The 127,491-nt window shown below is 37.1% G+C and overlaps 1 protein-coding gene, 1 long non-coding RNA gene and 4 pseudogenes across 2 annotated transcripts; 3 read left to right on the top strand and 3 right to left on the bottom strand.

Moving 5' to 3' along the window:
* Positions 1-28,479: 28,479 nt before the first annotated feature.
* LOC122137640 lies at positions 28,480-32,025 on the bottom strand (annotated as a pseudogene).
* A 579-nt stretch (positions 32,026-32,604) lies between these two features.
* On the bottom strand, positions 32,605-42,724 carry LOC109089034 (MAGUK p55 subfamily member 4-like). The gene is made up of 21 exons (XM_042725490.1): positions 42,373-42,724; positions 42,100-42,221; positions 41,936-42,013; positions 41,305-41,388; positions 40,903-41,034; positions 38,841-38,922; positions 38,647-38,732; positions 37,915-37,986; positions 37,250-37,446; positions 37,011-37,069; positions 36,885-36,902; positions 36,075-36,116; positions 35,957-35,977; positions 35,702-35,716; positions 35,514-35,555; positions 34,570-34,749; positions 34,400-34,480; positions 34,207-34,300; positions 33,961-34,069; positions 33,106-33,240; positions 32,605-33,004 (listed from the first exon to the last, which is right to left on the bottom strand). Exons 1-21 carry the CDS (start codon positions 42,512-42,514, stop codon positions 32,813-32,815), a joined length of 1,983 nt encoding a protein of 660 aa, XP_042581424.1. The 5' UTR covers positions 42,515-42,724; the 3' UTR covers positions 32,605-32,812.
* A 5,786-nt stretch (positions 42,725-48,510) lies between these two features.
* LOC109089039 lies at positions 48,511-73,667 on the bottom strand (annotated as a pseudogene).
* A 1,028-nt stretch (positions 73,668-74,695) lies between these two features.
* On the top strand, positions 74,696-83,102 carry LOC122137639. The gene is made up of 3 exons (XR_006154986.1): positions 74,696-75,004; positions 81,989-82,020; positions 82,924-83,102. It is a non-coding gene; the product is annotated as an uncharacterized LOC122137639 (long non-coding RNA).
* Positions 83,103-88,579: 5,477 nt separating this feature from the next.
* On the top strand, positions 88,580-96,423 carry LOC122137590 (annotated as a pseudogene).
* Positions 96,424-114,245: 17,822 nt separating this feature from the next.
* Positions 114,246-115,988, top strand: LOC122137589 (annotated as a pseudogene).
* The last annotated feature ends 11,503 nt before the right edge of the window (positions 115,989-127,491 follow it).

Raw genomic sequence — 127,491 nt, 5'->3', positions numbered from 1 at the left:
TGCTAAAAAATGTACACAAAGAAAAAAAATAGATTATTATTAAAACACTTGCTATTTGTATTGATAACATTTTCTAAATGCATTTGTCTATTGTATAGTTAATAAAAAAAAACATTTTTACTATTATTAAGATTATATAAAATTGCTGTATACATTAAATTTAAAAAGCAGAAATTAATAAGATACTTATTATATATAAAAAAAATCTGTATTGTATTGGTCATATAAAAAGCAATACTGGTTAATCTTCAGCTTCATCTAATTGGATTTTCTCTTTTTTTATATAGATGGATTGCAAAACCAAAAGATACAATTATAACAAATATGTGTTTGATAAAACAATTCAGTTTTCTTGTAACAAATAAGAAATAGTTATTTTAGTTTAGTTTAGTTTAGTTTTAGTTATTTAATTTTATTATATAAACTCTACATTTGGTGAGCTAAAGCCCACATTCACCAAATGTTGTTAAATAACTGATATACAACACCTGCGGTAAGCACACAACAGGTGTATAATAATGACATAATGTAGCTCAGTCCTCCAAAACCATAGAAATTGTTTAGCAATGTAAAACAACTGTTTAACTGTACTTGGTTACAATCTAACTTGTTTGGGACAAATCCACTCTGCATTTTACAATTACTGCATGTTCTCCACGTGCTACTCATGGGTAAATAATGTACTTTATGGTAGTATTTTACCACAGATACAGGCAACACTCTACCCGCGATGCATTCTTACGTGGATAGTATTTATTGTCATACTGCCCTTGCCTACAGCAGGAATTCTGTCATGTGTCGTTGTAGATATTTAAAGGAGCCTGTGTGTTGTATTGCAGAAGGTTGTCTGAACTGGCTTGTGGTGGCCGCTGTGTTGCCATGGTGACAGTGAGGGGGTTGGAGGACCGTGGACATGGGTATGAGCGGGAAGAACACAGTATGAGGTTTAACAACATCATGCTGTAAAAACTCATGGACATAAAATAATTTAACTAACACATCGCAAAACACAAGCATGATAGTTTTTGCTCTCCACAGTGACCTGCAGTGGCAGAAAAAGGCACAAAGACTGAAACACACCGATCCAGGTGTGAATAAGTGGTCAGTACCCTGAACAGAGAACAAGCGCAAAACTGTTAAGGTACAATACACACAGTGCGTAGATGTGTGCAAGCGGTGGCGTCAGGAATAGAGATTAGACAAGAGATGGAGAGAAGCGACAGACAGAGAATTTTCTTTTTCAAACCACCGATCAACACATGTGCACAATAATATCTCACAATTGTAAAGGGTTCAGTTCATGCATTTTCGTATTATATTATTTCACTCCTGGATGTCCATTTAGAATGCAGGTAAGCTTTCTGAACTGAAATATGATGCACAAGCAAGCTTTAGATCAGGTCAAAATGTTCTGAGACCTGAAGCCTGAAATGCACGTCTTTTTGTTTTCGTTTTTGATTCAGCGTATCAATATGGACTTTCATGCACAAGGAAAACATTTTCAGTTATGTGTGACTATATTTATAGTTATAGTCATGATTAATTTATGGTTGGTTCGCGAGAAAGTGGAGCGTCTAATGCTATTTCATGCATTCCAAGTTATTTACACTGTTAAAGAGTTGGATTTCTCATGCTAAATATGGCAAAAAATTTACAAAAACAATTATTTCGGACGTATGACGGAGTATTTCTGTGCAAATAATTAGATTTGCCACACTCCTTTGTAAGTTTAAAAAAAAAAAAATTCCAAGTTTTTTTTTGTCCAACAACAAACATCGTCTGCAGCGCTACACAGACTTGCTCTAGAAGAAGGTCTCCAAAAGAAGGTTGATTTTGGTTTGTGAGGGAAAGATAACCTTACTCAGCTCCCAAAGAACCCAGCATTACGTGAAACAGTTGGATTCCGCAGTTTGGTTTTTCCGGGGCAGAGCAACAGGGGTTTCGCAAGTGTTATTTTTTGTTCCCGTCATTTTGGTGATGAATGTTTTTCGGTGATGAGATTGTTTTTATAAACAATTAGCCGAGTCGGACACTGGAATTTGCACATTGTTTGCTACTGAAAGAGGGAGTGGGCTGCTCAGCGCTAAACGATCCATGGTCATGATTGGAACCAGAGGCGGTAAGTAAAAAACTGCAGACAAAATTCTCTGTTTTGTAGGTCAATCAGTTGCGCAAGTGGCTCATGATCTTTACCTCAGCCCACAGCACGTCTCCAGGAGCACAGCTGTTTTTCATTGAGGATTGTAAAAGGTGTATCTTTTTTTTAGAAATATGATAAAACTAAAGACAACCCTAAAAATAATGCATGGATATTCGTTTTTACAAGATGTTTAGGGACAAAATGTCCATTTGTCAGTGAAATCAATTGCATCACGTCTGTTTAGGACACTGTGTTCATATCAAACAAAGTGATCTTTGGGTGGAATGCGCCCATAACAGGGTTTTTCCTACATTGAAAATTTTTTGGGCGGCCGCCCCAAACGATTTTTTTGTCCGCCCAACAGCCTTATTTGATCTGGTAATTGTGTTTTGTGAGGGCAAGCAGGCACAGACGGGAGTGACGGATGAGAACGAGCCACAGCGCCCCTCCCCCGCGCGCGCTACTCTCCGTCTTCAGTTCGTCTTTGCTCTCTCACTCCGCGTCAAAATCAACTGATCCTAAAAGGTCGGAATGACCGGAATCCATGTTTCACCGTGGGGCATTCGGAGACTATTTTTGCCTAAATACCGCTGGGTGGGAATTGCAGTCAAAAAAAAAGTCGCCTTATCCTTCATCTTACAACTTGTGACAAGCCATTCCGCACATGCAGCTGACCTAACTTGAAATAACCGCAAAAAAACTTATCCAGTTATGACGTGTTTGTGTGTTGTGTGTGGTTTTGTGTGTGTGTGTGTGTGCTGTGTGTGTGTGTTGTGTGGTGTGGACACAAATCTTCGCGAATGTCCTAACAGCCAGGATTTCCTCACATCAAACACGGTCCCGCTAAGGTAGTCGAGTTCGCGGACCAAGAATGTACCTCCTTTGAGCAGATTCATTATAATGAAATGAGTATAAAAGCCAGTCGGTTTGCCCGTCAGTGTCGATGTATACACAAATCATTACTTCTTAGAAGAACATACACAATCTGACATGTGAGGATAAGAAGGTAGAAAGAAGTGCTTACCCCATTTAGCAAGAGTGGTCGAAAAATTTAGCCTTAATAATCCACAGTATGTATATGGCCTATGACAATGTGTAGTAAATTACTATAAACAATCATTTAATTTAAAGTTAGACTGGAGTTGAGTGAGTTGAAAACTAGATCAAAGCAACAATAGCAAAGCTGTTGCTAGCTAGCCTGCTAATGTATTAAATTTTATATTGGTAAAAAATTACACTATTACCACCTTTTAACGCTATGTTTTAATGTACTTTTAATTGCATATGATTATACTAAAATAATTATCAGGGTCTATCAAAAAAGGGGTTTTATCTTTCAAAACTAAGGAACGACGTGGTGGAAAAATCACAGTTTTTTTTTTGCAAAGAGTGCAGAAAGGATGGACAAGTGGAGAGGACAGGTAAAGCCTTGTGATAATTGCATAATTGGTAAAAAAAAAGATAAATCGTGATACCTTTGAATTTCAAACTCTTTGGTATCGATGATGTTTACATGTAAAATAAGTTGTAATCGCTTTATTTTACTATACTAGCCTGACGATTGTGATCGTTTTATTCATGAATAATTAGGATAAGAAAAAACAAACAACTCACAAACGGTTTCTTGTATTTATTACATTTAACATTATGTCAATATTGGCATGGTGACATTGGGTAAGGACTTGCTGGGTGGATGGACCATGTCGGTCAGACACACGAAGACCAATTTTGACCAGGAAACACCTGATAAGTATTTGATCTGAAAGTTCAGAAGTTTCCATTAGTACAGAAGCTCTCTTAAATCTAGGAAGATCACGGGACAGTTTCTATCTTCAGATTATGACCCCTTTTTAAAACACCACCTCGGTTCTCTAAAAAATCAAACCTCAAACATCGTACAGAAAAAACAGTTCGACAAAACAGCCTTTTTATTAATAGTAATAATAGCAGTGAGTGTACTCCAGGTTCCAGCTGGCGTGACAGAATTTAATAAATACTCTAGTACACACTCTGGAAGTTATGTCTTGAAAAAAATAGATATAGTTACTTGCATTTCCTAAAAAACTTTCAATAAACGCCCAAGACTAAAGTTAACAACATCAGAGCCTGTGCAAATTTGCACTAACTTACCCCCGTGGTGTGTCTTTGGCCCGGGCACGGGGGGCTCGGTGGTTCTGTGGTAGGGGCGGCTGTGCGTGGGAGTTCGTACCCCCGCTTTTCATATTCTGGGCTTGGACCTGAAGGGCAAGTGTCCAAATATCCATTATTCTGAGTCAGAACAAATGTAAAGTCACTGACATTGGACCGCTATTAAAAAAAAAAAAAAAACAGCATCAACCACAACCAGACGTGAAATCTTACCTTAAACCTAGTAACCACTACACTCAGAAAATGAAGGCAATAAGGAAAGGTGAGAAGAGAAAACGATGCAAACCGTTAGTGTGCAAACACACAGAGCAGCTACTGTATTAGGTAGGCAGAGTCCCCTATGATCCCAAATGACATAATACACTTCTATAAATTATATAATTAGTAATGCACAGTATTTGGCAATATTACCATTATTAAAAGGATGAAAGTATTTTGGTTTATGTGTGCAGACTGAATCTAGCAGCAATGTTAAATCAAACTTTTTACGTCATTTAAAACATTACAAAAAGTTTATTCACATGGCAGCCATGATTAATTTACCAAGGCAACGTGTACAATAAATGAAATAAAGGAGTAGCATTGAGCTGGACATGTGATCTTAACATGGCTGCCCCCAAATCAGAAAGAAAAAAAAATTACTTATTTTATATGAATTTACTTAATTTTGCATCTCTTACAAAAACATATAATTTAAATAAATACTAACGCCGTTATGTAACACATAAAATTAATGCTCTTGAAGATGTTGAAGCATAATAGTACATCGAGGACTTTGTTTCGTATTATAAGTTTTACACCAAACTATTTTAGTATACCTTCCCGCAACCATTGTTTTTTTTTTTTTTTTTTTTTTACAGAAAAGATCCTCCTCCCCCTCCCCTCCGCTATGGAAAATACGGACAATAAGCCTCTAAAAGGTGTAGACGTCACAACCTACTGTTCTTCTGCTAAAGGTGTTATCGAATGTCCACCCAAACAGTCATTAGTGGGAATTTCATGTGAATGGAAAGGGAAAACTTTTCCACATGCCAATGCGTTTTAGTATCGGTTGGATTCGTGCACACAACAATGTTGCACCATCAGAAAATGCGCTGCTGTGGGGCGATAGTGACCTTCTGTGATTAGTGCTGACTCGGTCTATCCAATACATCATTACACGTATTGACAATGCGACCTGTTTTTGGTGCCCACGAAATGTTGCTACGCTTGATACACAACTGTAAAGTCACTAATACTATTGTAATACCAATTTATAATTACACCCTATTCAGTGCTACTACAAATAGAGACACTGATAGGAGTAGTAAACTAGCACAGAACAACAAACACAGCTCGAGGCCTGGCTTCAACCATACCATGTTAACACCCAATGGAACCCACTAGTCCATCCGTGGATTTTATTTTTCTTCAGTTTGTACAGTTTTATTGGGGGGGGCGGGGACGTCAGAATGGGCTTGGAGGATTGTAGCGGTACAGGTCCTCTCCGGATTGGCTGGTTGCAAATGATTTATGCTCGTGCTAGGGAAGTTGTTATTATGGGTGAGTGTCAGCGAATTAAGACCAATTCTCGCTCGCTGGCCACCTTCTCTTTATGGAGCTACCAACCAGTGTGTGGAGGAATGATGGACATTGTGATGTTCGAATGTAGGCAGAAAATTGTACCGAACAGAAAGCAACAGTCCAAAATACATGCGTCTGAAAGTTCAAGTACCGAGCCTACAAGTAGGACATGAATAGGTGTCAAGACAGTCGAGCTCAAGCTTCAAGATAATTTCAACCAATTAAAATATAAAATCTAAATTTCTCCATGATTAATATAAACAGATCGTATGCGCCTAATGTGTCAAAGTTTAGTACTCATGCGTATTGATTGAGTTAACGTTTTTACTTAAGTAGTAATGAACAAATTATAATAGTGTATGCTTGCCTTCGAAATGTAAGTGAAAGCAAAGAAGTAAAATTGCAATGTACAAAGTATCCACACTCTATTAGGCTATTTGCTTAACTATAGCAGTTAAACGAGCACTGTGAGATGTGGTTGATGGACAGAAACTCCATGCGGTCGCTAGCTGGAGATGCCCTGGCTATTATCCAGCATCGGAAAGCACATTGGTTGGCGAAGAAAGGAGTGTTGATCAGGATACGCTACGATAGCGACACACAAGATACACGTGATGCAGTAATGTATGCTTTTGGGTTTCACTTCTCATAGTCTAACAGTGTTCATCTGACGCAGATCTCATACGGGAGCAGAGAAGGAAGAGGCATGTAGAGAAAGTTGGTAATCTCAGCACCAGACGGAATGCAACAGAGTGTGACCAGAGCAACATGATATTGACTCGTGGCCTAATTTATGTTCCCTAATTTACACTCCCCTTTAGGACGTGTGACCGATACGCAACAATCATCTTACTATAATATTATTGCTTTTTTCTTTATTTTTAACAGATGTGTGAGATACCCTGACATTTTTCAGTATGCGCTTGAGCAATGCACTCGCTTAGCCTATTGCCCACGTTTGTAAACTAATTAGAAACCGACCCCCAAAATTCAAAACTATGTAGACAAAACTGCCGACGCTTACTGTCTATCTATTAAATTTGATATAGGAAGCAATATCACATGCCAAGAGTGCCTGTTTTCCCACTATCAGATTCATTGCAAATGTGAATGATTTTAATCAACAGCTGTGAATATATTGAGATAAACTTATAGGGAATAGCTTAACCCAAATTTTGTCTAGCATTTACTCACTCTGTGTTGCATCCAAAACATATAGAGTTGTTCTCTTATGTTGAACCACAAAAGAAGAATTTGCTGTGTAATTAAACCAGTTGAGTGCGTCCCCTTTGACGATTCACATAGTTTTTCCTTCTTACTATGGAATTTTTCAATGCGGACCAACAACAAATCTTTAAAAATTCTTTTGTCCTTCAACAAGAGAAAGAGAACTTATACAGGGTTTTGAAAGGACATGAGCAGTGAGTAAATGCCATTTTTTCTTTAATTTTTGGGTTAGGGTGGACAATAATTCAATCTCAATATGTATCGCTAATATGATTTTGTTCAATTAATGGTGATGATGATGTTTAAACATGTCCGACTATTTGATAATACACACTACCAGTGTTTCGCATACATTGATTTATTTGTAGCATTTGAATTCGTTGAATAAAACTATGAGAAACTGCCGGTTTCAAAATCAAAAGTGTGGCGCGGGTTAGTGTTATATGAGATGTATCTCTGAAGGGGCGAACAGAAGTTTGTCTTCCAGAGTAGTTTCGATTCCATTTTTATTTTATCTGACATAATAGTAGCGTTCAACGAGCCAGAGCTGCTTTGATTTACAGCCATTATGGGCGAGGAACTGCTGTTTCTGACGCTCGTAACGCGCCGTCCTGCTGGCAAGACAATCAGTTGCATTTTACAATGTTTTTTTCTTTGTACTGGCTGAAGCACATTTGTTTCAATCTATAAGAAATAATCAGGCCTACACTACCACAGTCAAAAGTATTTTTACAGTAAGAATTTTTTTTTTTAAAGGAAATCGTCTTCTGCCTCACCAAGCCTGTAGTTTATTTGATGCAAAGTAAAGAAAAAAATCACGTACAATTTTGAAATATTTTTACGTCATTTAAACTGAAAATGATTTCTATTTGAATAGATGTTTAAAATGTAATTTATTCCTGTGATATCAAAGCTGAAATTTTCAGCATCATTAATCCCAGATCTTAAGGTACGTCACATGATCCTTAAGAAAAATCAGTTTAATACGTATGATTTTCGGCATTTATCAATATTTAAACAGTTTGGTCACATTTTTTCCTGTGGGATTCTCTGATGAAAGATACACTATTATACACGATACACATGCTAAACTCTAGACATTCAAAAGCTTGGAGTCAGTATCAGTCATTTTGTTCGGGGGGGAAGGTTATAGAACTTAATACTTTTATTTTATGCTAAGGCATGCTTTAAATTGATTCACAAGTTATGATAAATAAATTTATAAATGTTACACAACGCGTTCGAGCTATTAAGATAAATGTTGTTCTTTTGAACTTTTATTTATCAAAGCAAGAATAAAAAAAGCCTGAAAAAAGCTCTGCGCATATTTCAAACCTTAAATAATATACTGGTTCTTGAGCAGAAGCAAATCAGCACTATTCCGAAGGATTTTAGAAGGATAATGTGACTGGTGTGTATATGATGCTAAAAATTGAGCTTTGAAATCAACAGGAATTAAATTAACATTTTGTAAATATCTTCCAAATAGAAAAAAAGTTATTTTGCACTAGGTACAAGATTTCAAAATGTTACAGGTTTTTGATTGTATTTCTGGATCAAATAAATGCGAGGCTTGTGGTGAGCAGAAGAGAATTTCTTAATAAAACATTAAAAATCTTATGTCCTGCTCAAAATTCTTGGAATGGTCTGGTAGACTATTGTTTGAGTTAAAGATATTAATAATTACATGTGTAGGTTTGAGTGAGTTCCTGAGATGTTTATTTGACAGTGATGTCACATTTCTTGGTTGTATGAAGGCTAAATACCAATAAAAGGGGGACCATTACTTTATTTGTCCTTTTTTTTGTTAGGTTTTTTTGTTTTTTTTCAGAAAAAATTACAAGCGTTTTTATAGGAGAGGTTTCATGTAATTGGCATAAAATGATGTTTCTCATTAGGTTTGTATGGTACAGAGTACAGACTTATGTTGTGGGATGATCTTTGGGGACAGTGCGTTTTTATGAAGGGATTTTTTTTTTTTTTTTCTTTAATAATGTTCATATGGAAATAAGCAATGAATATCTATATTCGAACGAAAATTAAGAAATAATTTTGTGATCTAAAATTTTGGCCATATCGCCAAGCCCGATTTTGGGTGTGAAATATTGTGTAATATTAGCGTGATATAGACTGTACACAACAATATTGGTCTTTCATCATATGATCAAAAGTAACAGTTTCCAAGAATAAGCCAGAGAAGCAAGAACTGTTGCATGTCTGACGTAATTGTCCGAAACGAATATGTTTCTTTTTTTTAAATAAAACTAAGTGCAGTCACATGAGTCCAGCGACCAATTCATAAATGGCTTTAATTTTGTTCCTGAGTGAATGAATGAATCATCATTTTCCTAGACCTCCTCCGGTTCTTACATCATGAACAAATCTGTTAAAATAAACGCAACTAAATGGGGGCCACTCGCTTTTAAAGACCAGTGACTGGCCATCACTTACTTCAGGTTGTCGTTACATGAGCCTTAAAGAAATAGCGCCTATCCCTCTCCTCAAAAATGACATAAAAACATAAAACAATTCAATTATTCACTGCAAAAAACTGCCACCGGCCCCAACAACAAACAGTACACTCAAAAAAAAATATATTATATATATAATGGTGATGTCTATATATATATATATATAAATATATTAGTCTATATATATTATACTATTATAGTTATATATACTATATATATATATATATATATACAACACACACACACACAAACATTCATGAAACATGTTGATATTTCTTTTTTTTTGCAAAATATTTCACAAACCATATCCCCTTCATGATTTAATTTCCAATACATGCCCTACAAGCCAAAAAAAGACACTGCAGCAACCAATCAGAGAAAAAGCACTGGCATGCACAGAACGAGGAAAGAAAGAAAAAAACGTCACCTCGAGTTCACTGGCATTGCCTAACAAAACATCATTCATTCCCTTCCCGTGTATCCAGGGCTGATTGCTGTCAAATATATGCGGAAAGGCCAAGTGTAGAACGCCGAACAGTGATGCTGAGGACTTAGTGGGGGGAGGTACGGTAGTGGTGAGAGAAAAACACACCTGTCGATACCGCATTACAAAACACATGAAAAGCCTTTAAGACAAATTCATATCAAAAAACCTTAACCTAAAACGATGTCATTCACCAACACACTCAGCTGCCGCCTGAGTTAACTACGTCCTGTCCCGGACCATGCGCAACGTCCTGCGAGTCTGACCATTACTTATTAGTTCACCCAGAGGTCACAACTCTCATTGATTGACCTCCAATTAATTTGACAGTTCTCTTCAAGCTGAAACTACACAAAAGGAGACAGCTGACATGTCGGAGCCGGCCTCATTGTCTTCATTTAACAACAGTACTATGATGATTTAGTACGGCCCGACAGAGGCCAAGTTACCGGAAAAATAAAAAAAATGTATACGCCATGAGGTGTATGCTTAAATGTATTCTTTTTACGTTGTACGTTGACAGCTATAATTGCAATAGTAGGAGTTCAACTGCCAGGGTGACTTTACAAAAGGCCTTCATGTAAGCACTGGCCTCATAAATGGCTGTTGCTTATGTAATAGGATTACGGAATACCACCGACAGCTACACCACGTAGTGTTCTCAGCAGTATTCACCCCAACAGGGGGGCTCTTGATCAGCCTGAGTGTCAAGGGGCGTAGGGGATTCATTCTGCAGAGAACAACACGGGTGATGTAAGGCATTATCCTGCTTGGATTACACGGGCTTACTGGCCACCTACTATGCCACATAAGTAAGTAATAATTCGACGTGAAGAAATATTGATTTGAGTTTAAATATTGAACGCAATAGCTTCCATGAACTAAACAGACAGGTCTAAGGGAAACGGTGCAGTTCAAACCGTTAACCACCAGTATCTTTAATCTACCTACAACATTTCAACCAACAAAATAATTAAGGCAATAAAATAATTAAGACGAAAAATGCTTGATAAAACCTACCAGTATGTTAGTTCTCTTTAAAATCCGCTTATTGCAGGGCGTACAAACAAATCGATAGCAACAAATGGCAGCCCAGCTCGCAGCTGTGTTTGTATGAAACGATTAGAGCGATTTATTGCCTAATTGCCGCTGCCTTGATACCAGGATGACATAATTAAACAATTGTACACCATTTTTGAATGAGTTTTAATATTTTATTAGCTTAACAAACGCCCGAAAGCTTCCACCAAGAAGGCAAAATAGTTCAAGCAAGAGTACACGCGCAGTCCTGCTGTTACCACGGAATAGAGGCCTGTGTGAATCCAGGTGATGACATACCTCGGAATGACACAATCAGAATCAAGTATTTCCACAAGTCAGCAAGTGTAAATAAATACTGATAATAAATAATGTACCACACAATCTTACCCACTACATAATGAAGATAGCGTGCCCCTACCTCTTCAATCTAATTTACATTCATAGCCAGATTTAGATGCTAATGTGACCGATTACAATGCAAAACATGCAAATGAACCAAGGGATGCTTTGGAGTCACTGCAATAATAGTATGTACCTTTCATCACAGATATGACATTATAATTGACCCATAAGCACCCCTTAGCTTCTTACTGGTCAAATCGAATTCAACACAAGCAAAAGAGATTTGTGAGCTCCAGCGCAGATTTTCAGGCGAATAACTGTTTACTTTTTTTTTTATCTTTGTGCAAAAACATGCCATATCAGCTTTTCGAAGACTGTTGGACATGCTCACAAGCCCTAGTTCTACTTTCATGATAGTTTTATCTACTCCATTTTCAAAATATGGATATTATTAGCACATTTGGTTGTGTATACTGAAGAAAGACAATCATGCAGGGTTTTTAGAATGTCAAGATGAGGTGATAAACTATAGGAGAGAACAGTCATTGGCGCACTGTTCCCAGCTCGAGATAAAAACCATTCTTTGGTCATTGACACACTTTGAGGAAAACATCAGACCCCATTTTATTTCAAAACACCAGAAACTCCAAAAACACAAAACTTTTTCTATCTATTCTTTTGACACGCTGCCAAATAATGTGACAATAAGGCGTATCTTTAACATGGCCTTCCCAAAACAAACAACAAATGTGTTCAGGCTTATTTAATCAAAAAAACATCATGACATTCACTAACATATCGGTATGCAATATGTCATGAAGCTGAGGAAGAGGGAAAATAATTGGGTTACATGCTCAAACGCTAAAACCAAGACCACATGCTAGCAAAGACTCATATCAACCCGAGCTACACAGCTGCCATGGAAGGAATTCGCAAGCCTGGTCACATGCGAAGGCTATTACGGTATTTCGGAAACCTGCTGTAACAAAAGCCATAAAGTGAGGAAAATACTATGATCGCTCACAACCAGCAGACTTTATTTACAGGATAACATAACAAAACTCTCTGCTGTGTGCTCTGCATGAGTCATGAGGGCTGAATCAGGTACCAATATGAACTGAGAGCCCCCGAGCCGCCGCTCAATCACCAAAGCAAACCCCATTTCTTGTTTAAGCATCTTTAACAAACTGTGAGCTCTCCATCATTACTTCATTCTTAAAACTCTAACCGTTGTTGATTGTTGCGTGCATTAACACTAAACAGGCCGGCTGGGGCACCGCTCGTCAAGCATCGCAATAGTTATCAGCCAAGACGCATTCCACGACACTCAGTAAATGTAGGCGCGATCATCATGCACTCCACAGCAGAAACAACTACTCCATATCCAGCTAGACATCCACGTCACTGATCTAGCTCAAAGGGCGCATGATGAACTATGCTCGGCGCGTATTTTTCGAGAGCGACTAACGTCAAGAGAAGAAGTTTTGATTTCTCGGACTATGCCTAACTCAACACTAACCAGAATGTGCAGAATCCATTACACACACACCCACTTCTAGTGGATCCACGCGCCGTGAATTGTCTGAAAATAACATGAATTTAGTCCTCTCATTTTATTTACCAAAAAAAAGAAGTTCCAGAAGCCTTCACAGATTCCAGCAAGCAAGTGAATCATCCAACTCATAGTTAGGCAGCGCGGGACACAACTGCGTGAGATATTATCATTAGCGCTTGTACCTAGTAGCCTGTGCCCGTATTTGATGTACTAACCACTAGTTACAGCAGACCTAGCCTGGCTTTACATGGTTAACCAACCATATAGGGCACATAACTAACTGCAAACAAACACAAGCGGTATTTGGCCCGACAACTACCATATTTGTCACACAATTATAAGCAGTGACAACAGCTTTAATAATCTTAAAATCCTAGTAAATTCTCGCGATTTCGAGAAACGACATATATGATTGTAAACGCGCGATGGCACCTCCACAAAATACTCACAACAGCAAAACGAGCACTTATAACACGACGTGCACTCTAGACCATAAATCTACTACAACCACACTGCCCGCTAACACAATTAAACTAGTAGAACGACTACCACTTAATAAGAATAATCACACTACAAAGCAGGATTTATCTCAGAATAGCTAACATGCCCTCACCCATAAGCACCCCCGGCGATTAGCAGCGGGAGCTAACTCTAAACAAAACCGTACAACTGCGCCCTGACTTTGATTAAGCAAGATCCGTCCCACAAACACTATGAGTCATTAACCAATAACACATCCACTTTAAGCATAGGCACTCTGTGTTAATTAAGCACTAGTAAACGATACAAATAATTCGTTACTGGGATGTGAAACACAATAAAGATAACAGTCCCTTGTTGATGGGAGCATACGATAGGGACGGTTACATTGGGGTTCAGCCTCTCGGAGCTAGCGGCGTGATTAAGCCTAGCTAGCGTTCTATAGGCTGCAGGCGTTGTGAGGCTCTCATTTATAGTACAAAACCACGAACATATATGGCAACTGACGCAAGCTATAAAGTGTGTTAAGTGTTGAATTAGTGCACACATAGGAACTAGTATGTAATTACAAGCATAATAATATGCCGTGTGAATTTAATCACCGTCTCGACGGGCTATTGTACACTTCCGACAACACAAGCAGTCGGATCATTTATCTCCGGTGGTCATTTGTCTCATCTTGTATCTGGCCGTGTCTCAAGGGAATTTTTTTGGGTTTTGTACAACATGTCACAAACCTGAATGTATCGTTGCTCTCGCAGTACTCGGCGACTCCTCTCTAGGTTTGGGCGTAGACTGTCCAGCAGATGCTCCTCGCACCATAGAGGAATCACATCCTCTTCAAACAGCATCTGCAAGCTCCGCCATCTTCACATCTTACCTGTGCATGGCGGGAGGAAAAAGCACACACCATCACACTCCCCTCTGCCTCACTGATGCACGCCACGACAAGAGGAAGATAGATACACCAACCTTATTTACCCCCGATCTCTCTCTGATTTCACATTCACAATTCTCTTTCCTCCTCCCCAATATGTTTCTACTTTGATCCACTCTTTCTGTATCTCTGTAATGCTCTATTCAACAGAATGGTTTCATTATTTGGCCAAAGATGGAAGGAGGAGGAACTGCATAGATAGATGTAGATAGATAGATAGATAGATAGCATTAGATAGATAGATAGATAGATAAGCTAGATAGCTAGATAGATAGTAATGCAAACACTTCATCACATTCTTTTATTAGTATAGAAAAACTGCAGTTTAAAGATTATGGATTCAAACATTAACACTGTTTATACACTATGTATCGTGTATATTGAAACGGGAGATGAAGGGTGTTAACGTAAATAACAATGGCCATACAGTTTTATAACCTGAACCATTGTTCTAAATCCACATTGCCTTGATCTTATGCAATTGCTAAGCCTCCCACTACATTATAGATATGCCAATGGCCAATGATTACAATTTCCAGAATATGGATTTCCCAAGCGGGCTACTATAAGTTCAGCGGGACATGAGCCCCTGTGAAGTCTCTTCTTGTGTACTATCTTTGCTGACTGCTGAATCCAGGTGTCATCTTTGGGTTTATTATATTGTGGACACCAGCTCATACCTGGTAGCCTCAACCTTTTTTTTAACTGCCCGTTCCACTCTGTGCCCAAGTTTCAACTGCTGCCGCCCCCGCGTGCTGAGCAGACACTTGCTAGTTTGCGCACCGTCACGATGCATCCATTCTAAAGCGGAAGAGGTACGACAAAATAGCACATCAGCATAGCAACGATTTGTGAACCTATTTGTCGTGCCTGACTCGTCTATATTCTTAAAGAAATAGTTTACACCCAATAAGAACAATTCTGGTGCCTTATGTACTAATGATAGAATGATTTGTAATTTGCCAAAGACAGTAATAGTAAAAAAAGCGATAGTTCCTATATGGTTTTTAATTTCGTAGTGGTTCTACATTATCAGGGGCCAGAGCACCACTAAGGGGGCAATTTAATATAGCGAACCCTTTCAAAGGGGGGCTGTCATATGGCTTGAAGATATAAGAAATTTCAAGTTAAGGGTGATACTCCACGCCAAAAAATGAACAATTTGGAGTTCTTATTAATCTCTTTACCCCACCGGATTTTTGAGTGTTCAGAAACACCTGCAAAAAGTTGCAGTGTGTCGTGTCTGTCGGAACAGAATTTAAGATATTTTGGTTTGAAAACCTGGAGGCCTGTGAGCTGTCCCGATAGATGCCAAGGTAAATAACCCCAGTGTCAAGGTCCATAAAAGGTAGACTACAGATCATTAGTCAGACTACTCCATATGCTATCCGAGAAGTGCCAATCTGGGTTATTATGAAGCGACGGGAATCTTCTGTCATCCGTGCCACAAGGATGCACTGTTTCTTCGTGAATTTAGCTTTGATTTGAAATAAAACAGGTGATACAGAAGAGCATACGGTGATATGGAGAGACACAGAGGAGACTGTTGACAAAGGAATTATTGAAAAGAGTTCGTTTCTATTTTTGTTGTTACTTCACATGAAAAAAGTGTCCTATCGACTTCAGTATAACACAGATTGCACGCTGATGGCAGATGGAGTCTTGCTGGAAGATGACCTTCATACCTTTTATAAACCTTGACACTGTTATTTCCTTGGAAGTTCAGGACACCGTCAAAGGCCTCCTGGTTTTCATACACAAAATATCTTTAACGTGTGTTCCCAAGGACGAACTGAGCTGTTGGCAGGTTGGAAACAGCTGGGGGTAAGTGATTAATGACAAAATTTTTATTTTGGGGTGGAGTAATCCAATAACAGAGGATTAAAAAAATCAAGCTAATATTTCTTCTTTGGAATTAATTCCTTGTAACAACTATCTTTTTTTAGGTTTCCCGGGTCTTGGAAAACCTGGAATCAGATAAATGGGAATTTTAACAAAGTTATTGAAGGTTTCTATAATGATAATAAATTTGGTCAAGTCATGTTGATTACGACTTTCATAGTTTGATCAGGTAAGAACTGATTGAAAAAATCTAATTTGTGAGTAAAAACTTCCTTGGTAACTCATAAAACGATTGAAAAAAACGTCTTGTAAATTAATTGTGTTCATTAAGAGTGTGAACTCTTAATATATAGCCAATCCTAGTTTGTGTAAATTAAGAGTTTGAAAGCAAAGCAGCTTTGCAAATACACCAAGAAATATATTTTCACCTCTACAGGGGCCTCTAAATATGTGTCAAAGTCCCATACAATCCAATAGAAAGATCACTCCGCCAGGACATATTTGCAACACCTCCAAAATTATTTACGGGCCTTGAAGAGGCCCACTCCTACCTACGTAACTGGCGAAAAATCATGACCATTAAATGTCCAATAAAGTGTTTGCCATCTTTTTATGTGAAATCTTTGTTTTATGGTATTTATTAAAGATAATAACTGAATTGCTCTGCTTGGTACCTTAGTTCAGGGCAGGCCTGGCTATCACGACACAACCCAAGCAGCGGAGCAAGCTCTTCAGTACAGACTCATCAGCAAATCTGTCAGGATGAAATCTGACAAAGTAGACAAAAAAGTGAGACTACCAGCAAACCATTGAACCTTACACAACCTATCTAAATGAAAAGTACAACAACACCTGTAGGGAAGTGACAAGTATCTGCATCTGAAGGACGACGCCCAGGGCATAGATAACCAATGGCTACAAAATAAAACCAGTATTTATTTTGAACATTTAGCAAGTCACAGCACTCTTCGACACAGCACTATACATACGACTAGATAGATATATTTGAAGTATATGAAAGCATTGTTTTAACAATTTGCCAACAACATACAAGTGGACTAAGAAGTCTGGAATGACGCATCTGAATGAACCTGCAAGCTTTTTTAGGTTCTTTATGTGGGCATAGTCCTAGTAATGGAAAAGACTAGTTCTTACTTCTTTGGAATGCCATGTTGGTACCACCTTCCCCTACACCTCCGGTATTGGCAGCCATGGGCGTACAGTGTCGGCTGTGCGGACGGTTTCATTCAGCACTGCTTGCAGTATCGGGGGAAAAAAAAGCTGAAAAAAGGAATGATGATTTCCACGACAAAGTAATGGCCGTGTTGGATTAAAGTTTAACTCAAGGTATTTTATTGAAATTCACGAATTGCCACACATTTCCCTCTGGTGGCCGGGCTATACATATAAAAAAAAACAAGGGGACTATTGTAAATCCTATCTGGACCAAATCAGCTCTTGTTGCGAGCTCTAAAATGTTCCTCTATACTAAAAGTAATTTTAATTTCTTCAAGTTTTAAACCCGTTTTAATAGGTGTCGCTCGATGATTTATTATCGTGTAAACTCACTAGATGTGAATACCATGTGGATAATATAAAACCAGAATCCTATCATGAAGAAAGCTGGGAACATGTTGCTCAACCTAAGTTGTGGAATTCTTCCTCAAGGTAACAGGCTCCTCACCAACCAAAGCACCAATTCAACAATTCATGATCGAGCACGTTCCTGCAAATGCCTTCTGAGACTGAGAGGGAAGTTGAACTGCCCAGGAATTGCAAACCACTGGGAAATAAACAGAGTGATACAACAGCCATAAATTACGTACAAGAATAACCGGCATAACGCAACATGAAGCGATAAAAAAAGACAAACGCAATCCACAGTTATGTATTATCAAATCATTAACTGGGTCAAAAAACTATTAGAGAAAATAATTGTTTTGTTAATTGAATGTCTTATAAGTCAAAAATATTGTATTAAATTTCCTTAAATAAAAGTTACTGTATTACAAAAAAGTTCTTAAGTGGAAGACTCTAAATAAAATACATCCTTAAAATATATAATTAAGTAATAATAATAAGAGTATAACAGTGAAGATGAAATTAAACCACACTACATAAATTACTAAATATCTAAACCTAAACCTAATTGACACATTTAAAAATAACAAAGCTGAATGTATAAAAAATCCCAATAGAAACTATAATGACTGAGATTAACCATTACTAAAATAACAGCTGAAGCAATCCAAGACAAAACACCTAGAAAGGGAGAAAATGAAACTTACAGTTAGCAGTGAGTTGCAACCAGCGGCAGCGAAGGCGTCACAACCATAACGATGACATCACATGTCTTGCCGCTAACCTCAGGACAAACATAGATATTTATAATGGTTTAATAATATTTGCATACAATATAAGTCCAGTTTGAAAATGAACAACACTGTGTTGAGATGATGCTACCGTGTCGCTCGTGGTCAGATTGGCTTTGACAAAATAGTTTAACCGATAAGATGAACCTGACGGGATCCTTGTCCACCTCCTCTGCGTTGCCCAACCACAGACTTCAGCAAAAAACGACTTCAATCTCAGCCAGGAAAGCTGAAAAAGAAACAAAACCACATGATCAACTGAGCATTCGAACACTGAGTCAACACACCTTCCAAAAAAAAACGCAATCTCAGCTGCCGTTTCTTTAACCACCTTTACCCGCGAGCTCTCAGAATTGTGTCTTTGTCTGCTGTAACTCTTCTCTAGGGAAGCCAATCCAGCTAACGCTGTAACTTAAATCTCTGACCAGATCTATTACAAGATCGGCGAATATATAATATGCAATTACCATGGAAAATAAATAAAAAATACCACAATGTTTTTTGATAATATATAATAGTCGCCATTTCTTTCTCACATAAGCATGACCAACTAAAGAATACCTAGTGAGGAATGCTGTTCAATCCGGGGGGAACGCCTTCATGGTTATTACGGAACCGGATGATGACCCTCAGCATCATCCTGAAAAACGGACTAACACCCATGTTCAAGGGCTGCGTGACAGCAGCCTTCATAGCCAGTGTCGAGATAGCAGAGCATTACCCCAAGGAAAGAGGGTGAGCAACAAGGAGTGTGGTTCGATCTGGTGATTTAGGCATAAATATCGGCCCATTATCAAACTATCTCTCCACGCAGTACCTGACAGCTAAGACAACGTAGCCTTTTGCCGAGTTAGTTAAGAGAGGGATAACAACATTATATTAAAAATAAGTACTGTTCGGAGAATAATAATCATTCCTGTTATTTGTAATGAACATAGATAGAAAGACAAAACATCTATGGTTTCCCTATCAAGAAAGAACCCGACCTTTATGTTTTAAGGTAGTAGTATCAACTGGAGTTAGATGTTACATTAATGCAATGTTGTAGTCCCCCTAAATAACTGAAACTCCTTAACTAATTATATATATATCTATACATACTATATATCCACGTAGACATGGTCAAAAACAGTAGTTGGAAACATTCCTAGTTTTTATGTTTTTTTTTTTTTGGAAACGACGCGATCCCCCTCTTTCTGCCTGCATCAAGCCTGCAATTTATTTGATCAAGGAAATACAGAAAAAAAAGCATAATTAATGCAGGGGGAATTCAAAAATTCGTTACAGACCTTTAGACTCAATCGTTTCTCTATATGCATGTACTGTTTAGCGTCGTTTTTTTTTGCTTGTTTAATTACATCAAAGTATCCGTAACAAAGAATCAATCACATGATTCTGAAAAAAATAATGGTAAAGGCAGGGCGAAAAGCTGTTTCCCCAACTGTTGAATACAGAAATCAATCATATTAGAAAATGATTATATAAAGGATAATGGGATAATGATCCTAAAAAAATTTTAGTCAGTTTTCAGCTTTGCCTCACAGAAAGTAAAGTGAAAATTTAAGGTATAATTAAATTTAAAAAAAGAAGTGATTTGAAAAAGTCAAGAACAGATCTCACTCAATATTTCATTTTTTTTTTTTCTGTATTTGTATGATCAAATAAATTGCAGGCTTGTTTGAGCAGAAGACGACTTCTTTCTTTCAAAAACATTAAAATATAATATAGGGGTCCAAATCTTTTGACCTTTAACTTTGTTATATGATAAGTATGTTATTATATGATAATTATAATATGATATAAATATAAAATTATATATATATTGATATAATATCTAAATATATATAAATATACAATATAGACACTGTGAACAAGGGAGTACGGAAGCACAATAGAGGGAGAGGTGTTCTCCAGAAAAGGTAACACAACTTTATCGATGGAGATCCTAAAGAACATGGACACGTGACTGTTGTTTTGATCTATCGTATGACTCCCCCTCTATCGTCACTACCCCACTCCTGATCCTGACTGGTAACCTTGCACTGGACTTGAGCATTGTCTCAAGGAAAATCCGCTGTGGAAAGCGGTACAATAAACATATGGTTAGAAAAAAGCAGGCACGTAATAAATAATGCGATCAAGGCAACTATTGCCATTTTTTTCCTGATGGTTAAAAATATAGCAAAAAGGACATTTGGTATGGTGATACATAAGATACTTTAGTATAATGATATTTATCATCCCCACTCCCATCCAAATGTTTATGGAAGGTAAAGAAATTTTTTTTTTTTTTCAACAATACCAAAAAGGTAACAGAAATGACATGATCGTGTGGTGGTGTACATAAACAATAACACAAAAAGTGTTTACAACATATGCGTTGAGACCGGGCAAGCGAGATCAACTATTTCCAAAATCATGTCTTGAAACGGGACTTTGTGACAGAGAAATAGACGAACTGAAAAATTCAGCGTTGTGGCTCACACGAAAAAACAAAATTGAAATCTATTCAGAACCCGAAAAAGAGAGGGGGATTGTTATTTAAGATGAAAACAAAATTCACACTCTTACTATTTAAGTGAGCAAATAAATACAGCCTGGGTGAGAAAAAGAACAAATCTTTTCCAAAAATCTTACTGCAAACCACAACCTTTTGAAAGTAGTACATAACAAATGGAACACAAATCCATATGTACTCTATGTATAGATAAAAGTATTAATGTACTCATTAGTTTAGCGGAGACGCTTTTTCAAAACCACGTATCTTGTGTCGGGGGGGGTGTGGCGTGATTTCATTCTCTTCATCTCCGTCTTTCTCTTCACGCGAGTCACTGTCCATGTGGGGTGGATGTTGTGTGTCTTAGGGTGGGATCCACGCCCCAAGAAGCTGACCGATCTGGTCCTCCGCCCGAACCAGTGGAAACGACGTCCACGAAGAGAGACCTCCGAACGGATTCAATCATGCAAATACCCACCAGAAGGAGCGGAACGGGAGGCTCATGAGCATGCTTCCTTTGAGGTGTTCCTATATCTGCTTGGCATATTCGTTCCATCTCCCTGGGAAAGTGAAGCAAGACGTTGTTGTTGGCAGAAACTGCGAGAAGTGGCCTGAAAGAAAGAAAGAAATAAAGAGAGGAACATGTCTCTACTAACGTGTCGTCTTAACGCTATCCCCTTCTCTCTCTAATTCTCTTCTGAACCTACTCCTCTTCTGGTGGGGTTTAGGGGGGTCCCTGGCAACACCGAAGGCCCACATCTGAGTATCTAAAGATTACCTGACAAAAAAAACATCGAAACAATAAAAATGCGACGGTTCATACGAACCATATGTATGAATTATTAAAGGGGGTAGTCCATTGATAGCAAATTATAGCCCGTTTGTAAATTACTAACAATTGGCTGACTTCTTTATACAGTATATCCAGAGGGAGGACGTAGGGGAGATTGGGTGGGGAACAGAAAATGCATTCCTTGATCGTCTCAAAAATAAGAAAAACTCCAGAGTAGTCCAGTGATGACCTTCTAAATGCAGCAGGTCAGAATTTAAACCAAACTTATTTAATAGCGATTGTCAAACATATACTTCATTCATATCAAAACATGATCACACACCGGTACGTTACAAAACAGTCCTACAAAAATCAGTTAAGATCATATTTATATTTTTCACCGGATAACAAAACAGGACGGGCACCGATCAGGATAAATGACAAATGTTCCACTGCAATATAGCAAAATCCACATAATTCTGCTTTTCAGAAACTATCTGAGGATCGTCATTAATGTATTTAAACTGTTTCACTGAACTAGTAGCTAACATCTCCCGTCTACAGTGACCACGCAGAGACCTGCTCCCCCTGGTAGATCGGATACTCAACTACACATCCTGTACATGAGGCTACAAGACCAAATCAATCGCGCAGAGAAAATCGTTGTTTAGTAGGGATATTTATCCTGAAGTCAGTCTGGATGTTATTTTAAGCCAAAACATCATCCATTCCATGATTTTTGTTTTTTTGTTTTTTTTTTTGATTTTGAGACAAGGGATTTTTTTTTTTTTTTTTTTTATGCACTCACATATACCTAATAACTGTTAATATAAGTATATAATTCCTTTATTGTCCGTCCTTTAATGTAATATTTGTTTAATTATAAATTAGTCGTTTTTGTAAAAATTGTGTGACTAATATTCGTTTTTTGAATTATTTGGCGTTTTTTTATTTTTTTTATGAATTATTTTTATAAAATGACCACATTACGAGTTTGTTTATAATCAAGGCGGGGCGGAGCTAAAGATAATTAGCTCGTTTGAACCACTCCTTTTAAAATTCTATATGTGACACAACCCGGAAAAAAGAAGTTACTGTAGTCGAAAGGACGCTCGCGTTCTTTGTTTAGCGAAGAAGGCTTTGCAGCATATTGCCGATGACACAAATGCTTAGTGTAATTTTTTGAGCAGTGCACATCAGTTAAATTGCGTCTTAAGCTTAGTTTACGTATTGTGACCGGGAATCGAGCATCAGGATTCTCTGGCCTTGTAAACGATCATTTCTCCCTGGTGGTTGACTAAATTTTGTCTCTTGTCCTTTGTCTCTTCCCCCGGCCCCTCTGCGGTCAGCCGGTTCTCTGAAAGAGTTTTCCTTCCCCCCCAGCCAGCACGCAGGGTTTCGGTTTTTCCGCTGCCGGAGTTTGAGTCCACGTGAGCTCGTCTGGTTTTCCCTCCGGCTCTCAGCGCTGTGTGCATCACTCTGCAGATGGAATGTGAGGGTTGATCAGCTGCTGTTGTTTATGCGCAGGGCTGTTACTAATGCCAAGGGACAGGTGAGCCGTGAAAAAAATAAAACCATATTTACGGCTAGTACGTTTTAATGCTCTCCGATACAATTATGTAATGAATAAGAAGTTTTTTCATAGTCAGAAATCATCATTCTAATATGCTCCTATTAGTGGTGCTCAATTAGAACATTTTCTTTGTTATTAATGGGACGAAGCTAACGTGGAAAAGCTTGCAGAAGGAACAGTTGCCTGCTTTAAATATTTTATGGCGAACTGTGATTTTACACCTACCATTCAAGCTTGTGGCAGTATAAGAAAATAATGCATAATATTATCCTCCCCCACACAAATATAAAATAAAAAATAAGTAGTAATTAAGAAATAATCAAATAAAAATATAGAGTAATTATATTAACACATGTTAACTTAATTAGTTAAGTTTTGTTAAAGTAGTTTGTGTTGTTGTTAATGTTGTTAAATTTTTTAGAATATATGTATTAGTGTGGAAGTAAATAATATACATAAAATAACTAATAAAAATTATAATTGTATTAATAAAAATGTATTAGTAGTTAGTGTGAGTAGTAATACTAGTATTAATATAGTATGTATTAAGTAACATTAGCTGGGTATAAATCATTATTTTTAAACAAACATTATTAAGTATTATTATTATGATTATTTGTCTAAATATACCAAACAAATGTAATGAATTTCAACAGTTATAATTTTTAATAAATATTTTATGACGAACCAGAGGCGCTTCACAATAACGTTAAAATAAGAATGGTTAAATTATTGATCGAATCTTGTAACACATTCACAATAAACATCTATCATACAATAAGTCATGATCAATAGCCACAAATTCATCATTATGTTATTTATTATTATGAATTAGTATTTATTATTATTATTTATTAGTTATTAAAAATTTATTTGTTTGTAAGTTTTAGCGAAGGCGCACATTCCATAATACGACTTGAAGGAATCCTGGGAATGGAAAAGGTTTGTAGTTGTCAGAGGTGGGAGAAGGTCCCCATACTGTGAATCCCAGTTTCTTCCAGTTTCGTCTGATAATTCTAAGGGCAGGATAAAGAAGGTATCAGTGTCTTCAATGCAGTGAGACAAAGGCCCATAGATCAAAACATAGCCTTAAAACGCCTTTAGAACACCTGGAAAATGTATGCTCTGCTCTTCTAGTTCCTACAATATTCTGGATTATGGATTATGGGCGGCAGGCCTCTCAGACTACGTTGTTGATGGTGTCTGTGTGCGTGCTAAGTATCTAAAATTCAAGACGGATTTTCAGCGGGGTGCCAACCTCGCCCTAGAGCTCGCTCCAATCTCAATGGACCACATTAAAAAGTAATAAACCGTGTCCCAAAAAAGAAATGTGGCCTCGTCTTGGTGTGAAAATCACTTGTATAATGGAAAGAAGCAATATTAAACGATCAGAGAAAGAATGGTTTTAGATGTATCTTTAATTTTTATTGCTGAGACCCTACAATAGGCCAGACGTGTTTTGAACATTTCTAATATGATACAGTGACAAATCAGCAACCATGTATCAAAAAATAGTATAAAAAAGGCCGTCAGCTCAAGTGCCACTACTATGCCGTGATGTATTGTCCCTTCTCTTCGCTCTCTTACTGCTTTGGCGATAGTTCCAATTCCAAGCGACATGCGCATAAAAAAAAAAAAAAAAGAAGCTATACAGAGGGCAAAAAAACAGGGACATGCATGTAATATGTAATAGTTCTGCAAGTTTAAATTCTAAACGTTTAACATTTCAATTTGAAAAAACACAAGATATGTTTCAAATGAATACTTTAAAGTCAGGGGTGGGTGACCTACTAATTGCAGAATATATAAGGCAGTACACCCTACCATTTAAACCACTAAAAAACATGGTTAAGATGTTTGGGGTGGGAAAAGACATCCCGGGAGCTTCAATGGTTTAAACGGTTCCGCTTCTGTGTCGGTCGAATATCTGGACTTTGTTGGACATCAAACCCAGGCCACAGCCCGAACCAGCAAAGTGACCCACCAGTTTACATATAGATCCAGGGGTGAAGGAGTGCTGCCTCTGAAAAAAAAAAAATTGCCCGGCTGCCTGTGGAGAAACACCGCAACCAACCGCTCAGCTCGTTATTATTATTACTGAACAGACATTTATACCCAGCATGCTCTAATTGAGGAGGGGTTCTTTCTTACCAGAGTGTCACATTATATAGCTAAAGTACTGATTTTATAGAGATTGTGATATTTGCGATCACGGGGGAACGTGGGGGGAACGGAGAAGGAGGGAAGGAAGAGGAAAGTCGTGCATGGCCTGGCTTAGAACGATTAAAAAAAAGTGCAGAAAATTGTACACTGAAAAACGAAAATGTTTACATTAAAACATTGCTGTTATCCCGAAGGACAACCGGTAATATCCTTTTTGGACAGAACCTGGTGATAGAACGTCACAGAAGGATAGCAAGCGCCACAGGACTGAGGGTCAGTAAACTCCTTCATGGGCCGATAGCGGCTTTGGCAAAGATGTTCTCGCCTGTTTGGAGAGAGATCACAGAATAGTTAAGTTTAGTTCACATCTTCAGGCTCAGGCATCCTACATCTCTCCAAATATTTAATGGCAACAGCTACTGGATCTTTGTTTGTGTTGTAGTTCCCTTGAAATGTCATATGCAGGTTTGTGGTGGTGCGATCAACACCTGGTCGAGGCAGAAACAGTGCTGAGGTCCGACAGCATTTAAGCAGGGACTGTGTCCGGGGGGGATATGCCAAGGGTAGTGTAAAACTGCTGAGACAGATTTATTTGGAAAGATCTTCGGAGCTAGTTCCCGGGCCAGGACCAAACAGAGACACCACCATGATTAATTCCAATACAGCATACCTAAAAAAACCATGCCAGGAAACCTTTGAGAAAACAGTGCCGAATCCGAACACGCGCTTGATGTATTAACAACATTCAAGGTTTAGAGGAGAAGAGATCTCGTTCAGTCATCATGTCGAGAAGTTTGGGGTTCCGTTAGATTTTTTTTCTTTTTTTCCCTTCTCTGTCTTCTTTTTCTCAGAAAGTATGCAATAAATTGAATAAAGGTGACAGTAAAAACATTTATAAAATGTTACAAAAACATTCTGTGTTTAAGTACCATCTGAGCAGTAAAGCAGGCGTCGTATGTTCTATCTGTGTCAGCCGCGCCAACAAGGATACATTTCTACGTATATTTCCGCTTTGTTTGAAAGAAAACAGCGCAATCAGCGTATCAGCACAGTGCGGCTGACACAGAAGAGCGTACACCGTCTGCGTACTGCTCAGATTCGCCAAAAAGGTGCTACGCTGATTTAGAGAGAGACAGAGGAAAGGAATTATTGAATAAAGTCTTTTCGTGTATTTTTTCGTTGTTTTTTTTTTTGTTTTCGTGTACGAAAAGTATTCTCGTCGCTTCATACTATTACGGTTGAATCACTGATGGGCAGATGGAGTATTCTGGCGATGCTTTTATACTTTTCTCCTGGGCCCGTATTCATAAAGAATCTTAATGCAAAGAGTAGCTCCTAGTGACATCCTGGGCCCGTATTCATAAAGAATCTTAATGCAAAGAGTAGCTCCTAGTGACACAAGGTCTAAGAAAATTCTTAGAAATGTGGGCCGTTTACCTCTTAAAATAAAGAAAAAATCCCAGTAAAGAAAAAAGTAATTCAGAAAGCATCTTAACCTTAAAAAGAGGTCTTAAGATCAAACTTGTTAGGAGCACGGACGAGGACTTTTAAGAGGCTTAAGAGTTTCTTTAGCAGAGTGAGAAAATGGCAGAAAGACGAAAGAGGGAGAAGAAATGTGTTGGCAGACGATGGGATGACAGGGAGTTAATAAGGACGCTATAGATTGCAGATCGGGCAGGGATCATGTCTTGTGACTGATCTTATTAGAGACACGCTAACCTCTCCGCCACAAACGCAGAAATGCCACTAGCGACCAGAACTGAAAGTAATCACTACATTACGATATTTGGCAACTGGGAAAATGCAACACTGCAGTAGTGATGATTTTGGGTCTGGTCACAACCGTTCTGTAAGCAGAGTGATCACACAAACAATTACAGCACTTTCAGAACCTCTTTCTTGTGTCGCAGTTCATGATTTCGTTTCCACGCTGGACATTCCCACCTTGCAGGCCTCAAAGGTGGGCCTGGGGGGGGGTGGTGTCCACTGCATTTATGAATATAGCAGGCTTCCCTGGTCCGCACAAGCAGGGGAATGAACCGTTTAATAGTTTGTGCTATAACACTCTCCCATGTCTGCTTCTTGTCCCGTGCTGTGACACCCCCCGGCCCGAATTTTTTCCTTTAAGAATGGCCTTGTGTTCATCCACTAACTGGGGGTAACAGTAAACACTGCTCCTCTGTCCAGTTGGGCTTTCCTCGCCCTTCTTGGTTTTGATTCCATGTTGATACATTAAAACCAACATTCAACCACCACTTAAATAGACAGCAATCAGGTGTAATTGAGAATGAGTGGAAATTTTTTTTAATTTTTTATCATTCTAAGCCAATCAAATACCTTATAGGAAATTAAAAGCATGGTCAATAAAAAAAAGGATTTATATACACACATATAAGTATATGTGTGTGTGTGTGAGAAAGAACGGTCAAATAGGAAAAATTACGCATGTAAATACAAAGTGAAGGATTAGAATAGACCCTAAACTTAAAATCACTCTTTTTTTTCCTTCTTGGACAACCAACCAATCACAGTCTTCAAAAGATTGTGTCATACATAGCAACGGGGTCAACCCCGCCTCCTCACTAAGATGAAAGTTTTTGTCTTTTCCTTACTCAGAGTTGCTCTCAGATCGGTCCCGAATTGATCTTAAGCTAAGACTCCTACGTAAAAGTTTTTAAGCTAAATTAAGAGTTTTCTGAGAGGATTCTTAGAATCTTTATGAATACGGGCCCTGGTTTTTATCTAAAATATCTTAAATTGTGTTCCAAAGACGAACTAAGCTTTTAATGGGTTTGGAACTACATGGGGGTAAGTGATTAATGACAAAATTTTTCATTTTGGGGTGGAGTATCCCTTTAAGTTGAAGTCTAAAGCAACCGCACAGATCTAAACAAATTGGAAAATAAAGTGTCATTTAAAACCAGATGTTGAAAGCAAACCTAAAGCCGCTGTGCAGTCTCAAGGAGACATCTCTAGTGGTCCACACTGAGCGGCTGTCCATAAAGCTCTGCTCCATCGGCCACTGGCCTTTCCACTGGTCCACTCGCTCAGCAGCTTGAAAACGACCTGACACCAAAGATACAAGGTCACTTTGACCTTAATTTCATGATGTAAAGAGTACCTTGCATACAAACAGCTTCACCTTAGAAATACTGAAATGTTTAGATGTCAAAAGTTGCAATGTATAAACAAGCAAACTGTCTTAAGCAAACACCTGCGCACCATATCCACATTATTCTGCTTGAAACTTACGGCTCCTCTCCACAAACACCTTCCCCACAGGCTGGCTCTGTCCTTGGGGAGCGGAGAACAAGGAATGCTGGGGGACAGGCACCTGGGGGTCTGTGATGATATCATCATCCTCTATGTCCAATTCATTGTTGGACTGTGTTTCTGTGACTTTAGGTTTCACTCTGGAGAAATGACAAATTAAATCCATTAGAGCTTTCATAAAAAAAAACTCACATCAGTGGTGCATAAAAAAATACCTGGAAACTTTCTATAACCTGTTTACTTGTTACTTACTTCCTCTTTTTTGGTTTGCGCATCACCTCTTCTTCGACATCCTGATCCACCATATCTCCATTTGACACCAGGTCTGTCTGATCTCCCTCCACATCTGACCAGTAAGAGCAAATCAGCATTATTTCTGGGGTGTCTATGTTAGTAAAATCCCACCTCTACAGGTATCAGATGAGTTGTAGTGAACAGGACATGGTTTTGAACAGTGTTCCTACCAATTGCTTGTGCTTTCTTCTTCTTTTTCCTCCTTTGTGGCGGATTGTCCACAGGTTCTGTGGTCAAAGGTTCCTGGCATTCAGAAGGTCTGCGACTGTAAGCCCTCCCATTTCCATTCCACCATCTACAAAGGTCAAGGGGACACAAACTCATCACATGCACACCATGCTTGTACAGGTGATACCAAGCAGTCAAGTTTGTCTGGTTGCAAGGTCTAGTATCCAGACTCTGCTGGAAGATGTTGTCACTATAACATCTGGTTCCAAAAAAGCATCTTTCTCCATCTTTTTCTCTCTTTTGAAAGCCATTCAAAAGTAGCTATGTGTTCTACTATGTCAAATGTGTACACAATTCCAACACAGATTGGAAAAGCAATGGCAACACAACACTAATCCACCAACATACCAAACTGCACCACTATAAACCACTACTTTAAGACCTAATAGCTTAGAAGCACTTTTGCACCAACATGCCAAATTGGAAACCTACCAATGAATTAGCAGTTTGGGAGACAAAAAACAAAATAAAGTTAAATATTTTTAATAATTATGCACATTTCAATGAAACCGTAATAATCTAAAAGACTAAATACAAAACTATCAAACCATTTGCCATCAAATCATATACACATTTATTATCTTCAATTGTTTCCCAACAGTTTAGCACAAATTACAAAAAAAAAATGGTTTGAAGGATATGACAAAAGCATCCTAATTTATGATAGTTTTAAATGGTGTTTGAAAAATATAGTTGACTAAAACCCTAAAAAGTAGTTTAACTTGAAGTACTGAAATAATAAAATTAAATGAACTGAAATTGATAAATAAAAAAACATATAAAAACTAATTAAAATGACAAAAACGAACAAAAGTTCCCCCAGTAAATTATTACAATTGTAAGTAAAATTATTATTTAAATAAAATATCATTCAAAATATTAACAAAAACTATAAAATACCATATATCAATGATACTAAAATAACACTGGCTTGAAACAAGTCATTGGACTTTTGACTTTATGACAACTTCCCCGCGTGACAACTAGCCCCACTCTCTCCTATCATGTGTGTTGCTTACTGTATATCACCTTAACTCACCATCATGTTCATCCACACTCTCCACATCCCTCTTGACCTTCTTTTTCCTACTCTTTGGAGCAGGAATCTCCTCTTTGAAGGACAAAGAAGAGCTTCATTATATAATCTAATGTTAACCAACCAATAAACAGCAATTTTACCTTGAAACATAAGGCAAAACTGCCTCGTCATAAAATTTTAAACATTATTACCTACTCAGAAACATAATAAGATTGGACCAAGAGATGTCAAATGTGAAAAGCATTTCTCACCTGCTGTGTCCTGACTGTGTGTTTGAAGGTGTAATGAAGAAAGAGGAAGGAAACGAAGAGCATATGACTTCCCAGTATAAAACAATTACAATTTAAACAACATCTGATCTGCTAGGTGATCTTACCTTGGCATAGATGGCAATGCTCGTGCTCCCCGCTAAAATGTTCAAAAGTAATATTAGGTTAGCAATAAACAGTTCCAATGAAACTCAAGCATCAGATGCTGAACCTGTTGAGGGCTCTACATTTGTATATTGTGTCTAACAAAGCTTACTGTCGCCTTTTTGGCCATTCCACTCAAGAGTACAGGGGGAACACAAGGGACATGTACAAACAAACATCTCTGAGCACTTAAAGCAAGGATTAATGCGAGTCTAAATCTGAGACGAGCATCTGCCAAGCAGCAGGATTATGTAAAGGAGGAGCTACTCAGGAGTCACCATCAGATACTGTTACTCAACCTTCTGACATTAACACACACACCAACCACCACTTAGTTACTTATGTATTTATTTTGACAGTATTTTGAACAAATAAATGCAGCCTTTATGAGTATTCAATTGAAAAGGACAGCATTTATTTGAAATAGAAACCTTTTTGTAACATTTTTATAACGCCTTTACTTTTGAAGCATCACATTAATGAAAATCTAAATGAGAATTATGCTTGAATGTCATTAGAATAATGTAAGAATACCCCAAATTAGGATTAATTTCCTTGTGATTGAGGGGGTCAAATATGATCTAGGCAATTCTCAACAATTTTTGTGAGATTTACCCTTTCCCCAATATATAATTTTGATGTATCTTCTGAGATTTATTCTAATGTGTATCCAAATCTACATGTTCACCCTGACTGTATTTATTATTGCATTCATTTGCATTAATATGGTATGGTATAAGAAACAAACACACAGGATTTGTTATGAATATCCCAGACTTACCCTCTGTCCTTGAGGAATGGGAGGGAGATCTCTTCTCCTTGTGCTGGGAACCTATGTACAATCATATAATATAATAATAATATGTGAACAACAGCTCTGAACATGCACACTAAAGGATGAAGTAGTTTAATTAGCGTCTGTCAGTAACTGTTTGCCAACAGAACACGATGCTTCTCATTCAAGCACGTGACAAACCTTTGCTTCCGTGTCCATTCTTGGGAGTTGAATAACGAAAGCTTTATCGAGTTAATTACTGAGCAAAAATTATCTTTGTATTTTCATGTCGTTTGTGGTCTGAGATTTTGTTTTGCACGTTGTCTATTGTTGATGTTGGAGACGGGTGGGCGTGTCTAACTTCCCTGACGTACTGTACGTACTAGAGGCGCGCGGCGATTCAGAACGTAATTATGAGTATAAAAGGGCAAGACAGATGGCTCATACTACAGTGTACAGAAAAGACAGATTACACCTACGTTTTAAAATAATTGTTTTTCTAGAAAGACTATATGATCCTATTATATGTTATTCTTTTTATTTACATTTTTTTTTTTTAAGAAAGTGTCAAGAGCTGGAAAATATGCATGTCAAATAAGTTTTAAAAAGGTGTTTGCTAAATATTTATAACTGAATTTATGACTGAAATGAGTAAAACTTTCAGTTATTAAACTAATTTACATTTTTAAAAAAAAAATATGCTAGTGGTGTTACCTTAATATAGAAGCACTTGTTTTTTATGAATAGACTTCAATGGAAAACATTGAAAGGACATGTGCATAGCATTAGGTGTAAAAAGAATTTGAATTTCTTCCATTTCAGATGGAAATAGCACTGTTCCATAAACACATCAACTCAAGTGACGTTAGTTCTGTTCTTCTGATTAACGCCTCGTCACTCCAGACCTGAAAATCCTCACAATCAAATACAGTTTAAAAAGGATTAAGAGTGCTCAAAAATACCAAATCTATTTTGTAGAGCTTAATAATTGTTTAGGTTTTATTTATTTTTTCACAAGGGCGAACAAAAGATTGAAATCTGAAAAAAATGTAAACATATTTTGCATTCAGACTACCATTTTACAGACAAAACACATTATTCTCACCCAAAAAAAGGTGAAAAGAAAGTTTATTTGCATATTCATGCCCATCCGCTGTCCTATATTATCCCTGAGCTCTTCATATTAAGACTGGTGAGTTGGTCTGATCCATGCAGCTGGTACCCACTGCGGTTCGTCCTGAGCTCTCCTCACTGCGGTCAGCAGCTGCACACATGCGGCCTGCAGGCCGTCGTTTACTATCACATGATCAAAGTACTGACAGTAATGCTGTTCCATATTGCGTCCTGCATCTTCTATCTCCTGAAAATCTTCATCCTGTCTCAAAAGAGAGAAAATACAGAGATTAATTAAGACACTAACCGTATATTGAAAGGTAAAAATAAATTGAGTGGACATAGGTAAAGATGCTAGCTCACCTTAAAAGGTCGGTTGGTGCAGTAATTTGTGATGATATGGGAATTAATTCGTGTGCATTTCATCTGCTCAACAGTAGGAGGCTTTATAAAGATGACATACGCCCTCAGCTCCGCAGTCCTCACTGACTCTAATGCCTGGAGATCAACAACATAAAGCAAAGTAAAGCATCAGAACAAGTCAGGTGTAATCCAGAAGAGATGACATTTATTCTTATTAAACACTTATTGTTTATAATTGTTTTATAATAGCATAATAATAGCACAATTCTCTTCCAGGGTTATTATTGTTTACTAAAATTAAAATGGTTGTAACATGTTTGTTTACTGAAAAAAAGGTGAAATAAAATAAAGTATAAATATTAGATGAAAAATTAGAAATGAACTTTGAAGCACTAAAATTACTAACTGGAATTAAAAACTAAATCTGAAATAAAAATGAATTAAACCAAAATAGTCATATTTAAATATGTAACATGATAAGAAAATTATGAAAAATGGCAAAAGCACACAAAAATTACAGAAATGTAACTGAAATTAAAAGTTTATTTTTTTCAGCTTTAGTTTTTATTAATTTAGTCATTTTTAGCATTTTTCATCTACTGTAATATTTGACATTTTATTTTAGCTTTATTTCAAGTAACAACATTTTTTTTAATAGTTTAATTTTTAGTTAACAATAACTAAAAATAGTATATAGTAGTATAGTTAGTATATTAATAACACTAAAATAACACTCTTCTCTTCAACGGATCTGAACATGAGTTAAGAGGTTGTTCCTAACCCAAAAAAATAGCAATAAACCTTAGCAAGCGCCACTTATAACAACAGATGAATAGATTTCCAAGAGAAACTCACATATGGCTCAATGTCAATAACACACATCTTCCCACTCGCCAAAACATCTTTAACCGCATCCACGCTAGTGCCATAGAGATGACCTCTCAACTCCCCAAACTCAATAAACCTGAGGAAGAAAGAAAGAAAAGGGTCACAGGCCTACTTAAGATTACAAAACAATAGAAAGATTATACAGTCCCCCCAAAAACATAGTAAATCTGGAAACATTATCTGTTTATGCACAGCTGAGTATATTTAGACCACCTGTGATTGCAGACCATGGTGTCAAACTGCTCTCGGCTGATAAAGTGATATTCTCTGCCAGATTCCTCATGGCATTTGGGTGGCCTTGTTGTATCTAAGTGAAATTGAAAGTCAACTTCAAAATCAGCACGCATGTACACTTTTACATATGTACAGTTATATTACACAGTCATATTTGTAGAATGAAACTCACGGGGAACGGCTCCTTGGTAGACCTTGGGATTGATCTCAATTAGCCTCCTGCATAACTCATTTACCCCGACCCCAGACGGACCTGACGGTTTCAGAACATACAGCTACAGTAAGCTGTACAACTCACAAGGTAATATGTATATTTTGCTGGCTGATTTTAGACACACTCACCCAGCAGAGCTATGAGGCGGTGTGGGTGCTCTGGATGGTGCTGGTACCGCACCACCTCCTCATACGGGTTGGCCAGTGAACTGTAACAGCTCGTGGGACAGCGTAGGGTGCAGAACTGGGACGTTCCAAATGCCTGACCTCTCCGTTGGCGACAGAGACGCAGACTTCTTCGAAAACCAGCTGGCATACACACAATAATGTGTACACAGAATAAAAGCACAATCATAAATGCAAAGAATCATATGATGCAACAGAATCAGAAACGTTAATAAGTGTGTAATGTAATATGTAATAATGATTTTATAACCAAACTAACATTTAGCTAAACCAAAACCACACCAAAGTTGCCTTTATCTAGTCAGTGGTTAGTATGCTGTAAACCATTTGTGACCCTGGACCACAAAACCAGTCATAAGGGTCAATTTTTCGAAATTGAGATTTAAACATCATCTGAAAGCTGAATAAATAAGCTACATCGATGTATGGTTTGTTATAGGATAGGGCAATATTTGGCTGAGATAAAACTATTTGAAAATCTGGAATCTGAGGGTGCAAAAAAATCTAAATATTAAGAAAATTGCCTTTAAAATTGTGCTTAGCAATGCATATTACTTATCAAAAATTAAGTTTTAATATATTTACAGTAGGAAATGTACAAAATATTGTCACGAAACATGATCTTTACTTAATATCCTAATGATTTTTGGCATAAAATAAAAATCTATAATTTTACATACAGTACATACAGATGCAGAATTGAGAGATATGAACTATGAATTGCAAGAATTCTTTCTTAAAATTAAGGTGAAAGATTGTGAGATGTACAAAAGTTGTTATTAGCTTTTGCCATTTTTTTATGGTCCATGGCAGAAATACCCTTCCGTAAATCTGCTGTAGTGAATATAATAAACCAGTAAATTCTGTAATATCTGAGAGTCACTCACTCAGGTAAATCCCTTCAATATTGGTGCTGAATTCACTCTCCTCTGAAACACAACACCAGACACAGTTGATGCATCAATTAACAAACACAGAATAATTAGCAATGACTCAATGAAATAAAAATCTAATCAGCAACAGCAAATAATATTAACCTTCATGATTTCTACAGTAATGATTTATATACACTCACCATCCTTTAGCTCTTCTGATGAATCATCATGAAGGAAACAGGAACAAAAGTTATCAGAGGCAATTTATTTAAAGTTTTTACAGCTGCACTCAAAAATCAGTCAACATACTTCATCTTTAACACCATAATATTTTTTTAACAAATCTAGTTGTTTCTATAGTTCAGATCAGGGGGCAGTTCTGTTAATGATGGAAACACTGACCCTAAATCTGGATTCAGTACATGTTTCTCCTGATATCTTCAGGACTTACCTACCAGATTCAAATGCCTCCTCATCTGCGCATTGGGAAAAAAAAAAAACATATATTTATAAGTATAACAAGCATTATATAGCAGAGGTTTTAATACTCATTTAAATCAGGCAAGAAAATACCTGCTTCTACACATTTTTCATCAATGGCAATCATGTCATCTTCTGTAAGAATAAAAAGTGGGGGAAAAGAAAGATATCAGAGACTAAGGTCTGTTTTTTTACAATGCATGCACAAACAGTGTTTGCACAACAATATTAAGCAGCACTACTTTTTTATCATTGATAATAAGAAATGTTTCTTGAGCAGCAAATCAGTATATTAAAATGATTTCTGAAGGATCATGTGACACTGAAGACTGGTGTAATGATGCTGAAAATTCAGCTTTGCCATCATAGGAACGAATCACATATAAAAATATAAATTAAAAAAGCACTTATTTTAATTTTAATAATATTTCACAATATATCTGTTACTTTTTACTGTATTTTGATACAATAAATAAATGCAGCCATGGTAAGCATAACAGACATTTTTCAAATACATTACTTCTTTCAAAATCAAATCTTACCAACTCCAAATGTTTGAACAGTAGTGTAGTAAATCAACTGGATTTACTGAATATAAAGTGCTGTTTATGTTCATGTTACTGTGTATAGAACCTGCATAAACCACAAAAGATGTATTGGGTGGCTAGATCACACCAACATTTTCCAAGATTCATAAAAGCCTTTAATGTAAAATACTTTGTCGATAAATATTTACAATGTTAGAAACTATGATAATTATTTTTAAAAAGGGGTTTGCAGCATGTTTTTACCATATTTTCTGCACCCACACTTCTGCTTACTCCTTGTAAGTCTATTTTGGTGGGCAGTGTGAACATTGTAACTTACAGGTCAGTGTATTTCTAGACTGGACTAAATGCTCACCTTCATCCACTGTGCTCACTGCAGGTTGGCATGGAAACAAAAGATATCCAATACAAAACAGTTGAATTAAAAACATATGGAGTAAACGCAATTATAAAACAATAACAGCATATACTGTTTACTCACAGGTTTTGACACAAGTGTGAGGATGATAAGGCTGAGACCACCATAACTCTTTTTGCTTCCTACAAATGCACACACACTCACATTTGGGTTTTAAAATTGGGGCCGGGAGTGATTATTATCAGCATAATCTCACATCACATTCAAGTCAGCTGCCAAATCTCATCACATCATCACACAGCCTATGCAGATGTGTAATTATTCTGTCACCAACCTTTAACCCCTGACTTCTTAGAACTGACCTTTTCAGCAAGCTGGTGGATGGAATGAGGCCAGCGCAGGCAGAGATACTGGGTAGTTTTACAGCCTGCCACCAGAGAGTGTCTGACTGATCCACAATCTCCAGGATATCTCCCTTCCTGAACGCCATGCCAGCATCTGCGCAGGGAATGGAAGGGTCCAAGTGGGGATTGTAGTCCACCATGGCACGCACATACAGTTGTGAGGAGAGCAAAGCCATTAACAACATCAGTAGTATGCCAATGACATGACCTCACTGCATGCATGATTCCATCCGTGGAATCTAATAATGTTTTGGACATAAAAACTGTTATGTATTTTTTTTCCAAGTTTGTATAAAATGTTTTTATTCTTGTTAGTCTAATCAAATAATTATTAAAGATAAAGATGTTAAGCTGATTTTACTTCTGGAACATTCGTCATACTGCAAATTGAAGGTCAAAGCAAATGCATTTTGAAATGTTGTGTGCTGCACATTTGGGGAAAATAAAGTAGTGTGTGTCATTGTTTCAATAGTTGGTTCTGCTGCTTTTTTGAAAACTCCCAGTGAGCCAAATATACTGTTTAATCCAGGGAACTGGATGCACAATATATATATTTTTTTTCAGACAGATCTAGACTAGTATATTGACTAATGTAGCTCTAGTGTTGATGTTTGTTAACTCACCATGGTTTGGTTGTTGACTGGCCTGTCAGTGATGGGAACCACCTTAAACATTATGGTTCCATGGGAGTGAGCCTTTGGTAAGAAATTAAGACACAAAAATTAATGAATATTGTTGATTTATCATTATTTACTTGTTGATCACAGATTCCTCATTAAATGAAATGGGAATAGTTGTTGTTTGGCACAAGAGATCCTTGGTTTAGGATACATTTGCTGTACCTTGATAGTTGCTCTAGCACAGTAATGACAGATTAAGAAGAAGAGAGGGAAGAGGAACATGAAGGACAAATGAAAAAAGCGAGAGGATTAGGCAATAACTGGACTGATGGGAATATAGTGTTCTTTATTATAGTTGCTGTGTGGTACAGCAGATCCTTGGTTTGGGATCACTTGCTGTAAAAAAAACTATGGCACTATTTTTCTGTAGAGGTACTTTACAGATAAATCACATATTGCAACAATGACATTGGTATTTAAAATAAACAAATAAACACCTAACTACATAACTACATTTCTTACAACTGCATAAATCCTAATAGAATAATTTAATTTGTTTTTTTTTTTTTTTTTTTGGTTATTTTTGACAATCAATACAGATCAATCTAAAGCTATAAAGGCAACTTGACTTGATACTGGTGCCGTGACCCGGATGGGAATGAAGCACAACAGTGTAACAGAATACCATTCTGTGGACCAGCATGTTATAGGAGAGTATACTGTATGTGTACTAACCAGAATTTGTATAATCTGTTCTGGTTCCAGTCCAAATACAGGATGGCCATTTACCTCCACCAATCTGTCTCCAGCATGCAAGAGACCTTCAAGAACAAGCACAGAGAAGAAACAGGACTCCATGAGAAATTTAATACTAATATACAAAAATAGAGAGTAGGGATTCAGAAAAAGTACAGCCAGGCAACCCTCACCACTGCGGTCAGCCAGTCCTCCATGTATAACACGAGCAATGTATATTTCTCCTGTCACATCATCTCTCCTGATTGTTGCTCCCTATATGTTAGAAGAAAGCAGACATCAATCCAAAATATCTACAAGGCTTCATTTGATATGAATCAAGCACAAAATATGAATTCATCAAACATCTGATGGAAGCATCATGCCAGGAACAATATTCAATGACAAGCTGAACTGCAATGTTACATGAAAAAAATCTAAAGAATAAGCAAATAATTAAGAGATATGATGATGTGAGAATGAACAGTCATGGAGATATTAAAACAATGAGAATGACCAATTTAAAAAAACAAACAAAACACTCAAAATATCACTTCCAAAATGGTTGGACATGCACTAATGTGACAATGGTAAAATCAATGACCAGTGTGGTGACATATCAGATGAATACACACATATTAAAGATCTGAAAGACCTGCATGCTTGAGACAGCAAGAATATGAAAGGATGTTCATAACCGTGGAAACATGGAAGTGGCCTTATTCCTTTTTCTTGTTTCTCTTGTTCTTCTGGCTAAAGAAACATCTAAATGTGCTGCTATTCACTTTGCGGTTTTGGGCAGGACTGGATGTCAAGGAGCCATTGGTCATCCTGTGTTGTACATCAACCTGTCTCCTTTGAGAAGATGGTGATGGATTTGTTTTGGCATTAAAAGATTTCCCCTTTGACAGCACTGTCTTTTCTAGCAAAGTGATTGCAGATGAAGAAGAAGAGGAGGAAGAGGAGCCAGAAGGACAATGAGAAAAGCGAGAGGATGAGACAATAGCTGGACTGTTAGGAACACTGAGCGATCTGCTACCCATCCGGTTAACTACTCTACTTGCAGTCTCTGTGTCATGTGGCGATTCTGAAGTTGTGTGTTGCTTGTGGATACTAGCTCCTGGAGCTTCTCCACAACATGCGTTAGCATCGCCAAAGCCTGAGAATTCTCCTGCACGCTCTCAGAGATGCGTTCGGTAGCTGCGGCCATCCTCTCACCAAGCAGGTGGACGTTTTCAGTACTGCGCTCCATGCAGCTGGTGGCCTGCTGCAATGTATTCCGCAATTCATTCAGACCTTCCTCTTTTGCCGGCCTTGTATGGGAACATGTGATGGTCTCCCTTACCCGATGACAGTGCATTGGGCTTGGCGGAGCGGTTCGAGCGTGAGGGGTGGTCCTAGAAGGTTGTGGAGAAGGATTTGAAGTGTGAAAGCAGGAAGATGATGAGGAAATCCATGGGGACGGTTGGGAAAATGTATGTAGCACAGAACTGCAATCACTCTCATCCCCACTGTCTAAATTGTCAATCAATTGTCTTCAGAGAAAGAATGAGAAATGAATAGTGAAATGGATGAAGACAAGAAGACAAAGAACACTAATTAGATAATGCTTTCAGCAGAGGCATACAAGTCGCAAATCTTGATGAATGTAATAATGGGAACCTCTAATACAGGGTTTTGGTCCTTACCAATCACAAAAGAGCTACAGGCACAAGGGGTGGAGGAACTGAGGCTCTGTTTCCCATAATGTTTTGTTCTGGTGGCAACTGCCCAAAGTGTTGCAGTGGTGTGCAGTGGTGGGAGCAGCAACAACGCTTGGGGACGCAGGAGTCTTGGTGGATGTGGAAACCATCCAACATGGTATTTAAGCCTCCACCCAGACGTCTCCCAGCTGAGAAGAGTCCACAGTGGGTTGCATGCCTTAAAGTGTCCCAGTGGCTTTGAAACTCTCTACCAGCTCCGGTCTATCCATGACAACACACAGCTCAGAGTTACCAGAAACACTTTTACTAGAACACTTGATCAGATCAGCTATTAGTCAACCTAAAAAATCTAAAACATAGGAGGAAAAACCTCATGTCTAAAACTCTTCCTAAGCAACAAGGTTTTTAACCATTCTTTATAACTGAACCTTGTTGCTATGCTGATCTGAAAGACAGGCTTCAGTAACGTACATTGAAAGAGTCAAAATAAATCACAGGTTAGTAAAAGCAAGCCTTAGATTTGCCTGCCACTCTTTTTACTGGTAATGCTCACCAGAGTTTGATTGTTTTTGACCAAGCAAACAATCCTCATGGCTTCCTCATCTTCAGGCAGGTCTTTAGGCAGCGGTGGCAGATCTGGCTCATAGTCCCTCAAACTTACTGTGTCATGAGCAGAGAGAAGAGCCTGAAAAATACATGTGGTTTCTGGTATTTCTGTGGTCGACAACACATTCCAAACAACTAATAGAATACTGGAAGTATTTCTTTAAAACCTTGTAATTGAAAGGCACAACAACAGTATCTATCAGCATTTACTGCCCCATAAAGTCTGCCCTGAAACACTACAAAAATGTCTGGCCTTAGACTTTAGAAAGGTTCTTTAATGAAGAGGTTGATGGCTAAGAAAATGACTTTGACACCCAAAACACCAAAAAAATACTCAAATAAAGCTCACCATTACTAAAAAGGGCATAAGGAGGGCATACAGTTCTCGAGCGTCATTTGAGGGATTTTGGACTGCTAGCAAATCAGACATAATCTAGAGTGCACAAAACACGAGTCAAAAAACTTATTAGGAAATGAAAATGCATGGGTACAAAAATTTGGAGAAAAGACCAAGACCTCTAAGACAGGGGTGGACAAATCTGCCCCTTGAGATTTATTGTCCTGCAGTTTAGCTCCAACCCTAATCGATCACACCTGCATGTAAATTTCAAATCATCCTGAGACTTTAGTTAGATTATATTGACAATGGATCTTGAGGGTCGAAGTTGCTCACCCCTTTTCTAAGACTTAGATCCAAACCAGACCAAGGCCAACACTAGAGCTCATAAACCCAAGATTCAGGCTAAAACCTAAACCCAAAGTCACAGAGCAAGAACGTCATGTTCATGTGGTGTCAAGAGGTCGTAAGTCCAAGACTATGATTGGTATAATCTGCAAAGTCTGCAAGTCCTCAGGCACTCCAAGAGATCAAGCTTTAGAGGTCATATTTTGAACTCCAACAAGGAGATATGAACTGATACTACAAGGTACGAGTGGCAAAAACTATGGCAAAAATTAAGGACTGTGAGAATGAAGCTGACCTGTAGAGAGAGTCCAGATGAATAGGAAAGATTCGGCCTAGCTGGACCCTGTAGGTGCCTCTGTAGACATTCATACACCTGCAGAGAAAAAAAGATGATGAACCCTTACTGGAGGAGTTGAACCCTGAATGTTACTAAGTAGGTGTATGTAGGAGGGACTCTACCTTTAGTAGGGACTGCAACCAGGGGGCATTGAGGAGACTGTACAACAATTCAGCTCCATTTATATCTTTATTGACAGAGCTCCTCACTTCAGCAATCACATGAGCCAAGATCTGTGTCAGGCCTGAAACATATAATGCAAGCACCTTCAGAACTCCTATTGTTTATATGTGATGCTCATTGACTTCTTCAGCAGCTAAACATTCTGTTAAATTTCAGAGCTAAACTAAAATTAAGCTATCAGCTTCCAAAATTAGCTACATGCAGCATCATACCTTTGTCTCCCATCTCCAGTGGAGCTGACCCAGGATCAGTCTCCACGTCTGGTCTCATTGTCAATCCTGGAGTGTTTTGGGATTCAGGGAACGAAAAAATGATGCACTGACCCTCCTCATATACAGCTGCAGGAATAAGCATATGAATTAAATAATTGCTTATCAGTTGTGCCTGCTAAATTCATATGCTTCGTGCTGTTACATCCTCTTACGGTGTGTATAAGACGTTCTAACAAGAGCTGCGTTTCACAAAACCACCATAAGCCTAAGTACCGTTGAACCATTGGCACTGATGATCTCTATGATCTACTTAGCCTTACGATGCCTTTGGGAAATGCATTCTAAATACAATTCATGTTTCCAGGCTTATCTTACTTTAGTGGTTAATATATGAGACATTATGATTTGGATATGCACTTAAAACCTAGGTCAAAACTCTAAGGATCATTGGTTCATAGGGAATTAAACAAAAGTATCATTGGTTCATAGGGACTGTCATTGTTCTTAGTGTATAATACGTTATTTTGGATAAACATTTGAATGATATATTTGCAAATTAAAGAAAATTAACTGGTTAAGGTGTAAGGGCTGATATCCCAGAGGTCTTAGGTTAAATCCAGAAATCCCAGAATAGAGGTGGTCCACGAATGCCCTTGTCACAGTTTTGACCTTGAGGAAAACACTTAAGTACAGGTTACTCCAAGGGTCCTGTCCTGGTAATAACTGCAGCCTGAGTGGCTTTGGATTTAAAAAATGCTACTTAAATAACAATAACAGATGAAAAAGCATGTTTCTAAACATGATTTGTTATGATCCCTGCAGGTGAATATTGGATATTGGAATACTGGAGAATACAGGTGAATACTGGATATTAGTTTGCATATCTTTTGAACAAGACAGGCGCACCTAATTTCAGAATTTATGACTAAATGAGTGTGAAATAAAACTCTTCACGTCATATTTTCAAATATCCTTTGAGAGTTACTGTCCTTTTAAAAATGGTTTTACCTCAGAGTCCATTTGCATAACCAAATCTGATAGTTTTTTACATGTAGCAATGCTGAATCCGACTGGAGAATCCCAGGAACTTACACAAGGAAGGATTAATAATTAGTGTAAATAAACAGCATACTACATTTGTCGCACAGGGAGCTTCCTCGTAGATAAGTCTGGGAAGCAAGAACCACAAACCCACATCCAGGCAGAGACTTAAGTAGCAAATCCTGTTCACTCACCTCCCTCTTCCCTCACGTTCCGTTTGTCTTCTCTGTTTAGATCCCAGTTTAGAATTTAACACACTGAGGAGCTTCTAAAGAGGGTTTGCATGATGATGACCAGTTTTAACTTACTCAGATATGATGGTATAAACAGAGAAATAACGTGAATAGTATTCCATAGCAGAGCACGGAAAAGTCCTCTTGGAAAAAAGAAGTGTAATCCCTCTCTATCCTCTTTAATCCCTTGCAAGCACATGAGTCAACCAGGGAGAGAGAGTGTGTAGGAACGTGAAGGAGGAAATTAGGAAGGGAGGGACTGGAGAGTGAGTTAGGATGTGTCTGTGAGTGAATGTCCTTTCACATTCTTTCAAAACGTCATTCTATCACAAAACTCCTTTAGGCTTTCAGTTATTGATTCATCATAACACGTAATCACACACAACACATGAAATCAGTGATTCTCACTGATCACACTCACTCTGTGATTAAGATTCAGTCATTCCTCACTGTACATTGTTCACTGAACACCTCTCTCTCTGACCCACTCACACACATTAAACATCTGATGATCCCACACTGAATACATTCTTCATCACATACGCACACATACATGGGATGTAATCCTCTTGATTAAAACAGCAGAGCGAATGACACAGTCACACTTTTTTTTTTTTTTTTTTACACTGCTCATGAGAGGACAGGATAATGCAGAGACTCCCAATGGGGAATCGGTTCAGCACTGCAGCTGGAATTGCTTGCCAGTTCAGCGCTGAACAGGGTTAGGATCTGTCTCGGCCTGTTCAAGAGAAGTCGGAGTGAAATCGCACTCTGCAGTGACCAAGACCCTCATCAGCAGAAAGATTCAAAAGGCTAAGCTCACCTTTGCGGAGAAGCATGTTGTGTGGAGAGAGGAGAACTGCTCCAAAGTTCACTAAGAGCAAGTTTCATTTGAGGTCTGATGGGAAACATTTTATATGGCGACCAACGTTATGGCTAGGAAACATACTGCACTTTCCACAAATACAGTTTTTGCCTTGTATATTTTGTCAAACATGTTAGTAGAAAAGATGTATATGCAGCTAATATTCCATTTAAAAATACTGAGCGATGAAGATTAACAATATAACAAGTATTTATAGATTGTTCTCTAATTTAATCTCCACTGTACTATTGTGATTTTGCAGGTGAGAGGAATTTAGTTTGGATGAACTATCCGTTTAATTGGCACCTAATCATTGATATGGTCTCCCATATTTCTTTTACTAACTCTACCTTTTATTATTATAAAGCGGTTTGAAACACTTTATATTGTTTTAAAAGTCCAAATAAAGTGAAAACTCTGTTTAACACAACATGATCCAGAGCATTTTTATGATGCCCCTTGAGCTCCATGATTTGGATTTTTTTTTTTAATTTTCATAATTTGAAAACTTAATCTCTTCGCTCTCTTTACTTTACTATCCAAAAATCAGTTTAACAAAAAAAAGTACAAAGATATTTATCCTTAAGGCCAAAGTAGTTGTTCAAAAATGTGTCACAGATTTTTCCATTCTGACAAGCCTGCAAACAATAAACGCAAATATTAAAATGCTACAAACCATTTAATCAGGCATAAGATGGCAAATAAATAGATTTGCACTTTTATAAGAAAGAAGAAACACTTGTTGTTGTTGACATCACTGGTCAAGAGTCCAATCAAAATATGTGCTAATTTGTAACTAGAAGCTATTATACATTTTCTATTATGCAAATGCAGCATGAATGTAATTATTTTTGCAAAAATGGAAGGGTTCAACAGTCGCTGGTGAACATGTTTTTGCCACCTTGACAGTGGAAATAGACCAATATAAATGCCACTTAAATGCGACCTAAAACTCATTGACCCCATCACCAAATGATTTGCAAAAATAATTTCCTCAAAAACTTTTTGACTTGTTCAACCAATAAAGTTTTGGAAAACAGTTTTTGTTATTGTAATAAAGGCCTACTAAAATACTGAGGATGACAATTTCATTTCCCAATCATTGTTTTATTGCCATCCATATGAATTACGAATCAGTAAACAATTGGAACAAAACAATTTTCTTCAAAAATGATCGAAACTTCATACATACTGCACACACATACATTCATACATGGTTAATATGCACACCTTGGCTCAGCATAGAAAAACTGCACCTTCCTGAACCCAAAGTATAACATGAACTATGGTATCCGTGCAACATCTCAAGTGTTAATGGTTGTAAACATCAACAGTCTTTTCGTCATTACAGTTTTAATGATTACAGTCACACGCAAAAGCATCAAAATCCTGATCTCTGATCCTTGGAAATGGATTTTGTGACCATTTATTCAAACCCACCGTCCTTCTGGTGTTCTGAACGTGAAATACCCTGCAGATTATCTACATCACTCAGATTATCTGTGCTTTAGTCAGATCTAACCATCAAATAAATAAAACAATGTCAATAAAAGAAATAATGTATTAGGCTGTTGAGCTTTAAAATGGGAGACTGAACTCAAAGCTATTACTGGGTACAGAGATGTAATGAGACAAGTCCATAACACTGTCAGAGGCACTTTTGAGAATACTTCACAAGAAAGAACTGATTTTAACATTGGATACCACAGTGCTTGTGTATGCCGAGTGAACTTTCTGCAATAACTGCTTAATTTAACAACAGCAAAATGCAGAAAAACATCTCAAGACCGAATTAGCTCAGCATGCAAATCTTGAGTGTTGTGGTTCATCACAGAGCAAGATCTTCAACGTCTTCTTCCAGTGTGCCAGTGACATTGATGACGGATACTCAAATATGCAGAGGAAAGCTGAAACTATTCCAACCGTTTTCTCAAATAAAGACTTGAACAGTTTCAGAAAACTGACCACAAAAATACTTCACTTCCCAGAAAGAAGAGTGCATCAAAAGAAAACTGCTGTGCGATTGCATAGAGAAAGAACAAAAAAATGTGTTGACCTCATCTTAGTGTCAACCATTTCAATCCTAAGTACAATTTGACTGAACAAAGAGCTTGTGAACGAAGATTTGCACATAAAGAAGCAGGTCACTGCCCCTGCGCAGTTGGTTCTGAAAGCTCCAAATGGATCAGAAGTCAGCATTAAAAGTTAAAGTCTGCATTTTGTGTTTTTTTCTTGGACATTCATTAATAAGGCGTACATCTTTTTTTTGATTTATGTGAACCAGATTCATGATTTAGGTCCAAGGCAGTTTGCACTGAATGTTATAATAAGATCAGGAAAATTAATGTAGTTGTTTACGTCAAAAGACAGAGGTAGATGACCATTATTTCGGATGTCTTACAGTACACTTATGAACTTCATACGTCATCAGTTGACAGATGACACTGGATCGACCAGTGTGTGCTTGGAGGGAAAGGTGATCATGACATGCTGTTCTTGAATGTCATTCATTCTGAGCCAACAAAGCATGGGCTCTTTAAAAAAAGAACACTGAGCTGGAGCACATAAATTACCTTTAACATGATGGAATGGCAGCAGTTCAAAGCCTCGATACTGGTGCTTTCTGAGTGAGGAAGACGCAAAAATGTAAAGAATAAATGTTAATAATTGCAAAACTAAAGACGGATTTGCACATAAACTGGACTGTTTGAGTGTGAGAGCTCAGATTCCAATGGAATCACCCCTCCTCTGTCATGTGATCCAGGCATGGAACATGATTGGCTCCTCCCACTTTGTGTCTTGAAGACTTTGATTGGCTGGTCTGTTTGTCAGTCATTCCACTGCCTTACCAGATGGGTTTGGGGAGATGTGTTTCATTACGTGATCTTCTCATGCTGGATTTGATAGTAGCATGCCTGAGTGAGGAAGAGGAGGGTTTCAGAACAGCAATTGGTACACACACACGGATTTTCACACTGTATATTTGTATGCCCTGAGATAAACATGCTTGTTTGCATATTTATGAGGATAATACTTTAAATGATAGATGACAACACATGTTTGTAGCATTTTTAAGATGTTTAAGTAATTTTTGGTATTTTTGACAGGGATCCATGTAATCTGGAATTTTGTGTGAGGGGGAATATTTCCCATGCAGGTTTCGCAACGGGGTCAAATTGGCCACATAGATTTTACTGTGTTTACCAACAGAAAGCTTCTTAGTTTAAAAATATATTCTGTGTGAGCTGTGCTTCATACTTCACTACACTATTGGCAATATATATACTGTATATACGCTTGTCAACATTTGAAGTGGATCAAAACCTTTCATCAAAGTTGTCCTAAACCTAAAACCAAAATTGCGTTCTTGTTTTTAGGACAACTTTGATTCTATGTTTTTTTTTTTTTTTTTAAATCCATGCATGTGTGTATTTATATATACTATAATATTACACATATAAAATATACACAGTGCACACACATGTACTATGTAAACAAAAACTTTTTTGTGAAAAACCCTTATACATTATACCTTGAGTGTGGTAAAACATGATGCCCATGCTCTCCATGCTGTACACATGGATCCATTAGATCCTCGATGAGGCTGACCTCTGACCCCCAGATTCCTTATCCTGTAGAGAACAAACAGCTATGTCAACCCAAAGCATTCCTTTTTTTAACCAATGTTATTTTCTGTGCTAAAGCATATGCATTTGAAAAGAAATGTATTCTAAATGGGGGCCTTAGAAACCTTGCGATCTCATCCTTACCGTGCACGCAGAACAACAAAAAGAAAGACAGGAAACAGGTCATCCATCGACCACAAGAAATCCTGTTTCAGAAGTGCATGTACTTCCTGGGTTATCTCCTCGAAGGTGTTTTGGATGACCTGAAGCTTGTCTGAGGGGGTGAAAGTTGTGCTGTCGAAAGAAAAAGAGAACAACCTTAAAACAATTTACCAGAGAAGAAAATGACAAATGTTATTAGCCAGAAATTGTTTTAAATCTCCAACCTCATTTGCTGTAAAGTCTCAACTGCTGAGGCAAAACAGGCATCCTTAGTGCTTGAGAGAACCTACACACCCACAAAATACTTCCATGAATACTGCTTCATGATCCACAGTTTTATTTCTGCTAATATAATTAGCATATTGCCTTCAAAGTCTCTCTTATATTTAACTACCTGTTGTTTTTCTCCATGTACTGTAACAGTCACAGGCCAGAATTTCCTATGAAAACAGGTATTAGTGGCAATAGGATGATCACTAGAGGATAATGAAATCTACTGTATGTATTTCTCAGTGTAGCTGTGTGTCTGACTCACTGTTGCACCCCGAGGAAGGCGAGCAGCGCCAGGTCTGGTTGTTTGTTGAGTCGGAGCACACACTCCCAGTACACATCATCCTCCTTCTCTTTCTCTAGAGCATAGAGAGTGAAGAGAGGAGGATAGAGACGGGCCAACAGCACCGGCAGGAGGAGAGCAGAGCTGCTGACCACACACCTGCCATAAACACATGCCCATGCACAAAGACAATACATCAGACATTAAAGACACAGATGATAAAAACACAGACAAATCAGTCTGGAAAAAAATATGAGATAAAAAGACAACAACAAAAATGGCAGATAATGGCTTTTTTGTCAATTTAAACGTTTTATCTCATAATTATGATTTAGTATGTCAATTTCAGTTTGTCTCAAAATTGTGACAATCTCATAATTTTTTGTCAATTGTAACTTTTTCTCATAATCATGACTTTGTATGTCATAATTTCAATTCATCTCATAATTATGACTTAATCTCATAAATTTGTTCGTCAATTTCAAGTTTTTATCTCATAATTGCCATAAAGTCAAATTACTTCATTATGATTTAGTATCTCATAACTTTGTACATTTGAACCTGATCTCATAATTATGCTGTCATAATATCAATTTATCTCATAATTAATACTTAATATGTCAGAATTTTGTCAATTCAAAACTTTTATCACATAATTTTGCTTTTTTATGTCCTAATTATGATTTACCAAAGCATGAAAGAACATTTTTTTTCTTCTTACGTGGTGGAAACTGGCTTTCATGGGTTCCGAGTAATTTTCAACATAATACAAGTAATTTTAATTTAAAATTCACTAGATTATCAAAAATAGGTACTATCTTGTGGTGTTTTAATGTATAAACAATTTTTGTTTAATTTCACTCTAACTGTGATATAAACCATAGATAGAAATTGTATAAAATAAAATTACTCTTACTGTAATATCAACATTTGGTCAATCCACACAACCCCTTAGTATGCCATGTATTATTGTTCTCATACTGTAAGTGAGCCATCTTACGTACCCAGGTTTAGGAGACTCCAGCTGCTTCCCAGCAGGGTCTGAACCACCTTTCTCTTTTGGAGGGTCAGCCACGTGAACACCTCCTTCCTCTGGCAGATCAGGAAAGAGGAATCTAAACCGAAACACATACATAAATATTTCATGGGAACAATGTATAAAACAGACTTTGCTGTCAGTCTGACTGACACAGTTACCTGACAAGGCTGAAAGATGCGGCTGAGATAGGACTTGATCTCATTAACAGCCTGGGGCAGTAATCTACGGTTGGCCCCAACACCACCAACATACGTCATACGGGGACACCGAAACCGGTGTCTCCACCAGCCGACCCAGAGGATGCATTGGGGTATCACATGCCTGGGTTTGGGGTCAAAAATCAGGAGTAAGTGACATATTATAGGGACAAAAATACACTGGAATGACTGAGAGACATATTATGTTTGTAAATAAGGTTGGCAGTGGTTAGTTCATTGAGTGATGACTGTCCTAAAGCAATGCATACCTTAGCAAGGTACAGACGGACTGTGTGATACACCTCTAACGTCACAGGACCAACATGCTGAGGAATGAACTCGAGACTCTCCAGCGTTTTGGTGATGAGAGCGACTCAGTAAACTCTGGACTAAACATACACACACACACATTTCAGCTATACATTTTAACATTACACATTTAATATTTATGTTCCAAAACTTTGGGAGATTCCTAGATAAAACCTTGAAAGCACATCTAAAAAAGTAGATCAAAGGTAGAACTGCAGAACTGCAAAAGGCAATCCCAAAATGCACTGCGACAAGGTTTTTCAATCCAAGATGGTAAAAGATGAGGAAGGAAATAACTGTTTATAAATATATTTTACATTTTACATTTACATTCATTTGTCAGAAATAAATTTGGTTTGTGTGGAACCTCGTTTCCGCCAAAATAAAGACAAAAATGCCTTGGTAAATCATAATTTATGACAATAAATGTGATAACTTGTAAGAATACAAAGTCAGAATTATGATACAAAAAGTCTAAATGTATGACATAAAATGCTGAATTTTCTTTACTTTTTATATGTCATTAACTGACAAAAAGCTGAAATTGTAACAAAAAAGTAATTTATTTTTGTCACAATTTTGACTCCATAATTATAAATTAGAATCTCATAATTTCCACTGTGTCATAATTAATTTAAAGAATCTTCTTATGTGGCAGAAATGGGCTTCCAGATTATTTGCATCCACCAAAAAAAAAAAAAAATCTGATTAGGTATTCTTCATTTATCAGTTCACTACTTTATCAAAAACAGGCATTGCCTTATTGTGATTAATGACATAAATTATGTTTTGTTTTGTGATATGAACCATTACACTTGTATAACATTACTTCTACTGTAATTTCATAATTCAGTCAAACCACCCCCTCCCTAGTATGATGTGTATTATTTTTTGTCTGCTAATACTCTGTGAGTGTCAGGGGAGTTTCTCATGTTAACATCAGACTCTGCTGTAATACTCTGTGAGTGTCAGGGGAGTTTCTCATTGCACTAGTAAACAATGAGGCAATGAGGTACAGTAAGGTTTTTCTGGAAACTGGTCTACTCTGTGTACCGGTCTCTCTGCTGTCTCACTGTTAGCTTGTGAGCGACTATGGCGATGTTGTCCCACGCTGTAGTGGTTTGTCCCTGTTCGGGAGAATCACAACCTAGCCTGTTCCAAGCACTCCAAAAACACAGCCTTCCACTTTTCTTCGGATTGAACCGCTAACCTGCCCCAGTTTACTGTAATCGCACAAACACATCGGTTCCCAATCAACATTGATAATGCAGCTTAAAATTGAATTGTGCTACAGAGATCAACACACACTCTTACAGTGCATGAGCCTTCTCCTTGTCTGAGTCGTAGAGGCTGGGGTTGTAAGTAGGAACCTGACATCTTAGTCCAGTTCCCCAAACCCCATTAAAAGCGCCTTCAATGCTAGTCTCCATTCGGCCATGGTCAACACGCCCTGCAGAAGATATGATAACAGGCTGTGTCTGTGTGAACATACTCTACCATTTCAAAAAAAAACGGCTGTTAATGTCACTTGTAATATTAGACATTTGCCATATTATTTTGTAATAATATTTAATAGTTATTTTTAATACCATTATATTAATATAATATTATTATCATCATCATATTTTTAATAAATTTTAATCTAATTTTTAATTCTAGTTTAAAATAACTGTTTTCTATTTTAAAACATTTTAAAAAGTGATTTATTTTTGTGATGGTAAAGCTGAATTTTTCAGCAGCTATTGCTCCAGTCTTTAGTGTCACATGATAAGAATCATTGCAATATACTGAAAATATAACAAATAACATTTCTTAGTGACAAAGTGGCAACAGTTGTGCACCTTTCCATTTAGAGTCCAGTCTTCTGAAAACTCCCTTCAAATGTAGTGTCATCTTCAGAGAGTAACACCCCTGTTCCCTGGAGAGAAACAAATAACAATTAAAATAACTCATCTGAAGTTTTTTCTTTCTTCGTACTTTAAAAGCAAAAAAAGATAAGAGTGTGTGCGTCAAGTTTGATCATTTTTGTAGAATCAAAAGCACCTCAAAAGACAATAAAACCTAACGTGAGGAAACTACAGGTAAAAAAAGGAGCGACATTTTCTTTGTTCAGTTTGCAAAAAAAAATATTATTTGAATTATTTTTTAATATTGTAGGAAATGACTTTATAAAAGCAATAAGGCACAAGAGGCCATGAGATATTGTGAACATAGTCTTAATACAGCATGGTGTCACACACATAAATAAAACCAAATGTGTGCATGTCAATCTCACCATCATTTTGTTGTTGTTGAATGCACCTTCATAGTACAGGCCAAACTGCGTAACAACAACTCCGTTCCCCTGACGCTGATCATCCAGCCACAATGCCCAATGGTACTTCTCCCCTCTGACACGAAACACAGGTAGCACACACACTTGACTTACATTTCAAGGCAAAGAAGTGCTGCGAATCATTTTGTGAATTCACTTGTCTATTCGCATACCTGGTGATGTCATCAAAAACTCCATAGCCAGATTTTTTGTCATTCTGCCACTGGCCGATGATCAAGACACTGGGGGAAGTGGAGTTCAGCTTCCCACTACGCAGCATCCCGTGACCATGACGCATGTTATCTAGAAACGAGCCCTCGTATATCTCCCCAGAGGCGTATCTGAACACGAACACACACACACAGTCAATATATCAACTCGCATCAACAAATAGTACCGTTCAAAATATTCAGGTTAGAAAGACTTTTTTTTTTTTTATAAATAAATACCCTTTTTGAGCACTGATGCATCAACTGTAATAATAAACATTGTTACATGAATACCAAATTTTTTTAACTTCCTTTTCATCACAGAATCCTGATAAAAATGTTTCATAATTTACATAAAACAAATTTCTTCAACTGTAATAATAAACATTGCTACAGTACATGAATACCAAATAAAGATATTTAAGTGATTTTTGAAGGCTCTTGTAACATTAAGACAGGACTACTGAAAATTGCACTGAAATTAAACTGAAATTCAGATTTGCATCACAAGAATAAATCACATTTTACAAAATATTAAAACAGAATTATTAAAGTTATTTTAAATTGTAATAATATTTCACATTATATCTGTTTTAATGCAACCTTGGTGAGCATATAAGCATCCTACAAAACATTTTCTAAAACATTAAAAAACAGTTAACCCCAAAAATTTGAATGGTATTGTACATACACATACAGAAAAACAATACATAAAAATAAAAACACAGCCGCAAACCTGAATGTTCCAAAGCCGTGCATCTTGCCATCCTTCCACTGCCCTTGGTAATGATCACAGCTGTTCAGGTTTTTTGTTAGGCACAACGTAATCTCCCAAAACTGCAAAGAAAACAGTAGTTTCAAATATCTCCAGTAATATAGAATGTAGTAGACATCAGCATAATAATCTGAAAAAAGAAAAAAATTATAATGTTGTCACTAACCCATCTTCAAGGCCGTTCTTGAATGTCCCTGTATACATTCGTCCATCGGGCCATTTGACCACACCCCCCTAGAACACAGACACCATCATCAGCCATCATCATCTTCCAAGTTTTTTAAGAAGTTTTAAGAAGACCCACAATTCCTCCTCCAGTGGGCTTACTGTCCATGGGGTTTCCCTGAGACCCATCGGCCCTCATACGTGGCCTCCTTGAGTCGACTGTCTTTGTAGAATGGTATGAAGCTGTCCTTGAAATGGGTGGATCTGCTCTCTGCGTTACTCCTGCAGAAGGAGGTATCCCATCATGCCCCATTCCACCAAGTGTCTGCTCCACTGCTTGCTTTATAGAACGCAGCCACTTTTGCCTAGAAATCAGGACATCTCTGTTTAACTAACTATCTATACAGGTTTCTGTAAATCATCATTTTTGAGTCAAGTCAGGTATACCTTCTCAGCTGGGGACGAAAGCCAGCAGAGTGAAACTCTCTTCAGGTGAAAGTCACTTTAAAACATATCTGCAGAGAACCACGCAAACTTCATAACTCGTCATAACACTTTATAATTATATAAAGCTACAATAAACACGACTGGCACACTCACAACGCCTGTGTTCTCCTCAGAAATAGGCTCCACCCACAATGTAGCCAATGGGAAGACGTGATGAGTGGAAAACTAGGAGGGGTTGAGAGAAATGCAAGAACAGCATACAGAAAAATAAATTGTACCCCATTCTGTCCACTCTTGATTACTGATGCACAAATCAGTACCATCAATTAAATGTGCAGCATTTCCTTGTTTTCGTTTGATTTAGATTACCTTTACCTCACTTAAATCTTTAAAAACGAGTCTTTAAAAACACAAATAACACTGCTAAAATAAAACCTACCTACAAAAGTAAAACATTGTTACAGTGCTTACAGTAAAAATACAATTATTACTTTTCTCAAGCATAAACCAGCTGTCAATTGGTTTTATAGGTTGTCGACTACTATTTTAAAATATAAAATGTTGAACATATGGAGCACATTTTTGGCTCTTTTCGAACGGAAAGAGATAATGCTGATGAAACTAAAAAACAGACAAATACACGCACTGTGAAAGGTATGAAGGAAAAACAACGGGGAGGAAAATAATGGATTATCATCTCAAATACTCACTGGCACATTCACTAAGACGAGACTCAGCATTGAACAGAATCACTACTGTTCAACATAAAACCATCCAGCACAACATGCCCCAATCAGGTACATATCTTTTACAAAGGGTTTGCAAGCAGAAAGCCTTGGAATGTACCCAACCAGATGTACTGTCATCTTTCTATGCTTATAGGCTATACCACACAGGACCGAGACATTCTGGACAAGGCAGAGTCTAAAACTGAGGTTTCAAACTGAGCTATTACAGATACTATGTAATTGTAATCGATTAGATTCTTTAAAGGAATATTCAGAGTTAAAATACAACTTAAAATTCTTTTGACAGCATCTGTGGCCACAGAAAATGATTCTGACACATCCATCAGTTTGTCCAGCAATGCATTTCAAATGTTAGCCTATAGAGAGATTGCACAGTACAACAAAAAGATTCAAATATGAAAACGCAGTCGCACTGATGCAAAAGAGTAATAACATGATTTAACTGACGTAACTATGAGTTAAAGTAACTTTTTAGCGGAGAGATATCTTCACCCAGAAGAATTAAGTAAGGAGCATATAACCAAAAATAATCCACTTTTAAATGTAGTCTCATTTTAAAGTGACTTGCAAAAGGGTTATTATACTGTAGTTAACTAAAACTTGCCATGGCAAACATTTCTCAATTTATTTTAGTTTAACTTGATGTAGTAAAATAGCTAAAACTGAAATAAAAATTATAAAGCAATGTAGTAAAAATACTAAAAAGGATAACTCAAAAAACAATGTTACTAAAACTTTGTCGAAAAAATTAAAAAAAGTGAAAACAGAAAAATAAAAAACTAATACAAAATATTAATAAAAACTACTAAAATGTCACTGATTAATGTACACATTTCTTTTTGTTTTTTATTGTAGATGTGTCAAAATTATTTTCTGAATTAATCAGATACCCCAAGCTTTAGCTAAAAGTTTTATTTAGTGCTGTCAAACGATTAATCATGATTATTTGCATAATAAATGTGTGTGTTCTGTGTATATATATATATTGTATATATATATATATATATATATATATATATATATATATATATATATATATAATATATATATATATATATATATATATATATATATAAAAATTAAAGCTGGGCGATATATCTAACGATATGATCATGCGCATCTAGTCAGTAAATCTGGTTCCGTGATTACCGCTAAATCGCATCACCTGCTTTCAAATGGAGTGGCATGTAATAGACAGAGCCATAGTTCACTGACAAGGTACGCAATATCGCGTTGATTATCGAAGGCGATTCATCTGGGATAATGAACACGATATTGCGTAGCTTGTCAGTGATCTACGGCTCTGTCTATTTAATGCCGCTCCATTTGAAAGCAGGTGATGGCGATTTAGCGGTAATCACGGAACCAGATTTACTGACTAGATGAGCATGATCATATCGTTAGATATATCGCCCAGCCCTAAATATAAATACACACACATACAGTATATATATTGAAAATGTTTACATTTATATTCATATAATTTATATTATAAATAAATATATTTAATATATAAACATAACATATTTTTCTGAAATATATTCATCCATGTGTATTTATATACACAGTACACATACATATATTATGTAAACAAAACTTTTATTTTGAATGCGATTAATCGCGATTAATCATTTGACAGCACTAGTTTTATTTAATCTCAGAATATCCCCTTAACAACAGCACTGGACGAACACTACAGCTGTAGGGTGCATCCCTGGGCTCTAGGGGACAGTATGCTATGGAGGAAACTCTTCATTCATACAGCCCATACTTCCACAGACTCTTATAGGGAACCATGCCCTACCAAAACAAAGATAAACATCACTAAAAACACCAGTCATTGGAAACAGATTGTTAGTTTGGCCCTGTAAGCGAATAAAAAACTGAAGTGAAAGCACTGTGTAAGGACAGAAGGATGAGATTAACAGAAAAGGCAGAGATAAAGCAGAAATGACACTGAAATGGTGGTAAAGTTAAAGTATAAAAAGAAGCGCAAACCTGTGCATGAACCAGGGCATCGTTGAAAAGGATGAACCAGTTGACAGAAAAACGGCCAGCGTTCTGAAGAGTCAAAGCCTTATTACTGCTCTCACAGATCAGCCGCCGAGAGAAAGGTTTACGAAGAGAGTCCTGAAAGAAGAGGAGAACTCTTGGTTACCAGCCCAACTTTATCCACGTTCTAGCTGTCCTCCACAAGTGCTCCGAAATAAAACAATTTGCTCAGCAGGAAGAGCACCTGGCTGTCTGCTGCGCATTAAACTGACTGGCATTTGACAGGTAAAGTGCTTCTAAGGGCCTGAGAGCAGCAGAGTGACTCACGCTCATCTTTCCAGGAAAAGTCTTCCAGAAGTGGAGCGTGTACTCGGCATCCTTCCTCCTCCTCTTCAGATGAAGAGTCATGGATTCATATTTTGAGCAGGCATCTTGCAGCTTCTGATAATCCACAGAACTCTGTCACACACAGATAGCAGTGAGATTTTATGTAGCGATGGTGTATTGAGTGAAAATCAGTGGACAATACAGCCAGTCCTGTTATTATAGAATACATTTACTATTTTACTAAACACACATACACACAAAAAGTGAATAACGCAAAATAAGCAATAAATAATTATGAAAATAAATAAAATAAGCAATAAATATATAAGCAATAAGCATCATATGAATAAGCAAAAAAAATATATATAAAAAACAAATAATTAACCAAAGCAATAAACAATATACACAAAATAAGCCAAAAATTAATAAATATATATATATAAAAAAAATAATAAATACATTAAAAGATTATTCTGAATTTATTCGGGTTAAACATTTTGTATGTACAAACCCGATTCCAAAAGAGTTGGGACACTGTACAAATTGTGAATAAAAACAGAATGCAATGATGTAGAAATTTCAAATTTCAATATTTTATTCAGAATACGACATAAATGACATATCAAATGTTTAAACTGAGAAAATGTATCATTTTAAGGGAAAAATAAGTTGATTTTAAATTTCATGGCATCAACACATCTCAAAAAAGTTGGGACAAGGCCATGTTTACCCCTGTGTGGCATCCCCTCTTCTTTTTATAAACAGTCTGCAAACGTACCTGGGGACTGAGGAGACAAGTTGCTCAAGTTTAGGAACAGGAATGTTGTCCCATTCTTGTCTAATACAGGCCTTCTAGTTGCTCAACGGACTTAGGTCTTCTTTGTCGCATCTTTCCTCTTTATGATGCGCCAAATGTTTTCTATGGGTGAAAGATCTGGGACTGCAGGCTGGACATTTCAGTACCCGGATCCTTCTTCTACGCAGTCATGATGTTGTAATTGATGCAGTATGTGGTCTGGCCTTGTCATGTTGGAAAATGCAAGGTCTTCCCCCATGAAAAGAGATGACATCTGGATGGGAGCATATGTTGTTCAAGAACTCGGATATACCTTTCAGCATTGATGGTGCCTTTCCAGATGTGTAAGCTGCCCATGCCACACGCACTCATGCAACCCCATACCATCAGAGATGCAGGCTTCTGAACTGAGCGCTGATAACAACTTGGGTTGTCCTTGTCCTGTTTAGTCCAGATGACATGGCGTCCCAGGTTTCCAAAAAGAACTTCAAATTTTGATTCGTCTGACCACAGAACAGTTTTCCACTTTGCCACAGTCCATTTTAAATGAGCCTTGGCCCAGAGCAAACACCTGAACTTCTGGATCATGTTTAGATATGGCTTCTTTTTTTGACCTACAGAGTTTTAGCCGGCAACGGCGAATGGCACGGTGGATTGTGTTCACCGACAATGTTTTCTGGAAGTATTCCTGAGCCCATGTTGTGATTTCCATTACAGTAGCATTCCTGTATGTGATGCAGTGCCGACTAAGGGCCCGAAGATCACAGGCATCCACTATGGTTTTCCGGCCTTGACCCTTACGCACAGAGATTGTTCCAGATTCTCTGAATCTTTGGATGATATTATGCACTGTAGATGATGATAACTTCAAACTCTTTGCAATTTTTCTCTGAGAAAACTCCTTTCTGATATTGCTCCACTATTTTTTCGCCGCAGCATTGGGGGAATTGGTGATCCTCTGCCCATCTTGACTTCTGGAGAGACACTGCCCACTCTGATAGGCTCTTTTTATAACCAATCATGATGCCAATTGACCTAATAAGTTAAAAAATGGTCCTCCAGCTGTTCCTTATATGTACATTTAACTTTTTCCGGCCTCTTATTGCTACCTGTCCCAACTTTTTGGAATGTGTAGCTCTCATGAAATCCAAAATGAGCCAATATTTTGGCATGACATTTCAAAATGTCTCACTTTCAACATTTGATATGTTATCTATATTCTATTATGAATAAAATATAAGTTTATGAGAATTTGTAAATTATTCCATTCCTTTTTACTCACAATTTGTACAGTGTCCCAACTTTTTTCGAAATCGGGTTTATACAAACTAATTTTATATATGTGAATAACGAAAAAATAAATCATTCCTTAAAAAAAAAATTACAAAAAAAACATGGTAACACTTTAGTATAGGGACCAATTCTTAATATTAACTAGTTGCTTATTAGCATGCCTATTATTAACATATTGATATTGCATGACCATATTCTATATTCCTAATCCCATACCCAGTACCTAAACTTAACAACTACCTTACTAACTATTAAATGAGCAACAAATTAGCCATTTATTGAGGCAAAAGTAGTAGTTTAATGGTTTGTTAATGAAGAGAATTTGACCTTAAAATAAAGTGTGACCAAAAAAAAAAAATGATATTAAAGGGATACTCCACCCCAAAATGAAAATTTTGTCATTAATCACTTACCCTCATGTTGTTCCAAACCAGTAAAATCGTTCGACATAATAACAAAAAAAAACATAATTCTTGATAAAAACCCATAGACTTCCAACTAAACAACACACTAACAAGTAAATAACAGTGTCAAGGTTCATAAAAGGTATGAAAGTTGTTGTCAGAATACTCCATCTGCCATCAGACGTGCAATCTGTGTTATATGAAGCAACGGGAACACTTTTTGTAAGCAAACAAAACAAAAATAACAACTTTATTCAATAATTCCTTTGTTAGCGGTCTCCTCTGTGTCTCTCCATATCACCGTATGCTGTGTATGCTCTTCTGTGTCATCCGCACAACAAGGATTTGCTGATTCTGCGTGTATATAGCTTTGATTTGAAATAAAACAGTGCATCCTTGTGGCGAGACACAGAGGAGACTGTTGACAAAGGAATTATTGTATAAAGTCATTTTTTTTGTATTCTTCGCTTACAAAAAGTGTTCCTGTTGCTTCATATAACTCAGATTGCACATCTGATGGCAGATGGAGTATTCTGAAGACAACTTTCATACCTTTTATGGACCTTGACACTGTTATTTACTTGGCAGTCTATGTGACAGTCACAAGCCTCCAGGTTTTCATCCAAAATATCTTAAATTGTGTTCTGAAGACGAACAGAGCTTTTATGGGTTTGGAACGACATGGGGGTAAGTGATTAATGACAAAATTTTCATTTTGGGGTGGAGTATCCCTTTAAAGGTACCTTCTGTGTTATGAAAAATCATTAAGTGTTTCTAGTGAGTACCCACCACTTCGTAGCAGGTAGCCAGTTTGAGCAGCAGTCGTCCATAATCATGCAGGTGTTTTATGGGCAGGTAAAAGAGATGCGCCAGAATATCCGCTAAGGGCAAACCCTCTTCAGAACATTTAGATAACTTCTGAACAACCTCGGCCCCTTTGCCAAACACATCACTTCAAATAGAGTCAGACAGAGAGATTCTTAACCTATATATTAATATAAGTCGATCTGTATATATGGAAAGATGAACATTTCATGAGCAATAGCAAATAATTCCCTTGCAATATTTTCATATGTTATTACTCTGGAATCCTAGGACAGCAAAGGCTTAGGAAAGCACTTGAGACAGGGTCTAATACACACATATACTACTTACTGACAAGGTTTGACAAGGGCTTGAAATCCTCCCATGACTAAGAGATCACCAACTGCAGAACAGTACCTGTACAACACAATTACAAAAATAAGGACATTATTACAACTAGGAAAATGAGCTGAGCTGAGATGGAGGGTACATAAATAAGTAAATTCCCATGACTTTTACAATAATTCTTTATTATTGAAACAATACAGGTGCATGGAAAAGTTCATTTATTTCAGTAATTCAACTCAAATTGTGAAACTCATGTATTAAATAAATTCAATGCACACAGACTGAAGTAGTTTAAGTCTTTGGTTCTTTTAATTGTGAAGATTTTGGCTCACATTTAACAAAAACCCACCAATTCACTCTCAACAAATTAGAATATGGTGACATGCCAATCAGCTTATCAACTCAAAACACCTGCAAAGGTTTTTTTTTTTGACTGTGGAAACTTAACATATAATGACTGTGTAGAGACTGCAGCCACTAAGAGAAATTTCTGGTTAATGAAATGAATGTATTGACAACACAGATTTCCATTAATTTTAAGCTTCTCATTTTAATTACTCCAAAAAATCTCCAGGTTTTCCAGGACATTACACACTCTGAACTTTGTCCCACTAAGAAAACTGCCTGAAAGGAATCAAATCAAAAACCAAAACCTCCAAAATATAAAAATGAGACAACACTTTAAAAGAAATCTCAAGGCTATGGTTGAACGTACACTATGTTTATTTTGAACAACTTAAAGAACCAACTGAGGTTCTGATTAAATACATTTGAAGATTTTCAATTATACATCAGATTAGAAGTATAAAATCTATTTGATGCCTGAATATATTACTTTTGATTTAGAAGTTAATTCAGTCCAGCCCTGTAGAGAATATAACTTAGAACTAAAAACATCTTGAAATTCAGGACCACAGCAAGTTACAATAATCTGATTTAACTTTGTTCATCTAGTTGGTCTTAACTAGCTCTCTGGCTGAACACTTAATAAACATTTATATTCAAACATGGCTAAATATTAAATTGTGACATCACAACCATGACAGTTACTAAATTAATCGTTTTTGCAGCTATGTTCCAGTAAATGGATAGGAAAAGAAGTTTTGCACTGTGAACTTTAGAGCATGTCTATACTGTACACTTAAGATAATTTAAATTCTGTTTTGCATGACATGTTTCCTTTAATCAGCATGGAGTAAGAAACGACAACCAACATCTCTTATTCCATCTGCTGAGGTCATCACCAAAGGAACCACTTCATGCCTTCACTTTCTTTAATTGTGTTTGCTGAATGCTTACTCTGAATATGTGTCCAGGAACAGATGTGCATCATCAATAATAACAAGATCACGGATATCACGTGAACGCCGCAGGAAGGAGGTTAGAGAGGCCGAGTTTTGACCCGTGAGCTGAGACAGCCGGCCCAATCGTCCAATCAGATTCTGCAGAAGCCCTGCAGAGGACTGACCGAGGGAGGAGCTCAGGGAATCTAAGAGTAAAAAAAATTAAAATAATAATAATTATGTGAGAACTAAAAATCACAAATAATTGCACACAATTATGTGTGTTGTGTGACACATAGACACACAATCATTTTGTTTAATCGTTTCTTGATTCTGTATAACAGGACAAACTTTCTAATAATTCTGAACACAATTACATATATTATATTATATTATATTATATTATATTATATTATATTATATTATATTATGTTATGTTATGTTATGTTATGTTATATTATATTATATTATATTATATTATATTATAGTATAGTATAGCTTACCAGTGTTAGTTTAGTATCACATATATATTATTATAATTGCTGATATTTTGAATTAAATTTTATTTTTATACTTACACTTTAATTTTATTTAAAACATTTAGTTGTGGTTTTGACATTTTTTTATTTCTATATATTATTTATTATACTATTTATGAGATTAATTTTACTTAGTTATTTTAGATATTTATTTTATAAAATTATATTTATAATATTTTAGTTTAACTTTTTTTTTTTTTTACTATTTTAGTATCAGTTTCAGTTAACAATAACAACCCTGTTGTATACATTAGGAACTCTAAATGATTCGGCTGTTTCACTTCCACTAGTCTTGCCACTGAATTACACTGTACAGCTCGTTCAGGGCTGTAATGGAAATATGCTAATGACAGTCTAAATCAGAGTACAAAACAAGTTATCATCACACACTGTCATACCCAGCTTAAGCAGTGGCTGGAGCAGAAGACTATTGATATTGTTGAGTTTACAGTAATATTTCCTCTCTGCGGCCGCCAGCTCATGCAGACTGGCAATAAAACCCATTACATTACGATCCGTCAGTGCCGCACATGTCCGTCCTCCTGCGCACACACTGCTTACATAGCCCAACTACCACAAACACACACACACACACACACACAATGAAAAGTGTTGTTACAAGTCATATAAATAATACAGCATCAATGTACAGGATTCAGAGCACCATAATATTCAACATTATCTAGTAATGACTGAGTAATGTTTATTATACAACAGAAATGTGAAATAATGATGATGATGATGATTATGATGCAAAAGGCTTGCTCACATTCATACAAAAGGGCAGCAGCACCGGTTGCTGTGTGTACTCTCCTGTCTGCTCCTCTTCCTCAGTTTGCTCCATCACTTCTTTCACCTGCTGCCCACTGTAGTACAGAATTGGCTGGATACAATCTCCATCAGCCAATAAAAGAGTGTGCTGTTGCCCCGCCCCAATATCCCACACACGAATCCCATCTGACAGCTGCTCAAAGACAAAAGAGGACAAAGTAAACCAGTCAGGAATCAGAATGTTGTCAACGCTAATTTTGGCAATAGCAAGGACCTTAAAGGGATAGTTCACCCAAAAATAAACATTCTGTCATTAATTACACACCCTCATGTTGTTCCAAACCTGTAAGACATTTGTTCATCTTCAGAATACAAATCAAGATATTTTTGATGAAATCCAAGAGCTTTCTGACCCTCCACAGACAGCAAGGGTACTACCTCGATCAAGGCTCAGAAACGCAGTAAATAAAGCATAAATATCTTAATTTGTTTCCTAAGATGAACGAAGGTCTTATCTCTTACGGGTTTGGAACAACATGAGGGTGAGTAATTAATGACATAATTTTTATTTTTGGGTGAACTATCCCTTTAATCCACTAAACAGTGGAACACTGACGACTGATGATTTACTATAACATGATTATGCGATTGCACATTAAAATGTCATTGGTACTGTATATCAATAACATCACAAACAATATCCTTTCGGTATGAATTGTTTTGTTTATTATTATTATTCTTCCTTGTCGATAATATTTAGTGGCATCATGAAATATGTACTTGTCCTCCACTTTTAACAGCTTAAGAAACTGAAGAAAATGTGAGCTGATGCTCACAGGTTTAATGTATCAGTGCACTAGAATGATTTAGTCAACGGGACAGCTAAAAAAAAAACCTCAACATCAAATGGAAAATAAATTTATAAGTACTAGTGTTTTTTCTTAATTCTAAAAATGCAATTATGCAAAATGTAAAAGTGTTAATCTGTTATATAATTAAAATAGGCTATAGTTAAAAGCAACTGAAAAACTTAATTATATACATTCATGTAAGTAAAAATATGTTGTTATAGTGTTATATAGAATGTTAGATTACAAATGTATACAAAAATTCAATGAATAAACTGTATGGAAAAATTGGTTATATAAATAAAATCAATTTTAACTACACTACTGCTCAGAGGGGTTTGGTAAAATTAATGTTCACCCAGGTTGCATTTATTTGCTCAAAAATACAGTAAAAACAGCAATAATGTGAAAGATTATTACAAATTAAAAGAACTGATTTCTATTTTAATATGAAATGAATATTAAAATTAAATGTATTCATGTAATGACAAACCTGCATTTTCAGCAGCCATTACTCCAGTATTCAGTGTCATATAATATCACATGAAATCATAAATGCTGTTTATTATTTTTGTAAACCATGATACATATTTTTCAGGATTTCTTGATGAATGAAAAAAGTTCAAAAGTACAACATTTTATCTAAAATATAAATCTTTTGTAAAATTCTAATTCTTAATGCAACATTGCTAATACAATTGTATTAGTTACTTTCAAACTCTTTAGAATGGTAGTGTAGAAATATATATTTATACATAGAAATATAAACATGGAAAAAATATATATTCAATTTAATTATTATTATTATTATTATTATTATTATTATTTTTTTTTTATTTTTTTTTTAAATATTAGTTTTTCGTTCTTTTCCAGAGCATTTTAAAATTTCCAACCCTTTTAAACCATTTCAAAAGGCAGGGTATTTTATTCTCCCTCATGATATTTTTCTGTTTTATGCACATATGTGTATATACTGTACCTTGGTTAAGTGAGGAAGGGTGGTGGGGGATTCCATGTGTCCCAGCTGTCCAGAAGTGTTGCAGCCCCATGAGAACACCTGCCATACACACACACACACATTACAGGAGGAATTATACTAATACAGACTCACCGCTCAAGAGAACAGCCACGGATATGCAGGTGAAGTGTATCACCTGTGATTGGGCGGTCAGAGCGAGAGAGTGATGAGCACCTGCAGCCACCCTCAACACCTCTTTACCATTCAGACTCTTTACACAGACAGGCTGCGGTCTGAAAAGAAAGAGAAAGAAATCACCACATTATGTTCCTCTGTAATGCACCTAATGAGTCTGTCCTCATTTTAGCAGACCACATTATAATTTAAAGCCCTGGAATCTTATGTAACTCATGAGCGGTTAGGGAAGAGAGTCTGCAGGAGCAGGACTGGGCCACTCTGTTGATGGGAGGATTCTGACCTGGAAAGGAGGTCTCCATGTCCAAGTTGCCCTTCCTGGCCATGTCCCCAGCTCCACACTTCTGTCTGCAAAGAAGGCAGGTGGGCATCGGCCTCAGGAATGCCTCCTGAAGCAAGCGGGATGGCCGGTGCACGGGGGCGGCTCGTTCGCCGCAAAAGACGCGGAGACACTGAGAGAACGGGAACAAGAGAATAAACACAAAACACATTCAAAGAAATTTGTAGCATCAATAACTAGAGGCAGAACACAGTCCACATCCAAACTAAGACACAAAATGACAGATCATAAGAAACTGCAACTCAAGGCAGTTTCTCCCTCATTGAATATGCATTAGTTCAGTTCTGCCATATAAACACAAACAAACAGCATAGGAAAAATTCACATGAATCATTTAACAGCACAGACGCAGACCCACAGACTTGGCCAACTACAATTCAACTCTCTGCAAAACACACACACACACACACATATACACAGTATGGCCAGGTGTATACACAAACAAAACACACAGACTGTTGCCGTGCTGAGTTATGTTCCAGCCCCACTGGGGTCCATCTGTCACACTGGTGGGGGTGAGGAGATGAGAAAAGGTGTGTGTGTTGCAGGTAGCTGGCCACCATTGTCTTCTCTAGCCTGTGCATTAAGCTTCAGCTGATTTATGAACTTAGACAAACACACCAGGCTCAACCAGAGAGACTTTAAAAAGTCCTCACATCACAATCTCTAACTCAGCAAACTAAATGTAAATAATTTTGAACTCATGCAAATCACTAGAGCAGAGAGTTTCTGACACACTGGAGACTTGAACTTGTTTTGATTACGTATATTAAAAGAGGGAAATATATTCATGCATCTAAAACCTGTTTGTCAACTAGAAACCAGGACTACTTTTCACTAAAGTTGAATCACACAGCGTTCCAACACATGACTTATAATCGTATTTCTCCCCAAACACAAGCAAAACATTAAGAAATTGTATTTTTAACTATTAAAATGAAAAAAAAATTAGTTTTTTTTTTTTTTTTCATTTTTACATTTTGTTCTTGACATTTATACACATTTAAAACAAAAAAAAAAAAAAAAACAAAAAAAAACAAAAACAAAAAAACAATACATATATACACACACAGTAGTACAGTATATATATATATATATAGTCTTAAAATATCCTGGTTTGGTAAGATTTTGTATTCTCTCATGGAAGTCTCTCTCATGCATTTATTTGTTCAGAAATACAGTAAAACAGTAATATTGTAAAATATTATTACAATTACTTTAGTATTTGAATATATTTTTAAATATAATTTATTACTGCGATGGCAAAGCCATTATTCCAGTCTTCAGTGTCACATGATCCTTCAGAAATCATTCTAATATGCTGATTTGGTGCTCAGGAAACATTTCTTATTATTATCAATATTAAAACAGTTGAGCCGCTTAATATTTTTGTGGAAACCTGTGATACACATTTTGCAGGATGTTTTGATGAATAGAAATTTCAAACAGGATTAATTTAAAATAGAAATAACAAATTTGTAACTTCTTTGTAACATTTAGATGTGTCATAAAATCTACCTCTAAATCTAAAACTTTTTACAACTGCAACTACAAAAAAATACCTTCAGTTGTTGCACTGGATGCCGACTCCTTCACCTCAAACTCTGCAATGTCTGTAACCATGGCAACAGCAATATATAGGAAACCTGTCCATAAGTGCCATCGGCAAAAATTTGAAGAGCCATTGCAATACAACCATTACCATTAACAAACACATCTCAGTAAGCAAAAATTGTCCAGGCAGTGATTTGCAGGGTTTTTACTTTGAACTGAATGCACTAAGTCTTAACACACTGCACAGGATTATGATTAAACTGCACATATTCAGCTAAAAAAAGAATAGATTCATAGCAATCATTCCTCTGGTTCTTATGCGTCTAAACGGCAGTACAGACGCTCTACACTCAAATGATTAAAAAAGCAGACCATTTTCTTGAAATATTTATGAAATTTGTCACAAAAAAAGGAATGGAGTCGTTAGTTATTCATAGCCTCTGCAGCAGAAACACCAAGCGTGCAATGAGCTGACGGATGAGAGAGGCAAAACTTGCAACTTGCAAGATGCTCATCAACTAGTCCATGCTAATGAAAACTCAAGCTTAGACACACATGCCCATGTGGACTTACGGAGACGGTGCACTAGGTGTAAGAGAAGGAGAACGTGTGTACCCTGAGAGAGCAGGCCAGGCAGGGACAGGCGACGGCTGAGCTCCGCCTCCTCCTCTCGGATGTCCCCCAGGCTGGAGCTTTTCTTCCCCTGCATGGGCTCCTCCTGACGGAGTCTCTCCTCTACTCGCTCACGGCCCTCTCCTGGAACCTGGAGCACAAAATAATTTGGTCAAACACATCACAGCTGGATCATTATTCTTCCCAATAAAAGTGCTAAGAGTGAAAATGACATAAGTATATAGAAAATCTACTGGTTTGATGCTTAAACAGATGTATAAAAACTGAAAAATACATTTACCCAGTAACCAATCACTTTTCTCAGAGAGAGAGCTTCGTATGTGGACACTACACGTTCCCCCACCGCAGAGGCACAGGACACCACCAAGTTGTTTAACGCGGAGCCCATTGGAGTCACAGACTGGGCAACCGGGATCAAGGGGTCAGAGGTGAAACGATCAGCATGGTCACTGGACAGCTATGATAAGAAAGATTTGAGAACTAGACTTGTTCATTTAGAAGCAATTAAACAGTTTTATTCATGATGCCTTGGAATAGTCAACTAGTTGGTTAGTGATGGCAGGATAGTGATTTTAACTAAATAAACAAAAATCTAACTATAATATTTGTTACAGGTGAAGATGTCAACTTCTCAAACAGGGTTTTAGCATGTCAACGAGCTAACAGTTAACTGTTTACATTCAAGTTGGAAACAGATATACAAATATATACACTTCGGTTCAAAAACGTGGGATCATTAAGTTTTTTTTTTAAAGAATTATACATTTATTCTGTGAAGATGCATTAAATATTTAACTTAAATAAAAAATAAAAAAAAAATAAATAAAAAAAAAACCTAAATTCAGTCCTTTAAATGCTAAAAAAAAATTGATGATTTTAGGCATCATAGCATACACTGCTGTTCAGTGTTTGGGGTCAGTAAGATTTTTTTTTAAGGCAAAAATGCATTAAATTGATTCAAAATGAGAGTAAATGTGTTTATAATGTTACAAAACCTGTTGTTTTGATCTTTCTATTCATCAAGGAATACTGAAAAAATGTATAATTGTTTTTCAAAAATATTAAGCAGCGCAAGCATTTTTTAACTGGGACAATACTTTTAAGCCACTACTAAATATTGTAGAAACGTAATTTTCTGTAAAGTTGCTTTGCAGCGATTTGTATCATAAAAAAACGCTATACAAATAAACTTGAATTGAATTGAATTGAACAATAATAATATTAGAAGAAATGTTTTTTCAGAACCAAAACAGCATATTAGAATGGTTTCTTAAGGATCAAGTGACATTACAATAAATTACAAAATATATTAAAATATAAAAATGTTATTTGAAATTTCCCTTTGACTGTATTTTTTTTCAAAAATATTCGCATAATTGTTGATCTTAGTTTTTGGTGTTTAATTATTAATATATTTAGACTAAATTTTCAAAACGACTGCACTATTTTATAAAGTGAAAAAGTTCCAATTAAATATATAGAAAAGTTACAATCCATGTATATAAATCCAACAAAACTGGTGTTCATTTATCAGCTTAATGCTTGCTGGACATTGTGTTTAAGACTAACCTGAGCAGAAGGAAGCGTGCTGGGAGTCTTGGTGGTGTGCTCTGCCAGGGCATGATCAGAAAGTCTCTTAAGGTAGGCCTTCACTGCCTGCTCATCGGGATATGGGGAGGACTTCCCCCCTGTGGCTCTACAGCGGTCCGACTCAGGGGTGTTGGTCTCTAAGGCTTCGACACAAACCTCTCCATTTGTGGCTGGAGCTTCAGGCTCTGCTGAGTCTTCTATGGCTGGTTCTACAAGTTCTTGTCTAGGAACCTGATTTTGGGGTTCAGAGGCAGGTGTGCTCTCAGGAGGAAGAGTAAATTCAGGGTTGGTGCTGGAGGGGGGTGATTTTGGGATCTGAGCTGGCATGGATGGGCCAAGTTCTTTAGGAGAGCTCTGATCTGGGCTGCCCTCGAATGCAGACTTGGCCTCACCGCTGTCTAGCTCAAGTGGACAGTGATGTCCGTCAGAGATAATAACGTGATCCTCTTTGTCTGTCATAGTGTATAGCAGCTGATGGCACTGACCGCACTTGTCTTGTTTCCGAGGCTCTTGTGGAGGGGGAAGACAGCGCACCAGAACCAGGCTGTGAGCAGCTCCACAGGCCACCTGCAACACATGCCTTCCAGCAAGGTGCTCTACCTTCTGGGGCTTCCAGACAGGAAACGTTGAAGTGTTCAGGCCCAGCTGGCACCCGCTTCCCCAAGCCCAGACTTCATGCTTGGCTGAAAGAGCCAGAGTGTGCTGATCCCCACACGCCAACTCCAGGATCTTCACCGTCTGAGGGGGTGTGGCCACTGAGTCGAGCACACCCACAGGGGTGGGGTTAGGGATAACAGAGAGTCCTGATAGGCCACACTGGCCGTGAGCATTTTCTCCCCACATGTGCACTCCTCCATCTTCTGTCACGACTCCACTGTGGGCGGAGCCAGCAGCCACAAAAACAACACGTTGTTCGCTAAGAACCGCCTCCAAAACAGGCTCAGTCACTACTGATGATGTCTGGTTCTGTTTCCACGGCAGCTCGCCAAAGCTATAGACTTGTCCCCCTAAATATAGTATATAAATTGTGACATTTCTGGATTGCAATAATAATGACAAATGTATGAGATACAATAGTCAATAGTCTTTTCACAACCTTTTGTTTAAAGCAATGGTTTTCCACCAAGGGCACCGTGACGAACTAATTACTACAATTAAACTACAAACAAATAAAATAAATTAATTAATTAAAAAACAATAAAATAATATAACTTAACGCAAAATCAAGATGTGTACTGAAATCATATTTCTTTTTCCCCTCTCAATAATAACTGTTTTTATTCAAGAATGAACAACTCTTGCACTTATTTAGTTAATTAAATATTTCTAAACTCTATTTAGAACAAGCTGTCATACTTGCAGCAGAAATACCTTGAAGGGATAGTTCACCCAAAGATGAAAATTCTGTCATTAATTACTCACCCTCATGTCATTCCAAACCCTTAAAACCTTTGTTCATCTTTGGAACAAAAACAAAGATACTTTTGATGAAATCCTAGTGCTTTCTAACCCTGCACAGACAGCAACACAACTGACACGTTCAAGGCCCAGAAAGATAGCAAGGACATCGGTAAAATAGTGACATCAGTAGTTCAACTGTTATGTTATGAAGCTACGAGAATACTTTTGGTGCACAAATAAAAAATAAAAAAACTTTATTCAACAATTTCTTCTTGGAACAACATTTCTGCAGATGAAATCCCATCATTTCAATAGTAATCCATCACTGGGCTTCAGTTGGTCACATAGATTTGTTTATTACGAGCATGTGCAGCAGTTTTGTCATCTATCATTTTAAATGCTTGCGTGTTTTAAAGTCAGGTGGATTCTGATTGGCTGTCAAAACTTTTATCATTCATCAACTAAAAATAATCATTCTGAAACACTGCAACAAAATAGTTCCTCTGTGTAGTCATCATTATAGTTGTGTTGTTGACTTACATATCTCACAGAATAAGAACAATTATTAAAACTTTAGGTTTAGTTATCATTATAGTTACCATTCTTGGTGTGAACGACCTTTAGCCTATATGGAAGCAGTCTTACGAGCCAAAAAGTATGAAAATCAATGTGAACATGAAACATTTTCAGCAGTTTTCTCTTGAAACAAATATCCAACAACACAAAAGAAAAACTTTTTTATCATGTTGTGTAGGCTACGGGTCACATTCACCCTTAAGAGCACTTCCATGTATCCAAATGTTAAGGATCCCATCTCAATTTTTTTTTTATTTTAGGATAGTTTGCCTAAAAATAAAATGCAAACATAAAATTTCATTTAAACAGGTTTTGGAATGACATGAGGGTGAGTAATCGATGAGCATTTATTTATGGGGTGACCTATCCTCTTAAATCATTGTGCTACTTTTCTAAGACTTATCACAGCTGATGATGTCAGCTTGGCAAGGCAGATCACCTTATTACATTTTGATGAAAAACATTTTTTCTTTGCAACCAATAACTTAATATGCACAATAAGACCAAGTAAACAGCATCCACTTTGATGTTGACTTTAACCTGTTAACAAAGGCCTCATCGAATACTAGTTTTTTTTTTTTTGCTTCTACAGAGTTGACCAGCCAAATTTGCATGTGTGAATAATAAATGTATTACCCTCTACTAGCAGAACTCCATGTCTAGCTCCCAGGGCAGCCTGGAGCACGGGCCGGGAGAGCAGCACCCTCTCTGGTGTGGTGCTGTAAGAATATCCCCTCCAGGTGTGGAGAAGTCCCCTCTCTCCAGAAGCGTCCTCCTCACCACAACTACAAACACAGTGATGAATACACTCTTAGAAAAGTCATGAGACAAAAAAATAAAAAATAACTAAGAAATGTACAAATGCTGCATTGTTCAACATTGCTGGCAGTCTGTCTTTGAACACACTCACTTTATCCTCTTCTCCATCTCTAAACGTTCCCCATATCACAGCGGTTGCATTAGTCACTGTGGATGATTGCCCTGTGAGGGAACAGGGCATGTGTGATTTCAGATTCTCAATGACAACAAAGGCTTTTCATGAGACAATACTTCACAGAACTAGGCATGAAGCGAGTGAGGTATATCTGAGCATTTCTGTACCTAGGCTACATTTCTTTTTAGTTGTAAAATAAGTAAATGAAATGTTTTTGAGTCCTGAGTTTGTGTCAAGCTAAGAGTCCTGACAGAGACTGACAGTGTAAACACACATGTACACACACTGATCAGGGCCAAAGGTGACGCAGAGCTGTTATGAAATCATCAGCTGAACTGATAAGCAACAGATCTGGAATACTGTCTAATAAATTTCCTTAATAATAATAAGGAAAAACTACTTTTTGTGAGCTGTTAATTAAAATGCAAGCTGACAAGCAGGTTTAGTTGTTCATAAATAAATGGCATACATTTAAGCAAAAGGAAAACACATTATAATTCACGTATCAGATACAATATTCTGATTGATTACATTATCGATCTAATATGAAACTACACGTCTGTTAAAACGCAACAAATTTAGAATTTCATCCACGTCGACAGGTGGGGATCTTGTTAAATAGCTGATGAATGAAAAATACCACTGTAAAGCCATAATACAGTCTCTAGAAGACAGAAATATTTCACATTTTCATTCTATTCGCTGCTTTAATATCCCTCAAGCTAATAAATATGGTGCTTCGTTCAATCTTACCTCGATTTATCAGATTAAAGATATCAGACAGACAGAAAGCGGATGTCTCTTGGCCTAATATATCTTGTCCGCTTTTGAAACACCTGATCTGAAATGTAAAATAAGCCGGTAGGTAGAACATACATACAGCAGAGCGAAGCTCATGATGATTATGATGATGATAATCGGATGTGTTGTTGTGGTGTTGTTGTGAGCGCTTCAACGGACGGAGAATCAGGAGGGACAAACACGAAAGAGTATTTACGCTTTCGCTTTCGCTTTTTCTACTAGGGCAGGTAGAAGAGGAGAGAAGAGTTGGTTGGTAGAAATGTTGAGCTGGTAAACTAAATATATTAGCTTACTAGTCCACATATATATATATATATATATATATATATATATATATATATATATATATATATATATATATATATATATATATATATATATATATATATAAACATAATTTTATAATTAAAGTATATATATAGTAGTATGAATAATTTTTATGAGATTTGTTTTATATGCGAATAAAGTAAAATGTATTCAACTAATACATTTCTACTTAAAAAAAACAAAAAAACAAATTGTTTATATATATATATATATATAAACAATTTTATAAAGTATATATGTAGTAGTATGAATAATTTTTATGAGATTATTTTATATGCGAATAAAGTAAAATGTATTCAACTAATACATTTCAACTTTAAAAAAACAAACAAAAAAAAAACAAATTAAACTTTAAATACAGTCACTGGGCGACTATATAGGTTAATTTACACTTTGCAATGATATAAACAATAAAACAGTTTTATTTGTTTTGTGTTACACTTTATATAAGGTGTCCTTGTTATAGTGTAATTATATATTTAAGAACTGAGTAATATTAATTAACTACATGTACTTACTATATGGTTAGGGTTTGGCTTAAAGTTACTTGCATGTAATTACACATAATTAATTATTATTTTAATGGTAAGTACATGTAACGTGTAACAACGTCACCTTAAAATTAAATGTTACCTTGTTTTGCTATGGTTAAAATGTTCCATCAGTCAGAAACCCGATTTATTCATTCATTCATTTATTCCTTTTTTTAGAGAGAGAGGAGTGGAATTTTAAGCTACCATTTGTTTTCTGTACTGTTTCTTCTCAGCTCTCTTTCTCACATTCTGAGAAACACACACTTACACCCTCTGGGTGTTTTAGATGCACCAGGCTTTCAAAACAAACCAGCAATCCCTTGCCTCTCTTTATTTTTCAGCCAATTGGATGGTGGTTTGCAGAAGAATTCTGATTGGCCTGTGACCACACAAGCGGCAGTGGTAGCTGCAGGAGGCAGGAGAGCAACAGAAAGAGAGAGAGAGTGGTAAAGAGAGACAGGAGGAGAGCTCAGAGTAATCGTAGGAGGACAGAGAAGGGAACTTGTGTCAGCGTGGGTGCTGAAGCAGGAGAATGACATGCTGGATAAAGGGGCAGCGATGATGTCCAGTACCACATTCAAAATGTCCAGGTCACAGTGAAAGCCTCCTGTCATAACAACACTAGTGCCATCAAGATCCATCAGAAGCAGATAGCATGCAGAACCTCCGGCATGCCGCTTCTGAGGCTTTCCAGCGTCTCGGTAAGTGCATTTCAGCTTTATCTAAGCATATACAATCAGTATCAAAATCTGTCCTTAATCACGTGTGTTAATGTCTCATCACGTGGGAAGTAGAAATAGTGCATAATTAAAGAGATAAAACAACAATCTTCTTCATCCCCAGCATCTCTCAAACTGTAAATAACTTGATTCATGTATGTTCTCTGAGCTGCATGCAATGGCAACATCTGCATTCTCATTTGTGCATAAAATAGCATAATTAATTTCAGATAATATTCTTTGTATTTATGCTAATTTGCATTTCTTGGATCAGCTGTATGTAATTGAACTGTTGCTTATAGTAAATTTAATGTGAGAAGGTACTAGCCTTATAAACCTACCCTTCTCAAATCTGATGGTTTGATTGTCCTTGAAACAGTTTGTGACATCTACTTAAATTTCTAAAGAGACCATACCCTCCTGAAAAAAAACAAAAACAAAAAAAAAAACAGTTTAAGGTGGTCTGAGCTGGTTTAAGCTAGTTTATTTGGTCTCCCAGGCTGGCCAGTCGACAAAAGTCATTATTATTGTTATTATCGTTAACTAAAATTAAAACTATTAAAAGCATTTTTGGTAGTTGTAATAAAGCTGAAATAAAATGCAATGTAAATATTAGATAAACTAGGTAACTAACTGAAATAAGTTAATAACTAAATACTAAAGAAATAACTAAAACTTAATTTAAAAAAAATGAAATGTCAGAAGAACATAATAAAAATAAAATATGAAAATAAAAGCTATTAACTTATTTAAAAAATAAATAATACTAAAATAACACCGGTAGAACAACCAACACAGACCATCTAATCAAATAATAAAAAAAATAAAAAATAAAAAATGTAATTTCAAAAGCACATAACAAAAATAAAATCTGAAAATAAAAGCTAATTCAAATGATTTAAAAAATCACCATAAAAATATATAAATAATATTAAAATAACACTGGTAGAAAAACCAAAACAGACCATCTTATCCTCCTAAGGCTGCATTGAGATATTTTTTCAGCAGGGAATGTAACTAAACCATAGCAGAGGAAACCAACTGATTGTTGTGTCTAAGCACATGTCATTGTCAGTGTGCACTGGAAGACAAATAGCCCGTGTATCCTTGTAGCAGAACATACTGGATTCTGCCTGACCTGTGGATGCAAAACATAACAAAGATTTTATCCCTGGTTTACTGCATGGCAGAAGTGAGGTTTTGTTGTGATGGAGGAGGGAAAGGCAGGTTCCTGTAGGTGAGAGGAAAACAGCTTGCAACAGCATCTGTGTCCATCTCTTGAGAGGCAGGAGGCCTGAGAGCGAAGAAAACTGCGTGTGTTATGTGTGAAAAAAGCAGGCACTAGTAAAAGTCATTGACTTTAAGTATATCGCACTAGTGGGAAATCTGTCACTGGCTATTTCTGGACACGTGTTTAAGCACATTTTCTCACCATCTACGAAAGTAGCCCATTACTGTCTTGTGAGCAGTCAACAAGGCTGCATTTTTCTTAGAACTGAATGCAAAAAAATGCATTTGGTTGCGGTATTATATATATATAGTTATCAGATTATATTGGATGTTTAATTGTGCATGCTAATATATTATTTTCTGGCATTTAGATTATATTTTTGGCATCATCTAATTCTAAGTTAATCTTAAAAAACACTTCTCTGCAAGTTTATTTGCATGTCTTGATATGAAATCAGTTTTCTTGTGATTATTTCCTTAATTTTGTAGGCCAATTTCTTCTCTTGGTTTGTTTTTTTATATCTCTTTTCTTTTTTAATCTGAACTCATAATCATGGTCTAGATTTAAGACCCCATAAAATGGCTTGATAAGTCCTGTGTTGACATATTTCCTGTTGAAACAGGAAGTTGGGGTGGGTTATATCAAAAGGTATGTCACTTTTTTAATATTTAATATTTTTAATTTATGATTTGCTTGTTGTTTTGGCTAATCAGAGGCAGTGTGTTCCTCTGTGAAAAATATTATCAATATTTTTGGTCTGTTTTCCCAGAACTGAAAGCCTATGTTTTTAAATCCACATTTCTGCAATACCCTAGATTATGGATGGTCTCAAAGCTGACAGACATTTATTGTGTTCTTGAACTTGACTTGTTTACCTGAGCTGATTTATCTGAGTTTCTTGGCCTTCATCCAACCAATCACCGCACTTGTCTGTTTTTGAGTGATGGGTGGCTGGCAACATACTAAACAGCACTTACTGCTGTACACACACTGCTCACAGAATACTGATCAGCAACGAGAAAGAGAGAGAGAGAAGGAGGGAAAACATGGAGAGTTGGCAACAGAATACAGAACAGTAAGAAAGAATGTCAAGTGGTGATGAAGGAGGGAACAATCTTGATGGAATAAGGAAAGATACTGGTGCAGAGACAGAAAGAGTGGAGTGTAGAGATGGATGAGAGGATGAAAACAGTGTGCGGGAAGCCGTGATGCATCTGAGCATGAGTTATGCGCTCTCTTAGCCCTCCCTTACCCTGACTCATAAATATCTGTGCAGACAGACAGAGAGAAGGGAAATATGCTCGGGGGGAAGCAGAAACACACAGAGACAGCAGAGATCACTGGTCGACACACAAGGACAAACAGAAATATACTCTTCACTGTGTAACCTGTGTGATTGACATTTTATAATATGAGGCATACTTTTCAATAACATTTGTGCATAAGAAGTGCATATACATTTTCAACCAAAAATTTGAATTGCCTGAAAATGTACTCACCTTCAAGGCTGTCCAAGATGTAGATGAGTTTTTTCTTCATCAGAACAGTTTTCTAGAAACTTATCAATACATCACATGCTCACCAGTGGATCCTCTGCAGTGAATGGGTGCCAGAGTCCAAACAGCTGACTAATACATCCACAAGTAATCAACATGAAGCAAAAAGCTGTGTGTTTGTAATAAACCCATTATTTACACATTTAACTTCAAACCATTAATAATATACCATAATGTTTTTATCAGCTATTTGGACTCTTATTCTGACGGCACCCATTCAATGCAGAGATCCATTGGCGAGCATGTGATGTAATGCTACATTTCTCTTTTCTGATGAACAATCAAATTACATTTTGATTGTTAAGGGTGAGTAAATTTATTAGAAATAATGCTTCCCTTGGCATGCATTTTAAATAAATACATTTTTGATTAGATGCTTGATGTGAAACGGACTCCATACAACCTCTGTCACGCCCGGTTGCCTGCACCACTGTGAGGCTTTAGAGGGTGTTCCTGTGTTTTGAGTTTCTGCCTGTTGTTCTGGTTATGAACTCCATTTCCCATCATGCTGTGTTTTCATTAGTGTCTACCTGGTTCAGCTGTGTACCATTTCCTGTTGGGTCCTATGTGTATATTAAGCCCTGGTCTGCTTTTGTCAGTGTGAGGTGATAAGTGTTACCGCCTCTGTTTCTGGGGATCCTTTCTTGGTTCTGTCATGTATTTGGGATGTATAACTCTGTGGATTGTCATTAAAAGGATTTTAAACTGCATTTGGACCCACTGTCTGTTGCCTACTTGTGCTCATTCGTAACAGAACAACTCACCAAAACAAGGGATCTAGCAGTTTTCATGCGCCCACGTCAAGGTACTCGTTGTGACCCTTCAAAGAAAACTTGTTCCATTTATCAAAGGGGATGTAATATTTAGGCTTATGTGGAGGAGTTTCTTTGGTATTGCCACCTTGTACCTGGTGATGATGTGTTTGCTGAGGGACTGTTTTTGTAGTGGGCTTGACCTGGATATTAGCCTCAACTTGCCTGATGAGGATCCAGGTTGGTCCCTTGCACAATATATTGACTTTGTTTTATTGTTTTGTGGATCTGAGCTCACTGTGGGGGAAGTGAAGAGGAAGTTTACCCTAAAAAATTTTTGCGGTGGGGCTGTAGGCCGTGGGCTCCAGTGGCCACTGAGTCCGGCCGACCAGGATTGCCACAATGCCACACACTGATGATTTCTAGTCCAGTATTCGTCACCACTTCCATGCCAGAGCCAAGTCCAAAGATGGCTGCCATGCTCCAGCCAGAGCCAGCCCTGAAGATGGCCACCATGTCACATCCAGAGTCAACTTTCAAGATGGCCGCCATGCTCCAGCCAGTGTCAGCATCCAAGATGGCTGCCATATCAAGGTCGGCTCCCAAGAGACCACAGCCAGAGCCACCATCTGCCAGAGCTGCTGTTTACCTGCCAACTCATCACCCAGAGTTGCTGCTTCACCTGTCTTGTTCACCATGCTAGAGCCTCCAGCTGTTATGAAAGCCATGCCAAGGTCTTCAGCCACCATCGACGACACACCAGAGTTTCCGCTCATCATGGATGCCACGCCAGAGTTCACGGTTGTCATGAGTGTTGCGTTTGGAGATAACAAGGCTTTCCCTGTGCATTGGAGGCTGACTTCTAGTTTAGCGGATCTACCCTTGATGTCGAGAGCAGCTGGCATTCCAGGACCTTCAGCAGTGGAGGTTAAAGAGATGGTTCCTCTGTCTGCAGTGCTTCCAGTTCCAGTCATGGCAGTGGCTATGTTGAGTGTCTGGGTAGTACACTGTTCTCTCACTCCGGACCCAAGCCCAGTTCAAGTCTCTGGTCCTAAGCAAAGTCCCCAGTCCAGGAATCCATTCTGAAGCAAAGTCCAGTCCAAGAATCCCATTCCAGAGCCAAGTCCAGTCCCAAGAATTAATTCCGGAGCCATGTCCAGTTCAATTGTCTGGTCCTAAGCCAAGTCAAGTCCAAAAATTTGTTCCGGAGCCAAATTTACAGTTCAAGTCTCTGTTCCCTGAGCCAAGTCCTGTTCAAGAATCCTTCAAGAAGCTTTAGAGGGTGTTCCTGTGTTTTGAGTTTCTGCCTGTTCTGGTTATGGACTCCATTTCCCATCATGCTGTGTTTTCATTAGTGTCTACCTGGTTCAGCTGTGTAACATTTCCTGTTGGGTCCTGTGTGTATATTAAGTCCTGGTCTGCTATTGCCAGTGTGAGTTGTTAAGTGTTACCCACTTCTGTTTCTGGGGATCCTTTCTTGGTTCCGTCATGTATTTGGGATGTATATCTCTGTGGATTGTCATTTAAAGGATCTTAAACTGCATTTGGACCTACTGTCTGTTGCCTACTTGTGCTCATTCGTAACAACCTCCTAGAACCATAGCAGGTTTTGGTTAATGGTGACTGGTCATCTGGATGATGACCTTTCTTCCCTGTCACGGACGACACTAGCAGCAGAGCTCCCCAGAGTGACACCTGCAGCAGTGCCAAAAAGAAATTTTAGTAAATTAGATCTGGAACGATCCACAGAGACATGCAGTCTTCTGGGTCAACTTGCAGGGCTTTGTAATTCAATCATCTAATGGGATATAGTTATAGCAACATTAATGCAATCAACTATAGCAGGAGCCTTTAATGAATTCCTTTGTATTTCACAATCATAACTACTTTGGTATTAGTCTTTCAGAAAACCGCAGCCATCTCTGCAGTGGGATTTATTATTCTAGTGTTAAAGAACAGTTCTTTTAAAAAAAACTTTCCTCTTAACAGAAGTTCTGTATAGTATTTGACATGACAGATACTGGACAGTTTTAGGGCAGAACTGTCTTTCTTGAATCACACTGAGACTTATAACTTACGAAGATGGGCTTATTTTTATGTTCCCTGTATCTTTAGCCTAAACCGAGTTGGGTTCATTGTGACTGACTGTCAGAATATATCTAATAGCGCGTTACATAGCAGATGCACTCCGCCCCCTTAAAGACCTTTTTCAAACCGAAAAGGATGTTTTAATAGCTGAGCACTGTTTTACAAAGCATCCATCAGCTGAACTGTGATTGTTGGGTCTTTCTCTTCCTCTCGTTGTCCATTTGTCCTCTCTCTCTGATCCCGTTTAGTGTTTAATTTGCTGGCTAAAATTTAAATGAAGGTGAAGGGTAAATCTCAGACCCCCCTGACACAACCACCAGCTCCTGCTCCGCCTCTCCTGTCAGGGAGCTTAAAACACTGAGCGTGTCTCACCTTGTACCTGCTTTATCAAACCACACACCACAGTTACATACTGAGAATTCTGGAGTAGTATTTGTTCTTCAATCTTGGTCTATAAAGCTTTTTTTATTAAATAGAAAGTGTATTCAATACAATCATGATTGTATATTATATTTATATTGTACTTAATTTTTTCAATATTTGGTATAGTCTTTAACTACTACTGTATGTACTAACATTAATATAAACAGTAATAGAGTGCACATGTGTACATACATGTTTTTGCATTGTAATATTTAGATATATTTGCGTTTTTACTTATTTATACGTTTTGAAAAATCCTACATGTAACTACATCTGTAATTAATATCTGTAATTACATCTATAATTATACTATTGACTTTGTATGATATATGACATAATAAGTACTCTCTCTCTCTTTCTCTCTCTCTCATCTGATATAATAGTAGTAGGATTGCTTTCATTTTTCACTGTATACAAATGCTTTTTCCTATAAAAAGTTTCTTATAAATATCATTATAAAACCCTTACAAACACACCAAAGCCCTTTTATCACACATAACATGTTTTTGCAGTGATGAATACTCTATTTTTTAATCATTGAATTAAATCAGAGTAATGAATATGAATAAATATTAAATATTATAATAATTAAAATCAAACATGTAAACATGTTACATTTATATTATATTTTATGATATATTATAAATTTAATTGTATTTATTTATGTTATATATTTAATTTCATTTAGATTATATATTTATATATAGTTATTATAGGACATTTTATAAAATAGAGTTTTTTTTTCAGTGTCAGGCCCTATCCTTGGTAAAGTTGTTTAAATATCTTTATGAAACCATTACAAACAGTCCAACTGTCCATTTCTTCACACATGATGACGTGCACTGCAGCAAAACCTGTGTATCTGGACATTTAAAGTGTTGGGTCCATCTCAACTGACAACTTTTGTGTTTTACAGGGTTAAAACAAAGACATCTGGGCTACGAGGAGGTAAGAACATTTGACATGACATTGCACAACATATTATAAGCACAAACAAACATCCCTCCACCCACAGAGACAGGACAGATTACAGCTGGAGCGGAAGAGAGAAATACAGCACTACCCCCCTAATGGGGTGAAAAAGAGAGAGAGAGAGATCGGAAAGGCAAAAGAACCAGTTGAGGAAAAAGTATGCAGCACTGTCCCTCTACTGGGGGAAAAGAAAGAGAAGCTGTGTTTGGAATGGCATCCTGTTCTTACTTGTTAGTATGTGTATAGTATGTACATAAAATGAATATTTTTCTTTAGGCACAGAATACACAGGTAACCCACTATCTTGTGCTAAAAATGCAGTATAAAACAGAGCCAACAGACCTGGTGCACAATAACAATTTTTATTTTGATGAACGTGACAACAATATGTTGTTTTACATATAATTTTGCAGTATAAAAGTAAGCTAGTATTTTCTTAGAGAGAGGCAGCACATCAGCACACAACATTCTGTCCTCCTGTCAGTAATTGGTGTCTTATTCCAGGCTCGGTCGAGCATGTCCCCATCTTGACACAGAGCCCAGATAGCCCAGAGACAATAAAGAATAGAGAAAACATCCATCAAGCTCTTTCTCTCTCTACAGTTACACCATCCAGCAACCCCAGCAGCCTACAAGTAATGACAAGACTCGCCCAGACATGTGAAAACATACATGCCGACACACATCTATCTATCAGATACAGTATAGTTTTTTACTGATATTTTTGATCAAACAAATGCAGCCTTGTTGAACATAACAGTTATGTTCTCTTACTTACTGATCCAAAACATCTGAATGGTAGTTCATGTAATATAATTTAATACGGATATATCACCATTTCTCTCACTGTCCGTCCCATCCTGCTTTTCTCTCCTGCAGTTGAATGGATGCATTTGTTCCCCTCAGCGAATACAACATGGCTGTTTGTGTTTAGCTCTCATGGATGGGAAGATGGAGTCATAAGCGCGAGGCCTGCAGACACACACACACACACACACACACACACACACCACTTTCTCATGCAAGTCATATGAGTTATCCAGCTTAATCAGAGAAAGTGAGAGTGAGTAGAGAGTAGATTTGGAGACTGGAGGAATTTCCTGTGGATAGATGCAGGTCTGGGTGTCTTTAAGCTTGAGGCCGATGTTGTTGTGTTTGTGGAGATAAAAGAAATGAAGTCAGAAGGGATGAAAAAGAGGAAATGTTTGAGATGAAGAGTGGAAGAGATAAAGGAAGCAATGAAAATGGAAGAAAAACCATCAAAACACATGGAGTGTGTCCTCCCTCCCAGTCGCTGAGGTCAGATGGGTGTGCTTGTATGTGTGTGTGTGTGTGTGTGTGTGTGTGTGAGAGAGAGAGAGAGTGTTTGACATCAAACAGCGCTATATGATGATGTCTTACAGTGCTGAATTATAATAACAGGACCTTTCTAATGTTACAGAAGAATGTCTGATTAAAATGCATCTAACTTTGTAATGTTTTGAACAACGTATCATAAGGTTCTCTTATTTACTGTGGTGGTGTTAAAGGGTTAAACTTTTTTAGCATTTCTACCTATTTTTAGTGTTCTTAGTGTCTCTTCCAAGAACATATTGAGAGCTGAATGTAATGTATTTGATTGAAGGAAGCTGTTTTAGTTCCAGATGATCTGAAGCTACATTCTGTAGAACTCCAGAGTCCATTCTGAGAGTGTCAGCTGTCCCTGTGTGCGATGAAATCACTCAAATTAACAGAAGTTAGGCAAGGAGACAGAAATAGGGAACATTAGAGCTAAAAGAGACTTCTGTGTCAGGACATTCTGACATCATCTGCTGTACCACTTCGTGTGCTGTTGTTATCCTTACAAAAATATAACAGGGGAACTATAGTTCCTGCCAAATCTACCATTTCAGTTAATCAAATTAAACAAAATGGCAGAGATTTTGAAAGGTTTTTTATTACAGTTTGAAGGTGCTCATCAGTTATTTATTGTTTGCTTGTATAATTAAATATCGGTAGAACCCTAGCTTTTCTTTCTTTCTGTGTTAATATCAATTTGCTTTTATAGAATCTACAGCAGAAAAACAAAATTGAATGTTATGAGTTTGAAAGACTATGTGTACCACAAAAAAGCAAAAATGAATGCAAAAAAGAAAAATCAATAAAAAAAAGTCTCTCATGCTCAGCAAAGCTGCATTTATCTGATCAAAAAAGTAGGTAAAGACGGTAATCATCGTGGATTAGATAAAAATTTTCAAAAAACTATTTCTATTTTAGTATGTTTTATTATTTTTATTAGTATAGGAATTTTTTTATTACTATTTTAGCATTTATCTTCTTCATTAAAAAAAACCGTTTCTGCTACGTACCAAATTTTTGTGGAAACTGGTTATACGATTTTTCAGAATCTTACTGACCCATAGAAACATTCAAACAATAACAGCATTTATTTTAAAGGAGAAATATTCTGTAACATTATCATGTTTTACTCATTTTTGATCGGTTTCATGCAGTTTCAATGCAGTTAAATTTCTTTAAACGTAGTGAGTGGGTATGTGTTATGTTGTGTGTGTGTGTTTGTGTGTGTGTGTAACGGGGCTGACGGAGAGAGAGACGTGCAGATCCATGGGCAAGCCTTATTTATTCAACAGAGACATGGTCATAAGAGGTCATGGGTCAAACAGTGACAAACAGGTACATACAGGCAGAGCCAGAGCAGTCCTAGGGCAAATCGTGGTCAACAGTCGTTGAACCAATATCCAGAGGGCTCAGACGTGATGGTAAATCCAATAACAATAGCAATAGTCCAGGCGAGTGCAAACATAGTCCGAAACAGAAAGACAAAGGGTTAAGCAAGAATAAACAGGCAATAATCAGAAAACACAGAATGGCTCGGTAAAGCAGCGAAGACTAGAAGAGTTAAACGTGCAGAACACTGCTCGTGGACCTTGAGCATGCTCTGAGTGTGTGTTATATAAGTGGGTTGTAATCGCTTACAGGTGAGCATGTGATTGGTTACCAGCTGTGGTGCAAATCAGTGCAATGGATGTGGGAAATGTAGTCCAGGGTATAGTGGAACAGTCTGATTTAGTGTGAGAGTCCATTGTAGTGACGTGTGACCTCTGGTGGTGTTGAACTATTAATTTAGTAGACTGGAATTCAGTATAGTGTGGTGTGTGCGTGTGTATATGTATATATATATATAGATGATAGATCTATACATACAGACATACTCATTAAATGGATAATTTAAAGGTTACTCATTTAAGCAGCATTTAAAGCAACTTTAGGATTCAGACAGCTTCAGAGCTGGTAAAAAATAAAAATTTTTAAAACACTGAATCCACATATGCCTGAAATGAGTAAGACCATTGTTCACACTTGTATTTCACTACAGACAGGTTGGGATTGATACGGTAGGATGGCTATATCAGTGAAAACAAGGTGTAATAACATCGCACACTGTATCTGATATCATCTCAAACCATCCCGGTGTGTTTTCTCTGTCCTTTGTGTCTGGCTTTCAGCAGCTGTGAGCTGTATGGGGTGTAAGAAACCACAGCCGCACTGGTTGCACACCCTGCAGGTGCGACGGCTCAGAGTTCAGAGGGGCCGCAGTAACCGGCGCTCCTATGGAGGAAAAAGCTTCCAGCAAGAGTTCCATGTGGTGATGAACACACAGAGACAACTCAGACACACAACAATACGTTCATGCATAGATACACAGGATAAAAACTAAACAATGCTCAGTCTGAGGAAAGTTACTTTTAACAGTAAACTATTTACAAATACATGACTTATTATAAGCTGTACAGTTGTCATATTGTTTTTTTACATAAAGTAATGTTAACCCTATAAAGCTTTATTTGATAGTTTTCATAATATTTTTTAGCAAATAAAAGGCCTTTTATGTATAATTTTTTAAAATGTCCATCTTCAGGTCGGGTATTACGTTTTTTCTAAGATGAACATTTTACTAGACTAAGCAACTTACTTGAGTCTCCATATTTAATTTTTTTGAAAAATCATGTTAAAATGTATGAATTAAATATGTAAGTAAATACAACACATTTTGAGGGATGTTTACTCGTATATTTCTCAATCATCACTGTACTGCATTGCATTATATATATACGCTTGTCTGAATTTACAGTTAATATTATCCTATAAAATAGATATTTCTGGATTTCTGACTATTTTGTGTATTTTTATTATTTTTCAGGCTTTACAGGGTTAAATACGTTTTGTGCTAATATTTTCTCAGCTGTCTCAGTTTGTAAGTGAAGCACCATGTTTGTCTTGCAGATTTTTTTTTACTTTGGATTGGCTAATTTTTCTTTGGCAATTTTACTCTAGTATTTACTCAAGATCATAGAGTTTTTTTAAGCTTATTGTTGGTTTCATTGCTCTTCAGTTAAAAATGTATTGCAGAGTTACACCAAAGAGGTCTATAATAGCTACCTGTCATTTGTTTCAATTGGCAGTGCTGCTTGGCTGGCGAAATAACAGCGTGTGCATTTCATTCACAGAAACTGGCCTGCAGTTTGGGAATGCCACATCTTATCTAAATCTTGAAAACTTGGATAAGAGGGCACATATGCCACAGTGTACAAAGGAATTAGCAGGTTAGTAGTCATATGCCAATACTCATAGAAACACTCAAAACAGTGTTATACATAGAACTCATTTAGATGTTGCCAATAGAGAGACATTTATTCCAACTGAGGCAAGATGAATGTTTTATGGCAGTAGTCAGTTAGCAAGCAACATTATCAGATACAACACACCTGTGACTTTGTTCTTCTGTATAATAGACAGCAAATGATTCTTTTCATTGCCTCCCTGTAGGCATTCATTGAGTTCTTCTATGGGCAGCTTGTTTTACATGGATTCAGTTTATAAGGTCATACTGCAACATATGGATACCCGCCTGAGGCTTACACTGAGAAGCGTTTGATGTTGTTGTACAACAACCAATGTTTTGTGATAAGAAACAGTCCCATACATCTCTCTGCAGCTGTCTAGGATAGAAAGCTTTACATTAAGTAATAGTTTTGCTTATTTATGTGGTTAAAGGAACAATGTTACCCCACTTAAAACTTAAATGATTTGGAATTATCCACAGCGAGTGGATTTAGTTTCCATGAATGCCATCATAAAGTTAACACCTACTAAAACACCACCAGATGATTCAAATGATAGAACGAAATGATAGGATTTCCAAGGACACCCATAAAATTGCAGATTTCTTTTTTGTGTTGCATTATTTCCTATTGAAACAGGAAGTAGGTTGGGACACATCAAAGGGCTTGCCCCTAGTTTTAAATAGCCAATAGGCTTTAATTTACAGACATGACCCTGATTATGATTTACTATGTGCTATTGCTAGTGCTAGGCAGGTGTTATTTGATCAGGGGACATGCTCTTCACATTTAAAAAAAAAATAGAAGAGAAAGGCTTTACATTTAAAAGTGTATATTCTACATGTGAAAATTTTTCAGGAAATAAACTAGTATATAAATAACCTTACAGTCAATAGTCAAAACTTCCAAATTTGATTGCTTAATCTCTTTAAAAGGGAGAGCTTGTGATTGTTTTTTTATTCTCCAGAAAAGCAGAGGTCAGGTAAAAACTGTTTTCAGATGCATGTTTGGTTTTTCTGTGTGTGTAACAGGATAAACGGTCATCTGTGGCTTTAAAGGGTGATTCACATGAAAACTGAGGAAGGAATTCCATTCACAAGCTATTAGAGGAAGGTATGCAACAGCACAACACCACACCACACACACACACACACACACACACACACACACACAGCCACAGCCAAGAATCAAAGAGGCTTACACACACACAAATGGATGTTGGGGTTTTCCAATCACATATCAGATGTATATGCATTAAATATGAATAGTGGAGTTGTGCATTAACAAATTGTTTGTACTTAACGTTTCATATTTTTTTTATTTTATATTTTTATATTCTATGTTCTGACAAAATACCGTTCAAAAGTTTGGGGTCAGAATTGTTTTATATGAAAGAAATTAAATACTTTTATTCAGCACGGACACTTTAAATTTACAAAAAATAACAGCAAAGACATTTTTTAATACAAACGATTTCTATTTCAAATAAATTCTGTTATTTTGAACCTTGAAAAACCAGTCTTAGATAATATTACGTAATGTGTCTTGCTCACCCAAAATCAGCAATAAAATGATTTCTGAAGAGTCCATGTGACACTGAAAACTAGAGTAATGGCTGCTGAAAAAACAAATAGCATTTTTTAAAATATACTAGATATAATATATATATATAGATTATAAGATCTATATATTATATATTATATATATATATCTAAGATAGATATATATCTATAGAATATATAACACAGTAGATATTTTTAAACAGAAAGATTAGAAATAAGTAATAATATTTCACTAATATTAACTGTTTTTTTGGAAAAATACATTATACATAATTATAATTTTATTTGTTGATTATTCCCCCGCCTCCTTTCTTAAAGGGGCCTTAAACATGCCAACATCGTCTTTGCTTCATGAACATCATCCACACGCTGGATGGCGAGGGAGTCCTCTCACCTTTGTCTTTGAGTAGGGCGGGAGTCCTGATGCTTGGCAATCACCTTCCAAGTTTTATTTAGTCTACCATCTGTCAGTCAAATTTAAAATCTCTTTCCCCTCTCAGTCAAACAGGATTGGCTCATAACATGATTCCGCATCCTGGTGGAACTTCACTCATACAACATTAGGGTAAACAAACACACGGACTGCATAATACAAAATAGACAAGGTCAGAAATATTGAGCCGGCACTTTTCTCATGCGCAGTCGGTGGCCCTTCAGCTTCGTTATGTTTCAGCTGGCTGGCGAGGATTGTCCCTTAACATTCACAGAAGAATAATTCTGCATCGGAGACCTCAAACCCTCAGAATGTTGATCAGTCAGTTATTTGGGGGAAGCTCCAAATTAGACGATTTTTGGTTTAGTTTTTCACTTTATGCAAATTACTAACAGATGCTTAACAATACGCTCTATCCTGCCCATTGCTAACATTGGTGTGCCTTATTATTTCTTAAGGTCCTGGCCCGATCTGAGTCCCACTACCATCGCAAACATACTCAGCCCGAGGTCGGTGACTTTATGGTGTACCGCCATCCAGAGATGTTTCTCATGGGCGCCAAGGATTACTCCACACGCCTGGACATCTGGTGAGTCCGTGTACACACCACCCAACACATACACGCAAGCATATTCCTGCTTCTTAGAAAGATTCATAATAGTGAGAAGCAAACAGACGCAATTCTGAGGGGGGGCGGTTCCAAAATGTCAGCAATTTGTAATTCCCCCACTCAAACTTAATGCTTTTTGCCAGTCCTTGTCGGTTTTAAGCATTCATATGATTGAAAAACTTTCACGCGCAAGGCTGATGATGAGAAAAAGGAGAAGTCAATTTGCATATTGTATATTATATCTGAAAATAGTTTGTAAATCTGTTAAAAATTGTTCGAGTGTGTGTGCATGTTCCGTGCATTTGATCTTGCAGAGAACAGCCACGTAATATACCTACTGCTTGTCCTTGTAATTATGTTAATTAAAGAACAAAAGAAAACAATAATAAGTGCTGTCAAATCGATTAATCATGATGACATACATCCAAAATAAATAACAGTGGTCAAGGTCCAGGAACGGAAGGGGGGAAGGGGGGGGGGGGGGGGGGGGGGTGGGGGGAGGGGGGAAAAGCATCGTCGAATAGTCATCGCCATCAAGTGGAGTCAAACCAGTAACGTTATGAAGTGACGAGAATACTTTTTGTACACAAGAAAACAAAAATTAATGGACTTTGATTCATCCATTCCGCTCCTCTGTGTCTCTCCAAATCAGAGTAAGTGCCAGTTTGACAAATATGAGCAGTGACACTGCTCAGTGACTGGTTGTTCGGCATCGAACCCGAACCATTGCAGTGTTGTGAAAACCGTTACACACCCAGGATTATATGGTCATATATAATATATAGAAATACACTTACAGACCATGTATGTATTTAAGAAGTATATGTAATATATATGTTTATATAGTAATATTAATCATATTATATATTAGTATATATATAAATTTATACATTCAAATATTTTTTAAATTTTTGTTTATTATTATATTTCTAGTGCTAGTAATTTGTTCATATGTTCTTATTTTTTATTACTTTGACTGTTTATTATGTATCTGATTAGCTAACATTATTTATTATAAAACTAGGTTTTACATGGGTCAAACAAAATTGAAAATAATAATAGACAATAGCAGTTTTTTCAAAATTTTGAACCAAATTTGGAAAATCTGAATAAGTGTTTCATCCTGTTATTATAGTTTGTATATTGTAATTTATTGACACCATAATACACATTTACATATTTTTTTTGTTTTTTTTTGGTCTACAGAACTTTTTGATTTATATATTTGACAATTTAAGGAAACAAAAATTGAGTTCTTTGTGTTGTAATTTTGATCATCTATGCATATTAAAATGGGATGTTGCAACTGAAACTGAAAAAATCAATTTTTACCCAACACTCAGTTTTGGTCCTCCCCACCTGTCAGCTACAGCCCTGGTCTGACAGATATGTATATATGTGATGTTTAGGGGAGCTGGCTGCATTTTTATCGAAGATGCTACAGGGGTCACCAGCGTTTCCTGGATTAGCTGATGTTCTTTGAGCAGCTGCTGAAGATTTGGGCTGGTGAGTCTGTTTTGTGAGAATGTACTAGAATTGTGTTGGATTTCTCTTCTATCCTTCTCTTCTCGTTATATATATCTCTCATCTTCTTTACTTCTGAGGTCTCTCGGGGGTCCACCGACCGGGAGAGCTGGCCAGGTGTCAGTGATCTGCCAAACTATAAACCAGGTGTGTGCAAAATCCTTCTTACATCTGTATCTGTACTGTATCTCAGAAAAAAAAAATCACAGATGTTGGTTGCTATGAGAGGTGATTTCCTGCCCTCAGCGCACAGATTTGTCTCAGTCATTAAATGCATGCGTCTATGTTAGTTACATAAAAATGTAATAATAAAATGTAATAAATGACAAATGTTATGTTATATAAAATTAAAGTAATTTTTAGGGGTTTAGATCAAGAAGAAAGATAGTTTAAAGATTTAAAGGGTTTAGGTTCCCCTGAAAATGGATTTCTGTCATTCATTTACTCTCATTGTTGTTCCAAACCTGTGTGACTTACTTTCCTTCTTTGGGACACCAAAATATGTTTTGAATAGGAATATGCTGTTATTCATTGATAATCTTTCCCTAAATCAAAGCTCTCTCAATTGTCATTCACACATGCATGTATTTAGACTTGCCAAATTCAAGATGCATCATGCAATTCATCAAAGCCATTCATTCGTGCATGCCTCATCATCTCATTATGGTCTCTAAAGATTTTAAATAGAGCCGCAAATCATACAGGCCAGTTTTAGATTTGTTCATTTTCGGGCAGGGGTTCTCAAAAAACATTTGGGACTCCAAAACTTCTAAATGACAACAACAACATTCAACGGCCACATCCCATGACTTTTCCAGTTGTATCACAATTTAACTGGATAAATTTATTTTTAAAAATGTTTTTAAATCAATTTCTAGCTGATATAACAAGTTAGATCTTGAAACTAGAGAGAAAATGTCAATTAATTATAAAAATGTCAATGGAGTTATAACATTTATTCAATTTTTATTTGAAGGTCTATAAATTCCCATTTTTAAAATAAGGCTACCCTCATGTATTCAGGTCTTCCAAGGGATCCTGGGGGAACCATGTGGTTTAAACGAGGGAAAAAAGTAATTGGATAATTAAGGTAATAGAATATCGGATTTTTTTCCCATCCGGTTTTAACATATTTTAATGCTTGTTTTATCTTATTTTAAATTATTTTAAATTAGTCATCTGGGCCTCCTTGAATATTTGATTTGAATCGGCCCCGTTTGGAGGACCATAATTTATTTGAGGAAATAAAATTTTATTTATATGCTGGTAACATATTGGTATATTATTATTATGTTTTATTATAGCTATTGGATATATAAATGACAATTTACTGTGTGCATGCCAATTTCCTCCTTTTTATTTAGACTACATTTGCCACTAACGCTCACCATTAAAGTTTAATCTTGTAAAATTCATTTTTATAATTTTGTTTGAACCCAATTTAAAATGAGGGGTGTTTAGTTTTTATTGGTATTAGTATGAATTAATTAATTAATTAAATATATTTAATTATAAATATATTTGGACAGAATGGTATAGAGTCTTTAATATCGGCCATTTATATGTTATATAAGTTATAACATATACAAATGCAATAATATGCTATTCAACTATATATATTATTGTTTTATCACCACAGGTTTAAAAAGGCGTACATTAATAAAGGGAATGTGCCGGCCCAGACTTTACAGTGTCCGGTGAATCCAATTATTTTTAGCATGTTACATAAACTGTTCTGTATGCTGTGTGATGTTGCAACACGGTATTTGTTATCATATAATTTAATTTATGATTAAACAATATACGGGCAACTTGTTATTTGTCAAGTTATTTAACCTATTAGGATCTAATAAATCATAAGTATACCCCACATTCCCATGAAAATTGCTTACGTTTGTGTTGTAAGAGATAAGCTGTATTTAGGCGTCATAAATCTCATGTTTCTTCCGTGGTGAAATTTTTAAAGGTATAAGTAAATACTGACAGAATGGTAATTTTGTTATGTGAAACTGTTCCTGCACATGCTGATTTTTTTTTACAGGTCTTGGCAGATTTATCTTGTTATTTTAAACACCAGGTAAAATACGCCTGTACCCAATAGGTTAACTTTAGAATATAGGACACGACAACCATACCAGAAACCGTAATCTGTATGCACTGCGTGGTGTGATTGGAAAGTGGGTGGGTGTAACTTCTTGCCAAGGGCCTGTCGGTTTTATATAACATGCAGTCATACAAACAGGAAAAATGGCTAGAAAGCAAAATACACAGCGTTGTGCTGAAGCTGGGTTTCCAGTTATTATAAATCATGTTGTGTGTATAGGTTGTTCTGTTAGCGGTTGTGTGTTGGCCATGAGTTGATATTGACCACCTGTGAGTCAGGGACAAAAACACCAACACCTTCACACACTCATGCAGGAAGGGTTTTGATGGTATTTCCATCGCAGGCCTGGGGAAATAAAAGTGTAGACTCATTACACAGGTGCACAACATGAGCAATTGTGAGGTGGCTTTGGGGAAATATGACTCATTTAGAGTGTGTGGGTACTGATGGGATGGCTGGTTGTTGTGGTAGGCTAAACAAAAAAACTTTTTTGCTGGCAGGCCTTTCCCTGTTGGTTTGGTTTACTCCATGGAATCTGGGTGTACCCAAGCCCCGGGGCTGTCGTCTCTGTGTGTGTGTGTACGGGGTGTTGGAGGATAGAAACAATAATGAACCCACGGTGGTCTCATCCGGTATATCAAGGTGTGCTGAAGCGTAAGTGTTGCCTCAGGTGTCAGCCAAGGAATGACCGGGTGGGCCCATGAACACAGACCCCTGCCAGAAAGACACATCATTTTTTTTTTTAAAAGGCGTGCTTCCAAAACAATCGTTCTAGCTTTGTTACTATTTATAGGGTTGTTCTGTATAGTGGTTAGAATTTGTCTTTGGATGTAGTAAAAAAATTAGTAGTTACCCAAACTCAAACAAAAAGCAGTTATTATAGTCTCTATTTCAGATACACGTGTATATGCATCATTTGACAAACATTTTCATGATGACATATATACGACAATATTGTTTTTTTGTTTTTTACACTATTCTTGTTATTAAAAAAACGGAAGAAACAAATATGCAAATTATAACCAATAGGGACAAAGGACAATATAAGAAACACTTTATATCATATGTGACCCTAGATCACAAAACCAGTTTGTATAACAGTAAGCAGGGTGGGTATATTTGTAAGCAAATAGCCAACAATACAATAGTATGGGGCAAAATTATTGATTTTTCTTTTATCGCGAAAAAATCATTAGGATATTAGGTAAAAGATCATGTTCCATTTTCCAGTAGATATTTTGTACATTTTCTACCGTAAATATATCAAAAATGTTTATTTGGGTTAGTAATATGCATTGCTAAGAAAACTCCGTTTGGACAACTTTAAAGATGATTTTCTCAATATTTGATTGAGGGTTTTTTTTTTTCGCCCTCAGATTTTCAGATCTTTTTTTGAATAGTATGCTATCTGTCAAGGTATGTGTCCTATCATAACAAGCCATAAGATTCAATGGAAAAAGGCATATTTATTCTGCTGTTCAGTATGAAAAATGGTTAGGGTATAAATCTCAATTGTTCAAAAAAATTGACTTTATGAATGGTTTGTGGTTCAGGATAAGGGGTCACATATATCATCACCACAATAGATATAGGATATTATTACTATACTAGTAGGCTATTTTATTAGCATTTTTAGAATTTATTTGGTTATATTTTTAATTTTTTTTCATTTTAATGTTGTCATTGTATTAGTTTAGATATATCATGTTATATAGATATATAATATAGGGCTGTCAAATGATAATCACGATATATCACATCCAAAAATAAAAGTTTTGTGTTATACCTAATATATGTGTGTATACTGTGTTATATTTATTATGTATAGATAAATAAACACACCATGCATGTCATATATTTAAGAAGATAGGTTATGTTTATATATTAATATATATTATCTATAATATAAAATATAAGAATATAAAATATATAAATGTATATAAGTAAATATTTTCTAAATATAATCATTTAGTGTGTGTGTATTTATATATACATAATAAATATAACCTGTACACATACATATTATGTAAACAAAACTTTTATGTTGGATGTGATTAATCGTGATTAATCATTTGACCGCCCTAATATAGATATATATATATATATATATCTATATTATATATAATATATAGTTATATTTATATATAGATATAAAGTAGTGCAGCTGTTTTAATTTTTTTATTTTAGTTTTAGTAACGTTGTCAGTTTACTTTATACATATGTATACACGCACGTGTGTGTGTGCGTGTGTAGCTTAAAAAAAAATATATGTTTTAGTCATTTTTAGTACTTCAATTATTTTATTTCATTTAGTTGCCAAGGAAACATTTTATTATTTTTAATAAAATATTATTTTTATTTCAGTTAACAAAATTTGACTATTTTTTTACATTTTAATTAATAATAACAACACTGTACAAAAGAAGCCATTCATCAGAATGTTCATGCTGCTGTTTTCCATGTATCAAAAGCATACATTGACCATGGGCTGTCATCTCCAAAAAATTACCAAAAAAAAAACCACTGAAAAAGTAACTTTTACAGCCCTTTTAAAATGTAAGAGAGCAGCGGGTGAACATTTCTGCCAAATATCTCTTTTTGTGTTCCATAAAGATAAAAGTTTGGAACAACACACAAGTGATAGTAAATGATAAAGGACTTTCATTGATTGTCCTCGTGGCTCATTGTGTGAAGAACCTGATCAGTGCTGGATGCTCTGGTGGTCTGTTAACTAAAAGAGGTCTCTTTGTGTTCCTGTAGAGTGGTTTCCTGCCCTGCAAAGCCCCAGCAATTTCGAGATGTCTGGAAAAGGTAAGACCAGTTCATGCGTGCATGCTCGTGTGCATATGTGTGTTTTGTTTTGGCTCTGAGAGTTGGGAACAGAAGGGTTTTTGTATAGCGGTCTTCAATCTCCCTTCCTCCACCCCCCCCTCGTCAATGGATGTCTGACCCATAGCTCTCCGTATTGGTGTGTGTGTGTGGTTTGTGTGTGTACATTGGCTTAGACTCGCTCGTTACCCTACCAAGACGGAGGATCTGGCCCCAGCAGATGCCTGAGTGATGAATCCAAAGGACAGGATTTCAGCCGAAGAATGCATTGCTACACCCATATTTCAACACTCTTCCACCTCCGTTTAATGCATATCTAAGGGACAGTAAGTGCTGGAGAATTTCACTATATTATGAGGCGGAATGACAAGCAATTCCAGCTTCAAAGGTTAATCCGGTCCCGTTACAGACCATGATCAAAGTTTTAAATCCTCGTAGTTACTTGTCAAAACTGGCAACCTTTTTCAACGCCCCGACTCCAAGATGAAAAGAGATTATGCAATCTTAGAAATGCTCTTTTTTCCTCCTGGTCCTCATTTCTCAATTCTCTAACCTTCTCTCTTTTCTCCGTCAGCTGTGTCCATCTTTAAGGGCCGCCGGGTGTGAGGTTAGAGAGAGACGGAAGCGAGGATATCTTCAGCCCCAGCAGACGAATTGAAAGTCGCTCTCTTGCTCCGCTGGCCAAGTGCTGGTGAAAGAGTCTCGCCTTTTGTTAAATAGTGGTGTTTTGGGGCCTTTTGTAAAAACCCAAAAACACAAACCAGCCATGAGTAATACGTGACACTGTTTGCAGCATGGCGAGTCAGTTTGTGTATGTTTGTTTATTCAGATCTCTAATCAGCTTAATCAAATATATATTTCTAAAAGAATATCAGATTCTATTTCATAGATGATTCGCTGTTTTTACAGTCTTTGTACTAGTAATTCCTAGAAACCTGTTTTATGGTTAATCAAAACCTGATTTCAACCACTGTATTTCATACATTCATCATATTGTTTTCGATCCTATCCCACCTTATTTTTTAGTCTTTTTATAAGGATGTGCGTGCATATCCATTTATAACTTAAGGCTTTGAGGCTTCCAGGTGTCATTTTAGCTGTACCAAAAATAGTCCTTATAAGCGCTGATGTTGTTGTGCAAACTGGTAAATTGTTATATTATATTTAATTTATTATCATAATCATAAAACACCAGTTTGTTTGCACACATAGTTTTAGACCAGTTTTACTGCGTTCTCTTTATTCTTCGCAGGCGGAGCAGCTAATCTGAAGTCTTTCATATTCAACAGAACATAGCTTCTGCGTTGCACAATAATTTGGATAGCATCATTTTTTTGAGAGCAGGCTCAAATATGTTGGCTTTTTTCTTCTGCCTCTCTGCAAACTGATGTCCAGAGAATGTTTACTGCAAACTTTGATTGTACCTAGGTTTAAATTAAATTGCACTTATTGATTTTGATATGTAATTTTAGTTTTTTTTAATTTTGCACAGGGAAAGGAGATGACGAGTGTGCAGAGAGGGGGAGGGGGGGGGGGGATGATGATTTTGGAAGATGATCATGGAACTCTGTGAAAGGAATATAACCTAATAATCGTTCAAAGCTCTATGGTTGTAGTGTGCAGGGCTTAAAAAAACAACAGAATTGTATGCATTCATAAAACACACCTGGAGAGAGTGCTCAAAGAAATATATTACTCTGTTTTTGTACAGGCACATACTCATATTCTCCGTCCCTGTACGCTGTATGGCCAACTGTGTACGAAACATGTTCAGAAATGTGTTTTACTGTGTTGGTATCAATTTACTAATTAATAGTTTCTGTATCCTTTACATTTTTTACAGATTAGCCATGTCGGTATATGAAGGTTGAGATTCCCAAACATGTGTGCTGATTCTAACATCAATGTTATAAAGAGAGAATTGTACAGCCAAATTGAGTCACCAAACATTAAAAAAAAGTCTAATACATTTCAAATAAATAGAAGAAAACAATTCACCTGGCCAGTTCACTCAATGCGACATCGTAATGTAAAGGGATCTATGCCTGAGTACTTTGTTCCACCACACCTTCACCATAATGCAAATTTACTGTGAAACTGGGTATGTGTGCATGTAAACTGTGACTACAATCCCACTGTGGCTTGAATTCTGAATAAATATTGTAAACATGAAACCAGTACATAAATAAAAGATTTAAAAAAAAAATCGAATTTTACAGTATTACTGTTTCATATCGGCCTTTACTAAGACTTTTTTCATACTTTTGTTTATTCACAGTTTTTGTTCCTCTTCAGGTTATGGATAAAATAAAATCCTCTTGAATCATTCAATAGAGATTCAATGGAGGGGCAAAACTACATTTCTCTACAAAAAAAAAAAAATTCATTTATATATGTTTTACCTGTCTTAATGTGTCCTGATTTCTTAATTGGTATGTTTGCTACGATGAATCTACCATTACAGTGGACATTTTCCGTCTCACAATCAACCTCAAGTCTTCAGCCAAACAATTTTGCATGATTTTTATTGTGGCCAACCGGTGTGCGCGCCCATGTTATGACAACAAGAAAAGATACCCAAGCCTGAACAGACCACCAGTTTTTGGTTTTTATGGTCTGTGACATCCTGAAATCGCTTCAATTACAACAAATAATGAATGTTCCGGTTCATCCCAACCACTGTTCTAACCATCCAGGGTACAACACAGTACCCCCAGATGGAGGAAATACAAAGAAAGGGATTGGAAAACAATTTGACGATGTGCTGTTAAAAAAAAAAAAATGACCTGTATAACAACTATAATAAACAAACGAGGGGCTATTTTTTTCATTCGGGCCCTTATTCACTGTGAGGTTGGTGGTAAACTGTCTATGATTTATGCTCTGGAAGCTGGTGTGGATGCGGTTGGACTCCTGTCCCCGTTATAGAAACACAACTGTGCGAGGGGCACGCACAATGTACTTGGAGCCACAGCGCTCATCAGAGAATCAAAAATCTATCATTTAAACCTGAAATAGGCTTTACACCACAGGCCACACCAACATAGCTCACAGAAGATCAAAAACACTGCCAGTCTGTTTCGTCTATCATTTGTCCCTCTGGACTCCGAATTAAAAGTCAGCGCGCTCCTTTGCAGTTCCTGTAACCAGCCATGAGAGGGCGCGATCTTTCGCACAAATTCAATCAACAAGAGCACGACTATCTACATTCAAGACCGGGGCTAGTAGTTCACAAGAGTTTTAGTAGCTCTATAAGGTTTTGATTTTAAAAGTCCAGTTAGGCTACATACTGTTTATGTGTGTTCCAAGCATCTCACAGAAATAAGATTAATCTCTAAAAATGACAACAATATAATGAACAGGACTACTCCAGAAGGTAAACAAATGACCACTATATCCCCACACTTGATAAATTTCAATCAAATGACCACTATATTGCTATAGTTTTTGGTCTGCTAATTGTTTATTTAGTACAATGTTAACCGGTTTTTTGCAATGGTTATATTTTTGCTGAAAAGCATACGAACTGTATGTTGGTAATTGACATGTTTGTTTAACTGTGAAAATGTGTGAAGGGACCATGTTTCTTTTTCCGTTGGCATGTTTCTCGACAAAGAGCGGGCTCCACTTTTGTTTTTAGAACAGTAAACACAGATTAGAATATCCAAGCTTCTTTTATTTTTTTTGTTTTTTGCGACATGCTAAATAAACCCATCATGCGACATATTCCCTCTATAAATAAAAAGGGGAAGAACTACGCCTCAGACCTTCCTTCGTGGCAGACCTTTTAAAGCGTCCGACACCTACTCACTAAAGCTGATTGCAGCAAGTCTCGTGAACATGTGTGTGTTGGTTTTCCGTCACGGGACCTGTCTGTGTGGGTCAGTGGGTGGAGAAGAGAGTCTGTACTGGATTGATTTCAAGGTCCCTGAAATGACTAACAGCTGAATAGCTCATATGGTCTCTCGTCAGTATGTATTGTTCTCACGGCAAATTAGCTCACTCTGGATTGTGGTCTCTGTTAAAAACGTAGTTGCAGCGCCAAGCAAAGGTTTTATGGGGGTAGTCGATAAAGAAATTCACGTTAATTATGTCACAAGCACAAGGTCACTAAGACTGGTGCGCGGGTAGACGTAAGTAGCAAACTATTAAGTGCTTACTGATGTCGGTAAGAGCTCTGACCGATTATAAAAAGGGACAAGGCCTGTATAAACACACGTACAAGCATAAAAACCTCACACAAACCAGTATCACTCCATTAAAGTGGTTGCACAATACAGCGGGTTTTTTTTGGAGATCTATTACTTCCCGCACTGCTGAATTTAAAGCAATCTGCGACGGTGCACACATACGCTTTTGATTTTTACACGTGAGTGTAATTTAAGAGTGTGGCAATTTGAGGAGAGTCACTTTCCAGTGGGATTCCCTACAGAAACATAGGGGGTCAGGAGTCCCTGACGAAACTGAGCACAACGAACAAACTTGAAGTCTGCCGTCTGTCTGCCAACATTCAGTGCATCTTCATCCGATATCTGATGATTTGAGAATTGCATGAGGACATTCCGTTTTAACCATTCATCTGTCATCAACCTCTTCATCCCCCCCCACTGTAGGATAATTTTAGCGCTGAATCACTACAGATCTTTCTCCAGTCTAACACCCTGAGATCATCCTCTTAACGCTTCTTCACAACAGTACTTTCCACTTTAAATATGATTTGTTAGAAGTGAAAAAAAACAAACTTGAGTCATACTTTCTCATAGATGTGCACACGTCCCACTCCTTACTTAAAAATACCTATAACCTCAGTGTGTTAGTTATAATTATTCCAAAGGCCTAATGTATAGCCCCCGCATATCCACTCTGAAGCAAATGATCTCTACGAATCAACCACGCAATACACTTTTAGCACAGCCCTAGCAACCACTTAGAGAAACCCATAGCAGCAGACTTGTAGTCTATCTTTCTGTCATGTCTGTCTGTTCTAGTCATGCAAACCAATTAAAGAAGAAGTAGGACTTTAGCAACAACATAGTAGCAAAGCCTCAGCAACCAACAATAAATAGCATGCAAGCAAGTGTTTAATAGAACGTCTCGCTCTATGTTTTGAAAACACAAAGAACACCACCATACTCGACAACATACCAAATACCCAAAACACTAGGAACATCCTTTGCACACTATATATAAACAGAGCCTGATATGTCAACTATGGGATATTTTTTCTTTTAAACTATTTCTATGTCTCGTCTCTTGTATATCTTTCCCTGTCTGCCCAACCACTTTTTTAAAACACATTAGGCAACCAACTGACAATACACTAGTAACCAATCAGAGCATCGCTAAAGGACCACAGATCAACTTTTGAAAAACAGGTGGTCGACAACATGCGCTACCTAGAAAGCTCCATCTTGTCCAGTGTCGTGGTTCTGTTTTTGGCTTCCAGAAGTATAAGTTATGACAGATAAATGTGTCTTTTTTAATTCTTTTTCACTAAAAGTTGCAGTTGAGCCTATAACACTCCTCACACAATGCAACTTGTTCAACAGCGGGTTTGCCATCTAAAGTTGCGAATTTTAACCTTAATCGCAAAATTGGATATATCACACAAAACATTTGCGAAAACAAAGCCAACCTGTCTCTACTCCAGGCAGTCAAAGAGAAATAAAATCATCACTTCCTTGATAAACTGGCACTGCATACATCGTCCTGATGGATGCAACCTAGGAGAAGCTACTGAATATTAAGACTATTTCATATCATAATGAATTATTCTTTGCATTACCGTCAGTAACTGTAGCAGACGAAAACACAATGGATAAGGGTAATTGCTTTCGGTAGGTGGATGCTTGCTGTTTGGGAAATGCAGTCCGTTGAACAGTTCTGGAAGGCAAAAACAGAAATACTTTGATGACAGACTTTGCTCGGGCCATTTCCGAATGACCATATAACAACATTTCAGATGTTGTGGAACAAGATCGGTCCAGCTGGTTAGTCAGGATTTGCCCATACCATAAGCGCAAAGTTCATTAGTTTTTTTATGCGCTTTGGAGGAATTTTATCGCAAAAATGCATTTTCATCTCCAGTAATTCGCATTAAACCCTTTTTCCCAGCAACAACAAGTCTAAAAACACCTCAAGCAAGCGGTAAAAACCTTTGTGTGCGAATTATTTTATATCCTATTTTATTCGGCATTTAGTTTTTCCATCACTCGAATTTAGTGTTTCCATCACTAGATTCAAAGTGGCAGACTTTCCAAAATGGGCAATTAAAGCGAGGGATGATGGGAAGCCCAGACGATGTGGGCCGTTATCTGTTTGTTTTTGCCAGTCCTTCGCTATTGTTTGTGTGTTGTTATTCTTTCAACCTTCTTGTAGTTTGTGGTTTTTCTACTGAACTACTGGTGAAACAATGGTCCCAGCCAGTGTGCGCCCACCTTGTAGGAACAACGGATTCAGGTGAAAAGCAAATTCAGTTGTGGAGTAGGTGCGAGCCTGCGCACCAAATACGCACATTTACAAAAAAGTGGTGGAAATTTTTCCATCACACACACAGTATGCACACAGCACCCTTAATGTAACGCGTTTTTAAAACGGAATGAACTGTCTGGACTTTTTTTAGCTACCTGTAACAAGAAAACATTTTTTGGAACAACACAAAAAACCCCCACCAGTTGCAATAGTAATAACCCTTCAGGAACTGTAAACAGAGCGTATAAAGCAAACAATCTATACCTATTACCTCATCTATACCTTGTCCGGAACCAACGGACCCCACAAACACCAACAACCCCCAACCAACCAACCAAAAGAACAATTAATAACTAACTTAGCAAACGGCACCCTCGTAAGCGGCCTACCAACCACTCAAACCACCTAATAACATTCTGCAGCAAAAACCCTTCAGAACCATTCATTGCCACAACTATAGCACCTAGTTGAGAACAGTTTGCTGTTTCCAAGACATATTGAGGTTGATACTAATAATAAAAAAACAAAAATCGCTTCCAGCATGATTTTGTTCTGGGAGCATGTTACCAAACGTTTCCACTAAAAGATATTTGTGTGTCCCATAGTTTTTCCAATGTGGGCCCATTTTTTTTTGACATGGGAAGAAGTACAAGTGTGTTCTTTTTTTCTTCTTCAGGGACCAGTGTTCTTAACTTTTTGAATAATGTTTTATGATTTTGGTGTGTGGTTTCAACATCCTCCAGTGCCTACAAACTTTTACCAATGGTTTTGGCTACCACTTGCCAATGAAAGTAAACAAAAATTTTCTAAAACCACAACCACAACATTACATTTTTCAGTAAAAAATGGAACACCCAGCGCACATCAAAGGTTATGCACTAAACTGACAGGCAAGTGTATAGGCTTTAAATTCAAGTTTCTTTGAAAGAAAAATCTGCTATCTACTTCTCGTTCTATTATCAGATTTGGTGTTACTGTTGGACTGTAACATGAAGAAAGGAAAAAACATTGGCATTTTTTTTATTATGACACTTGTATGAAATGACACAGGCATAAGAAATGATGCGATGTGTCGGATTTTGAATTAGCCTTTCACATGGAGGATACAATGAGAAAAGGCAGTGGCCTGTTGGTGTAAAGTTTCAAGGTTGCAGTAGCATTTTGTTTTGGCGCCAATATGTAGCTGAGGAAGGCGAATTGCTGAAGTTTGAGAAGAGGTGTTTGGTGTTTCTGCGTGTGTGTGTTCTTATGGCTCTCAAAGCTTTTTTGGGAATCTCTTGTTATTCATGGCTTCTCACTCACATGCAAGAGACAGCTTGTTATGCCCACCCTCATGAAGGCATCACAAGCTGAGGGCTCTGGATTTACACACTCAAGCCATTGTATAGGTGTCCTATATCTGGGGTGGAGTGTGAGGGATTTGTGGGTCAGGGGAGGTTGTGAGCGTCTCACAACGAAACTGTTTTGCTGTTACTTGACGTTATGGAAGGCTGATAGTTGATTAGAGCTGTATCTGGTTTTTGGAGCATCAGAGTGACCTTAAACACTGTACAACTATGTTTGGGAATCTTCCATTAAAACAGTCTTGATTTTTTTCCTTCTGTTCATTTTTAAAAGGACCCCATGAAGTCAATTCAAAAAGTCTTGTTTTTTTTTTTTTTTTTTTTTTTTTTTTTTTTTCTCAGCAAGAGGAATCCCTTTCGAGACCACGGGCTTCTACTTATTATACCTTAGGCGAAAACTATCTGGAATCTCATGAAACATTGGCATTTTTTTTTCCCAGTGAGATATATTCCTTCCCTCATAATAACCCGCCTGCCTCCTCGCCGATCCTTCTCTGCTCTTTCTTTCCCATGTCTTTCTTTCTCTCCCTCCTCCTTGCTCCATGTGAGAGATGAGTCTTTCAAACAATTTAGATCCCCCTGCCTGCTCATTTTAATATCTGCATATCACTCTTTGTCCATTGACCATTATCAACAAAATATCTCACCCATACCTTAAGCATTGCAAATTAGATAGTTTTATTTGGAGAAAGAGAGAGAAAGAGTGGAGTGCCAGTTGGGGGGTCTTGCTGGAGGAGATGTGGGTTTTCTTTTAACATAAATGGGATTTTTAACTGGGGGAAAGTGGCTGAACTTATTCTCTTTTGGCAGGGGCTCATTTTTAAAAACCCTTTAAGTTTTTTTGGTTTTGTTGAATAAGATATACCTGTTAAAAACTGTCTCAACTCAAAACTTTTTTGTCTCCCAAAAATGTTTTGAAGCACATGTTTACCTTCTGTAATTATTCACACTGGCAAAACCTGACAACAGTTTAGGTAAGGCGGCAAACCATGGTTTTAACAGTTCTGAAACCTACTAGGAAGAAAGCTTAACAAATCTATGACTATAAACACACATTGAAATGTCCGCGTTTTTCTTGTCTTGTTATTTAATAAATGGTTACGAAAACAAGAACAACGTTATATTTTCAATCTGAAACATAATGTTAATGTATATTGTTAATCTTTTCTATGAATATTATAATTTTCAGTTTTCCCTTAGTAATAACGCTTTAATTTAAAAGTTACAAAAAAGGTTTCTTTTAGATGTACAAATATAATACAGTAACATCAAATAAACAAATAAGATCGATTGGGGAAGTCGTGGCCTACAAGGAGTCGTGGGTTTAGAGAGTTCGGACTACTACCCAATCGAAGGTTTTTGAGTGCGAGGTCTAAGGGGTCTCAGAGGCCGGCAGGAATTGTGGTGGGGGGAGTGCATGTACAGTTCCTCTCTTCAACCTTTAAATACCATGACTTCGGTGTCACCTTGAGCAAGGCAACGAACCCCCCAACTGGGTGCTCACTGCTCCCCGTGCAGGCGCCGCGCATCAATTGTCTGCCCACTTCGTCACTCTACTGTTACCGGCGCTGCTTTTACCGGGTGTGTGTCACAGTGTGTGTTGTGGTGTTCACTGCTCTGTGTGTGTGCCTGAGTTCGGAATGGTGACAGTGCGACGGCACGAATTCTGAAAACGAAATACAATAACACGATGGGATCCCCATGACTATCTCGGGGGCGAATTCACGGTCACCAGTCACTTTTAATAAGGACGTGTTTTGAGCAATGTTGTTTCTAAGAAACAATTTTCTATTCCAGCATTATCAGGGTCTGAGGTAAAATATTAATAAAGTTGTTACGAATGGTCCACACACATTAAAAAATGGGTTTGTTTTAAAAAACAGGATAAGCTTGTGAGAATGTTCCAAGTGCAAGCTGGGGCTAAAGAATGGTTCAAAACAATTAAGCTAAATATCACTCATGTGTCAAGGTATTAAGCAGCATGAAACGGACAGCTCATATAAATTTCTGTTATAATAACAAAAAGCTGTTTATATAAAGAGCTGTTAGATATTTCGTTTAGATCATTGGGAATAAACTTATACATTATCTTATATATCATATAATATCATCACACCAGACTGACTCACCTCTAGGTTTTTAGGGTTCTCATTCTACGATAGCTTCGTTTCATGACAAGAGTGTAAAGGATTTGATACCATCTAAATATAAATATACTTGTTGCAAAAATATAAGGTGAAATAAAAGTCGTAATATCTTATTCCCGTAGGAATGCCTTAAATTAATTAAAAGTGACCGCAAGGAAAGACTATTACATTGGTCTATTAAGGGGTTCTTCTGTCTTTTGCCTTTTCTTTCGAGTGTTACATCAAAGCTTGGTGTCCAAGCAAAGACCAAAAAGGCTTTAAAGGCTGAAAAAAAGGCTTGAACAAAAAAAACCAGAAGGGCTTTGTTAGGCTTGGCCCTTTGTTAGGCTTTTGCCTCCCATCTTCCAGTTCTCCTTACCTGACCCATCAAGCATCTAGGCTGTGTAGTTGGATATACTATCGTTTTACATTACATGGAAGTAGGGAATCACATGGGGGACCAGGCCAGCCACTGCCACCATCAAATGCCACTGGAGGTATTACAGGATTTCCTGCTATATTAAGAACACAGACTTGGGGCCTCCAGACGTGAACTACACAATAGGTCTGAACATCACTTTTGGTGTCCGGTTCATGCTAGTACGGTACTGAACCAACATTAGAAATGGTCGAAAATATCAATACAAGCCACTTCGTTTATCCTCTTTCTGGTCCTCTTAGAAGACGGCGCTTTAATGTCTTCCCCACTTTGTAAGTCCGCTTTTGGGCTAAAAACTTCTGCAAAATGACAAATGTAAAATGGAAATAGTGTTAGGGATTGTGAACAGATTGAGCAAGCGAGGAGATTCATCAAATGCCATGGGAGGAAGGACTGTTTCCTGTTTTTTTTAAAGCTGCCCCTTTGTCCCGAGGTGGACTGTCAAAATGATGTAGTTCTGAAAACAGAAAAAAAAGGAGTTAAATAACGGTCTAAAAATTAATGTTCTACAGCTGTAATAAATGATATAGTAACTAGATGGCAGACCAGACGTTTCAGGCAGATGCCAACACCACATATATTGGTATCCAATTTGGGCAACCTGGTAAGCCAAAAAATATAAACAGCAGCAGCAAAAAAATAACTGATTAAAAAAAAATGTAAACACAAAATGGCCATATTATTCAATACCACCACAGAAAAAATTATTTCAGGGAACGTTTTCACTAAAGTTGACATAAAATACCGTGGCAAAATAGGGGCAAACATACTGTCACCCCCAATAATATTATTTTTATTTTCTTATTTTCAAAGATAGAAAGGGTTAACTAATTAAATTTAATTAGTTAAAAGACATTATCTTTAAAATATCTCATATAATATTATATAGTAATATATAATATATAATATATCTATATATATACATAACTAACACACACACAACACATAATCAGAATTTGATATTTTTTGAAGCTGATTTAAATCTATATTATATCTAAATATCTATCACATATATGTTTTCAGGAAAAATGTCACCATGGAGTCAAAAATTTCCCTATAAATCAAATATTACCCCTTTAAACTAATAATTTAAACAAATCTGACACCTGCCTCTCTGATCCAATATATTGTGTCTAAGCACGAAGTAATCTGTGGTCAGATTCAGGCCAACTGGAGTGCACAGCTCTTTCTTCCCTGCATTCCTTCTTGCTCTCACCCCTGCGTTGCCTTCCTGAGCCTACGATTTTGAACACAACCACCCATGTTATGGGGAATGACTCGCGGTGGCCCTGGATGCTTTTGCGGGGGGGGGGTCACTCAGAGGAGCCGTTTGAAGTGAGTGTATCCAGCAACAGAGTGTGTGAGTGTGTGTGAACTGTTTCCCTTGGGGGGAGGGGGGTAGCTCCATTTTGTAAGCTGTGCGCGGCAAGTCAAATATGTATAACCAACCCATGTAGCGGGACTGTAGCACAGACCAAAAATGTTTTGTAATGAGGTTTTTTTCCTAAAATTTAGCGTGCCTGGCGATAGCTTGTGGTGTTGCTGGACTTAGCCGTTCCTGGATACTGAGTTCTCTACTGCTGCGCTGGGTGGGGCCTCAGGCACGTCCAAGCTAAGGAAATGAATTAAAGAGGATTAACTCAATGACTCTGAACATCAACCCAGAAACCGCTGCACATTATGGAACTACCGATTAACATTCCTTTTTTACAGTAAGTGAGTATATGAGAGAGAGGCATTCCTCATTGGATAAGACAGACACACACTGAAGTATTAAGTCTGTTGAATATTCCTCCCCCCCCATGGTTCGTTTTAGTCACAGGTTTGCAAAGAGATTGAAGCTGTGTAAACTGTGCAATGAACAGTCCGTGGGATTATTGAGGAATCATCAGTGATTTATCTGACAAAGTTAATTAGCATGCTATATTCAGAAAACATTCATTCTTACTATGGCAATCATGTAAGAAATATTGATCTTTAAATACGTTTGAGGACTTTTTTCCATGAACGTCTTTTCCTAAGAAATCTGACTTTTAGAACCCATGGTCAAAAAATCCAATAAATATACTGTATAAATATACCGTTAAATTTACACGAAAGTGGCAGCTGTGGTTGCCAGAAATTTATCGTAAATAATCATGTGACAGTGCTTTCTGTTAGTATGGGAAGCCTGTGTATTTTACAACTGTGTTACAAAAACTGAAAACTTATACAGCATATATTTACTTAAGGTTATACCAATCTATTTCTACCTTAAATATAATATAACCACCATAATTACTACAACAGGGCGGTAAATAGAAAGTCACATGATGAATTCAGAGTTTATCATTAAGGTGGGCTTCTGCTCGTTCTCCCTAAAAACATAATGGCCACAAAATATAAGAGACACCAGACCAGGATAAGGAAACCAAAACCATCAGGGCAGACTACAGATGAGCCTAAAACTGATGCAAAACCTTTTACTTAAAATAACCAGAAATGTAACCACAAAATATCCTAATGTGAACCTATACGGAGAACACAGGGAGAATCAAATAATTATATATTCAAATCTAGAATCATAGGTGATGTAATGCGTCATGCTTCTGGAAATGTTCGTTCCTCTTCTTTTTCCTCCTGTTATTTCAGAGTAAATTATCTGGTAATTCATAATTAATTTACAAAGCAAAAATAAAAAAAGTTTGACCGTTATTTTAAAAGTAAAGAGTTATATTAATTAACTGCAATGTTAAACCATTAGCAACGTTTCATGTGGTAAAGTAAGCTATTAGGTTTTTTAAGTTTTTAGCTTACTAATCTCCTATAAGAAAAATTATTTACAAACTATTATTTTCAAGTGTAGATGTCTAATGATGGGGAGAACCCGACCCCAGATAGCCCTGAATAATCACAGAAACTTTGGGTGGGGTCTCTTTTGATCTATTGGGTCATTAATCAAACACTAGGAGTCCTACCCAAACACATTCATAGAAAGCCACTGTACTCCCGTAGCAAACAAGCTTAAAAACACAAAAAAGAGGTTTTGCAATGGGCAAGCATTCTTTTTTTTTTCTTTCCCTTTCTACCTTTTCTCAGAAAAATATGTAAAATATCTAGTTTTCCATTGTTTCTCACATTTATCTAATTATTGGTAATCTCACTTTGGCCCCTCCATGGAAAGACAATGAACGCCTCAAGCTATAACTTCCTGGAGAATCTGGAGTCGACTAAATGTTTCTGTTAGCACATTACACCTCCACAACACAACAAAACAAACAAACAAACAAAAAAAAAATACAAAACAAAAAACAACACAAAAAGTTTACAATTACAAACAAACAACACTACAAACACATACAGAAAACAACACAAACAAACAAACCAACAAACCAACAAAAGCATTTTCAAACACCTGGAACCCAGATCTGCAAAAGCAATGTAAGGGAGTGGTTAGCAAGGTATTAAACTTCAAGTGAGAAGGAATTTCTATAGTGTGCCACTGATACTCTCTTCTTAAACTAAACGTGTCATACATACATCCAACACATGTCCCATAGGCAATAAAAAAAGGTTTTGGCTGGCTTGTTTTCCATAGTTTTTTTTCATACTTTTAGAAGACTAATGGACTGTGAAAGTAGTTTAACAAATAGCGTGCAGGCCTTGTATAATCAACCAATTCATGGGTGTGCAAGGAAAAAGGGGGTGGGAAATATCAGGAGAAATGGTCAAAGTCAATGCAGATAATGGCATACATACAGTACACAAGTATACGGTAATGAGGACTGAAGAGAGCATGTTCAATCAGGAAAATAAAGCCAAAACCTCATATCCATGAAAAAAGAAGACCAATATTAAATGATTTACTCTACATAACGCTTTTTGTTTTTTTTTGTTTTTTTTTTTTTCCTTAGCCAAAGACACAACATTTTTTTTCTAGAGCTTAGATTGTCTTTTTCGTTTACAGATAAATAATTTCACTATTCCATAAATTCATTAAACTAATTAATTTCAATGAGTTTGTTTATTTTATAACTAGGCTAAACAGATGTATCCAGCTCCACAACCTCTCTTACAACAACACAGCAGAATACACAAATGCGGGTCTTTGGCAACCATGAAAGCCACAATACAGTGTTAGGAATGTCTGTGGCGGACAGAATTGTTGTTCAGAGCGTGTGTGAGAGGCAAAGAATTGAGAAAGAAAAGAATAAGCAATTGCAGTAATTTAGGTGCCCAGATTTAGACTGAAAATAATCATGATTCTTTTTCTTGTAGTCTTTTGTTCTAGAATCTGAGTTGTCTGATGGCTGAGTCTTTTTCACCGGGGATTTTCTGATAATCTTGCTTCCTTATAAAGCATGGTGTAATATCAAAAAAAACAGTTACTTTTAACTAGCTTCACCAAGACTACAAAATGCAAATCTACCTCTTTATTAAAAGATCTCTCTGGCCCAAAAGCATTTTGCTCCTCACTCTATTTTACAAAAAAAACATGAAGAGTACAAACGGCTCTGCACCTCTTGGCCTGAAACTGCTCTGTACAACCCTGCTCTGCTCTGGCTTCTGCTGCTTGCTCTGCTGCTCTGCTCTTCACCAAACTTCACTAACAACTCTCTGCCTCTGATCTGCCTGCTCTGCTCCTGTCAACATCAATATCTGTTTTCTGTAGACCTTTTCTTTTCTTTTCTTCTTATAGGACTTTTTTCCTTCCACTTTGAAGACTTTTTCCTTTTCACAGATGTGGTCCATATCCCTGATTGATCCAACCTGACTGACCAAACTCTACTGGCTAACCTGCTTCAAAGATCCACCAAACTCAACTAACTGCACTACTGTTACCAACAAACCAAATCCCAACTGGCTGCTAAGCAAGATCCCTCTAATCAGTTTTTTTAAAAATTGCTATTAAAGAGACAGTACCACGCGGACACGAAAATGAGAACAGACAATAAAAAGAGGCAAAGAAGAGACAAAACAGAGTATGGAGTCTTGTCCAAATACCTACTTACTCTTACCTGCGTATTTGCGTAATTAATTCATCAAGAGATAATGCTTGCTGACAGATGGATAACCTATCTGTTTTGAATGTGAAAAGGAGAGACACATGTTTGTATAACACACATTTGATCCAGCTATCTTTCTGGGCAAGAGATGTGGAATAAAGCCAAAAACCCAGGACATACAGACATAGTGATAAACATAAGCTCTTTTAAAATCATGTGATTAGGTTTATTTAGGACCTCTGATTGCTATCAAATATCCAATTCAGTTTGCGCATGTGGTTTTTATTTGTTTTTTCTTCACGGAACAAGGCACATTGTCTGTGCTTGGTGTTCAATTAAGTGAACGAACCGAAAGATGCAAATGTGTTTTTCAGTTTTTCGCCCTATGCATTTGTACCTGGTTTCGTCCATCAGAGGCGTTCTCTGGGCTGTGTATAAATTCTACAAGACTAACAATACCCATGTGCATTGAGATTTATTCAACATCTCTGAGCTCAACATCACTGATAACTATAAATAATGCAGGAAACATTGCCACTAGTTTGGCCTCTGGTTCCAAATAAGACCTCACCGTGGCCAAAAGCGATTACTCTCCGCATACACAGATTGTTCTTTCCTCATCCTATCATGAAAAATACACATGCACAAAACACCAAGGCTTCCTGGCTGCCCATTTTTCACAAGTTCAGGTTTACAATTCCACCAGCCTGCCTTAACTTTTGCATTCACAGTTGAAAGTGGCTCTTATATATTGTTTGGAGAATAATAATTACCTGAGGGTCCAGCTCTACCCACTTCATCATCAACCAACAACAAAATGGCCTTTAAAAATGATAACTATGTTGCAGAAATCACATTCAGCCTTGAGGATTCTCTGCTCTAAATGCATTGAGTTTTTGTTAAACCATACTTGCATCAAACATCTATTTCTTTTCTTTTCGTCTGCTCCCTCCTAATTCTTGGCACGCTCGAGACAATCAGCCCCCTACTGCCCAAATCATCGAATTTCTCCAATGTTCCTTCGCCTTTTGCACACTCGAAACAATTCCCCCCAGATCACACTAAAAACAGATTGTCCCTTCAAATACACCTGACCCAACAGACATTCTAACATCACCCTTAGGCGAACCAAAGTAACCCGTATTTCCCTTCTTTATACTTACACAATTACCACAACTCCGTTCTAACCAATTTGGGTTCCCCAGTATTCCAATATATATATATTCCCAGACCTACAGTTGCAAAATACAATTCAGAAAATTAACTACTTTTTTAGGATAAGTAGACACTCCAATTACAATGCCCACCCTTATTTCTTAAAAAAATTCCTTTCCTTCCGAATCCCAATAGGAACAGCCGGCTGACGTAATATGAAAAATACAAAAACGCCATCTTCCAATTGGTGGGTAAAGTGTGCTTAGGTTTCAACACTGCAACGGTCGAACCCTGCGGCGGCGGAGAAGCGCTTATTTAGGAGGGACGCCGTGAATGAAGGCTGCTTGAAACCGTTTAAATCAAATTATATTTTTACACAACGTTTATGTTGTCACTAACGAACTGGTGCTGCCATGTGGAGGTCCCAAGCGTAGCACACTTTTCAACCACAGAGGACAGAGCTCGCCGATTTTTATTCAACAGGAAGTGTGGCGGAGAAATTTTCTTATAATATACTAGTGTTGTAATGGACTAACCTGGTCTGTGAAAAGTGATACGGCTCATCAATCAAAAGGAGTGAAGATTGTTTGGGATCTCTTCTGATGATGAAATATGGGGAGAAGCTTCCTCGTCGCAAAAAAAAAAAAAAAAAAAATAAAAAAAGGGGGGTCCATGGAATACCTTTACCTGACACCCGCAAAAACTCCTTGCTGATGGGGGTTTGCTGAAGGATAAGTTTTGTGATTTTCTTCTCCGATTAGCACTATACGGCGAGTGCAGAGTCAATCAGCTACGCATGAACAGGTAATTCCGTAAGTCTCGGACACGTCTGTAGCTCCAGAATCGGTTGGAGGTAATACTTATATGACCCATTGTAGCAGTAACAAGAACTATGATCTGGTAAGCTTACCATTTGTTTGTGTTCGGGTATTTTATGATGGCACAGGTGGATGAAAGGTTTAAGTCTCTTTAACTAGAGAATTTTATGTGTGTAGATATGATTTAATTCTCAAGGACCTGGGTTTAGTCTGTGAATCATTTCCTTTGGTATATACAAAGTTAATAATCTATAAAAGGATATATAAATATAAAGATTAATGTCCTATAGTGTAAATATATGATATATTCGAAATATATATATAATATTAGTATATAAAGAGCAAAAACGATTTTCGTCTTCTGTGAACTTTTAAATATATATGCTATGTATCATATAAATAACTACATGCTCTCTATACATTTTTATGTTTTGTTAGAATTTTCTTGTATGTAATCCGATGTGCTTGTATCTTTTCTGCAGGTTTATTTATAATTGTTCAGTAGAGACTATTCTTCACAATAGTGTGACTAGTGTTTATTCCAATTATTCAACTAGAACTTAATTAAGGGCATTCTAGTAGTTACACATTTCCTGAGAGTCATTAACCTTATACTGACAATTTCAGATTTCCCATTGTTTTCTGGAAACAAATAGAAAATTTTGCGATTGAATTCTAATGGGGTTTTGTCTTTAAACTAGTTGCTTACTAGTTCTCTTTGGATCACCTAGTTTTACACTTGCTTCTATACTGTCATATGTTTATGATTAGTCAGAATGGCTACTTGTATATTACACTTAACAATTGTTTCTAGTGAGGTTAGTTATTAGAAAGGTGTAACTGTTCAGTTAGTATACTCTAAGCAAAACTGTGCGGAAGAGATCTAGTACAATACTGGTGAGAAACAAACTATATTTGTCTGAAGTGAACAGCTGATATATATTAGTAGTTGATACACTTCCATAACAAAAGAAACAATTGCTTGCCACTACTTTGGATACTGACTAATTGAATAGATAGTTTAGAAAAGAAATAGTAACTCACATGATTTTCAGTGAAATTCTACAGATACTAATCACTATTGGATTACTAATTACTCTAAAATACACTACTAGTTGTAAGAAAACTAATAAATAAATAAAAATAATCCACTAATTTCTTTGTTTCCAGGCAATCAATGATGGCGGTACGGGAAGTCAGTACAGGCCTCTTATCATCAACCCCCTTCTGCTGGACGTCTTCCACCCAGTATCATGGAGAGAGGGTATCTCTGTTCCAGAGCACGGGTTCTGCCAACCCATAGTCTATCCCTTGTGCACAGGACATCCAGTATAAACAAACTATCATGCCAAACTCTGGGACACCACCAACAGGAGACGGGATGAGGTGACCAGTTTCTACCCCTGGTCAAAGTTCAGTGTTCTCAAGATTTGAAGTTTTTCCTCTGTTCCATGTTTTATGTTATGTGCGCCGGGTGTACGGTTCTGGAACAAGCAATACCTCCCTCGGTCGCTCTCTGTGTGAGCGTGCGAGACCAAGGGTGCGAGGCCCTCATGAACAAGTTCGGCTTCCCAGTGGCCTGAAACGACTCCGCTGTGAGAACTTTCCAGTCACGGAGCAGGAGAGATCTTGTGTGGGACAGAACAAATCAGACCCCGACATCCCGACGACAGACCCCACGCCTTATATACCAGACCCCTTCACTCCACGCATGCATGTGCCATGTTCTAGCATGTCCTGACCACGATACGCCACGGTCAGGCTTTCATTTGCCCCTTCAACTCACAGTCCCTTCCTCACCTCACCCCCCCCCCGATTATCAGTTTTTTAGGGGCGAAAAACTGCGCGCCCCTTGTGAGCAAAAAACAGCCGCAGGGCCTGATGTATGCTTCAAGGAGGAAGAGGTCAGATTCGGGGGATTGGGGGTCGGCTCTGGGGGGGAATCTGGTCAATCCTGTGCTGCGTGAGAGTACCCCTGTTCACGGTCCTCACTTACCTTGTGGATAGGCGCCGGTTCCGTTACCCGGAACGCCCCGTCATCCTTCCTCTCCGGGTGTTACTTTATGGGTGGCAAGGTGGCTTATGCGGCTGGTTTATGCTTGGAGGATAAGGTGGTCGGCATTGAACAAGTTCGGAGGATGATTGCTTATAGGACGGTGGCTCAAGGACTAAAAAAGAAGGTTGCACCATTCTCTTCATGGATCTTGTATTTCTTCGGCATGGCCAGCTCAATTGGTGGGTGATCCTGTCTCTCACTCACATGGTTCCTTTCTGCTGAATGAAATGGGGGCATGAAGCAATCGAAGCAATTCTCATATTCCACCACCTGGCAGCGTGGGCCGTCCCCGTGTGAAGACCATCACCATCCTCGCCTTGGGACAAGTGGATGGCCCGACCTTATGACCGGCGTATTAGCTATGTGGGAATCTATAATGTTGACGCCTTACGTGGGATTTGTCCTCGCCCCCTGTTCGTTTACCTCTTCCATCGGGACGTCTTTTCTCTCTGCTGGATTTGTCTCGTTGTTCCGAATCCGTACCATTATGAAGCATGATGGCACCAAGAAGAGAAAAGCTGGAGAAGTGATGGTGCGTATCGGTGTTTATCAGCGTCCTCTACACCGTTCCGGCTACTATATCGTCATTGCGTGTTACTTCTCACGAAACAAGCATCCGTGAGCAGTGGGAAAAAAACCTGGACCATGCAGACGTGCAAGCGTTTTGCCGTGCCGTGCCCGGCCAAACAACTTTGCGCCAATGACGCCAGATTTTCACCGTGTTTATGATCAAGTACCTCATGACCTATGATCGTAGGAATCTACGTCAGGATTCTGGATTTGGTCTGGAAAAACCTCTACAGTCATGGCGCAAATTTTACAAGCGGCTTGGCAACAAACCAGGGCGAGACGATCAGTGTAAACTGAAACTTTGTGAGAAGACATGTCAATATGAAAGGCACGAAAACGCAAACTTGCGATCGGCGGTCAAACATACTACGTTAAACCACTGAGCTGCGGTAGAAGACAACTGCTGTGTGAGCCCAGCATAATGCGTTCTTTCTCATTTATAAAGTGCCCAGACTTTGCCAACACTTTTAAAAAAGCACAACTCCAAAAGAACATGCATTCTCCAATGGACTAAATCTCAAAATGTTTTTTAAACTTCAAGCCTTGGAAACCCAACTAATGATTTTAATGGGAAAAGATGGCAGAACTCTTATCACTTTAATGATGACTTCGGTTATCAGGATCCACGTTTCTTCCCTCCCCCCCCCCCCCCCCCCCTCCCCCCTCCCCCAACCGCGTGGCGGCCAAAAAATGTCTGCAAATTTAGTCTGTTGTGCCTTGCAGTACTGAGTAATTCCTGTTGCTGACATGCCTGTCTCTTTTGTTTTTTTACAACATTTTTTGGTCATTCTTCATAGATCCATATTTTTAGTATTTGGCTGCATATGGCCATTTATTTAGATTTTAGAACAAAGTAAATTTAATGTTCTGTGGTCGTGAGTTCGCTTATTCATCCTGTGGAATATCAAGCCAGGTGCTCATGAAGTAGTAATTTCAGCTTCTGCCATTTAAAGGCTTTAGCCGATGTGACAGGACTGACAGTGATTAAAAATGTTTTAGACAAGAAGTTTGTTACAGGAGGGAATGTGTACCATATCGCGGTATTTGTACATATCACATTTCTGTCAAACGATGTTGGATGTATTTAAGCAGATGAATTTTGTTTAAGGCTTTTTTCCAATTTCACTTAATTAGTGTGAGTCGATTTTTAAAAGCGGCGTTGGCTTGATTGTGTTTGCACAAATGGTGACTCGTGTCGATGCCCTGACGACACTTGATATTCCCCCAAAAACACGTTGTCTAGCAAGTTGTGAAAAATGATCGCCGAATAATTTTACTTCAACAAATCAGTTAGCCCTCCATGTGTCTCGAGTCATGGATGCTTTCGGTTTCTGTGGCATGAATCTAAGAGGGGATGAGCAAGGACCACGACAGAACAAGGTGTGAAACAAACGAATCTAAGGGTAACTATAATGGTGAAAGAGTAAAACATTTCTTTCGAAGGCCAGAACGAAAAGATAAAAAGTGGACTACAAAAAACCAGGAGGATAATCACGAATGGATTTGCCAGTGTGGGAAGTTTGCCACCTGCCTCTGGGACAACAGGAAGCCCAGCGGATGAACCAAAGATAAGGATCTCTTCCCTTCATCTCCAAATGAACAAAATGGATACTGCTGCATTCTTTAGGGGTGAGGGAAACGCCCCATCCCAACGGTCAATTCTCCTGTTTGTTTTTTTTCCAAAGAGTTGGGGGATGTTTCTCATGTAAGGGCAATTGTGGAAGGTGATGGGGGGGGGTGGTGTACAGTATATTTTGAGAATAGATTATAGCAACTATGATTTTGAGAAGGAAGTTGTTTTCTTTTGGTAGGATCCAGAATTCCTTGTATTCGGTATCTGGAATACCCATGTGTCATCCGTTGTCCAAATGGTGACCGGATTAGGAGTGCATGGCAGTGAGCCATAATGCTTACAAACTGCCTTTGTAAAACAGTTGTTTAATCTGTTCTTTGAACAATACTTGTTCAGAAACACAATGCAACAAAACTATATTCATAAAGAAACTCTAGATAAGGCGGTGGTTGTTCCAGTGTCATATGATGGTTTGTGGGGGTACATGCACACCATGGGTCTGATGGGTGGGTGTGTGCACTCAATGGCCTCAGGGGATGTGACCGTGGTGGTCCCCTTCCCAGCGTGTCCAGACCGGGCCATGTCCCTCACCTTGGCTTGACCGTTGGGTTTCTGGCATTTTTTAAAACAGTGTAAAACTGTCCCTGTATGCTTTCTTGCCGCCCCTCCCCGCGCCCACCCCCTCTATGTTTGTAACCTCCCCGCAGTGGGTTGTACTGAAGTCCGATATGGGGCCTTCCTTCCTGGCCAAAGTCCACCTTATTTCCTCTCTATTCTTTCTACTGGAGAATTATCCACATTCCATTTCAACATTCCTTTTTTCCCCGTTCAAACAAGTGTTCGACCTCGCTAGGAGTCACCCAACTAACTCCCCCCCCAGTCTGCCCCCCCCCCCCTCATACGTCGTCTTCTTTCTTTGTCTAGGTGCTTTCCCGTCGCCCCGTCCCCTGTCCATATTCGGTCCCTGGACCACCCTTGCCCCCCCGCAATCTATCCGTGTACACAGATCGGATACCAGCATTATGACCCTCCCCCCACGGCGGTTCTTTCCACCATCCCAGACGTGTACGTCATCCCCCTCTGAACAACGTAGGTCCGGCAAGAAATGGCAAGTAACACATGCATTAATGTGAACTAGAATACAAAATCTGAAATGGTATTTTTGTAAAACATACCCAATAATGTATATTGTAAAAACAATTATATTTAACAGTTGTAGTTTTCTGGCCACTCAATCCTTGTTTTGCTGTGACGTTCCCCTTTTAAAAATTATGGTGTGTGATCTTTGTGATTTCATTGGGGAACATACATTATTAAAATGACCAAATAGTTCAAACAGAGGTACATTTCTCATAAAGTCTTTATCAATCATTCACAATGTGTACACATTGGCTTGTCAAGCTTCAATAGTTCAGCCCTTTTCTGGGAAGAAATGGTGTTCTTGGATCACACGAATACTAACTGTAAAAATAATGTGTTTACACAATGATATTTGCTAGATAAGCCCGTTTTTGAGTACATTTTTGCAGTACTGTAATATTCAAAACACCAAAAACAAAAACCCTTTCGAAGGGTTGACATCATAAAACATATTTTTGAGAGATGAACAAGTCATGGTTATTAAAAATTATAATGGGTGACTTCATACAAGGCACACCAAACAGTGATAGTATCATAATTTACCTCAGATATCTATTAAAATTAGTAAATTTGAAACTAGAGTTATGAGGTATTAAATAATGCAGCACTTTAGGGTTGGGACTTAAAGCTAGTAATGATAAAATATTGGCACTTTAAAAGACAAGTAATCATAATTTCGGACCCAGGAATAAACAGTTTAAGAAATGTGCATTAAAGTCGGAAGAAATTAAAAATTAATTTTTTTAAATGCATGTTACGAAGCTTAATGAGAATGAGTCATCCATGGCATGTGTTTCGTCCTGAAAAAAATATTTGACCACAAATTCAAGTTGTTTTACTTTCGATAATCCAAAAGTGTATGCACATCACAATAGCAGAATTTTTTTTTGAGTTTCAAAAAAGTAATATTTGTTGACCAACTAATCAAAATATTTGGGTGGTTATAACCTTTTAATTGCGTGTACGGTGGTTAGGGCTATGAACCACTTTGGCCCCAAACGTGAAAAACAAATGAATTTATTGAAAGTTCAACAGGTAACAGTGAAGCTCTCAAATGTCCACCGTCTCTCTGAGAATCACCCATGTATTAGTGCAAAAGTCAGTTTAAGGGCAAACTTCGGATGGATTTGCAAAAAAAACAGGGGTTGTCTCTGAACAAAAGTGTGCAATCCGACCCAAGAAGCATGTCTGAATTGATCTTCTACAAGAGGCTAAAACCAAGCTCTGTTTACCTACCCCCCACCAGTTTCACAAAAGAAGCCCACAGGTCCCCTGAATATTGCAACACCTTGACAATTATATGGTCACCCACAGCACAGCAAGCCAAACAGCTACATCTGTGATGAGCATCGAGTAACTTTTTTTGTGGAAATATGGTTACTGTTTGGGGGTTTTTTGTCCCAGGGTGCCTTCCACCTCCTGAAAGAAACATCGTTTTCCCAGGGAACCGCACACCTTTATGGGAACACGTCTTTTTCAAACCCATTGCTTGACTACATTTACCTGAATGGCTGTATCGATACTCAGGCCACAAACATAAGCTATAACCTGATGTTTTTCAAGGTGTTAACACCGTTTACCTGTGTAAAGAGCTGTCTCCCCCCCTTCCCCCCCTACCCCCCACTCTTGTTACGCAGATCACCTTGATGGTTTAGGTATGATGTCTATTCTGTAACCTCATCCTTGATAGAATATGAAAATGGAAAGTTGACGGGGGGGGCTGCACAGGGAAAACATTCCTTCTTGATACCAATATATTTCCTCTCAAGTTAAGTTCAGTTTCCCACAGAGTAAAGATCAGCGAGTATTTGTGCTACACTTTTTCTCTCTGTGTATTAAGGTCGGTTATCTGCCACCCTTAAAGGACGGAGAAGTTTATACATTTTATTTTGTCCCCCTAAAGTCCAATTATGAGGGTTGCGTAAATGTTTTTGCACCACCCCCCCGATAATTTTGCCTCCTCTGCGACCACTTCACGTTTTCGTGTTTTGGGTATAATAAAACAACTCAGTGCTGCCCTGTTAGGGTCAGGTGGAGTTATTGCGGCCATCATAGATATTTAGGGCGAAGCACCAAAAACGTACGGACGATAAGTCGTTATGACCGATTCGAGTCACTGTGTCTGAGTTTTTTCCCGAAAGTAAAACGCAGATTAGCAGTTTTTGATTAGCTATACACAATATAAGCTCTCTTACACCAGTGGTGTACAGTCTGGCGCCGCGATTTTGGGAGAGACATTTCGCGCCCATTAACGTTAGCTATTTTTTTTCTTTTTGCCTTTAATAAAAGCTTATATTCATTTTAAAAATCTGATATTGTGTCGTGACAGTTTCACAATTTACTACACAAACTGTCATTTTAGTCACTTTGGATCAAACATCTGCTTGAATGACATGTACATGAAATAATCACAAAAGAGGCCGCCTTGTTAAAATAACCGTAAGCTAGGTTCCTAATGCAGCTTCTAGGCACTATGTTTGGTAGGACTTTTCATACAATTCGCTCTAATTATTAGTTTTTTCTGGTGGTTAGGAAACATTATATGTAACCCATACTTTCTAGACAAGTTTTCTGAACCCCCAAATAGGAATTGCGTGTAAATGTGCATGAATATACTCAATCTGTCTGAATTCCAGAGATAAAGAACAAGCTGTTTTTTGCAGATTTAGTGAAATGTATGGTCTTTAGGAACTTAGGAGGCAGCGCTAAAAGTTACAGGATGCTTTTGTATAGTACAACTCTTTTTTCTCAAAGAGACCAAGAAAATGTTCCTCGTTATATGTTCCTTTTAAAATGGACATATGCAACACAGACATATACTTCCTTCACATGCAAGCTAAACTTAACGAAAATGTGAACTCATAGGTGATCTGCAACCCTTCCCCCTCAATAAACACAACGCCAGCCCCCTCCATTTTTTGCGAGGGCTCATCTGGTAATGTTTAGGGTTTCGGAGGTGCTGTATCCCAGGCACAGAAATTGGATAATACCGTTGGGGTTTCGGCTATAGCGGGAGGCCCCCACAGCAAACAGTTTGTGCCTAACAACCAGCACACACATTATTCATAAGCATTCTATGCATTTATGTTTAAAACACTAATACAATGCAATGCATTGGTGTGATACGTTTAAACCGCACTTTTTGATTACAGAAAATCAAAAGTCTAAGTCTAAGGTAATGATGCATGAAAACTCTTTGATCTGAAGGTGAAACTTGTGAAAAACCACTTAATCTCAAAGGGAAAAAAACAACGTTTGTTTTATTAGGATCCCTAGTAGCACCACATCAACATTACACTTACTTTCCAAGAACCTCATTCCATCCCTCTTGCTTTTTGTCTCATCTCTCTCTCGTTCTCTTGTTCATCACTTTATCCACCCATTGCTGTTTTTCCAACGCCATGTTTCACTCTCAGACCCCTCTCGTTTCAACACACACACACACACACTGTCTTTTCCTCCTGCTTTAATATCAGACACTTAAATCACACACCCACTTTAAAATAAAAAAATTTTCAGTACAGCACAGTAAGGCCCTCTCTCCAACCCCACTAGGAATTTCAATCCGTTATGTAGAATTAACACTAGAATGATCCCAATGTTAAGTAGTTCCGACAGTTTTTTATGCATCCATAAATGACAAAATCAGCCAAACTGAATCAATCCCATAATAACACAGATCCTCAAAGTAATTGCTTTAGAGAATGACACTGCATTAAAGCATTGGTTTCCTCAAATTCTTCTCCTTTGATCAAATCAGAATCTTCAACCACATGCAGCCACAATATAGTCACAAACTCATACATCATATTTTGATTAATATTAATATTACTGTTCTTTTGTGTGTGTACCATGACAAGCTGGGAGACAAAAAGCTTATTCTTACTTTGTAAGGTCAGATTATTATTTTTTTAAATTGTAAATAATTTCATGTGATTATATATATTTAATTTAATTTAATTTTAATATGACAAAATTTAATTGTATATTTTTTGTACTACCAAAAAGGACACATTGAATTGGAAAAAACTCAACAAATAAACATAATATTGTTTTTCCTAAGGGGAAGTGTTAATACATTTTGTTACATAGCAACTTTTAAACACTACTTATTTTGTTTTAAATTTCTTTGTTTATTATTATTATTTATATATAATTTTGTACAGATACCATCCTTAAATTGGTCTTGGTCTGATTTTAAAATGACAAAAGCGTGGAAAGAAAATGACATATTGCATTTTATATCTAATTTGCTGTAACTTAATATTTCCAAATTATTAATTAAGGTTATATGTATTTATTTATCAATCTCAGTTATCTAAGATTTGCCTGCAAAAGTGTTGCTGCCATCTAGGTTCATAAATGGAATATCCCCTATAAGAAAACATTTCCTATTAGATTGGCAAAAACACAAGTTACCACAAACTGTTTTATGACACATTTATTTAAAAAACAAGACAAAAGCAAAGTCATAACTCTTCTATATCCACAAAACCATCTGGACCAAATTTCCCCTCCCTTCTCGCAGAAAATTAAAAAATATAAAAAAGTGTAAGAAAAGGAACATGAGTACAGTGACACTGTTGCTGTATTTATTCTGTGTATGTGAATGACGCCCCTGAGTACTAATCAAACAACATAGTTACCATTATTTTCAGGTTTTGAAATCAATTATTGTGGCTAAAAGGGAGCCAAAATATCCAAGACCAGGTAGAAGAGAAAGGTGACAACACATATTCAGACAGGGTTACAAATTCTCTAATACATTAGACAAAAACCATGCAAAACACAAAACAAATACAATGACCTCCCTCTTGCGATTCATAGTGTGCCTATATAACATACAACTGTACACAGTTGTTGCACACATGCAAGAAGAACGAAGAAACATTTTAAACTTCTGTAATACCAGACAACAACTGCATATAAATAAGCATCCCAGAATGTAAAATACTCAAAGGGTTTCTATTACAGTATGGCAGGTGTGTTCACTAGCATAAAATGAGCCAAAAACAATTAAATGTGTAAAAAGTGTCTAATGAAAGCTAAGGATTTACAGAACACGTAATGATGGCCAACTAACTGAACATTGCCTTCATACTTATAAATGCAAAAAACAATGCAAGAACCAAAGGTGGTGGTCCAAATTCGTCTTGATTTGTTTGATCGAATATAACAGCATAATCTAAAGGTTTTTAGCAGTACTGTACAGATAAACAGAGACCGTTTCTCAATCAGCTCAGGCACAACATGTTACATGTGTCATTGCAGAACGTGACCAGAATCCTTAACAAAAAACAGCGTATGAAGGCAGGGATGAGTTAGCAAAGAGTGAACGTGAGACATGGCTAGAAAAACCTTTTCTATTGTAGTTCCACCCAACTCCTTCAAACACAGCAGCCCTGACAGATTATCTATTTGATCCAGATGGTTTTTCTGATTCCCTTTGAGGTGTCAGCAAAAGACGAAAACAGATGACATACATGTCATACATACAAAATTAAGATAAAAATATAGAGTCTAGTCATTCCGACAGCCACCGGTCTGTTCCTGATACACCTCGATCACCATCCTCATCTTCCATTCCCAGCTGAAACAGAGCTGATAAAAGAGAGAGATACTGTGAGCAGGAGCGGCTTTGAGTCAATTCTTTATGCTCTTGTACAGCTAAATGTAGCTTAAATTTTTTGCTTAAAGCAGCTGATAAATGCTGCTGTAATGCATTATCTTGTAGCAAACTTAAGGGAATAATTCACCCAACACTTTAATTTGATTTGAATCAAAATGGGATGTGAAAGATGTTAATAGGTTCATCTGAATATGAATAATTAATCTATTTATCGGAATAGATCTGGAGAAATGTAGCATGACATCACTTGCTCACTAATGTAAGTGAATGGGTGCCGTCAAAAATAGGAGTTCAAATAGCGGATAAAAACATCATGCAGCTTTTTGGAACTTTTGGCGAAACAAGGATATGTTTTTATACGTTTATTTATGCTTTGGATTTGAAAGAAAACAGCGTATCCTTGTGGCGCAGCTGACACAGAAGAGTGTAAGCTTCCTGTGTACAGCTCAGATTCGCCAAAATGGCGCTACATTGATGTGGAGTGACACAGAGACAAATTGTTGAATAAGGTCGTTATTTTTGTTTTATTCATGTACAAAAAGTATTCTCGTCGCTTCATAGCGTTACAGTTGAATCACTGATGGTAGAAGGAGTATTCTGACGATGCTTTTCATACTTTTCTGGACCTTGACAGTGTATTTTACTTGGCAGTCTATGGGACAGTCCACAAGCCTCCCGGTTTTCATCCAAAATATCTTAAATTGTGTTTCCGAAGATGAACGAAGATTTTTACGGGTTTGGAACGACATGAGGGTAAGTGATAATGACAAAATTTTAATTTTGGGGTGGAATATCCCTTTAATATGTTAATTTGGTGGACTCAGCTGTGCGAATTATTTGTGCATTATTGTGATGGTTTTTATCAGCTGTTTGGACTTTCATTCTGATGGTACCCATTCACTGCAGAGGATCCATTAGTGAGCAAGTGATCCTAATCTGTTCAAATGAAGAAACAAACTTATCTACATCTAGGATGGCCTGAGAATGAGTACATTTTAAGCGCATTTTCATTTTTGGGTGAACTATTTCTTTAACAATATGAAAAAAAAAAAAATTTTGTATGTTTTAACCACTGATTAACCAGTGATTTACTAATTGTTACAACTGATGTGTATCCTAAAGAAGGATTTGAAGCTAAAATGCGTAGATCTACCTTTTAAATTATTTTAATGATTTAGCCCAGTTAATTAAAGGCTTTTTATTGTTACTACGAGTGCCTTGGAGTAATTCATCTTTTCAGTTTGATATTTACCTCTAAAGTTCCAAGAGCACCGTTGATAATGTGAGAAGACCAGTGCAGCATTCTGGGCTCCTATTGTTTTGTCAAGTAGTTTGTGTTTGTTTTCATTCAGTTACAGAACAGAAATTAGCTACATTTACATGGAGTATAAAAATCAGTTAATGATACTATATTTTTTTGACTCTGACACACTTTGTAGGATGATATGATAAAAACGAAGTTCACGAACAACATTTGTCTGAAATAGACATTTTTTTAAATCCATTTTGTAATAAATATAATAATGAATTAGTATTTTAGCACCCATATTTTACCACATGAATAGTGTTTATCATATACGTGTCAATACAAATATCATTATAGTTAGTATTATATACCTAAGAGCTACATAGGCCCAACAGCATACCAAGTTTAATTTCAAATAAAACCTTTTAGTCGGGGGTGTTTTTTTCATGTCACATAGTTTTGTACATGGTGGATGGTGCATGTCACACACTGTCCATGTTGGAATCTGCATAATATGGCTAGCTTCTATCAATGATTTATGCCAAAATACCACGGAGTTTTGATTGGATGCATGCTTTGACATCAAAAACAAAAGAGAATTTTCGTTTTATTCATGGAAGTGTGTACTGTACCTCTTTGGGGGTTTGGTTGTCTGCAATTCTCTGTCCCTCAAAAAGAAACCTTAGAGAGTTCATGGGTACACCCTGCATAAAATACAAAAACAAACAATGTCAACAGACCGAAAAACACCCTCTGAGAGGCTGGACAATATCAATAACCAGCTTATAATATTTTCAATTTATGTCAGCAAAAAATAACCATTTAGCTGCAGCATATTTTCATGTCTACTGCAGTACATTTTACATTTCAAAATGTCATACTTTTCCAAAATCATATCTTCAGCCTTTTTTTAAACTATACTGAACATCTAATAAATGGTTTTAATTCCAACTGTTAATAAGCATGTGTTTATTCTAACTATGTATGCTATTATGTTGCCAAATTATCGCTCCAAAACCATAACTACAAACTCCACAACATTCAAATCAACAAAACTGTGCCCACAAATATAGCTGCAAGCAGCGATGGCGGGCTCAAGCCATCAGTGCAAACGCCGCCCCTGTGGCATCAGGAAAACTGTGCCCACCGGGCACATGCATTTACAGTAACTCTCTGGCAGTCTGGTTTTAAAGGATTCGGCAATTAAATGGTTAATCCAAACCATCAAGACTATGAAAGACACACACACAGAACAATCTATAAAACTTTAGTAACACTTTTTTAATAAGGTTTCATTTATTAACATGGACTATACTAATGAACATGAACAATAATTTTTATAGCATGTCAATGTCAGTTAATATTTAAAACTTAAAAATTTAAAAAAAAATTATCTGTTAATATTAGTTAATGCACTGTGAACTAATATCAACAAACATTAATAAATTATTTGAAAATATATTGTTCATGTTAGTTAATGTATTTACTATTGTGTAACACATGAGACTTTATTATGAAGTGTTACTGAGACCTTTATTGATTTTACACCGCGTCGTTGCATAATTATTAGGCATGTTGATATTGTGATTATTTTCTAAGCACATTTTACCAATTCCTAACGACATCAATCTTAATAACTACCATTAATTTTTTGTTTAATCATTTATGAGTGATAGATAATTGTCCATGAAGGATGGAAGAGAAAAACTCCTTATAATCAGATGTGCAGAATTATTCTTTTTTTTTTTTTACAGATGAAATGAGCCAAAAAAAGAGTTGTAACTCAGACTGAAAAATCAAAAATTATTAAATCCCCCTGAGAAATTATTCAAAACTATTGCAATACAGAAATTGCAAAATTAAGACATGACCATTGGACAAAAAATGCTGACTGGGGACAGGGGGGTTACAGTTTTATTTTAAGATTAGTTTATGTACTGTGAAATAACATGAATATTAGTATTTTTAATGATAGGATTAACTAACATAAACAGATTGTTCATTGTTAGTTCATGTTAGTTAATGCATGTTTAAATGTAAACCAAAGAGAGCTTATGATAAATTGTTGCCAACAACACATTTCATGATCTATAAAAAATTCCCCAATCAGATATTTTTAAAAATAATTTTAAATGAGCTATAAACATTTTTGAAATGATTTATATAAGATTATATTACCAGTTAAAAATTCATTTAGCTTTTTAAAATACGT

This window comes from Cyprinus carpio, chromosome B6 (assembly GCF_018340385.1).
Source record: "Cyprinus carpio isolate SPL01 chromosome B6, ASM1834038v1, whole genome shotgun sequence".
NCBI classification, from domain to species: domain Eukaryota; kingdom Metazoa; phylum Chordata; class Actinopteri; order Cypriniformes; family Cyprinidae; genus Cyprinus; species Cyprinus carpio.
Note: the sequence above shows the minus strand (reverse complement) of the source record. Positions and strands in the feature narration are given on the sequence as shown.

Bases quoted from the DNA above. Each gene is read 5' to 3' on its own strand.
- LOC109089034 (XM_042725490.1), bottom strand. From the start codon at position 42,514: ATGCTTATTCCTGCAGCTGTATATGAGGAGGGTCAGTGCATCATTTTT. The intron at 41,389-41,935 runs GTCAGCTTCATT...TGTGCACTCTAG, and splicing joins CATCTGGACTCTCTCTACAG to ATTATGTCTGATTTGCTAGC. The intron at 33,005-33,105 runs GTGAGCTAGCAT...CTTTTGAGACAG, and splicing joins GCACCAACCGACCTTTTAAG to GATGAAGATTTTCAGGAGAT.